This window comes from Girardinichthys multiradiatus, chromosome 1 (assembly GCF_021462225.1).
Source record: "Girardinichthys multiradiatus isolate DD_20200921_A chromosome 1, DD_fGirMul_XY1, whole genome shotgun sequence".
NCBI lineage: Eukaryota > Metazoa > Chordata > Actinopteri > Cyprinodontiformes > Goodeidae > Girardinichthys > Girardinichthys multiradiatus.
Genome location: NC_061794.1, coordinates 1411791 through 1555969, shown reverse-complemented (window position 1 = coordinate 1555969; position 144179 = coordinate 1411791). Strand labels below are relative to the sequence as shown.

Below are 144179 nucleotides of genomic sequence, written 5' to 3'. Positions count from 1 at the left end.
TGCTTCAAAAATAAAACCCAAGAAGGTCACAGAAGAAACACCGAATTCACATTTTTCGGCTTTTACAAAGAGTTGGTTTTCATAAAGCCTCTGGAGTATGGTCCTGACATGCTGGTGATGCTGATCAATGTTCTGAGAGAAAATCAAAATATCATCCAGATAAACAAACACAAAGAGGTTGAGGAAATCACGGAGAATATCATTTATAAGAGCCTGAAAAACAGCGGGTGCGTTAGTCAATCCAAAAGGCATCACCAAATATTCAAAATGTCCCAGGGGAGTCTTGAAAGCTGTCTTCCACTCGTCACCCTCTCGGATCCGAACCAGATGATACGCATTGCGCAGGTCGAGCTTGGTAAAAATCTTGGCAGAGTGTAATTGGTCATGTATAGAATCAATGAGTGGTAAGGGGTACTTATTTTTTATTGTGATTTGATTCAACCCCCTATAATCAATGCAGGGTCTTAACGTGCCATCTTTCTTCCCCACAAAGAAGAAGCCGGCGCCAACGGGGGAGGTAGATGGCCGAATGATCCCGGATGCTAAGGAATCCTCAATGTACTCCTTCATGACTCTTCTCTCCGGTCCAGAGAGATTGTATAGTCTGCTGGATGGTAACGGAGCACCTGGAAGGAGATCAATAGCACAGTCATAGGGGCGATGCATGGGTAAAGAAAGAGCCCCCTGTTTACTAAAAACAGAAGCAAGATTGTGGTATTCAGGAGGAATCTTAGACAGATCAACAGGCTCAGGTGGTTCAATTTGTTTGCTAGAGTGAGAGACAGCAGTCTTTAGACAATTCTGGAGACAGTAATCACTCCACTTCTCTACTCTGCCCTCCACCCAATTAATTGCGGGATTATGTCTCTGCAACCACGGAAATCCTAGAACCAATTGTGGGGAGATAGAGGAGACAACAAAGAACTCACCCCATTCATGGTGGTTACCTGAGGTAATGATGTGAAGGTGGGGCACTTTAAACTTCACCTGAGATATGGTTTGACCAGTGATGCCCGAAACAGAAAGGGGGTGGTTGAGAGACTGAGAAGGTATCTTAAGTTTGTCAACTAGATCCAAGGAAATAAGATTCTGTTCCGCACCAGAATCAATAAAAGCATCCACTGGACACTTTTCTTGGCCAATAATAATAGTGACTGGAAAACACAGACGAGATATAGGGGAAAAATGGGACATGCTCATCAAAGTCCCCTGACCTATTGACGAGCCCCCCTCTTTTCCCTTCTTAGGGCATCTTGCAACATAATGTCCACCTTGTCCACAATACAAACAAAGACCAGCCCCAAAACGACGTTGTCGCTCTTCAGGAGAGAGACGAGTGTGACCAACCTGCATAGGCTCAGGTTCCACAGATCCCTCCGAAGAGGAAGTGGGTGTATCAAGGTAAGCGGTCCGAGGTGCCATAAAGTGCTGCCACTCTGACTTATGATTCCTCTCTGCTTGTCTCTCTCTTAGGCGGTTGTCAATACGGATTGATAGTTTGATTAAATCATCCAGTCTCGCAGGTTGATCTCTTAAAACCAACTGGTCCTTTATCTGATCTGTAAGGGAATTCACAAAAATACCCTTGAGTGCCGCTTCATCCCAACCCACCTCCTGTGCTGCCACCCGGAAGTCGATGGCGAACTCCGCCAATGCCCTCTTTCCCTGTTTGAGGGTAAGTAACTTCTTAGCAGCTGTCTCCTGTTGGAGTGGTTGATCAAAGACTTCCTTGAAGTGACTGAAAAAAACAGCATAACTCAGAGACTCAATAGGGTTAGTTGTGAGAAAAGCGTGCGCCCAGCGTAAAGCAGATCCTTTTAGGGAGGTAACAATAAAAGTGATCTTGGAAGCAGCAGTCGGAAACAGAGAGGGGGAACGACTAAAAGCCAACTCACATTGGAGAGAAAACCCACCAAAATTATTAGGGTTGCCATCAAAAAGTTCAGACGGACGGAAATCAGGTTCTCGGATTCCGGATGAGTGGGTTGTGGGTGGCTGAGGATTCTCAGAACGAACTGGAGGATTGGAAGGAGCGGGTGAGAGTTTGGTTAATATTTCACTTAAGGCATGTACCATACCACCAAGTTCCGTGAGATGGGCATCTGTCGTCCTTTGTTGTTGTAGCAACTGTTGAAGCATGGTCTCAGTGGATTGGAGGCGTTCCCTCCAGGAGGTCTGTTCATCTTCATCTGATTTGTTTTTTCGACATGTCTGCTGGCTGGAACATACTATCATTAATTTACTCAGGTTGTCGAAATATAACCAAATCAGAAGATGACACAGATTCGATGCACAGAATTAGATTGAAATGAGGTTTTATTGTTCCAACTTAGGTAGACCTTGATTAGAGTTGTTAGAAGCCAGAGGATGAGGAAGCCCCAAGGATCCGAGCAGAGAGAGAGTGTTCTGGCGGTGGAAATATTTACAGTGCAGATTTCCTGAAGAAGAGTTCCATATGGCGACAGGCAGGCAGACAGATGGGCAGATCGACAGGAAGGCAGGACAACAAGCGATCAGGCAGGCTGACAGAAGTCCACATAACAGAGACTATGTTCCAGCAACAGACTGTGTCAGCAGCTGTCTTAAAAAGCCATGAGCTCATTAGCTGGATGAGTTGCAGCTGAGAACAATGAAGTGCCAGAACCAGCCAGCAGAGATCTCACAGTTGGCGAGGCGTCGGTCGTTGATGGAGTGGGGGGCTTTCGGCTTGTAGTTGGTGATTTGCTTGAGCCCTTTCCAGACAGACGCAGAGTCGTTGGCTGAGAACTGGATTTGGAGCTTCTCAGAGTACAGTCGTTTGGCCTCTTTCACTGCCTTGCCAAACTTGTACTTGGCCTCTCTGTATATGTCTTTGTCCCCACTCCTGAAGGCCTCTTCCTTATCCAGTCTTAACCTTCTGAGTTTAGCTGTGAACCAGGGTTTGTCGTTGTTGTAACTCACCCTGGTGCATGATGGTACACAGCTGTCCTCACAGAAGCTGATGTAGGAAGTCACAGCCTCTGTGTACTCGTCCAGACTGTTGGTAGTAGTCCTGAACACATCCCAGTCTGTACAGCCTAAACACGCCTGGAGATTCTCCACAGCCTCACTGCTCCACTTCCTTGTCGTCCTCACAACAGGTTTGCAGAGCTTTAGTTTCTGCCTGTATGCAGGAATCAGGTGGACCATGATGTGGTCGGATTGGCCCAGTGCAGCACGTGGGACGGCATGATAAGCGTCTCTGATGGTGGTGTAACAGTGATCCAGAATGTTGTCCTCTCTGGTCGGACATTTTATAAACTGTCTGTATTTGGGAAGTTCGTGGGTCAGATTACCTTTGTTAAAGTCACCAGCGACGATTACTAAGGAGTCCGGGTTGGTCCGCTCCACACTCAGTATCTGGTCGGCGAGCATGCGCTGTGCGACCTGCATGTTAGCTTGCGGTGGGATGTAAACACCGACCAGGATGAACGAAGCGAACTCACGGGGGGAATAGAAAGGCTAATAGAATAGAAATAGAATAGAATAGAAAGTTCATATTAGAGAACACTAACATTTATTTGAAGCTAAGAACAGCATTGAATGTTTTAGTTTCGTTTTTCCATTTTTAAAATTTTATTTTGAATTTGGTTTTGGGTTATTTCAAAATTCTTTCTCTTCTTCTTTCTTTCCCTTTTTGTGTGTTTGCTTGATTACTCCCATTAAAACATAGACTTGGGTAAGCCACAGTTTGAACGGTCAAACCTGTGTGCCCATTTTAAGCAAACCCATACACCTGGAAGATACATATATGAATCAGACAGCTAGCCTGTTTGTGCTGCTAATTAATTTAGCTATCATTTAATCACTGAACAGCTTAGCCTGTTTGGGTGCTGCTAATTAATTTTAGCAATCATTTAATCACTGAACAGCTTAGCCTGTTTGTGTGCTGCTCAGTAATTTAGTAATCATTGGTCACTGAACAACTCAGTCTGTTGCGTTGCTGCTAATTTCTTTAGTGGTGGTTCATAGATAAACAGTTTGGTGTGTTTGCATTGTGCAATTTGGGCCAAAGATGGAGGGAACATCCCAGACTGCAGCTGGAGATGTGTGTATGGTGGAGGACCCCATAGGACTGCAGGCACAAGAGGTGATTGGGTCATTGATTCTGTTGTCCCCAGAGGAGCGTAAAGGTCTCAATGGTTATGGCATTGAACAATGTGAAGCCAGGATTCAGGAGTTGCTCCAAGTCATTAAAAACCCACCAAGGACAGATGGGTCTCAGATGTGTTAGGACAGCTCACTTTGTTATATCAGCGAAGGTTAATGTTGGAAGTTGACTAGCGTGTTAAACTGCAGTTCGAGCTGAATGATACTTTGCAGACGGTGGATGTCCTTAGAGGTGAGTTAACAGAAGTTGGAAATAGATTGGAGATTATAGAGCGTAGCCATGCCACCCCCCCCCCCCCCCCCCCACCCCCCTTCCCTGGAGGAATGGGGGGACAAACTGAAACCAACCTCACAGGTTGAAACCTTTGGAGTTGAGCCACACCTGCGTAACCCTAAGAGAACCTGCAGGTCAGATCTGAAGGATGTAGAAGCTGCTCTCCAGAGATTAACTTTCCAGGCACATGGGGTTCCCCATACATCCACCGAGGCAAGAACAGGTGTAAGTAGTCAGAATAGGTTCAGTGGTGCGGTGCCCCACCCCACTGCAATCAGCAGCCATGAACGGTACCTGGCTGGGGACCCAGCAGGTGTAAATAGTTCACGGCTCAGATGCGAGCAGCCTTCAAACTTGACTCGCAGTACGGCCCTCTACGATCCCTCACCTCCGCCAAGGAAGCAGGAAAGCCGCCCCTGGGATTCAGGTGGTTCCTACCGCCCTCAACCGCTGCCCAGGACCCAAGTACGGGAAGCACAGGGCCCACCGTTGTACCGGGAGCAGCCCCCACTGCCTCCTCCGAGGATGAGGCATGATGCACTGATACACCCTGAGTGCAGCCGGAGTGAACTCTCCGATGATGACTCAGATGGGCCGGCACCAATCCCTGAGAGTGGATTGCACACCCGCCATCTTGAGTCCCTTGCCAAAGACATAGAGCGTTTCGACCCTAATAATGTAGAATCAAACATTGATGATTATCTTAGGGAAGTTGAACGCTGTCTTCTAGATTTGTACTGCCCATCAGCACGGGAAAAACTGAAGCACATCTGGAAGACAACATCCAGGAGCGTCCATGTTTTCATGGAGAACCTGACACCCGCAGTCCGAGACCGTTATTCAACCCTTTGCGAAGCTTTAAGGGAAGAATATTCTGTGTACACGGACCGGGCCTCCGCCACACTTGGTGCTTTCACTATCCAGCAAAAGAAAAGCGAAGCACCCAGGGAGTATTACCGACGCTTGAGGGCCGTTTACTTCCAAGGACGCAATGCGCCCGGCAACGTCCGACCGGCGTTCCGGTCGAACAGACGACCTGGACGACACGTGAAGCCTAAAGGTAAACCTGATGGAAAAGGGTGGAACCGTCACGTAGAAGGGATTATGAGGAAAGAGATGGAGGAGGCCTTACGTAAGATGGTGACAGAAGTGGTGCGTCAGGCCACCACGCCCCCACAACCCTTAAAACAGGAAGCCGACCCTCTGGTTAAACCAGACCCAAACTTCCCGTCAGCATGACTAGGCGTGGACCCAGTCTCCACAGCCATCAGAGTCTACCTGATCGGATGGGGAGACAAACCTGGGAAACTCCAAGAACCCCTTGAGACCTCCCCAGGAGAAACACCACAAACCATCTTTCCTAGGTTCTCAGGTAAACTGAACCAAAATGGACATGCACGTCGTCTATTCTGTCTGACCATGATAGGAGGACGTTTCCAACTGGGTTTCTATTCTGAAATGGGATCAGAGATCAACCTGATGTGCTCAATCATGTTTGAGGAGGTGAGTAGAGCCATGCTCTCCTTCAATGAACCATTTCAGGCTGACGCTTGTGATGTAAGCATCACCAGCTGCACCCAAAACCGATCATGCATCACTAGTTGGGTGGAGTTGGACATCACACTCAGAGACATGACTCTGGTGCACCCCATCTATATGTGCACATCAAACAAAGAGCTTTTTCTTGGTGGCCAGGACCTGCTGGACAGGCTGGCCCCACTCATTGACTGCCACCAGGACCACCTCTGGGTCCAGGCGGAGGTGCAAAACCCACCGGGTGTAAGCAGCAAACCATCCTTGGTGACAAACCAAGTTGCCAGCTTAGAGGAGCCCGAAGAACCTCTCAGGGCCTCATCAGAGCCGGTCATGTGCACCTCTGAGACACAGCTGCACCCAGCATCCAGGAAACTCCTGCCAGATGCAGTCATGCATTGCTTGGCTCTTTAAAGAACCCAGGTGTGGACACTTACAACCCCAAAATGGTGGAAGGTGTACACCCGGAAACCATGTTCATATCAGAAGTGCTGATCTGGCAGGGAAATCCTTCAACCATTAGAGGGCTGTATGACCGTTTGTGCCAAAAAGACCCCCTTGTAACTGAGGCACAACACAGCCACACACTCCTTTTAGCAGACGGGCTCTGCCCTCTCCTCAAGACAGCCAGAGTGTGCACCTCCAGTGTGCAGATTGGCATCAAACAGCTCTCCCATGCTGTGGACATTGTTGCAACAGACCAAAGGGGGGTCACATTATCCTACGTCCATTACTCTCCTGTAGGGTGCCATAGGAGCTACAAAGCCACACTCCACACCCTCCAAAATATGGCGCACTGGCCTCCAACGTCTTACGACACCCAGGTCTACATCAAAGGATATTTAACCTGCCGCCAGTTTCTGCCATCCCAGCCAACCAGTCAACCTCCGCTTCAGCGAAGAGGGGTTACATTACCTTGGTTCCACCGTCAGACCAACTCGGTCGAACCAGCACCAAAATTAAAAGTAGGTAACAAATTCCTCTTAACTGTGACATGCAGCTTCATTAAGTGGGTTGGACGCTTGTCAGAAAAGGTTGACACCGTCATCCCACCTGCTGCGCTTTTGCTGAACCAGATGAAGTCCTACATCGAACTCTCCTCCTCGAGAACAGAGCTTGTCTCCATGTCCGGGAAAGTAGAGACCAGTGCGTAGGACTAGTTAAATAGGTGCATGTTTCATGAACTCACACTAACATGCACCAATCACTAACAACTTTCTTCAAGAGAAACAGTTAAACATATAACTACCTTCTAGGACACAGTCTTAAACTGTAAGTTGGCACGATAATTTTCCATAACACTCTGCATGCACAGCACACCTCACAAAAGTGATTAAGAATGATGTAATGGACACCCACATTGCCAGAGATTTGCCCCTATGCAAAATCTTATTAAAGGAAGTTGGTTCATCTGTAGACAGCCCCACCGAGGCACAGATACCTACTGGCCTAGTTCTGCTGAACTTAGTAGAGAAATTCTAAGTCCTTGCAACCTCCACAAACACACCTGGCTTGTAACCTAGGTACTGCAATTCATTTATTCTTTTTCTCCCTTTTTTCACATCTAGATAGTTTAGAGACAGGAGTCATATTAAAACCCATCATCATTTGGAAGAGCAAATGGTTTAAGCCTAAACCTGTTTTAAACATTAGTTTTTTTTTTTAGATTACACAACGCAAACCAGCAGGTTAAGTGTTTACAGGTCAGGATTGATTCCCTCACATTCATTCCACCACGGTTCATAGCACCGCCTTTGCCAATGACACAGCCAGGTTCCAGTGCCTAATAGAAGTTGGACGAATATTGGACTGTGTTATTTTTGACCAGGGCATGTCATTTAAATCCCATATTAAACGGTTTCTAGGATTTACTTCTTTCATCTCCGGAACATTGCCAAAATTAGAAATATCCTATCCAGGAGTGACGCTAAAAAACTATTCCATGCATTTGTTACTTCAAGGCTGGACTATTGTAATTCTTTACTATTAGGATGTCCACAAAATGCAGTTAAAAGCCTTCAGCTGATTCAAAATGCTGCAGCAAGAGTTCTGATGAAAATGAAAAAGAGAGATTATATTTCTCCTATTTTAGCTTCCCTTCATTGGCTCCCTGTTAAGTCCAGAATATAATTTAAAATTCTCCTCCTCACATATAAAGCCCTTAATGATCTAGCTCCATCATACATCAGAGATCTGATTGTTCCATATGTTCCTAACAGAGCACTTTGTTCTCAGACTGCAGGTTTACTGGTGGTTCCTAGAGTCTCTAGAAGTAGAATTATCAAGCTCCTCTACTGTGGAACCAGCTCCCAGTTTTGGTCCGTGAGGCAGACACCCTGTCTACTTTTAAGGCTAGGCTTAAAACTTTCCTTTTTGATAAATCTTATAGTTAGAGTGGCTTAGGTTATCTTCCTTATTTTTTACCTCCGCCTTTCTCCCTCCCTGTTGGATGGAGTAAGGGGGAGTCAGGTTTAGCCTAAACCGGCTCAGTTATGGCTGAGGTGCAAACACACCCTCCATTCCTGCTACCTGTATGACCCCTTCTCTTTTCCAATGGTTATAATCAGTCAGAGAGAGAGGTATCCCGATGTAAGGATCATGATTATTGATTAATTAATATTCATCAAAAATTATAATTTAAAATCATAATTTGAAAAAAAAAAATGTTCTTAACCAAAAATCATTACTTACGAATAGAAATCAGAGATGTCCTCTGGTATTGTGATTATGGGTTCAAAGCTCTCTAATAATTACAAATTATTAACCAAAACCACCAACTGTCACTGTTTATTCAATCACTTCACCGAAGGTGGGGGGACTTCGACCTTGTTTTGACAGATAAATCTCTCTTGCACAAAATAAACACAAACGCTTCTCTTAATTATATATATGAAGATTTATTGAAGTCAAATAATCCTGATATACCATTATTCTGGTCCAAAAACCTTCACCTAACTAACAAGCACTATTCAACACAAAGGGAACTACCTTACCTTACCTTACCTAACAATAATAATAAAAGAAAAACATAAATGCGCATTTAGTGTCTATGAAGATCAAACCAGTAGTTTTATGGAAAAAATGTGTAATTTGGGTTAAATGGAAAGAAGTCCTCCTGTTGTGCTGATGTCTCGATCGCAGCGATCAGCTGATAAAACGGTGGGCCACACCCCTTTAGCCACAACCAGCTGAATGCCCCAAATCTTGACAAAGGATCATAAACTCTGAGGCAGGAACTCAGTGGAAAATCTCCAGCAATAAAACTGGAACAAAGAGTGGTCGGGCGAGGCCCAGACTGCAATTGCTTTGAATGAAAAACTTTAAAAAGTCCAACTTCTAACTCCTGGCTGATTTGAGATCAGCCGGACAAAACATTAACCACGCATGATTCAGCAGCGCTTGCGCACCAAATCAAAACATAGCTCAGCATAACATAATTCAATCAGTATTGCATGCAACTTGTTAATACCTGAGATCTACTACTGGTGATCCTACATCACCTTAACTATGCCTCATCCTGCCCAGACCTCTAAATGCACCTATGTGGTTTAATATGAAAAGAACGAAATTACTTTGATTTCTGCTCTCCACCGGTTGAGGATAGATCAGGTCTGAAGAAAAGGGAGGGGAGGGGGATCACGCGTCCGTGATCAAATTAAAGAAAAGAAACGGTAATTTCTTATCCATCCAGAAGGGGAAAAGATGAACCGTTAGTCGACTGCATTACACAAGGAGGAAAAACTCATCTCCTTGGAAATAGAACCTCTGTAGGTTTCCACCTGCGCCGGGTGTCGGTGTGGTCTTCGATCGGTAAATAAATCTCCTGATCTTCTCGTATCAGACAGATTTCCAGCTTTCAAGGTCTTCCGGGAATGGCCTTGTGGAGCAAAAGTTCGCCTGCGAGCTTTTGTCTCTTCAGATATGCGCCTCCGTTGCGCTGTCCTGTGAGACAGGTGGGAAATGGCCACGAAACTCTGCATCTCAGCCGGTTAATGCTCCCAGTGACATCAGAGCTGCGATGTCTGTTGAGTTGAGCTGCGTGTGTCAAAATGTGCGACCAAAATGGATGGCCCCAACACCGATCCTTGTAGTTTTTAGTATAACAATGGCCATCAGTGGGCTCTTGATGGACAAACTTTATCAGTTTATTATTTTACTTAATGCCCCTACACGTGGCCTGTTCTGGGGTGGCCGGGCTCTGGGACTCGGTGGTTTGGTCTGGCTTCCCCGGCGGCTCCGCGCCATTCCGGACCCTTTGTGGGGTGCCTTGAGACGACATTGTTGTAAATAACCGCTATATAAATAAATAAACTGAAACTGAAAGCATCTCTGTAGTTATGCTGCCATAGGCTTAGGCTGCTGGAGGACATAATGACCACTTTCACTCTCTTCACTACATTCTCACACTACTCTCCAATTTTGCATTATTTACTGTTATTTCAGCTTTTAACTTTATGTTCTCTCTCTTTTCTCTCCCTAGAAGCTACACCTGGCCTGACTGTGTCTACCTGTGACACTTTCCTAGAGGGGGCCATCGTCCAAGCTTCTGGTGGGAACAACTTAATGCTCACCCTCTACCAATGATCCACTTGGCCCTGTCTTTCAGTGTTTAACCCCGTCTATCTCTAAGACATATCTACTGAGTGAGCTTTTACTGAAACTAATTACATGTGCTCTCTTTCAGACTCTAATCTTGAAAACTGGCTCAGAGTTTATCTGTTCTTTCTTTCTAGATGAAACGACTAAAGGAGCTACATTCATTAACATTTACTTTTCCTTCCCAAAGGAAGTACTCCTGGATCAGTGCTTCTGGGTTATTTTTGTTTCTCTGCTCTGTTCTCTCAAACCTCCAGTTGGTTGTGGCAGGTGGCTGCTCACACTGAGCCTGGTTCTGCTGGAGGTTTCTTCCTGTTAAAAGGGAGTTTTCCTCTCCAATGTCGCTACATGCACGCTCAGTATGAGGGATTGCTGAACAGTCAACACCAGTGACTGTCCACTGTTGCTACATGCTCATCCAGGAGGAGTGAATGCTACAAATCTCTGACTCGATGCAATCTGCTGGGTTTCTTTAAATAGAAAAACTTTTTATCCAATTTGAATAAATAACTGAATCTGACTGCACTATTCAATGGTTAGGATTAATTGGAATGTATGTACCTGACTTTTGTGAAGTGCCTTGAGACAACATGTGTTGTGAATTGGTGCTATATAAATAAACTGAATTGAATTGCATTAAAGTGCTTATTACTAGATTCACATTCAAACATTTGCAAACAAGTATTCATACACCAACACACAGATCTGCAGGAAACTTGGGATTAAGTGCTTTCTGAGTTTCTGGTGGAGGATGTCTGGTTTTATAGTGTTGAAGGCCGAGCTTAAGTCCACAAACAGGATCCTGGCATACATTTCTGGGTGGTCGAGATGTAGTCCCAAGTTGACTGCATCATCTGCTGACCTGAATTCTGCAGAAACATCAGGAATCAGCTAATAATATGCCGAATTTATCCAAGAATCATATACCATTAAATTTAAATTTTCTATTCTTGATAATCTATGGGATTTCCCATCAAGATATAATAAACACTGATGAGGGCCTAGCAGCAGTGAATGTTCTTTGAATGAGGACTGTTGATATTTAGAAGGTAAAATGTTTTAATTAAAGTGGTTGTTTTTGCCAATAAAATGGAGAAACTACAGTTTTTGTTTTTGACAGTAAAATGTAAAACTAAATTATCTGAATACTCTAAAACTTAATTAGAAACAATTGAATTTAACATTTTTATATTTCTTTTGTATTTTTTAAAAGTTTTATTTCATTTATTTATTTGTTTTATTTCTTTTTATTTTTTATTAATTATTTTCTTATTTAATTTTTTTTCCAAGGGCAGAAGAGAGATTTGAGCAGTTTTGGGGGGTACAATACATGGAGCGTGGAAGCCATGTACGGAGGCCTTAGTCCTCAACGCAGTTGTCCCAGGTTTGAGTACTGCTACGTATAGTGAGTGGCAGCATTAGCTCCTTTATTTGCTTTGTCTATGAGTTAGACAACATTTCACCAATAAATGTTTCATAATTAGGAAATATTTACTTTGTAAACTATATAAACCTCGTACTCGTACCCGTCGTCTTCCGCTCTATCCGGGACAGGGTCACGGGGGCAGCAGACTCAGCAGAGACACCCAGACGTCCCTCTCCCCAGACACCTCCTCCAGCTTCTCCGGGGGGAGCCCAAGGCCTTCCCAAGCCAGCTGAGAGTCATAGTCCCTCCAGCGTGTCCTGGGCCGTCCCCTAGGCCTCCTCCCAGTGGAACGTGCCTGGAACACCTCCTGAGGAAGGCGTTCAGGATGCATCTGGTGTAGATGCACAACCCACCTCAACTGGGTTCTCTCAATGTGGTGGAGCAGCGGCTCTACTGCAAGCTCCTCCCGGATGGCCGAGCTCCTCCCCCTATCTCTAAGGGAGTGCCCAGCCACCTTACGGAGGAAGTTCATTTCAGCCACTTCTATCCGGATCTTGTTCTTTCGGTCATGACCCAAAGTTCAAGGCCATAGGTGAGGGTAGGAACGTAGACCGACCGGTAAATCGCGAGCTTCGCTTTTCAGCACAGCACCCTCATTACTGAGGCAGCCGAACCGATCCATCTGTCAATCTCCCGCTCCATTCTTCCCTCTCTCGTAAACAAGACCCCGAGATACTTGAACTCCTCCACTTGAGGCAGGAACTCCCCTCTAACCTAAAGAGGACAAGCCACTCTTTTCCGGTCGAGAACCATGGCCTCAGACTTGGAGACTTGGAGATAATGCTTTATGTTGGCTCTAACAGCAACAAATTAGATTTAATTTGAGGCAAAATTGTTATACTATTCAGAACTGACATTTTTCACGTTGCTACTCCTTCCAGTCACTGGAATTGTTTTCTTGGTTAATCATCAAAATTGAGTTTATACCAAAATAAAGAGTTGTACAATTAAATGAAAATTCTTCTATTGCAATGATTTTTTTTGGCAAAACAGCAAATTTAGGTAAATTTAGGCAAATCTGGAGCAGCTGATCTTCATCCCAGCCGCTTCACACTCGGCTGCGAACTGCCCCAGTGCATGCTGTAGGTCTTGGCTAGAGGTGGCCAGCAGGACCACGTCATCTGCAAAAAGAAGAGACGGAATCCACTGGTCTCCAAACCAGACCCCCTCCGGCCCTTGGCTGCACCTGGAAATCCTGTCCATAAAAGTTATGAACAGGACCGGTGACAAAGGGCAGGCCTACCAGAGTCCAACATGCACCGTGAATAGGTTCGACTTAGTGCCGGCAATGCGGACCAAACTCCTGCTCCGCTTGTACAGAGACCGGATGATCCCCCTATAGTTGGAACATACCCTCTGGTCACCCTTCTTTTGAAGCCCAGCCCAGTTTGCCAGTCCAGAGGCACTGTCAACCATGACAGCCCCACAACATCCAGAGACTTGAGGTACTCAGGGTGGATCCCGTCCATCCCCAAAACCCTACCACCATGGAGCTTATTAACCACCTCGGTGACTTCAGCCTGGGTGATGAAAAAGCCTAACCCCGAGTCCCCAGCCTCTACTTCCACCAGGGAATGTGTGATGGCAGGATTGAGGAGATCCTGTAAGTACTCCTTCCACTGCCCGATAATGTCCCCAGTGAAGGTCAGCAGCTCTCCACCCACACTGTAAACAGTGTTGGCGAAGCACTGCTTCCCCCTCTTGAGGCGCCGGACGGTTTGCCAGAATTGGTTCAAGGCCAACCGGTAGTCCTTCTCAATGGCCTCACCGAACTTCTCCCAGGCCCTAGTTTTTGCCACAGTCATAGCCCGGGCTGTGGCAGGCTTGGCCTCACAGTACCCGTCAGCCACCTAAGGAGTCCCACAAGCCAACAACAGTTGATTGGACTCCTTCTTCAACTTGACAGTGTCCCTCACTGCCGGTGTCCACCACCAGGTTCAGAGATTGCCGCTGCGACAGGCACCACGGATCTTACAGCTGCAGCTACAGGCAGCAGCATCGACATAACATGGGGGAAACATGGTCCACTCGGACTGTATGTCTCCAACATCCCCCCGGAATCTGGTCAAAGCTCTCCCGAAGGTGGGAGTTGAATTCGTCCCTGGCCGAGGGCTCTGCCAGACGTTGCCAGCAGACTCTCACTATGCGCTTGGGCCAGCCAAGTCTGTCCAGCTTTCTCCTCTTCCAGCAGATCCAACTCACCACCAGGTGGTGATCAGTGGACAGCTCAGCCCCTCTCTTCACCCAAGTGTCCAAAACATGCGGCCGAAGGTCTGACAACACTACAACAATGTCGATCATTGACCTCTTGCCTAGGGTGTCCTGGTGCCAAGTGCTGATGAATACCCTTATGCATTATATACAATCCGTGACTAGCACAGAAGTCCAATAACGAAACACCACTCAGATTCAGATCGGGGAGGCCGTTCCTCCTGAGCGCGCCTTTCCAGGTGTCACTGTTGTTTCCCACATGGGAAGTCCCCCAGCAGAATAATGGAGTCCCCGGGAGGGGCACCATCCAGCACCCCCGACAGGAACGCCAGGTACTCCGCACTACCGCTCGGCCCGTAGGCAAAAACAACAGTCAGAGACCTGTCCCCAACCCGAAGGCGCATTGATGCGACCCTCTCATCCACTGGGGTAAACCCCAACATGAGATGGCTGAGCCGGGGGGCAACAAGCAAACCCAGCCCAGCCCGCCGCTTCTCCCCATGGGCTTCTCCAGAGCAGAAGAGAGTCCAGCCCTTCTCGACGAGATGGGTTCCAGAGCCCACGCTGTACTTGGAGGCGAGCCCGACTATTTCTAGTCGATATCTCTCGACCTCCCGCACAAGCTCAGGCTCCTTCCCCCCCTGCGAGGTGACATTCCACGTCCCTAGGGCCAGCCTAAGCATCCGGAGATCGGGCCACCGAGGTCTCTACCTTCGTCCGCCGCCCAATCCTCTTTGCACAGGTCCCTCATGGTTCCCCCTGCGGGGGTTGGGCCCACTGGGGGGAACCATAGTTAGGAATTATTTTCTTTGTAAACTACATAAACCTTTGATGAGTTTAAGTTTCTGTAATATCTAGCTTTTTACCATTTCTCATAGTATCTTGTTGTCAAATTCTGGCCATTGCTTTTTTGGCATCTGGTTTTATATTTTTGTTATTTCAGTATTATCTTCACGAGTAGTTAATTCTTCATCTAGATTCTTTCCGAGTTTCCACTCTTAGTTTATTTTCTCAGTTGCATCAGATAACACTCCCAGTCTGATTTAAAAATAATTTTTTTACCCTTACCTCCGATATCTCAATCTAATACCTTAACACAAACATTTGACTTCCCAAAGAACAATTACTGAATACTTATCATATTTGATCCTGTGGTGTATCATCCTGCAGCCAATCATCTGCCCAATGCCAATTATCAGCATTTTGTTCTTTTTTCATCCACTGTTAGGTTAGATAGGTTTGTTACTTGTTGTTAATGCTTGTTGTTAATGCTTGATTTTAGAAGAAAGATTATTAAACTTTAAATTGCCTTAAACAAGGAGATAACGAGTTTAAGTGATTAGTCAGCATACATGGTAGTAATCTCACCCTATAAAGAGATTTTTAAAAGCTACCGTCCCATTTTTTAAAAATCAGTTCCCATTTGTTATTTTCTCATCAGTGCAAATTACACACCTAGATGGTACAATGCAGCTACTGGTAATTCCTGGCCTGTAATTTGTTGGTGAGTGTGTGTGTGTGTTGTTTCGGTGTGTGTTTTGTGTTCTGTGTGTGCCTTAGTCTTTCGTGTCAGTCCAGGTGAGATCTGGTTGAACTCTCACTTATCCTCTGATGAGCTCCTTATATCTCCACTCGGTAGACAACATGCGAGACATCTGATCTCATCACAGCTTGTTCACAGATAGACATTAAGCAAACGTTGTTCTTGCAGAACACTTTTGTGCCCTCCATTTCTAGAGGGATCCGTTTTTGTGTCTATATGATTTATGTTAGATTCTCATATAGAGATGGAAATTATTCACTGAAAAAATGTTAAGGACATCAACGAGATGCAACAACATGCATTTGTAGAAACTAATAAATGTACCTAATATTTATATAGGGAACCATTTCCATGTATATATGAATTCAATCCTGTAAGACTCACAATGAAAAGACACATAGGTAGCGATTAGAGAAGTTTATTTACAAATATTTTTTTCTTTGGCGCTCGGACCCCGAAGGAAGATACGAACGCTGAGAATCACGTGAGCTCGAATGAACAACTTATGAATAGGATTAGAGATGTCTTCCCCCTGGGATCTGACTAGTGGTGAAGTGGAGACTCAAGGAGGAAGGGAGGAGCTAGGAAGCCAGATGGTGGAGGTGGGGAGGAGGAGCGTCGCAGCACAGCTTGGAGAGCGAGGAAGTCCGTGACTGAAGATCTTTAAAGCATAGCCTTGGATGGTGATTGGCTGAAGAGGAAATGCGGACTCGATGCTGATTGGCTGGAGCAGGGACACATGACGGAGTCATTGGACAGAGCAGAGGAGAGGGTGAGTCTTCCAGATTGAATTTTCATCAAAACTCCATAATGTAGAATGAATATGTTGGAGAGCACACAGGTTCGTTTAAAATAAAAACCTCTTGGCTTTTGAATAGATTTCAACTATAAAACTTTTAAGTATCAAAAGCCTCCCTTTTCCGGTAGAGAACCATGACCTTGGACTTGGAAGTGCTGATCTTCATCCCAGCCGCTTCACATTCGGCTGCACACCGCCCCAGTGCATGCTGTAGGTCTTGGCTAGAGGGGGCCAGCAGGACCATATCATCTGCAAAAAGAAGAGACGAAATCCACAGATCGCTAACCAGACGCCCTCCAGCACTTGGCTGTACCTAGAAATCCTGTCCATAAAAGTTATGAACGGGAGGACCTGTGACAAAGCACAGGCCTGCCGGAGTCCAACATGCACCAGGAACAGGTCCGACTTAGTGCTGGCAATGCGGACCAAACTCCTACTCCGCTTGTACAGAGACTGGATGGCCCCTAATAAATGACCCCCGACTCCATACTCAGGGAGCACCCCCCACAGGGCACCACAAGGGACACAGTCAAATGCTTTCTCCAGGTCCACAAAACACATGTGGACCGGTTAGGCAAACTCCTATGAACCCTCAACATGGTTCTCGACTGTGTTGTTATTATGAATCTGACAATATTATTTTATATTAATATTTTAATATTTTATCAAATAATATTTCGGTCTGTTAAGGGTTGTCCTGTGAATACCAGCCCAGTAAGGCAATGGTATTAGGACAAAATAGAAAGGTGTGAGATGAGCTCTGACATTATTGAACACCATAAACTCTGCACATATATGGAATGAATTCACACAATTTCTTAAAATACAAGAATTTATTAACAAAAATAAGTCAACTCAAAGTCAAACATATTTCAATCAATAAACTCTTTACTATGCTAAAACAATCCAACTAAACTACCAAGAGGAATTAAAGAATAGGGAAGATTGATGGGCTATGTGCAATATAAATAAGTTGATTAAAGATGATTGAAAATTATGACCAAAAGAGTGATGCAACATTACCATGCAATGTTTATGTTTGAGAACCAAGGATTATCTTGAAGAATCTGGAAATGAAGTTAAGTTAGTCTTGGAACCAACTTAGGAAATAATCAGCAACATTTAGACAACCCTTCACAATGCAAGATCGGATAAAATATTATTTTAATGAAATGATATTTTAAAGAATGATCTACTGAATAAAAGCAACCTTCTGGATGACTAATTCTCAATGGTGTCTAATTAGCTGCCTTCATTTATTCAAATAATATTTGAAGAAATATTATAAAGGGGATATTCTGGAAACGAGCCAAATCTTTCTGGAGAAATGGGCTTAATGGTGTTTACTTAGTTATCAAATCTAGTAAATGATGTTCAGGGACTATTATTCACTAGCTTGAAAACCAACAACCTTTCTGTTGAATACTCTTTAGTAGCAAGCACGTGTTCTTACTGGTTAGCAGTTGAGCTAACAAAGAAGCAGATAGCTTAGCACCAGAAACACACACATACCTTTAAAATATCTCGGTTAATATAAGGGTTAAAATGCATATGTGCGGACAGCGCGTTATGATCAATGTTCTGTTTAAAAATCACCCTTTAAATAAAGTTTGTCTTAACTTTAAAAAAACATACAAAGAACACAAACCGGGCACGTGAGCTGCAGATAGCCTGCTAGCACTAAGATAGCCGTTTCACAAAAACAAAACTTCATAGAATGAAAACGTTCAGATTATTACATCCTAAATGTTAATCTGCCCAAACCTAACCTCTGACCATGGTGAGGAAATGTTGTCCAAGGGGCGATGAAGTTTGAAGAAGGTATTGTAGAATATAAACTATCTATGTGTGTAACTGGAATGTGCTGATAGAGGTCATAAATTGGTGAAGGACAGGGGAGCATGTCAGATAGGGAGTGAAGGAGATAGGATGAGAGGAGCCTGCTGGAAGTAATAACAGGAAGCACTCCTTATTTGAACATAAGGAACTGTTATGCAGTACGACTAAGTGATATGATATTTGTAAAAAAGGAAATGTACACACCCTGGAGACCTAATAAAACGAGCTGGAAGCGGAGAGAGGGCAGAGATGTTGCTCGCAGGTGTTGGCTGTGGCATTTCTCTCCCTCTGCGCAGAGGCGAACTTAAGCTGATTGTACTTTGTGTTTATTTCACTCTTTTGAAACCTGTCCCCAAAACAACAGACCTGGGGAAGCAGAGACGGCTTCGACAACTTGGGGGCGTCGTCCGGGATTTGGGGAAACAGGTGAAAATTGGGATCACTGACAAGGACCAACAGACACCGGACACAGGCTAGCCAAAAACTACAGAAAAGGTAAGCAGAACCTGTTTTATCAAATTCTGCTTTTGAATTTTCAATAGGCTAAATTAATATTGTGTCCGATGTCTTAGTAAGTCTGAGTCTGCTAAAACTTAAGAAAAAGAGTGTCATAAATGTTGACTAGGATTTAAACTGGTGAATAGGATATTGTTTTAAGAAAATTACAAGACTTAGTGGTGGTGTTGTGTGGAAAAATATAGTAGTTTCTCGAACGTGGCACTTCAGAGTACGTCCTCGACAGTGGGGTACTGTTAGCTGGGTTAGAGGCCCGAGGAACTGAGAAACCTTGAATTCTACATATAACTGAGAACAAGACCAGGCAAATACACTGTGTATGAATGCTGATGAGTAACGGAGATATTTCTCTGCGAAAACTCAGATTACAGACGTCTGCACAAGCACAGAAGGAACAATAGTTTGAGAGGTTAAATAAATGAGCTGTGAGCTGGACACATCCCCAGCAAGAACAGACAAGATTTACAGTTTAAATGAATGAGCTGTTAGCTGGACACACACCCCGGCAAGAACAGACTAATTAGGAAAACACGAGTGAATGAAAGCTGTTGTGTGAGTGGGGAAGAACACCAAGCAGCGAGCGATTCCCATTGCGGGTTAAAAAAAAATGGTGTGAAAGGCCCGGGGACTGGATAAGTGTTCGGTCTGGTAACCTGACGGTGATAACAAGGACCGGCCACTGAAAACAGGCTCCTGGGGGGTGGGTGTGTTCTGGTGTCTTGAGGGTCGATTAGAGAACCTTCAATTAGACCTTGAACTCGGGACATAGCGTGCCATACGTCCCGGTCGGTCAGAACTGAATGAGTGAGTGACTGAGATAACGCATGAAATATATCTTTTAGAAAAAAGGATAGTAGTTGTCATAAGATGGAAGGTGAATTTTATACAGAAACAGATGATAGTGGATGGGGACAGAATGGTCCATGGAAGAGCATAGAGAACCAGCTGCTAATAATGAAAGCTGCTATTAAAAAATCAAATGAACAAAGAGGAGCAGAAGTTGGTTAAACTGATGGATTCTAAAATAAATGAAGAATTGTCAAAAAATGGACAAAGCAAGACAGATAGAGAGAATGTTGGCAAGTGGTTCTAGTTGAAGATGAAACAGTCAAAACAGGAGAAAGAGTTGGCTGACAAACAGTGTAGAGACAGCAGGTGGTTGGGCAGAGGAAAGTGGAAAGAACTTAGAGAAAAAGCAGAAAAGAATGAAAATTTTTAGTCACAGATGGGTTTGCTGTGGCAAAGTAGTGACCATGCTATGACTGAGAAAAGAGACAGGAAAAGCAGACAGATTAAAAATAGCAGTACAGTTGAAATGCCGCCACCCTATACACTTCCCACTCCCCCCACTCCTCCCCCCGCAGGCTTATACCCCACGTTGCAAGTTACTCGGGGACACGTGAGCGTGTGTGATCTGCCGCCAGTAAATGGCCAGTCTCCTCCTGGCCCCCATTGCCACCAGTATCTGAGGGTACTCCTCCCCCTGCTGGACATGGCTATAACATGAGACCCCGAACCCAGCCCAAACCTTCTTATATGGGTCCACTGTTCCAACAACAATTTGAAGGAAACAGATACAAACCATTCACACTGGGAGATCTCACCACTTTGTGTGAGAAACGTCCCCCTATCACAGAAGGTGCCTCTATATGGCTACAGACACTGGACTCCCTGACGGCAGGCAACACTTTAGCTCTAGGTGATTACAGGGCCATTGCTGGACGATGCATGAAGCCACACAGCTGTAGGGACATAGAGCTTGTTGCGGGTATAACAACAGCACCAGATGGGGACCCATTTACCTTCTATTCCACTCTCATAGGCATAGCGCTTAGACAAATGTATCCAGTAACCAGAGGACGTACCATTCCAAAATTTGAGTGGAACGCAAACACAAATCCTAGAAAATACTTAGATCAGTGCAAATCCATGTGGCAAACACAGACAGGAACTAATCCAGACAGAGCTGGTCCCCAAAGGGACTGGTTCCGGGATGCTGTCTTAAGAGGGTTACCGTTGCAGGTTAAAACTAGTATGGAAGATAATCCCAACCTACCTGGGTCAGAGACTGGAGTATGGGAGCGCCATCTGATGCATCATTTATCTAAAGTCAAAGAGGCAAAACAAAATGAGGAGAGTGAAATAAAAACGTTACAAACTCAGCTCCTGAAAATGCAATTAGCAGAAGCTAAACAGAAGGTGGGGGAAAAGAAAAAGGAGGGTAAAACACCTATAATTATGTATGAAGGTGCAGTGTCTCAGCCCCCTCAGGCTCCTCCATTTCCTGGAAATCGAGAAACAGCAGGACAGTGGCATCAGGCCCCGGTCCCATATCAGGGACATGCTGGTCGTTTTGGGGGATGGGGAGGGCCGAGAGCAAGGGGATTCCAGAGAGGACCACAGAGGAGACTGGGTGGTGCTGATGTGTGTTACCACTGCAATAAGCCTGGACATTGGGCCCGAGATTGCCCCCATAAGAATGGTCCACCCGGAGGGTATGGGTGTTGTGTTCCCGCCATGGCTCCTCCGGCCCGTCCATACAGAGGCAGAGGTGGTCCTGCACGCGGCGCACACGGACCACAACTCCAATTACCGGCCTGGGACGAGCCTAGTCTCTGGCCTGAGCACCACTGAAGGTCCCCACCGACCCCAGAAGACAGCTGGACTGCGGACCCCCTGCTGTCTGTGACTGTGTCCGGAAATAGCCTTCCTTTTCTGGTGGACACTGGGGCCACATGTTCAACCATCAAACAGACTCCTCCAAACACACTCTCCACCAGGACTACAACTGTCATGGGGTTCTCGGGGGCAAAACAGGTCCTGCCATATACCAAGCCCTTAAAGACTGAAATTGGTGGACAGACACTGAATCACAGTTATCTAGTCTCCACTGACACACCAGTAAATTTACTGGGTAGAGACATGTTGATAAAAATGGGAGCAACCATTTTATGCAGGAGTGATGGACTGCAGGTTCACCTGCCCAATGGGACCCAGTTATTTTGTGGCAATAACACTTCTTTTTCACATGGACAATACCTCCTCCAGCCACTGCAGGACTCAATGGTTGACATACAGGTCCTTCCCAAAATATTAGCATATTGTGATAAAGTTCATTATTTTCCATAATGTCGTGATGGAAATTTAACATTCATATATTTTAGATTCATTGCACACTAACTGAAATATTTCAGGTCTTTTATTGTCTTAATACGGATGATTTTGGCATACAGCTCATGAAAACCCAAAATTCCTATCTCACAAAATTAGCATATCATTAAAAGGGTCTCTAAACGAGCTATGAACCTAATCATCTGAATCAACGAGTTAACTCTAAACACCTGCAAAAGATTCCTGAGGCCTTTAAAACTCCCAGCGTGGTTCATCACTCAAAACCCCAATCATGGGTAAGACTGCCGACCTGACTGCTGTCCAGAAGGCCACTATCGACACCCTCAAGCAAGAGGGTAAGACACAGAAAGAAATTTCTGAACGAATAGGCTGTTCCCAGAGTGCTGTATCAAGGCACCTCAGTGGGAAGTCTGTGGGAAGGAAAAAGTGTGGCAGAAAACGCTGCACAACGAGAAGAGGTGACCGGACCCTGAGGAAGATTGTGGAGAAGGGCCGATTCCAGACCTTGGGGGACCTGCGGAAGCAGTGGACTGAGTCTGGAGTAGAAACATCCAGAGCCACCGTGCACAGGCGTGTGCAGGAAATGGGCTACAGGTGCCGCATTCCCCAGGTCAAGCCACTTTTGAACCAGAAACAGCGGCAGAAGCGCCTGACCTGGGCTACAGAGAAGCAGCACTGGACTGTTGCTCTGTGGTCCAAAGTACTTTTTTCGGATGAAAGCAAATTCTGCATGTCATTCGGAAATGAAGGTGCCAGAGTTTGGAGGAAGACTGGGGAAAAGGAAATGCCAGAAGTCCAGTGTCAAGTACCCACAGTCAGTGATGGTCTGGGGTGCCGTGTCAGCTGCTGGTGTTGGTCCACTGTGTTTTATCAAGGGCAGGGTCAATGCAGCTAGCTATCAGGAGATTTTGGAGCACTTCATGCTTCCATCTGCTGAAAAGCTTTATGGAGATGAAGATTTTATTTTTCAGCACGACCTGGCACCTGCTCACAGTGCCAAAACCACTGGTAAATGGTTTACTGACCATGGTATCACTGTGCTCAATTGGCCTGCCAACTCTCCTGACCTGAACCCCATAGAGAATCTGTGGGATATTGTGAAGAGAACGTTGAGAGACTCAAGACCCAACACTCTGGATGAGCTAAAGGCCGCTATCGAAGCATCCTGGGCCTCCATAAGACCTCAGCAGTGCCACAGGCTCATTGCCTCCATGCCATGCCGCATTGAAGCAGTCATTTATGCCAAAGGATTCCCGACCAAGTATTGAGTGCATAACTGTACATGATTATTTGAAGGTTGACGTTTTTTGTATTAAAAACACTTTTCTTTTATTGGTCGGATGAAATATGCTAATTTTGTGAGATAGGAATTTTGGGTTTTCATGAGCTGTATGCCAAAATCATCCGTATTAAGACAATAAAAGACCTGAAATATTTCAGTTAGTGTGCAATGAATCTAAAATATATGAATGTTAAATTTTCATCATGACATTATGGGAAATAATGAACTTTATCACAATATGCTAATATTTTGAGAAGGACCTGTATACTGGGATTTGCTGCAAGCCGGAAACCACTCCGCACAGAGGCATTCTCTCGGCTTTCCATCGGTGGAAATCCTGGGTCTCCACTCTGGTGCCCTATGTACCTCCTCCTGACCCCCCGCATGTCACCTTGTTTTATGATAGAAACATTTGTGAATGCTACCAGGAAAGCTTTGCTGACGAGTTAGAGGGTACGCACTGGGACATTGTCACCACAGACATTTATGTAGCACCAGGAGTGGTGGCCGAGGTTCACTTGGCTGAAGAGCAGGAAGTGTGGTTTAGGATGTGGTCTGATGGCGTGCCTCATGTCTCTTTGGCTCTGCACCCAGGTCATGAAGCACGTGAACTTGGAGGTGTGTTAAAACGCTCCCTGAGCCTACAGGATTGGCAGCCTTTGGCAACCCCCAACCTCTTTCACTCGCCCTCAGGTAACACTTATCGCATATTCAACCACTCTACGGATGTGGGCACACTGGAGCATGTTCAGTTAGACAGACACCATGGTAGGGAAAAAAGAGACCATCCACTGGCAGCTGCTATTGTGGAAAAAATGCCTTCCACCCTCTGGGCAGAGGGGCCCACAGATGTAGGCCTGATTCAATGTTCCCCCATTACCTTTCAGTGAACCACCGACCAACCAATATGGAAGCCCCAATACTCTCACAAACCAGCAGCAGAATCAGGCATTAAAGATACAGTGGAAGGCCTCTGGAACTCAGGTGTTTTAGAGTCCACACATTCCTCTTCATGGAACACACCCATTTTGCCAGTGGAGAAAATAGGGACAGGTAAATGGCGCATGGCACATGATTTACGGGCCATAAATGCAGCTTTGGCCACCCCTACCGTTCCCATGCCCAATCCCTATGTTGCTTTGACAAATCTTAACCCTGACCATTGCTGGTTTACCTGCATTGACCTGGCCAACGCATTCTTCTGCCTTCCTTTAGCTGAGGAATGCAGGGACATTTTCGCATTTACCTATAAATCCCATAGGTATAGATACACTCGTTTGCCGCAGGGATTCGCGTTTCTCCGGGAATCTTCAATAAGGTTCTGAAAGAATCTCTCCAAGATTGCCCATTACCACCAAACGACACTCTGATTCAGTACGTGGATGACATTCTCCTCGCAACACCCACTGTGGCTGAATGCCTTGAGGCAATAGAAATTGTCCTGTCGCATTTGGCCAAAAAAGGCTACAAGGTTAGCAAAGCCAAACTCCAAATCTGCAGACGCCAGGTTGACTTTCTGGGCAGAGTTGTTTCCCAACCTGGCACGGGGATGTCCCCAGCTCATCAATCTGCAGTTTTGTCCCACCCAAAACCACTCCTGGTTAAGGACATGTTGTCTTTCCTAGGACTCACAGGGTATAGCAGATCTTTTGCGCCCGGCTACACCGACCTCACTGCACCCCTTAGAGAGCTTGTCAAAAAACAGGGCATGAGAAACCTCACTGCCCCGCTTGAATGGACCAGAGAAGCCGAAAAAGCGTTCATTAACTTAAAAACCAGCCTCTCGCAAGCTGCACATTTGGCACACCCAGATTACATGTTGCCCTTCCAGTTGGATGTTTCTGTCACAGCACACACGGCAAATGGTGTGCTGTTCCAGAAAATCGGGGAATAAGAACAGTGCTAATGTACATAAGTGTAATGTTGGACAATATGGAACAAAGACATCATGAGTGCACCCGACACACAGCAGGGATGGCTAAAATAATCCAAAAAACAGCTCACGTAGTGATGGGACATCCTCTTAACATATTGACATCACATGGTGTGGTGGCCTTTGTGAACTCTCAGGCTTTCACACTCTCACCACTGAGACAACAGAGGCTGAGTAAGGTGCTGGAGGCCCCAAACATCACATACACACATGAAGGAATAAACATGGCAGATAGAATAACTACCGGTACACCACATGTCTGCTCAGAAAAAGTGGAGTTCAATGAAAAAAATCAGACCAGATTTACAAAGTACATTCCTAACAGATGCCCGAAACCTGTACACAGACGGGTGCTGCTTCAGACATGACACAGAAGGACTTAAGGCAGCATACGCGGTGGTGGAAGACACAGGGACAGATTTTGTCACAGTACAGGCAGAGGAACTGACAGATGCACAATCAGCGCAGAGAGCAGAAGTTTTGGCAGTGATAGCTGCTCTGGAACTAGGAGCAGGACAGAAGGTTAACATCTACACAGATTCCGCATACGCTACAGGAGCGGTACATGTAGAACTCAAACAGTGGCTGAGGACAGGATTCAGAACTGCAGGACAGAAATCCATTAAACATGAACAGGAAATGAGAAAGTTGGCTGAAGCTTTGTTGCTCCCTCAAGAAGTAGCCATCATTAAATGCAAAGGACATAACAGCAGTAACACCAGAGTAGTACAAGAGAACCAGGCAGCTGACCAGGCAGCTAAACAGTGTGCAGGATATCAGCCCAGGCACATAATGTTGTGTTCAGAAGCAGGGTGGACACCAGAACCCACCCTGGAAGAAGTAATTAAATTACAAAAGGGGGCCTCTCCCGAGGAAAAATCAGTTTGGAAGGCCCGAGGGGGCTCAGAGAATCAGAGTGGTCTCTGGAGAAGCCCAGACGGACGTCCCATCTTGCCACTAGGTCTTACCAAAGTAGCCCTAGAAGAAGCACACGGAGTAGGACATGTGGGAAGAACTCAAATGTTTAAAAATCTCGAACACTGGTGGCACCCTGTTTTGAAACCAATGGCAGTGCATTGGATTAATTCATGTGAGATGTGCAGGCAGTTCAATGTTAGACCAACCTTGAAGCCAGCACCTGGAAAGTTCCCAGTAGACCAAAATAGCAGGAAAATAGGTTATCCTTGATTATACAGACATGACTGAGAGAGTAAATGGGTTCAGATATCTGTTGGTGTGTGTGGATGCATTTACTGGATGGCCGGAGGCATGGCCTACAAAAAAGGAAGACAGCAAATCTGTGGTGAAGTGTTTGATAAATCACTATATCGATAGACACGGTTTTCCAGCTAAAATAAGGTCTGACAACGGAACACATTTCAAAAAAGAGGAACTCAAGGAAGTGGAAACATTTCTGGGACTGAAACACTCATTTGGTACTGTGTACCATCCACAGTCACAGGGGAAGGTTGAAAGAATTAATCAAACCCTTAAAACCAAATTGGCTAAAATCTGTGCACAGACCAAAATGAATTGGGTTACTGCCTTACCATTAGCTCTGATGTCTGTATGGAGTTCTATAAATCAGAAACATGGTTTGACCCCACATGAGCTGCAAACAGGGAGGCCATTTCCAGGCCCCCAAACAAGGTTACCGTTTCTCACTGTGTGAACAATCTATGTCTCATCGTGATTATTACAGATCTCTCCACAGTCTTGTTACAGCTTTCTCCAAACAGATCCCAGCAGAACCAGAGACCAGGGTCGGAACCACCACCTCGGAAGCCGAGTGGGTCCTCCTGAAAGTCATCAAAAGGAAGTGGTCAGAGCCAAGGTGGACTGGTCCATTTCAGGTCACAGAGAGGACAACCCATGCAGTCAGGCTGAAGGGCAAAGGTGACACTTGGTATCACTGGAGCCAGTGTGTAGGAGCAGAACCACCTGAACGATCCCTTTCTCAGGTCCAGGAAGATTTGAGCGAAAACACAGGAAAAGACAATCTCAATTCTCTCACCCAAGAAGGGGCAGAATAATCCCCGGGTGAGAGAAATTAGCCCAGGGTCAGTCTGCCCTGAGAGCTGAAGACAGAAGAAGAACAGCAGAAGAAGAGGCGGAAGTGATTGAGTTTCCCTCTCACTAGGAGTGGTAGAGCTTCCCTCCCACCCCAGAAGACACTATTCGGCGAACATTTTATATTTTATACTACATTTAGATTTTTCTGTATTTTTTTCTGGTAATGATTTAACTCTATATGTTTATGTTTTAAGTTTCATAAGTTTAAAAAAAATGAGGACACTGGAAGGGTTTGATAATGTCTTTGATGATTTCTATTGCAGTATTTGTAGCGATAATGATGACCTGTGGATGTTGTTGTGTACCATGCATTCGTTCCCTGATGGTGCGCCTCATCACCTCCACAATTGAAGGGAGGGATCCAAAGATAACGATGCCACTGTTGCAAATTGACCATAACCAGGATGAGGACTCAGAGTGTGAATTCATGGACGCATAATAAGATGGATGCAAGTTTTCTTAATGATTTTCTCGTTTTACAGGTGGTACAGTAATATTTTTACTTATTTCTACTTATTCTTAGAAGTACTTGGTTGAAGGACATTATAGAGTGTGACCTCTTATGAGAGTTCAAAAGGGGGTGTTGTAGAATATAAACTATCTATGTATGTAACTGGAATGTGCTGATAGAGGTCATAAATTGGTGAAGGACAGGGGAGCAGCGGGTAGGGAGTGAAGGAGATAGGATAAGAGGAGCCTGCTGGAAGTAATAACAGGAAGCACTCCTTATTTGAACATAAGGAACTGTTATGCAGTACGACTAAGTGATATGATATATGTAAAAAAGGAAATGTTGTACACACCCTGGAGACCTAATAAAACGAGCTGGAAGCGGAGAGAGGGCAGAGTTGTTGCTCGCAGGTGTTGGCATGGGCATCTCTCTCCCTCTGCGCAGAGGCGAACTTAAGCTGATTGTACTTTGTGTTTATTTCACTCTTTTGAAACCTGTGCCCAAAACAACGGACCTGGGGAAGCAGAGACGGCTTCGACAGTATCCACAGTGAACAAAGGGTTAGCTTCCCGCTAACCTCCTCTGCTTCTCACGATCAGAAGGTGCGCTCGTTCTGTGAACAAAAGGGTTAGATCCGGAGCTGTAGCTGGGCGGCCTGTCCTGTCCGCTGTGGTCTCTGCTGTCTTCCTTCCAGACTGGGAGACCGTGTCTTTGCAGGGGCTTCTCTCGAACACCGTTTGCGTGTGCGGGGGCTCGGAGAGACAGTCAAGCAATGCTTGTACCTTAATTACCCCTGTTCATGAATGAAAATACCGGATACACAAACAGTATTTCATCCGTACTTATCTTTACATATGATCGATGATCGTATGGCTTCCTTGGATCCAGTTGAAGAGTTTATGTCTTTTTGCCAGCAAAAGACATTAGCGCGCTTTGTTCTCCTCCTATCCCGTGTTTTTGTTCAGGTAGTGGCGTCACAGGAAGTCAGCAGTTATCCCGTTTCCTGGTTGTGCCGGAAGAAGGTTAATGCACTTTATTTTGAAAACTCGAGAAATGTCTGTACCGGAGTTTAATGTTGAAATCCATGGCTGTGGGTCCCAACAACTGGAAAAGGGTGGCTTGTCCTCTTCAGGTTGGAGGGGAGTTCTTGCCTCAAGTGGAGGAGTTCAAGTATATTTGTCGAGAGAGGATTTTGGGTCGGACCAAAGCGCTGACAAGAGCTCGGTAGTTTATTCTTAAAAAAGGTCGAAACGTAACAAAAACACTGCAGGTATGAATCCAGAGACAAAATCCAAAACTTTCAAAACACTGCAGGTACTTTGGAAAAACGTAGCATAAGCGAAGCAAAAACAAAACATAGTCATGGTAGGGAAAGGGGTAATCGACAGAATAACAGAAGGAACCAGCCCAGAACAGAGACACCAAACCAACTAATATACTGGGGGAAAAACAAAAGCAGATAATCAACGGAACAGGGAACAGGTGCGACAAGGGGGCAGGAAAGGAGCAGGAATAGGTGAAACAAATACAAAGGCTGAGGAAGAGTGAAAGGACAGAAAACACAAACTAAGCAAGAGAATAAATCAGAGGAGGAAATAAAGAACTAGAATAACTATGAACTAAAGTAAACAGAGAAACTAGAGGGGAACATAGAAACAATAACCTAAGAAATAAACAAAGAGCCATAAGGAGAATCTAAATTACAAAATAAACCATTACAAGAACCCACAAAGTCCAAAATGTCAATCCATGACATAGCCCCCCCCCCCCCCCAAGGTCGGATTGCAGACGACCTCTGGGAACTAACAAGAGTTAAAAGCAAAACAACCCACCCAGGGTGGGCGGAGGGAGGTCTTGGGAGGAGGGCCAGAGTCCAAAACAAAAGTAACTCCCAATAAACAAAACTAGAGTCCATGATCTCCAGGGGCAAGAACATAAATCCAGGAGGCCGATGATCAGGGGGCCTGCGACGACAAAGCCAACGATGAAGGAGCTGATGATCCGGAGGCCGGCAATGAAGTAGCCAATGAAAAGACTGACGGTCAGGAAGCCGGCAGCGTCGAAGCTAGTGGTGAAGAAGCAAGTGTTCTGGAGGCCTGCAGCGACGTAACCAGCGATGAGGCCGATGATCCGGAGGCCTGCAGCGGAGGAGCCAACGAAGAGGCAGGTGCCTCGGACACCTGCGGCGAGGAAGCAGGTGCCTCGGAGACCTGCGGCGAGGAAGCAGGCGCCTCGGAGTCTGGCAGTGGAGATGCCAGGCAAACCCACGAAGCGAGGAGTCAGGCAGTCTATGACGTGGCAAGATCCTTAGAGACTTGAACCTGGCGTCCGGAGTGGACCCAGGCTTAGAGTCGTAAGGTGTATGGTCAGGAGTACGGTCAGTCAAAAAGTCAGTCGTCAAATAGTCGAGCTGTGGTGTGTCAGGCTCAGAGTCAGGCTCTGGTGTGTCAGGCAAAGAGTCAGGCTGCAATGTCTCAGGCAAAGGGTCAGGCTCTAGTGTGTCAGGCAAAGGGTCAGGCTCTAGTGTGTCAGGCAAAGGGTCAGGCTCTAGTGTGTCAAGCAAAGAGTCAGGCTCTGGTGTGTCAGGCAAAGAGTCAGGCTGCAATGTCTCAGGCAAAGGGTCAGGCTCTAGTGTGTCAGGCAAAGGGTCAGGCTCTAGTGTGTCAGGCAAAGGGTCAGGCTCTAGTGTGTCAGGCAAAGGGTCAGGCTCTAGTGTGTCAGGCAAAGAGTCAGGCTCTAGTGTGTCAGGCAAAGGGTCAGGCTCTAGTGTGTCAGGCAAAGGGTCAGGCTCTAGTGTGTCAAGCAAAGGGTCAGGTTCTAGTGTGTCAGGCAAAGGGTCAGGCTCTAGTGTGTCAGGCAAAGGGTCAGGCTCTAGTGTGTCAGGCAAAGGGTCAAGCTCTGGTGTGTCAGGCAAAGGGTCAGGCTCTAGTGTGTCAGGCAAAGGGTCAAGCTCTGGTGTGTCAGGCAAAGGGTCAGGCTCTAGTGTGTCAAGCAAAGGGTCAGGTTCTAGTGTGTCAGGCAAAGGGTCAGGCTCTAGTGTGTCAGGCAAAGGGTCAGGCTCTAGTGTGTCAGGCAAAGGGTCAGGCTCTAGTGTGTCAAGCAAAGGGTCAGGTTCTAGTGTGTCAGGCAAAGGGTCAGGCTCTAGTGTGTCAGGCAAAGGGTCAGGCTCTAGTGTGTCAAGCAAAGGGTCAGGTTCTAGTGTGTCAGGCAAAGAGTCAGGCTCTGGTGTGTCAGGCAAAGGGTCAGGCTCTGGTGTGTCAGGCAAAGTGTCAGGTTCTAGTGTGTCAGGCAAAGAGTCAGGCTCTGGTGTGTCAGGCAAAGGGTCAGGCTCTAGTGTGTCAAGCAAAGGGTCAGGTTCTAGTGTGTCAGGCAAAGGGTCAGGCTCTAGTGTGTCAGGCAAAGGGTCAGGCTCTAGTGTGTCAGGCAAAGGGTCAAGCTCTGGTGTGTCAGGCAAAGGGTCAGGCTCTAGTGTGTCAGGCAAAGGGTCAGGCTCTAGTGTGTCAAGCAAAGGGTCAGGTTCTAGTGTGTCAGGCAAAGGGTCAGGCTCTAGTGTGTCAGGCAAAGGGTCAGGCTCTAGTGTGTCAAGCAAAGGGTCAGGTTCTAGTGTGTCAGGCAAAGAGTCAGGCTCTGGTGTGTCAGGCAAAGGGTCAGGCTCTGGTGTGTCAGGCAAAAGGTCAGGCTCTGGTGTGTCAGGCAAAGGGTCAGGCTGTAGTGTGTCAAGCAAAGAGTCAGGCTGCAGTGTGTCAGGCAAAGTCAAAAGGTCAGTCCGTATTTCCAGTAACACCCCCCAGAGGAAACTGAGCAGGTGCTCTGCACCAGGTCGTGAAGGTAACCCGACCACGGGCTCCTCCGAATCATGGTGTGGAGGTGAAGGCAGCCCACCCACGGGCTCCTCCGTGTTGTGACGATGTTCTGTAGACCCGGCGGCGGCCGGCTGAGGCTCTGTAGACCCGGCGGCGGCCGGCTGAGGCTTTGTAGACCCGGCGACGGCCGGCTGAGGCTATGTAGACCCGGCGACTGCCTGCTGAAGCTCTGTAGATCCGATAACGGCGGGCTGAGGCTCTGTAGGCTCTGTAGGCTTGGCTGCATGCTGTGAGTCCTGAGACTTGGCTGCATGCTGTGAGTCCTGAGGCTTGGCTGCATGCTGTGAGTCCAGCGGCTTGGCTGCCCTAACGGCCACGAGAAGAGGGTCGAAGGGACCTCCAGCGGAGAGTGGAGCTGGAGCGTCTAACCATCCCACAGCAAGAAACTCAGCCTGAAGTAATGAGTGCACCTGGTCCAAATCCTCTGGGTGATCCATTAGATGGAGCACGAATCTACAGCAACGATTCAGAATCAGAATCAGCTTTATTGCCAAGTTCGTGCATACAAACAAGGAATTTGACTCCGGTACACTTTGCTCTTTTGTTCTGTTTTTGCATTACAGAATATACAAATTTACAATTTACAATGTACAATATACAATGTACAATGCAATATTCTGCATTACAGAATATACAAATTTACACTTTACAATGTACAATATACACATATCTAATAGAAAAGGTGCATTTGCAACATCTGTATGCTGTTGTTCTGTACTCTATTGAATGTTCATCAGAGAAAAAGCCTGGGGGAAGAAACTGTCTTTGTGGCGGCTGGTTTTAGTGAACAGTGCTCTGTAGCGACGGCCTGAAGGTAAAACTCTAAACAGTTTATGTGCAGGGTGTGTGGGGTCGGCAGAGATTTTGGCAGCTCTTTTCTTGACCCTAGACCTGTATAAGTCCTGGATGGAGGGAAGGTCAGCTCTGATTATTCTCTCTGCAGTCCTGATTATTCGTTGCAGTCTGGACCTGTCCTGTTTTGTGGATGAGCCAAACCATACTGAGATGGATGAAGACAGGACAGACTGAATGATGGCAGTGTAGAAGATGACCAACAGCTCCTGTGGAAGGTTGAACTTCTTGAGTTGTCTCAGGAAGTACAGTCTCTGCTGGGCCTTCTTTCGAACAGTATCTATGTGCGAAGACCATCTCAGGTCCTCAGAGATGGTGGTTCCTAAGAACCTGAAGTGGTCCACGGCCGATACAGTGTTGTTGAGGATGGTGAGGGGGGTGTATGGGGGTGGTGTTCTCCGAAAGTCCACCACCATTTCCACAGTCTTGAGTGGGTTCAGTTCAAGGTAGTTCTGACCGCACCAGTGTACCAGCCGATCCATCTGCTGTCTGTATGCAGACTCATCACCGTCCTGGATCAGTCCAATGACAGTGGTGTCGTCTGCAAACTTAAGGAGTTTCACGGACGAGTCCGATGAGGTGCAGTCATTTGTGTACAGAGAGGAGTGGGGATAGAACACACCCCTGGGGGGCACCAGTAGTTATTGATCTGGATCAGGAGAAGATGCTCCCCAGTCTCACCTGCTGCTGTCGGTCTGTCAGGAAGCTGTTGATTCACTGACAGGTGGAGGCTGGGACGTTGAGCTGTGTGAGCTTCTGGTGGAGGATGTCTGGTATGATAGCGTTGAAGGCCGAGCTGAAGTCTACAAACAGGATCCTGGCGTACGTCCCTGGGTGGTCGAGGTGTCGCAGGATGAAGTGTAGACCTAAGTTAACAGCATCATCTGCTGACCTGTTTGCTCAGTAAGCAAATTGCAGGGGGTCCAGCAGGGGGCCTGTGATGTCTTTCAGGTGCTTCAACACCAGCCGCTCAAAGGATTTCATGACCACAGACGTCAGGGCTACAGGCCTGTAGTCATTTAATCCTACGATGGTGGGTTTCTTGGGAACCGGGATGATTGTTTGAGGCAGGAGGGGACCTCACATTTCTCCAGTGACTTGTTGAAGAACCTTGTGAGGATCGGAGCAAGTTGATGTGCGCAGGCTTTCAGACATGATGGGGAGACGTTATCAGGTCCTCCAGCTTTCTTTGTTTTCATGCGCTGAAAGAGCCTGTTTGCCTCTTCCTCGGAGATCTTTTGTGCAGGCAGAGGATCTGATGATGGGAGTTTGGTTGCTTTATGGGAGGAATTTGTTCCTGAATGGGATGTAGAGGGGATGATTTGAGGTGTAAATGGCTTCTTGTCATGTCTGCAGTAGAAGCCATTCAGACGGTTGGCCAGGAGACGACTCTGTTCAGGATGGGTGGAGGGGCTCTAGTAGGCAGTCAGGTTTCTCAGACCAGTCCATACAGCTGAAGTGTCACCAGTAGAAAGGCTGTTCTTAAGCTTCTCACTATAGCTTCTCTTAGCTGCTTTGATCTCTTTTGTTAGTTCGTTCCTGGCCTTCCTGTACCACGCCCAATCTCCACTGCTGTGAGCTTCTTCCTTTTCCCTGCGCAGATTCCTGAGGTGTGGAGTAAACCATGGCTTATTGTTCCCAAAGGTGCAGAAGGTCTTGTCTTGGTCTGCACACACATGTCCTCACAGAAACTGATGTATGATGTCACCACATCAGTTAGTTGGTTTAAGTCAGTGGCTGAGGTTTCAAAAACAGTCCAGTCTGTGCATTCAAAGCAGGCCTGTAGCATCTGCTTTGATTCCTCAGTCCACTTCTTAACAGTGTGAACCTTGGGTTTGGAAGCTCTTAGTTTCTGTCTGTAAGTTGGGATGAGGTGGATTAGATAATGATCCGAAAAACCCAGAGCAGCCCTGGTAACAGCATGATATGAGTCCTTTAAAGCTGTGTAACAATGGTCCAGTGTGTTTTTGTCTCTGGTGGGACACTTAATATGCTGTCTGTATTTGGGGAGTTCATTGGAGAGGTTTGCGCTGTTAAAATCTCCCAGTATTATGATGAAAGAGTCCGTGTATTTTTTCTCCAGGTCTGTAATCAGCTCAGAAAGATGTTTTTCCGTGGCAGAAGTGCAGCCATGCGGTGGAAAATATGAGCCAATTATTATAAACGAGGAAAACTCTCTCGGTGAGTAAAACGGCTTACAGATTATGGAAAATGACTACAGATCCGGGCTACATGTTTTTCCCAGCAGTTTTACGTCTCTGCACCAACTTTCATTTATATAAAAGCAGATTCCGCCACCTCGCTTCTTCCACGATATCTCCGTGCTGCGATCCGCTCTGAGCAGCTGGAAGTCCGGCAACAGTAATGCGCGGTCCGGGATGTTTTCACTCAGCCATGTCTCGGTGAAGCAGAGAACCGCTGATCCGTGGAGGTCCGTGTTTTTACCGGTGAGAAGAAGCAGCTCGTCCATCTTGTTGTTGAGAGAGCGGACGTTTGCCAGGTGGATTGAAGGCAGTGGTGTGCGAAGTCCTCTTTTGCGGAGCTTTACCAGTGCGCCAGCACGCTTTCCCCTCCGCTGTTTTCGGCGCAGAATCCCATATAGAGCCGCAGCTCCACTCGCCAGGAGCTCAGTGAACCTCGGATCAATGAAAGATGGTGAAAAAAACCCAAGAGAGGACTCTCTGATGTCGAGAAGTTCCTCTCTACTGAATGAGACCACAGGATTGTGGCCCGACACCACAGAACTGTGGCTCGAAAAACATAAAAACACACAAAATACAAAAACAAAGAGAGAGCGAAGCTCCGAGGCTGCCGTCGTCGGCGCCATCTTGAATGTGATTCCTCATAAGTTTCCTCTTTATTTCTTCCAGCCCGGCTTCAATCCTACTCGGGGCTGGAGGCTGTACTGGCGGCTGAAGAACAGCAGAGGGCATGACGAGCTCAGGCGCTGCTGCTGCTGCTGTGGAATGCTTGCGGCGCCGGCGACATCTCCGACGAGACGGGGCAGGATTCAAACTGGGAGAGTGTGCTGCAAGCAACTCTGGCTCCGAAAACGAGGAGGAAAAACAGACTGGAGCCAGTAACTCACTCCGGGGATGAGGAGAGGGTCTGTGGCGCAGCGGACCGGTACCCGGAAGGGGAATGGCCAGCCTGGAGCCCCAAAACGGTGACCGCTGCTTTCTCTCCTCTGCAGCCTGACGAGAGCTCTTCTCCGCTTCCCGTCTCAGGTACTCCCACAGAGTAATCACACTATTGTCTGCTTGGTCCATCTGGCTGGTTCCTAATGTCGAGGGAGGATTTTGGGTCGGACCAAAGCGCAGACAAGAGCTCGGTAGCCGCATCATAGTTTATTCTTAAAAAAGGTCGAAACGTAACAAAAACACTGCAGGTATGAATCCAGAGACAAAATCCAAAACTTTCAAAACACTGCAGGTACTATGGCAAAGCGTAGCATAAGCGAAGCATAAGCGAAGCAAAAACAACACATAGTCATGGTAGGGAAAGGGGTAATTAACAGAATAACAGAAGGAACCAGCCCAGAACAGAGACACCAAACCAACTAATATACTGGGGAAATAAAAAAAGCAGATAATCAACAGAACAGGGAACAGGTGCGACAAGGGGGCAGGGAAGGAGCAGGAACAGGTGAAACAAATACAAAGGCTGAGGAAGAGGAAGAGTGAAAGGACAGAAAACACAAACTAAGCAAGAGAATAAATCAGAGGAGGAAATAAAGAACTAGAATAACTATGAACTAAAGTAAACAGAGAAACTAGAGGGGAACATAGAAACAATAACCCAAGAAATAAACAAAGAGCCATAAGGAGAATTTAAATTACAAAATAAACCATCACAAGAACCCACAAAGTCCAAAATGTCACTCCATGACAATATTGGGGTTCACGAGCTTCATGAACTTTAGGTCATAACCGAAAGAACGAGATCCCAGATACAAGCGGCTGAAATGAGCTTCCTCCTCCTCCCTTAGATATAGGGTGAGGAGCTTGGCTATCCAGGAGGGGGTCGGAGTAGAGCCACTGCTCCTCGACATCGAGAGGAGCCAGTTGAGGTGGCTCAGGCATCTATACCAGATGCCTACAGGACACCTTCCTCGGGAGGTGTTTCAGGCACGTCCCACTGGGAGGAGGCACAGGGACGGCCCAGGGGAAGCTGGAGGGATTATGTCTCTCGGCTGGCCTGGAAAGGCCTTGAGCTCCCCCCGGAGAAGCTGGAGGAAGCGTCTAGGGAGAGGAATGTCTGGGTGTCTCTACTGAGTCTAAAGCCCCTGCGACCTGGTCCCGGATAAAGCGGAAGACAATGACTTCGACACATATGTTTATGAACTTTTAAATAATGAGGAAATAACATTAAAGACACAGTAAAAAAAAAAAAAAGAAAAAGATTAAATACAGCTATCAACAATAAAAGCCACAGAAGGTTTTTGAAGAGGACCATTGAGTATTTCAGGTGTTGTTTAAATTCCCTCTATTCTACCAAATTTCACATTATCATTGTTGAAGATCTAAGAGTAATGCACCCTTACTTTGTTGTATGCTATCACGTGTACAGGAGGCTGCATGGAGCTGTTGGTAACTGCTGCTTTCCTGCAAGGGGACCCTGGGTTTAAATCCAGACCCAGGATCTTTTAGCATAGAGTTTGCATGCTTTTCCTGTGCATGCCTGGGTTTTCTCCAGGATTCTCCCACAGACCAAAAACTAGTGCAAAAGTGAATTAATTTTTGTCCTGTGTGTTTTGCCCTGTGATGCAGTGGCGATCTGTCCAGGGTGTATGCTGCATCTCGCCCAATGACCGCTGAAATTAAGCCACTGCCCAACCCATGCAGCGACTCTGCAAGAATAAGCAGGTATAGACAATGAATGGATATCAGGTATACAATGGAATTACAATACATTGATTTAATTTTGGTGAACCACTGGAAATATTTTAGTTTCTGAGTTGAATAAAGGTGTCATACTGCCATATTCTCAGAGGAGGCTTTTTGTTTCTACTCTTCCATGTAAGCCATGCGTATTGGTCTTTTCTAATTGATTTCTCATAAACTCCAACATTTAACATGCTTACCAGGCATTATGTCTTTGAGCACTGCACACTCTGACCTTGGAAGGAATTTGCTGGAACTTTGACCTGTGGGAAGACTGGCAGCTGTCTTAAATGTTTGCTCTTTCTCATTGGAGTATAACAGAACAGACCTAAAAAGTTTTCAAAAGGCCTTGTAGACCTTTACAAAATGATACCTTTTGTAAACAATATCTTTCATTTTTGGCATTATCTTTATCACACCTGTATGCTCCAGAGCACTCTCTTTTTGTGGGCATAATTATCAGTGTTTTCATTCAATGTATTGAATAAAAACATTGATGAATAAAGGTCATTTATAGGTGTATTAGAAGTTAGAAAGGAGCCAAGGTTTCAATGCAAACTTTATACAGCAGCTAGAAAGCTTGGAGATCTGTTTATTATGACCTCTTTAAAAGATCACCAAGACGTATGGCTTTTTAAAAATAATATAGGCCCATGAAGAAATTGAGGTCAAAATGAATCCCTTTGAACAGAACTATAATATAAAAGCTATCGTCATCGATCACTGTTTTTTGTGTAGTTAGATTTGAATATTTGAGCCAAATACTCAAATTAAACTTGTGTGTGTAAAAGAATGAAGGCTGTTAAATAAGCTAAAGAGATCCAGCTTGCTGACAGACGTATCCTGAGGAAACACCTCAGAAACTACAGGAGCAGTGGGAATGTGTGAATGTGGAACCATCTGTAGTTGTAAACAGCTCATTCAGCTGCTGTTCACTTCAGACACTTGGTTTGTTTATGTCAAGGGTATTCAATTAAAACTGACTGAGGTCTAGTCACAAACAAATCCTCCTAGTAAAAGCTCTGACCAGAAGTCCAGCTTTTGTCTTTTTGTGTCTTATCTACCCAAATGTTCACATTTCAACTTTTAACAATTTGCACTTTTAGAGTAAACAACAAACTATTTTAAGATAAATAAAAGCAATCCCTGGCAAATGAATTTTAGGCCTTTATTTCAGATTAAAACAAAACCTCAGAATAAAATACATTTCAAAAGTGCAAACAGAGCCTAATAACCCCTTTGTCTCTTAAATTGAATAGGTCCCACCATAAAGAATTTAAGGCTAGGAAAAAACCAAGCGCAAACAGTGCAAGCAAACAATTTTGTAAAACAGATCAGCATCTTCAGAAAACAATGAATAAAATGTCTCCTCTAGGGGTAAAATGAAAATAGAGCTTTTAACACCATTATTCCCATTTGGGTTATTATTTCTTTCTTTTGCTTTGTTTCCACATCTTAATGACAATAGCTTGAAGGATGTTAAACATTGAAACAATTTAATAGGTCCTGTGAATCCCAGCTTACCACATGAGTCTGTGAATTCCATTAAGCAATCAATCACTGTTGACTCTTTCTGTTATTCTTCTTTTGGAAAGGAAGAGGAGTGAAACCTGAAACCGTTATTTCCAATAGCCCTCCCATTTCTCTGTTTGCTCCCACGTTTGTTCCCCTTTTCCTGGAGCCACTCTACTTTCCCAGCTGGGCTCCAAACAGCCCAACATTGCCACCCTACCTGCCCAAGCTGTTCCACATCTTATCCCAAGAGATACCACTGTGGTACTTAATGCCTTCTGTTTCTGCTTCTGAAGGTAGGTCTCTGAACTGCTATGCTGCCATACATTGACCGGTTTGAAAAGATCTGCTCAGGAAGAATGAGAGAACATTGGAGAAACGCTTTGACAGCTTTGTCAAACTGGTGTCATTGGGTGTTCATTATTCAGATGTGATGTGTTTTAACAGCGTCTGGTGGCTCTTTTTATTTCAAACTGACTGACAGCAACTTTATTTACTGAAAACAAACTTTAAGACATTGTCATTAGTTTAAATTTAATTTAACCTTAATTATTATTATTATTGTTGTAGCAATGAATGGGAGATATACTTGATAAAATTTGATTTTGGGTGGAAGGTTTTATTTTTGTGTGTTTTTATTTCCACATGTATGAATTAATGTTTTCAACTTGTGATTGACTGGAAAATAGTATAATAAAATATGAGCGGCAAAAAAGCACACAAAAAGTAGTTTTAAAACAGATCTAAACATTATATAGTAAGTGTCTTGCTTGCTTACAGTTATAAAAAAGAGCAACGGTCTTATATAAGCTGTAAACGTTCACAGTCCATGCTACGAAAAGAGGGCTGGGCCTCTCCCAGGAACAAGTTGTACACTGTTGCTACACTGTGTGCCACAGTATTTGCTGCAGAAGGCAGGGTAAATTTACTTGATTGTGAAAAAGTTGAGAAAAGGAATAACCTCTGCATATTTTACTCTAAATCAACTTTTGTAGAAGTTTTCTTGAAACACACAGCACCAATTTATGTTCAGGGATATATAAAAATAACTTCTGGTCTCACTAAATTACATGAGGGAATTACAAAATAAGTTATGATAATATTAAAGAGGCTAAATACATTAAGCTATGAGACCAAAGGAGTTTAGTAGAACAGCACAGGTCATCTGCGTTTTTTTTTTCTTTATCTCATCTATAATATTTTTTTGCAAGTATTGTTTTCTATACTGTTACTCTTTACTTTTATACTTGTCTTGGGCAAAACTGCAAAACTGTCGACTGATGACTGCCTGATGGTATGATGGACAGACCTGGTAAACCCAAACAAGTGGTGAGAGTGAACTGGGAACTGGCAGAGAACCCAATATTGGGAGATGTGTGACCTCCAGAAGTTCATTTTCTGAGGGACTAAAGAACATCAGAATAAATGGATATGGGGTTGGAATTTCTGGTGGTCTCAAGACATTTTCTGGAAAACCGTATTAAAACTCTGTAAGGAAAAGCAAGGGCCATCCCAAGCTATGTATGGTTGTAGGACTGGAAGGGGGTGTGGGGTGTTAGTGGAACAATGCTTACTCAGACTGACGATATTGATGGGTGGTGGAAGGAACACTTTCAAAATCTCCTCAATCCAAATGTCATAATGAGGGTTTCTGTTGGACCACTATACGGGGAAGGACTCCTGAAGCTCGAAGTTTGCAGGTAAGACAACACTTTGTTGCTCATGGCTGGACACGGACAGGGTACCAGGCGTCCACACAAACAAAACAACACATAAGGAACCAGCGGGGAACAAAGGAAACAAACGGGCCTAAATACAAAACTGGACAGCAGGGGGAACCATTGACACACGTGACTAGACAATCAGAGGAAAACACAGAACAGGTGTGGGCTTGGGGTGCAGGGAGACAGAAAACAAAGGACCATACCAGGTAAAATAACAAAACACAACTGAAGAACTCAAAACACTAGCAGGTATGATATAGTCCCTCCCTTTAAGGGCGGATCCCAGACGCCCACAAAACAAAAACAAAACAAACATCCGACAAGCGCGGGCGGAGGGGGCCTCAGAAGGAGGGCAAGAACCAAAAGCAAAACAACCCGACCAGGGCGGGCAGAGGGGGCCTTGGAAGGAGGGCAAGAGTTCAGGCAGCCGGCCCACATCCAGAGTTCAGGCGGCCGGACCGGTGGCTGTCCCCGGCAGATCCAGCGATCGGCAGGAGAACCAACAGTGGAGCTCAGAGGCGCAGTGCGAAGACCGCTGGGACCTTTGGCAAGGCCATGGAGATCTGCCGCGGAGCCGGCAAGACACAGCAGGCGGTGCGTCCTTGCACCCTCTCAGGGACCAGAATTGGAGACTGGTCCTCCACGAACTCCTCCGGAACAGGAACCAGGGATGAAGTCAGTTCGTTCTCAGAGCACTCCAGGACAGGACCGGGAAGTGGAGCAGGAAATGGAGGCAGTCCATCTAGGAGCCCCTCACGGACAGGAACAAAGTGTGAGGGTGGCTCGGCTTGGGACCCCTCCGGAACAGAATTAGGAACAGGATCGAGGTGGGGAGGCGGTTCTTCCATGAACCCCTCCGGAACTGGACCAGGAACAGGATTAGGAATCGGAAGCAGCGGTGATGGCTGATCAGGAGCTAAACTATGAGCTGGAAAACCGTGTCGAGCTTCGGTGGAGAGGCGGGTGGAGGAGGGAGCGGGAGATCTCCTCATAGAAGCGACAATTTCTCCCAGGGCCCTTTGTCGCTCTGCCTCAATCTCATGGTGAATCCGAGGTTTGTGGAAATAATCCCTCCTCGCCTCGAGCCAGTCTTGGAGGCTGCCAGCTATTTTCAGCCTTCTCCATGTTGAGCTGGGAGAGGTTACCAGGGGAAAAAATCATTTGGCCAAAACCTCACCCCTCTTGAATTCCCTCACCATTCCTCCCGCTTGGTCCCATTGGCTGGTTCCTCCTGTAATAATGAGGGTTTCTGTTGGACCAATATGCGGGGAAGAACTCCTGAAGCTCGAAGTTTGCAGGTAAGACGATACTTTATTGCACATGGCTGGACATGGACAGGGTACCAGGTGTGCACACAAACACATACAACACATAAGGAACCAACGGGGATCAAACGAAACAAACGAGCTTAAATACAAAACTGGACAGCAGGGGGAACCATTGACACACGTGACTAGACAATCAGAGGAAAACACAGAACAGGTGTGGGCTTGGGTTGCAGGGAGACAGAAAACAATGGACCATACCAGGTAAAATAACAAAACACAAACTCAAGAACTCAAAACACAAGCAGGAATGACACCAAACACATATGGGAAATAAGGGTCCAACAAACTGTTAAGCATTACATTCAGGAGGAGCAATCTTGGCTTTCACCCTGGCTGTGAAAAGGTGGACCAGATGATTCCCTAGGTCAGGGGTTGGCAACCTTTAGTGTGGTCTTCACACATGCTCTCTATTTTGACTTTATGATGCTAATGCTGGAGAAAACTTGTGAATCAAGTATGTTTAACCAAAATTGGACACAATTCCAAATGCATACTTTTTCATGTTCATATATGTTGTGATTATGATGATGAATATATTATTTAATCTTTTATGAAATAATATTTCTGTCTATTAAGGGTTGTCCCATGAATACCAGCCCAATAAGGCGGTGGTATTAGGACAAAGTCGAAAGGGATGAGCCAAGCTCTGACATTAACCGGAAAACTCTGTACACACACAAAATGAATTCATGCAATTTCTTAAAATACAAGAATTTATTAACAAAAATAAGTCAGTCAGTCAGTCAGTCATTTTCTACCGCTTATTCCATAGTGGAAACTGGTGCCTATCTCCAGCAGTCTATAGGCGAGAGGCAGGGTACACCCTGGACAGGTCGCCAAGATAAAATATTATTTTAATAAAATAATATTTAAAAGAACGATTTGCTGAATAAAACAAACCTTCTGGATGACCAATTCTCAAGCTGAGCAGATAATCTGCTAGTACTAAAATGGCTCAACATTAACAAAACCAAACATCATAAAATTAAAATGTTTAGATTATTTCACTCTAAACTACTTCTCTCTGCCCAAAACACAACCTCTTACGTGAACCATGCTGAGGAAAAGTTGTTCAGGGCGACGAAGTTGAGGAAAGCATCCACAGTGAACAAAAAGGTTAACTTGCTAACCTCCGTAGCTGTAGAATGGGGCGGCTCGTTCGGTAGGCCGGCCAAACTGCACATTACTGCTGTAGCCACGGTGATGCAGCCCATTGTCCCGGGAAAACTGCTCCACTCGGCGTTGTAGAGACAGGGTCTCTGCTGGGAACTCTCTGGATCACAGTTTGCTTCTGTAGGCCTCAGAGAGAAAAGTCAAGCCACTCTTGTACCTTAATTACCCCATTCATGAATGAATACTGGATACACAAACAGCAATTCATTCGTACTTAACTTAGTGCATATGATCGCGTGATCGTATGACACTCTTGGATCCAGTTTGAAGAGTTATGTTTGTTTGCCTGCAAAGAGACATTAGTGCGTTGTGTCCCTCCGTCCAGTTCCTCTGGGGCCCTGAATGGAAGAGGTCAGTTTGTTGCAAAAGCGAGGTTTTTATTCGGACAGTGATGTCACGGGAAGTCCGCTGTAATTCCCTGTTTCTGGCTGTGCTGGAAGTAGGTTGATGTGATTTATTTTGAAAGTTCCAGAAAAGTTTTTACTGGGCATTCATTTTGTACCCATGGCTGGGGTCCCAACATATATGTGTTGAAAATGGCACTCCATATTTCAAAAACAAGTTTTTTAAGCTTGGGGAAGTTTTCAATATTATTTTATTTGTGCTCTTTAGTGAGAGTGGCCTTCTGACGAACGACTTCTTCGAGATCTGCTGTCTGGCTTTTGAACTTGGAAATCCATATGTCTTTATCCACTATGTTGGCCAGCTCTATTTCAAGATCTGACTGACTTATCCCTGTAAATGCGGCTATTTCAGCAGGAATGGATCAATGTCCAGTGGTGTGGCAGGGAAGGACACCATAATTGCATGTTGTAGATAATCCCAATTTATGCAATTTTACTCTTCTTTGAACCTTCTCGGTGATGGGAAGTGAGAGAGCGTACCTCTCTACATCTCTGGCAATCTTGCACTAAAATGACAGAACATCCTCCAGCCAACGCAGGGCCATATTTCCCTTTCCCTGGAAATTTTCATTCAGCAAGTGATGTGTCATATCCACCATGAAATAAAACTTCTTCAGCCAATTGAGGTCTCCCAGTTTGGGATAGCTGAGGCCTTTCCAAGAATGTTTTCGCATGTTCCAGAAAAGCAGCGAAGTTTTTCAACATGTCTTGCCTCAACAGCCACTAAACTCAGTTTGTGTATGTTTCGGGAGGGGGTTGGACATAGGGTTTTTGTTGGGCCTGTGACAGTAATAGTGACGCAGAATATCGGTAAATAGCGGTTATTGGCCTTAACAGCTGTATTGATATCGGATATTGATATTGGCCCAAATTTTCATATTGGTGCATCTATAGTGTCAACACACTTTACAAGACAAACAGATCTAATTTATATACAGAAATATACACTCACCGGCCACTTTATTAGGTACACCTGTCCAACTGCACGTTAACGCAAATTTCTAATCAGCCAATCACATGGCAGCAACTCAATGCATTTAGGCATATAGACATGGTCAAGACGATCTGCTGCAGTTCAAACCGAGCATCAGAATATGGAAGAAAGGTGATTTAAGTGACTTTGAACGTGGCATGGTTGTTGGTGCAAAAAGAGAAAATATCCAGTGGGCGGGAGTTCTGTGGGCACAAATGCCTTGTTGATGCCAGAGGTCAGAGGAGAATGGCCAAACTGGTTCGAGCTGATAGAAAGGCAACAGTAACTCAAATAACCACTCGTTACAACCAAGGCGTGTAGAAGAGCATCTTTAAACCCACAACACGCCGAACCTTGAGGCGGATGGGCTACAGCAGCAGAAGACCACACCGGCCACTCCTGTCAGCTAAGAACAGGAAACTGAGGCTACAATTCGCACAGGCTCACCAAAATTGGACAATGAAAGATTGGAAAAACGTTTCCTGGTCTGACGAGTCTCGATTTCTGCTGTGACATTCGGATGGTAGGGTCAGAATTGGGCGTCAACAACATGAAAGCATGGATCCATCCTGCCTTGTATCAGCGGTTCAGGCTAGTGGTGGTGGTGTAATGGTGTGGGGGATATTTTCTTGGCACACTTTGGACCCCTTAGTACCAATTGAGCATCGTGTCAACGCCAAAGCCTACCTGAATATTGTTGCTGACCATGTCCATCCCTTTATGACCACAGTGTACCCATCTTCTGATGGTTATGTCCAGTAGGATAACGTGCCATGTCATAAAGCACGAATCATCTCAGCCTGGTTTCTTGAACATGACAATGAGTTCACTGGACTCAAATGGCCTCCACAGTCACCAGATCTCAGGCCAATAGAACACCTTTGGGATGTGGTGGAACGGGAGATTGGCATCATGGATGTGCAGTCGACAACTCTGCATCAACTGTTTGATGCTATCATGTCAATATGGACCAAACTCTCTGAGGAATGTTTCCAGGATCTTGTTAAATCTATGCCACGAAGGATTAAGGCAGTTCTGAAGGCAACAAAGGGGGTCCAACCTGGTACTAGCAAGGTGTACCTAATAAAGTGGCCAGTGAGTGTATATCAGATAGTATGGACAGTGGGCAAATATTATATGTTATATTATATTTGCCCACTGTCCACAGTGTATAATCAGTTTAATATTATTTTGTAGACAGATTATAAATCTGATACATCTGGTACATTTTAACTCGATCCTGAGTTGTTATCGATTATGACAGATTTAAGGCCAGTATATAATCAACAACAAAAAAAGAAATTTGTTCTTTCTCTCAGACATCATTCTGATTTCATTATGGTCTTGAATCTCTGGACCTAAGAAACATTTCTAGGAGTTCTGCACAGTAGTTCTTGTAAAGTAGGAAATGTCTTGGTGTTTGAGTTTTCACCATTCCTCTGTTGTTTATGTTCTGTAAGCTGTTGCTATATCAGTTAATTCCTTTAGGTTAAATTTCTTACCTATTTCTTTTGTTTCCTGTGTATTCTAGATTATTGTTGTGTTCTGTTCTTTGTACTGTTGGGATTGTTTCTGTTTGTTCTCTGTTTGACGTTTTCCCGGGTTTGATCATGTCCTTGTGTTCTGCTCCACTTATGTGCAGTAGATTAGCCTTTCCACTTCAGCATCCCTGCTTTCCTTCTACTTCAGCTATTCCACAATTCTTTGATTAGCATATATAGTTTCTTAGATATCTATCTTCTGAACCTTAGTGTTTAAGCCCCTGTCTTCTCACCGTTCATTGCTGGATCTTTTCGTTACAATACCTGTTTCTTCTCTGTGATACTGCCTTAGATTCCGTCTCTCTCGTTTCTCTCCCAAGTTCCTGCCTGCACTTTTTACCCCAAAGTATTTTTATTTACATTTTAAATATTTCACAACATATTTTATAATCTGAAAATTCTGAAATGTCAGGTTGCAGATTTTCCTTCCAGGCATTCTTTTAATGAGAGTTTTCTAATGAGTGAAATACTGTGAAAGTATATAAATTCAGATGTGGCACCTTTTCTGAGACTGTCTTTGACCATCATTTGTAAGTTGAGAGCGATGGTTAATTAAGTGTTTTACCTACCTTAACCAATATTACCCCATGCTGGACTAAATTGTGATAATGAACTTGATTCTTTTAAGTATTTTTTAACAGTAAACCATGTTTTTATCATTTTATTTACAATTAGATTTTTGACTTGTTTTTGTTGTTTTTTTTTGTGTATGTCTTAGTAAGTAAAAATAGGAAAAGGTAACTTCAGACCATAAAATCCCAGTCCTGTACAATGAGGAGTCATCATTTGTAGAAAAATAAAATATGATAGGCCTCAGTTGTGCTGCCCGGTAATACTACAGTACATTTGGACAGTTCAGACCTCCTCAATCTTGTGGTAAATGCAATCAACAGATTTGGAAACATTCTCTTCCATTGTTCCACAAAAATTCCAAAAACAGTTTCACTGTTTTAGAGAACAGATCCAAAAGGTGGTGCCAGTGGAATATTTTGAAATGGAATTTTGACGAAAATCCAAACTGAAGGACTCATTTCAACCCCCTGGCCGTCCTATGAATCCACCGTGCGTCTCTCCTCCATCCAATCAGCGTCAGATACACGTCTTCAGTCAATCATCCTCCGAGGCTTTGCTTTTAAGGACCTCCAGTCATGGATTCCCCACTCTTCAGCTGAGCTTTGACCCTCCTCCGCCCCACCTCCACCATCTCCCTTCCATACTCCTCCTAGCTCCCTTACCTTCTTAGGTCTTCACTCCACCCCCAGTATCGGATCCCAACGGGGGAAGACTTATCTAATTCTAAGCCTAAGACGTTAATTCAAGCTTATGTTATTCTCAGCATTCATGTCTTCCTCCAGGGTCCGAGCACCAAATATATTAACTTTTATCAATAAACTTCTCTAATCGCCATCTTGTTTCTTATTGTGAGTCTTTTTAGGTTGAAATAAATAAAGTTACTTTGGTACAATATTCATTTTTAAGATATTAATTCTACCCATTGTTAATACTGACAATGATTTAATCTATCAAAAGATTTTTCTATTTCCAACATTGAAGGTTTATATTGGGCTGCATGGTGGCGCAGTTGGTAGCACTGTTGCCTTGCAGCAAGAATGTCCTGGGTTTGATTCCCGGCATGGGGTCTTTCTGCATGGAGTTTGCATGTTCTCCCCGTGCATGCGTGGGTTCTCACCGGGTACTCTGGCTTCCTCCCACAGTCCAAAGACATGCCTGTTAGGTTAATTGGTAACTCTAAATTGCCCTTAGGTGTATGAATGAGTGTGTTTGTTTGTGTGTTGCCCTGCGATGGACTGGCGACCTGTCCAGGGTGTACCCCGCCTCTCGCCCATAGACTGCTGGAGATAGGCACCAGCTCCCCCGCGACCCACTATGGAATAAGGAGTAGAAAATGACTGACTGACTATTCAGCGAAAACCACTTGATCAGCAGTAGGTAAAATTTCTATTACCAGATATTTGAATTACGTTATTTGAATTATTTAAATTACGACCAAATATATGTTCCACCCTAATGCCATCAGCTAAGTTGTTACTAAGCTACAGACAAAACGCCAATGCTTTTGTGGCAATTTCTGGTGATTTTAAACATGCTTCACTCTATGCTACACTTCCAATGTTTCAACAGTTTGTCAGCTGCTCTACCAGAGAAAACAAAACGTTGGATTTGTTTTATGCAAATGTCACTCATACATCTCTACAGCAAGACCTCCTCTAGGCAAATCAGATCACAATCTTGTTTTTCTCGTCTAGTCTCGTCGTCTTCCGCTTATCCGGGACCGGGTCGCGGGGGCAGCAGACTCAACAGAGACGCCCAGATGTCCCTCTCTCCAGACACCTCCTCCAGTTCCTCCAGGGAGAGCCCAAGGCGTTCCCAGGCCAGCCGAGAGACATAGTCCCTCCAGCGTGTCCTGGGCCGTCCCCTGGGCCTCCTCCCGGTGGGACGTGCCTGGAACACCTCCCAAGGAAGGCGTCCAGGAGGCATCCGGTATAGATGCCCGAGCCACCTCAACTGGCTCCTCTCGATGTGGAGGAGCAGCGGCTCTACTCCGAGCCTCTCCCAGATGGCCGAGCTTCTCACCCTATCTCTAAGGGAGTGCCCGGCCACCCTACGGAGGAAACTCATTTCAGCCGCTTGTATCCGGGATCTCGTTCTTTCGGTCATGACCCAAAGTTCATGGCCATAGGTGAGGGTAGGAACGTAGACCGACCAGTAAATTGAGAGCTTTGCTTTTCGGCTCAGCTCTCTCTTCACCACAACGGACCGGCACAGCGCCCCCATTATTGTGGCAACCGCACCGATCCGTCTGTCGATCTCCCGCTCCATTCTTCCCTCACTCATGAACAAGACCCCGAGATACTTAAACTCCTCCACTTGAGGCAGGAACTCCCCTCCAACCTGAAGAGGACAAGCCACCCTTTTCCGGTCGAATACCATGGCCTCGGACTTGGAGGAGCTGATCCTCATCCCAGCCACTTCACACTCGGCTGCGAACCGCCACAGCGCATGCTGTAGGTCTTGGCTAGAGGGGGCCAGCAGGACCACGTCATCTGCAAAAAGAAGAGACGAAATCCACTGGTCCCCAAACCAGACCCCCTCCGGCCCTTGGCTGCGTCTAGAAATCCTGTCCATAAAAGTTATGAACAGGACCGTGACAAAGGGCAGCCCTGCCGGAGTCCAACATGCACTGGGAACAGGTCCGACTTAGTGCCGGCAATGCGGACCAAACTCCTGCTCCGCTCGTACAGGGACCGGATGGCCCCTATTGATGCCCCCCACAGGGCATCACGAGGGACACAGTTGAATGCCTTCTCCAGGTCACGGAATGCGTGATGGCAGGATTGAGGAGATCCTCGAAGTACTCCTTCCACCGCCCGATAATGTCCTCAGTCGAGGTCAGCAGTCTCCCGCCCCTGATTTTTTCCCTGATTACTGAATCAGGGAAAAGTTCCCTTTTACGTTTTAACTAACGTTTGATTTCAACTTCAACTTCATAGACTCCAATGCATTCCTAGCGTGCGGTTGGCTCTATTCAATAGAATTCTATGTAGAGGAGACCTTACCATGAGAGTGAATGGAGTTATCAGAACGCTGGTTTGTAGTGTATTAATAAAGTTTGACTGACTGACTTATCTGACTGTTTTGTTGACATTCTCTTTAGCACAGCTCCATCTAGTGGATGCATAACGCAACCCCAGTCAAACGTTTGACTGCAGTAGCTTCTATTCTATGCGCCTTACAATCCGGTGCGCCCTATAGATGAAAAAAGTTCTAAAATAGGCCATTCAATGAAGGTGCGCCTTATAATCCTGTGTGCCTTATAGTGCGGAAAATACGGTAATAAAGTATTTTTGAATTGAATTGAATTGAATTGAATTGAATTGAATCGAACTGAATTGAATTGAATTGAATTCAATTCAATTCAATTCAATTGTTTTAGTACATTTAATGTGTGATCTCTGGAGTAGGATTCTTTAGTTCATTTGGGCTTATTAACATTATGGAGGATTTTGTTTTGTTTACTTTGCAACCTAAAATATCACCAAAGCTTTGAATTTGCTGTAACAATAGATCATTTGTTTTTTTGTTTTATCAGGAACAAATCATCTCATTTTCTTTTCAGTTTCCCCCACTTTTATTGCAACGATTTATGGATGTTGACACACTGCAACTGCAAGTGGCTCAATAGCTAACCTGAATATTAAAGGAGGGCATGGAACTTTTATTGATCTCTATTAGGTTTGAAATTTTTCTATTTGTTAATTATTTTAGCTGACTAATTTTTATATAAAACTGAACCCATTGAGCTCTAAAGTGAATAATATTCAATATCATTGTAACACCCCTCCTTGAACCGTCACCTTAACGTGGTGGAGGGGTTTGAGTGCTCAAATGATCCTAGAGGCTATGTTGTCTGGGGCCTAAATGCCCCTGGTAGGGTCTCCCATGGCAAACAGGTTCTAGGTGATGGGTCAGACAAAGAATGGTTCAAGAACCCTTCATGAAGAACACAATATCGAGGCACGTGACGTCGCCCGGTACGGCGGAGTCCCACCCTGGAGCCAGGCCTGGGGTCGGGACTCGTCGGAGAGCGCCTGGTGGCCGGGTTGCTCCTCGCGGGACCCGGCCGGGCCAAGCCCGAACGAGAGACGCGAGGCCATCCCCCAGTGGGCCCACCACCTGCAGGGGGAACCGTGAGGGACCGGTGCAAAGAGGATTGGGTGGCGGACGAAGGTGGAGACCTCAACGGCCCGATCCCCGGATGCTTAGGCTGGCTCTAGGGACGTGGAATGTCACCTCGCTGGGGGGGAAGGAGTCTGAGCTTGTGCGGGAGGTCGAGAGATATCGACTAGAAATAGTCGGGCTCGCCTCCACGCACAGCGTGGGCTCTGGAACCCATCTCCTTGAGAGGGGTTGGACTCTCTTCTACTCTGGAGTGGCCCACGGGGAGAGGCGGCGGGCTGGTGTGGGTTTGCTTGTTGCCCCCCAGCTCAGCCGTCTCGTGTTGGGGTTTACCCCAGTGGATGAGAGGGTTGTATCCCTGCGCCTTCGGGTTGGGGAGAGGTCTCTGACTATCATTTCAGCCTACGGGCCGAGTGGTAGTGCAGAGTACCCTGCCTTCTTGGCGTCCCTGTCGGGGGTGCTGGATAGTGCCCCTCCCGGGGACTCCATTATTCTGCTGGGGGACTTCAACGCCCACGTGGGGAACGACAGTGACACCTGGAGAGGCGTGATCGGGAGGAATGGCCTCCCCGATCTGAATCCGAGTGGTGTTTTGTTATTGGACTTCTGTGCTAGTCACGGATTGTCCATAACGAACACCATGTTCAAACATAAGGGTGTCCATCAGTGCACTTGGCACCAGGACACCCTAGGCAGGAGGTCGATGATCGACTTTGTTGTCGTATCATCAGACCTTCGGCCGCATGTTTTGGACACTCGGGTGAAGAGAGGGGCTGAGCTGTCCACTGATCATCACCTGGTGGTGAGTTGGATCCGCTGGAGGAGGAGAAAGCCGGACAGACTCGGCAGGCCCAAGCGCATAGTGAGGGTCCGCTGGGAACGCCTGGCGGAGCCCTCGGCCAGGGATGTATTCAACTCCCACCTCTGGGAGAGCTTCGACCAGATCCCGGGGGATGTTGGAGACATAGAGTCCGAGTGGACCATGTTCTCTGCATCTATTGTCGATGCTGCTGCCCATAGCTGCGGCCGTAAGGTCTGCGGTGCCTGTCGTGGCGGCAATCCCAGAACCCGGTGGTGGACACCGGCAGTAAGGGATGCTGTTAAGCTGAAGAAGGAGTCCTATCGGCTGTGGTTGGCTTGTGGGACTCCTGAGGCGGCTGACGGGTACCGTGAGGCCAAGCGTGCTGTGGCCCGGGCTGTGGCAGAGGCAAAAACTCGGGCCTGGGAAGAGTTCGGTGAGGCCATGGAGAAGGACTACCGGTTGGCCTCAAAGCGATTCTGGCAAACCGTCCGGCGCCTCAGGAGGGGGAAGCAGTGCTTTGCCAACACTGTTTATAGTGGGGGCGGGAGACTGCTGACCTCGACTGAGGACATTATCGGGCGGTGGAAGGAGTACTTCGAGGATCTCCTCAATCCTGCCATCACGCATTCCGTGGTGGAAACAGAAGCTGGGGACTCGGGGTTGGACTCTTTCATCACCCAGGCTGAAGTCACCGAGGTGGTTAAAAAGCTCCGCGGTGGCAAGGCTTCGGGGGTGGATGAGATCCGCCCTGAGTACCTCAAGTCTCTGGATGTTGTAGGGCTGTCATGGTTGACACGCCTCTTCAACATTGCGTGGCGGTCGGGGATAGTGCCTCTGGACTGGCAGACTGGGGTGGTGGTCCCCCTTTATAAGAAGGGGGACCGGAGGGTGTGTTCCAACTACAGGGGGATCACACTCCTCAGCCTCCTTGGTAAGGCCTACGCCAGGGTATTGGAGAGGAGAGTCCGACCGATAGTCGAACCTCGGCTTCAGGAGGAACAGTGTGGTTTTCGTCCCAGCCGTGGAACACTGGACCAGCTCTATACCTTCTACAGGGTGCTCGAGGGTTCATGGGAGTTTGCCCAACTGGTTCACATGTGTTTTGTGGACCTGGAGAAGGCATTCGACTGTGTCCCTCGTGATGCCCTGTGGGGGGTGCTCCAGGAGTATGGAATCGGGGGCCCTTTATTAGGGGCCATCCGGTCCCTGTACGAGCGGAGCAGGAGTTTGGTCCGCATTGCCGGCACTAAGTCGGACCTGTTCCCAGTGCATGTTGGACTCCAGCAGGGCTGCCCTTTGTCGCCGGTCCTGTTCATAACTTTTATGGACAGGATTTCTAGATGCAGCCAAGGGCCGGAGGGGGTCTGGTTTGGGGACCAGTGGATTTCGTCTCTTCTTTTTGCGGATGACGTGGTCCTGCTGGCCCCCTCTAGCCAAGACCTACAGCATGCGCTGTGGCGGTTCGCAGCCGAGTGTGAAGCGGCTGGGATGAGGATCAGCTCCTCCTAGTCCGAGGCCATGGTACTCGACCGGAAAAGGGTGGCTTGTCCTCTTCAGGTTGGAGGGGAGTTCCTGCCTCAAGTGGAGGAGTTTAAGTATCTCGGGGTCTTGTTCACGAGTGAGGGAAGAATGGAGCGGGAGATCGACAGACAGATCGGTGCAGCTGCCACAGTAATGGGGGCGCTGTGCCGGTCCATTGTGGTGAAGAGAGAGCTGAGCCGAAAAGCAAAGCTCTCAATTTACTGGTCGGTCTACGTTCCTACCCTCACCTATGGCCATGAACTTTGGGTCATGACCGAAAGAACGAGATCACGGATACAAGCGGCTGAAATGAGCTTCCTCCGTAGGGTGGCCGGGCACTCCCTTAGAAATAGGGTGAGGAGCTCGGCCATCCGGGAGGGGCTCGGAGTAGAGCCGCTGCTCCTCCACATTGAGAGGAGCCAGTTGAGGTGGCTCGGGCATCTATACCGGATGCCTCCTGGACGCCTTCCTCGGGAGGTGTTCCAGGCACGTCCCACCGGGAGGAGGCCCAGGGGACGGCCCAGGACACGCTGAAGGGACTATGTCTCTCGGCTGGCCTGGGAACGCCTTGGGCTCCCCCTGGAGGAGCTGGAGGAGGTGTCTGGAGAGAGGGACGTCTGGGCGTCTCTGCTGAGTCTGCTGCCCCCGCGACCCGTTCCTGGATAAGCGGAAGACGATGAACGAACGAACCATTGTAACATTGTGATTTCCTAGTCTTCCTGTTACAAACCCATTTTGATCTTTATTATTAATGGTTGACAGAACGTTTTGTAAACATTCTGCTAAAAGTTTGTTAATTATCTTTAGGTCTGAATTTAACAAGCTTAATTGGTCTAAAATTCTCACATTTGTTAGTGGATTGTCTGGTCTTGGCAGTAAAATTATTAAGGGGGGAGCGAACCATTCTGAAGAGCCCCTTAAAACATTTCCAGAAGTGGAATTGTTTTAGGTTGGGTCTTGGGTGCTCTCTCTCCTGGATCAGTTTAGGCCCCTCATCAAATGTGGGGTCTATTTCCTCCTCGCCACACTGTCTGCCAACTGGTGTATTGGTGGTTCTCAGTGTCCAGGGCTGGGTGCTTTGGTGTGTGCCAGCTCACTCCCGGTGACTGCTTGCCCGGGGCCTGTCCCCCTTGGCTCTGTCAGGCCTCCGCTTGGGGGTGATGTGCCCCGGGGTCTTGGGTTTCTGGGTCAATGGCTGGATCTGCTCCGGTGTACACGGCTGCCGACGGGGCCTGTGTGCTCGTCGCTGGAGCTCGCTGGTGCTTCTGCAATGTGGCTGCTGGGTGGTTCCCCTGGGACTCTCCTCTGCTCTTCTCTGGGGGGGTTGCAGTAGTCCCGGTGGTGGTCCTCCCGGGATTCCCGTGCTCTGAGGGACCTTTGGATGTCTGTGGCTCAGATCTCCTCCGTATCTGTCTCGGGTCCAGGGGGGCAGGTCTGTGGCTCCTCACACTCTCTATTGCATATTTTTTATGGAGAAACCTTATAAACACAAGCGCGCTCACACTCAGACCCACAGGTATTTAGATTCAGGTGGTAACAGATACACAGGTGCTCTATACTGAGCCACAGTTAACACTTAATACATCTTGCATTCATTAGTACCGTTCACTTTTCGGTTACAATGCTGTTTTATATATGTTTCTGCAGGTGTAGAAGCAGTCTTCTAGGGTGTTATCTAGTATTCTCTTCTTTCTCTCCTCCATTCTTTTCTCCTTCTCTCCCTTTCTTCTTTTTGCCCCAGCTCTCACTCTTTCTTGCTTCTTTTTTCCCTTTTTGTTTCTGTCTGCGTGTCCCTTGCAGCTGAAATAATGATTTTCCTAATATTTATATATTTTATAAATAGCATTTTAGCATTAGCCATAATGCTCCACTTGTGAAAGTAAAAACCAGTTGGGCTTCTTCTTGTCACTCAGATGACAATTCTGAGTGCTACTTTCCCGGTAAAAAAACAGTTTAACACGATAAATTTTAAAAAAAGGTGAGAAAAAGATCTAAAAAAAAAAACTGGTATCATCTGTGTTGGGCCATACACAAAAAAATCACAAAATTTAAACGCTATGACAGAAGAAAGCCTTGTATTATCAAGTATGTCCCATTTTATCTTAGTTGCATTTTTCACTTGGAAAGGAACTGTGTTATGAATAAGAGCCATATAGGCTCCACTAAACATAGGATGAAAAGGATACAGTAATTATGTTTTCTTTCCCCCTCCTCCTAATCTTGTTATGATCATCAGTCAGTGCTACCAACTGTGCCACCGTGCAGCCCGTTATGATCATCATTTAAAGGAAATTCTTTTTGTAGGAATAGTATTTTGGTATTCAGATCTTTGAGTTTTTTCATTACTTGTTTAAATTTCCCTGGTTACTCCAGACTTCTTTATCTCCAAAATACAAATGAGGATCCAATCCCTGCTTCAGCATTTTTAATACGGAGAATCAAATTACCTTCCCATACGTAATTAACTATACAGAGAAGCTTAAAAAACTGGATGCCAAACTCTGCATCCACCATATCAAATAAAAACCATTTCCTATTTCTCATCTATGTCATGATTCGCCTGTGATAGGTGTTTGAGTTTTGAGTTTCCTCATTGTCTGTTTCTCTGCACTTCTTTGTTTATGTTCTTTAGTTGCTGTTATTTTAGTTTATTCAATTTATTTATTATTGTATTCCTGGACATTTAAATATCTGTTAGATTCCTTCCTGTGTTTCTGTGTTCTTGTTGACCTGTTTTCGTAGCCCTTGTATTTCCCATGCCCCCAGCTGCTCCACATTTCAACTGATTAGCTCTTCCACTTCATTGATCATTTCTCCACCCTGCCTCTGTATTTAAACTCTCTCGGTTTCATTGCTCGCCAGTGGATCCTATGATTTGCCTGACAGTTTTATGCCCATCTCATTTCCCATGTTCTGTGTCCTGTATTCACTATTGCAAGTTATTTCAGTTCTGTTGTTACTTTCCATGGGAAAGAAAAGTAAAACATTAATGGTAGTAGTGTCATATTATTTTTAACGGATTTGACCCACATGCAGAAAGTAATCCAGGAGACAGAGTTTTACGGTAAAGTGTTTATTTACAGAGCAGTGAAGTGAGCACGGAACTGGATCCGGGATACCAACTGTAAAAATAAACAGGATGGTAAGCAGGGATATCTCTGGGTCAAAACTAATAAATAATAATTCTGCCTTACTGGATTGATGGAGTGATCCGCCAGAGGGGGGAGCAGAGAGACCAAGAGGTTGTTTACCCGTGAGACTGGTGATGGTGGATAATGGTGTGTCAGGATGATTAGTTGGTCCAGGAGTTTCAGAAGTAGGTGCAGTGGAAGGAGGAGGGTGGACAGGGTTCATGAACAGAGATCCAAGGAGCGACGAAATCAGGAGGCTGCCAACCGGTGTGATCCAACGAAGTAACAAGAGGCTTGAGTCTTAGTTCATGGAGCTGGATCGCTTCTATTCAGACGTGGGTAATCCAGATGGAGTTACATGCAGAAGGCAAAGTCAGGTTCAGGTAATCCTGCAAGGTAACAGATTCAGATTACCAAAAGCTCAAGGCAAGGACAAGACAAAGGTAATGTGGCTTGAGCTGTACCACTAAAGGCAACACTCTGGCAGTGAGTTGCTGGCAGCCTCGTCCTTATATACTCCTCAGCAGGTAATCAAGGGAATAGAGAACACCTGTCACCTCTCCTCCAGGTTCCACGCCATCTAGGGGCTAAGCACAGTAAAAGCACCAAACAAACACACAAGGCACAGATCCTAGCAAGTAGCTCCTTTAGTGGCTTCATCTAAGAGAGAAAGACAGCTATACAGGAATCTACATTTCCTTCTCCACTCTAAACGCACGTTCCTGTTCCAGAGGGGTTTGAGGACAAACTGCTTCCTGTTCCTGTGTTCTTTGATGAGGGTGTCCAGGTGGAGCCGCCTCATGTTCCTGTTCCTGTGTTCTTCAACAATGGCATCCAGGTAGACTTATCCCTGTCTACCTCTCCAAATCCTCGTCGAGGGTTGTCCAGGCTTCCACGCCACTCTCCAGGGCTCAGTTGAGGGTTCCAGCGGCGTTCTCCAAGGTTCCTGCAAAGGTTCTCTGGGCTGCCAGGGCGATCTACAGGGCTCCTCCGAGGGTTCCATGGCAGTTTTCCAGGGCTTGTGGCTGCCCTCCTGAACTCTGTACTTCCTTGGGACAACCTCCCGGCCTCCCTGTTTGGGTTATTTTTTGTTTTGTTTCTTGTCCTCATTCCAATGCCCCTTTCGCCCATGCGTTTTGGGTTGTTTTTTTCTTTTTTCATGGACTCTGGTAGGGCGTCTTGGAGCTGCCCTTGCGGGGGATGGGGTAATGTCATGATTCGCCTGCATTAGGTGTTTGAGTTTTGAGTCTTCTCCTTGTCTGTTTCTCAGGACTCCCCTGTTTATGTTTTTTTTTTGTTGCTGTTATTGTAGTTCATCCCATTTTTACTTATGTCTTACATTCCTGTACAATTAGAGTTCTGTTAGATTCCTGCTGTTTGCCATCCATTCCATGCCCATCTCATCCCCCATGTTCTGTGTCTTATATTCACCTGTGAGTTATTTCAGTTCATATTCGATCAGCAAGCCACTGAAAAGCACACTTTGAAATTTTTTTTTAAAATAGAAATTTGAGAAAGTGCTTAAAAGAAGCTCTTCAGACCGATTGGTGCATTGGTTAGGTGTGTGTTCATGCACCACAAAGAGTCAGAAAATGTTGGCTGAAAATGTCAGCCATAGGAAAGCTATTTGATTTGTATTATTTGATTTTTACTGATAATTGCTAATTCTCATTTTCCCTGGCTTTTGAATATATGATTATACAATTTCAGAATGTAGAACAGAAAAAAAACATTAAAACAAAAACAGTTTTTATTCTAGGTCTTTAATCTGAGATGGAATGTTGCCAGTCTATATCTTGTAGTGGAACATATTTTCCTGGCAAGACAAATACTAATATCCTGTGTTTTATAAGCTACAATATAAATTCATTGATTCTAATAATTGCATGTATGGACTTAGAAGTCCAGTACAAAACACCACTGCCTTTAGAGACTAGAAACTTTATGAATAGCTATATTAACTATAGCTATATTAACATGACAGCTTAATCCAAAAATCCTAATAAGGTTTATTAGGATTTTTTAAATATTTCCAAACCTAAATAATCCCAAAATCATAAAACTATGCTTCGGCAGTGAGAAAGTATTTACAAATAACATCCACAGGACTACTACAGAACATAGTCAAAGTCTAAAAAACCCAGGTCAGTCATGTTTGACTTGGGAGGTATGTTTCACAATATTACTCATTCTGTTTTAACTGAGACCAACAGGGAGAATCCCACAGCTGGAGGCATCTAGACCTGGCCCCATTTCAGTCTCTTATCAGTACAGACATGTTACTTTTCCTGCAGTTTGCTAAACATTTACTCTCAAATAGTAATACTCATGCGTATATGTCCTCTGCTCAATGATTTATCTAGTCCAGTTCCATTATAATCACCAACAAAATAAACACTAATAAAACTATATGTGCATACAACTGATTTATTCATTCACTTAATCTTCTGACTCTTTCATGCAAGAAATACATTGCAAACCAAAAGCATCAGAAATGGTTCTATATTTGTAGATTATTTACAAATGAAAAATAGAGCTTGTCTACACACAAAATGAAATAATCATTTGTTAGAAGGAATTATACCTGCTTCTGTATTAAATTTATGTGAGGGACACAGTTGTTTTCAATCACTTCCACCTTTTTAACAGTGATGCTTGTCTTAAAATACACAGGAATTTAATCTTTTTTGCATTTGAAATCGAAGGCATCAAAGCTTTCTTTTCCTAGACTTAGCTACAAGTACCAGACTTCACTTTCACTGTCTTTTGTATTTTTCAGAATTTAAATCTCATACCCAAGTATGGAAATGCAGAAGATCTCAAATTGCATTCACAATGATGATGCTGTGGAGACAGGGTATGTTTCCTCTGTGTGTCATGTTCATTGACTTGCATTTCATCCCTATAATTTCTATAAAATGAAATGTGATAAACAAGTGTTAATATTGCAGAACCCCACCAGAGGGAGAAACGTTCCTGCAGCACAAAGATGATGGTTTAAATAGACCCCAATTCACAGACGTGAGTAATAGCTGTTATTGTTTATTTTTACTTTCCTTTCAGTCTTTTAAAGTTATGATCAATAGTCCTGCAGACTTCCAGAGGGTCTTTGCAAGCTTTCTGCTGACTTTTGGCTGTTTCAGAGAAATGTTGTGTTTTATTGTTTTGTTTTTAACGCTGACCAATGAATCATTCAAGCACAAAGCACCTTTTTTTCTGTAGATACCAGATGTTACATTCTGTCGCAAATGTAAGTAACTAACTAGCTACCCAACCCCTTTAATCACTTGTTGTGTAACCATAGCAACAAGAGAGTTGTTTTCAGAGAGAAGGGGGTGTGTGTGGGGAGGTGTTGTGGTAGTCAGTCTGGCTTATTGGTACCATCTTTTTCCATACTGGGTCGAGGGGGAGCTGGTGCCTATCTCCAGCAGTCTTTGGGCGAGAGGCGGGGTACACCCTGAACAGGTCACCAGTCATTCGCAAGGCAACACACAGAATAAACTATTCACACATAAGGGCAATTTTAAAGAGACCAATAAACCTAACGGTCATGTTTTTGGACTGTTGGAGGAAGCTGGACTACCTGGAGAAAACCCACGCATGCATGGGGAAAACATACAAACTTCTTGCAGTAAAGACCCCTGGCTGGGAGTTGAACTGAACCCCTTCTTGCTGCAAGGCAACAATGCTACTAACTGCACCACCGTGCAGCCTGCTTATTGGTACCCCAATATTTAATTAAAGGTCTGCAAAGTATTAAAGTAGCACAGTTTAGGTTTACAGTCACTGCCCAGTTCTCATACATGTTGGAAACAGAGGTCTTACTAACCTACCCTACAACTTATCAGTAACATGACAATCAGTTTATTTACTGTTGGGGTATTTAAAAACATGTTTTTTTTTACTTTAAATTATAGTTTTACTAAACATCTTACACATCTTTTTAATTTTTCCATTGATCATGAAGATGAGCTTCCACAAAGGATGATTGGGAAAGAGGGTTAGGGTTAGGGTTAAAAACAGATGTTTTTTGTTGGACTTTTCTTTCTTTTGTATTACAGAATAAAGTCTAAATGTATTTCCAGAATAAAGTTGAAATGTTGAGAAAAATCTCCAAATTTTAAGAGAAAATTATAAAAATCAGTTTCAAAATATTGACAATAAACTCTGAGTAATATCTTGAAAAGACAGAATGCTGAAACTGCCGTGTTTGTCACCTTTTCTACTTTTGTCAATTTCTTTTAATCATTTTGACTTTTTTTCTTGTCATTCCAACTAATTGGTTGAAATACTTTTTATACTTTTTTCTTATCATTTTTACTTTTTTCTTGTCATTTTGTGTTTAATCGTAAAGCTGGTAAGCAACAAAGCAAATACATTCTTCTCAAATTGCTTTGGCTCGGAGTGACCGTAATGCATTATAGGCCTCTTTAGGTAAACATACAGTCAGTTACTCTCCCACTCTGGTAACACATTCATTGAAGTGGTCCATGCAAAATAATGGTAGCTGCTTACTCAAAATTGTACACAAATAAAAGACAGCACCCCGGTTTATATTTTAAATAAATCCAACAATGTGACAGAATGTATCTAGCAGCACCTACTTACCTGCAAAGTATAAAACAACTCAGTTTAGGTTTACACTCTCACAGAACTCATACACATCCATCTTTGAAACAGAAGTCTTACTTTTTGATGTTATAATGCAATATATCCCTGAGAGTTCTATTTCTCCTTCATTTGTGTAGTCATAATGACCCCTACTGGCAAATTATGTACACACTTAGTAAACAATGACTGGTGATCAATATATTTTTAGCTAATATCAACTTTCGTTTTTGCTATAACTTCAAAAATATAACATATATAAACCATATATAAGGACATGGTAGCACTATTGCCTTTCAGCAAGAAGGTTTTCAGTTTGACTCCCAGCCAGGGCTCTTTCTGCATGGAGTTTGTATGTTTTCCCCATGTATGCGTGGGTTTTCTCCAGGTACTCCGGCTTCCTCCCACAGTCCAAAAACATGACCGTTAGGTTAATTGGTCTCTCTAAATTGCCCTTAGCTGTGAATGAGTGTGTGCATGGTTGTTTATCCTATATGTCTGTGTTGCCCCGCGATGGATTGGCGACCTGTGCAGCGTGTAGACCGCCTCTTACCCGTAGATTGCTGGAGATAGGCAACAGTGTCCCCGTGATCCACTATGAAATAAGCGGTATAGAAGATGAATGAATGAATATAAGGACATAATGGCATTAACTATTATGCTGACATTGTCTATGTCCTAGAGGAACAATAGGGAGCATGAAAACTCTTAGAAAAAAAGATGGAGGAAATTGAATCACAGACAAGGACCAATTGGGGAAAATAGGAGCAGGCAGAGATTTTAAGAGGAGCAGCACAAGCAAGATTGGATTGTCAACAACAGATGGTATAATCCAGGAAAACCCCTATTATCTCTGAAGACCACATTCAAACTGTTAGCTGTAGGTTTTCATCCATATGTAAGGGCACAGATAGTTTGTGTGTTGCCAATCAGATGTGGAGATATTGGGTTTGCGTAATTGGTCAGAGAGTGGAGAGATAGAAGATGGCCAGGAGAGGATGTTGACTCCTGTGATCATTAAAAAAGTTAGAGACAGAAGATAAGTTAACTTCTGTGCGTTGGTGTGGCTAAGACCATCCAGCTTTGTGATCCGCTGTCAATGGTTGTGGCATAGACTTGTATGGACAGGTGGCTGTACAAATCTGGGTGCTTGTGGTCTCGGTGGTATAAACAGTGGCAAGGGCCATCAAGGCGGCTGTTTGCTGATCTATAACTGCTTTTGCAAGTAAGGTAGCTTCCCTTTGCTCATCCCTGGGCGGTTGTCAAAACCCTGTCTGGTCTCTGTAATCCCACAAAACCTTTTCCTCGTTTAGGTGTGCAGCAGGTCTACATTGGAGGGCTGTGAGTGACTGAATAAAGTTCTCTCTCTTGCTGGAGAGTAACAAAGGGGCTATGTTTGTCACGTGACAGCTTGCCGGGTCAGGAGTATAGACTTAAAAACTTATTGTATGTAGAGTTACAAGGGAACAAGGCGGAGAGTTTTAACATTCCACGCTGTGCACATCACCGATGCCCCTGAAAAGAGAAACAGTTCATCACATGCAACAGAGCCAGACGACAAGGACAGTTGGCATCTGGGTGCTTTCAGCGGCAGCTTGGAGGGGTTTGGGGATAAATGCTTAGTGAGTAATGGTCTGACATTCAGCTGTCATGTCTGTGAATAACCCCTACTTTCGGCTGTAATGTATATTAGTGAGGTCCACCGCCATTTGGATCCTGTTATTTGTTCACAATGTTATGTTTCTGGGAATAGGGAATGGTTTTTGTTTTTGTAATTTCAGTTGTTAAACTGGAGGATTTAACCTTGGGTTAAAGTGCCATACACTTCAGATAGGGCTTCACAATTATATAAAGTTTCTTTAAGCAAGATACTGAGTCAGAGAAATTACCACATACTTACTGTTGTAGGGATTAGGGCTATTTGTACTGGAGGGGTAGTGAGTCTTTCTTTGTGGGCTTTTAATGTTCACCCTTACGTGGTGAAGTTATGTTATCTACTGAGGGACTGGACCAGTATCATCTTAGTAACATGACACATTCCCCCAATAGTTGTTAACTCTGTGTGACTCCATCAGTTGAGTTGTTGCTACTGTAAAGACACAGAACCCCGATGCATTTGTGGGATGGATACCTGGAGATTTTAAACACACCTTTCTCTGTTCTGTGGACCTGTTTTAATGAGGACTGACTAGTAAAAAAACAAAAAAACATCACCAGCCAGTCTTAAACTCAGAATTCCCTGACAACTAATACAGTAATTTATTAACTGAGATATTTGTCACGTTCCTATACAAACACTGAAAAGCAAATTAAAAAAAAGTATATACACTCATTTTCTAAGTTTGACCAAATTGTCTTTTCATGACAAGAAAACCTAGACTAAAATATTTCTTATCATTTTTTTTTTGTTCTGCCCTAAAAGGCAAGTGAGATGTTTTTTTGACAGGCGTAAGTGTTTGTTCCGGTAATACCTTGCTCTCTCTCTCTCTCTCTCCCTCTCTCTCTCTCTCTCCCTCTCTCTCTCTATATATATACAGGTCCTTCTCAAAAAATTAGCATATTGTGATAAAGTTCATTATTTTCTATAATGTAATGATGAAAATTTAATATTCATATATTTTAGATTAATTGCACATTAACTGAAATATTTCAGGTCCTTTATTGTCTTAATATGGATGATTTTGGCATACAGCTCATGAAAACCCAAAATTCCTATCTCATAAAATTAGCATATTTCATCCGACCAATAAAAGAAAAGTGTTTTTAATACAAAAAACGTCAACCTTCAAATAATCATGTACAGTTATGCACTCAATACTTGGTGGGGAATCCGTTTGCAGAAATGACTGCTTCAATGCAGCGTGGCATGGAGGCAATCAGCCTGTGGCACTGCTGAGGTCTTATGGAGGCCCAGGATGCTTCAATAGCGGCCTTTAGCTCATCCAGAGTGTTGGATCTTGAGTCTCTCAACGTTCTCTTCACAATATCCCACAGATTCTCTATGGGGTTCAGGTCAGGAGAGTTGGCAGGCCAATTGAGCACAGTGATACCATGGTCAGTAAACCATTTACCAGTGGTTTTGGCACTGTGAGCAGGTGCCAGGTCGTGCTGAAAAATGAAATCTTCATCTCCATAAAGCTTTTCAGCAGATGGAAGCATGAAGTGCTCCAAAATCTCCTGATAGCTAGCTGCATTGACCCTGCCCTTGATAAAACACAGTGGACCAACACCAGCAGCTGACACGGCACCCCAGACCATCACTGACTGTGGGTACTTGACACTGGACTTCTGGCATTTTGGCATTTCCTTCTCCCCAGTCTTCCTCCAGACTCTGGCCCCTTGATTTCCGAATGACATGCAGAATTTGCTTTCATCCGAAAAAAGTACTTTGGACCACTGAGCAACAGTCCAGTGCTACTTCTCTGTAGCCCAGGTCAGGCGCTTCTGCCGCTGTTTCTGGTTCAAAAGTGGCTTGACCTGGGGAATGCGGCACCTGTAGCCCATTTCCTGCACACGCCTGTGCACGGTGGCTCTGGATGTTTCTACTCCAGACTCAGTCCACTGCTTCCGCAGGTCCCCCAAGGTCAGGAATCAGCCCATGTCCACAATCTTCCTCAGGGTCCGGTCACCTCTTCTCGTTGTGCAGCGTTTTCTGCCACACTTTTTCCTTCCCACAGACTTCCCACTGAGGTGCCTTGATACAGCACTCTGGGAACAGCCTATTCGTTCAGAAATTTCTTTCTGTGTCTTACCCTCTTGCTTGAAGGTGTCAATAGTGGCCTTCTGGACAGCAGTCAGGTCGGCAGTCTTACCCATGATTGGGGTTTTGAGTGATGAACCAGGCTGGGAGTTTTAAAGGCCTCAGGAATCTTTTGCAGGTGTTTAGAGTTAACTCGTTGATTCAGATGATTAGGTTCATAGCTCGTTTAGAGACCCTTTTAATGATATGCTAATTTTGTGAGATAGGAATTTTGGGTTTTCATGAGCTGTATGCCAAAATCATCCGTATTAAGACAATAAAAGACCTGAAATATTTCAGTTAGTGTGCAATGAATCTAAAATATATGAATGTTAAATTTTCATCATGACATTATGGAAAATAATGAACTTTATCACAATATGCTAATTTTTTGAGAAGGACCTGTATACACTGCTCAAAAAAATAAAGGGAACACTTAAACAACCCAATATAACTCCAAGTAAATCATACTTCTGTGAAATCAAACTGTCCACTTAGGAAGCAACACTGATTGACAATTAATTTCATATGCTGTTGTGCAAATGGAATAGACAACAGGGGGAAATCTTTGGTGATTAGCAAGACACACTCAATAAAGGAGTGGTTCTGCAGGTGGGGACCACAGACCACTTCTCAGTACCGATGCTTTCTGGCTGATGTTTTGGTCACTTTTGAATGTTGGTGGTGCTTTCACACTCGTGGTAGCATGAGACGGACTCTACAACCCACACAAGTGGCTCAGGTAGTGCAGGTCATCCAGGATGGCACATCAATGCGAGCTGTGGCAAGAAGGTTTGCTGTGTCTGTCAGCGTAGTGTCCAGAGCCTGGAGGCGCTACCAGGAGACAGGCCAGTACACCAGGAGACATGGAGGAGGCTGTAGGAGGGCAACAACCCAGCAGCAGGACCACTACTTCCGCCTTTGTGCAAGGAGGAACAGGAGGAGCACTGCCAGAGCCCTGCAAAATGACCTCCAGCAGGCCACAAATGTGCATGTGTCTGCACAAACGATTAGAAACCGACTCCATGAGGATGGTCTGAGGGCCTGACGTCCACAAATGGGGGTTGTGCTCACACCCCATCACCGTGCAGGACGCTTGGCATTTGCCAGAGAACACCAGGATTGGCAAATTCGCCACTGGCTCCCTGTGCTCTTCACAGATGAATGCAGGTTCACACTGAGCACATGTGACAGATGTGACAGAGTCGGGAGACATTTCTTTGGAGGGCTGCATGTGTGATTTTGTTGTCAGCACATTCAACTTTGTACAGAACAATGTATTCAATGAGGGAATATTTCATTCATTCAGATCTAGGATGTGTTATTTGAGTGTTCCCTTTATTTTTTTGAGCAGTATATATATATATATATATATATATATATATATATTTATATATATAATATTTATTGTTTTGTTAATTTTTATTTACGCACTTATACTGATCATAATCTGAGAGTTTGAAATTTAAATATCATGAAACCTTAAAATTTACTTTGTTTTGAAAAACCAACACCGCCGGCTCCTGGATGGCCGAGCTCCTCACTCTATCTCTAAGGGAGTGCCCGGCCACCCTACAGAGGAAGCTCATTTCAGCCACTTCCGGGATCTCATTCTTTTGGTCATTACCCAAAGTTCATGGCCATAGGTGAGGGTAGGACAACCGGCCCGACTTGTGTAGGCAATGCAGACCAAACTCCTGCTCTGCTTTTACAGAGACACCACGAGGGACACAGTCGAATGCCTTCTCCAGAAAACACATGTGGACCAGTTGGGCAAGCTACCATGAATTCCCATGAACCCTCAAGTACCCTGTAGAGGGTGTTGAGCTGGTCCAGTGTTCCACGGCCGAGACAAAATCCACACTGCTCCCCCTGAAGGCAAGGTTCGACTATCGGCTGGACTCTCAATTCAATTCAATTCAATTCAATTCAATTCAGTTTATTTATATAGCGCCAATTCACACACATGTTGTCTCAAGGCACTTCACAACAGTCAGGTACATACATTCCAATTAATACTAACAATTGAAAACTGCAGTAGGAGTTAGCTTTTTATTCAAATTGGATAAAAAGTTTTCCTGTCTAAGGAAACCCAGCAGATTGCATCCAGTCAGTGACTTGCAGCATTCCCTCCTCCTGGATGAGCATGTAGAAACAGTGGACAGTCACTGGCGTTGACTTTGCAGCAATCCCTCATACTGAGCATGCATGTAGCGACAGCGGAGAGGAAAAACTCCCTTTTAACAGGAAGAAACCTCCAGCAGAACCAGAACCAGGCTCAGTGTGAGCGGCCATCTGCCACAACCGACTGGGGGTTTGAGAGAACAGAGCAGAGACACAAAAAGAACACAGAAGCAGTGATCCAGGAGTACTTTCTATGGGAAGGAAAAGTAAATGTTAATGGATGTAGCTCCTTTAGTCGTTTCACCTAGAAAGAAAGAACAGATAAACTCTGAGCCAGTTTTCAAGGTTAGAGTCTGAAAGAGAGCATGTAGAGTTTGTTACAGTTAAGCTCAGTCAATCGCCATGTCTTGGAGAGAGAAAGGGTTAAACACTAAAAGACAGGGCTATGTGGATCATTGGTAGAGGGTGAGCATTAAGCTGTTGCCAGCAGAAGCTCGCACGATTCCCCTCTCCAGAAAGGTGTCACAGGTAGACACAGAGCCAGGCCAGGTGTAGCTTCTAGGAAGAGAATAGAGAGAACAAGGTTAAAAGCTGAAATAACAGCAAATAATGCAAAATTGGAGAGTAGTGTGAGAATGTAGCGAAGAGGGTGAAAGTGGTCGTTATGTCCTCCAGCAGCCTAAGCCTATAGCAGCATAACTACACAGATAGTTTCAGTTCAGATTATTTAGTTAAACGGCGCTTATTTACAACAATGTCATCTCAAGGCACCTCACAAAGGGTCCCACTGATGGTCATTGTTATACTAAAAACCACAAGGATTGGGATACCTCTCTCTGTCAGACTGATCACAACCATCAGAAAAGAGAAGGGGTCACACAGATAGCAGAAATGGAGGGTGTGTTTGCACCTCAACCATAACTGAGCCGGTTTAGGCTAAACCTGACTCCCCTTTACTCCAACCAACAGGGAGGGAGGAAGGCTCCCTCCCTGATAAACTAAGCCACTCTAACTATAAGCTTTATCAAAAAGGAAAGTTTTAAGCCTAGCTTTAAAGTAGACCGGGTGTCTGCCTCACTGACTAAAGCTGGGAGCTGGTTCCACAGGAGAGGAGCCTGATAACTAAAGGATCTGCCTCCCATTCTACTTCTAGAGACTCTAGGAACCACCAGTAAACCTGCAGTCTGAGAACGAAGTGCCCTGTTAGGAACATATGGACCAATCAGATCTCTGATGTATGATGGAGCTAGATTATTAAAGGCTTTATATGTGAGGAGGATAATTTTAAATTCTATTCTAAATTTAACAAGGAGCCAATGAAGGGAAGCTAAAATAGGAGAAATATGATCTCTCTTTTTAATTTTAATCAGAACTCTTGCTGCAGAATTATGAATCAGCTGAAGGCTTTTAACTGCATTTTGTGGACATCCTGATAGTAACGAATTACAATAGTCCAGCCTTGAAGTAACAAATGCATGGACTAGTTTTTCATCGTCACTCCTGGATAGGATATTTCTAATTTTGGCAGGCAATGTTCTGGAGGTGAAAGAAGGAAATCCTAGAAACCTGTTTAATATAGGATTTGAATGACATGTCCTGGTCAAAAATAACACCAAGGATTTTTACTTTATTACTGGAGGTCAATTTAATGCTATCCAGGTTAAGTGATTGACTAAGCAGTTTCTTTTTTAAAGACTCATATATATATATACAGCATATATATACAGTAAAGAGAATTGGCCCAAGTACTGAACCCTGTGGTACTTCACAATTAACCCTGGAGTTTAAAGATGATTTATCATTTACATGAACAAACTGGAATCTGTCATATAAATAAGATTTAAACCAGCCTAGCGCTGTTCCCCTGATCCCTACAGCATATTCCAGCCTTTATAAGAGAATATTATGGTCGACTGTATCAAATGCAGCACTGAGATCTAACAGAACCAGAACAGACACAAGTCCATTATCTGAGGCCATAAGAATATCATTAGTGACTTTCAGCAGAGTTGTTTCAGTGCTATGATGAGCTCTGAAGCCTGACTGAAACTCTTCAAACAGGTCATTGCTGTGTAAATGCTCACACATTTGATTAGCAACAATTTTCTCAAGGATTATAGATAAAAATGGAAGATTGGATATAGGTCTGTAATTTTTCAAGTCATCTTGATCAAGCGAAGGTTTCTTAAGTAAAGGTTTAATTACAGCTACCTTCAAGCTTATGATACATATCCATTTACTAAGATAGATAGATAGATTAATCATATCTAAAATGGGGCTGGTAATCAGAGGGATCACTTCCTTAAATAATTTGGTTGGGATTGGGTCTAACATACAAGTGTAAGGTTTAGATGAAGCTAATATTTATGATAACTCAGGAAGCTCCTCAGGATCAAAACAGTCCGAACACAGATCAGGTTCTATAGTTAATTCCAATGTTGTCTCTCATGCTGAGGATGAAGTAATCATCTTCGGGAGTATGTCAAAGATTTTATTTTTAACAATCAATTTTATTTAAGAAGAATCCCATAAAGTCATGACTGCTGAGGTAAAGGAATGGATGGCTCAACAGAGCTATGACTCTGTGTAAGTTTAGCAACTGTACTAAAGAGAAACCTAGGATTATTATTATTCTCTTCTATTAATGATGAGAAATAAGCTGTTCTAGCTTGGCGGAGAGTCTTTTTATACAACAGTAGGCTATTTTTCCAGATTAAGTAGGAATCCTCTAGGTGTGTAGAGCGCCATTTTCTCTCCAATTTTCTGACATTGTGCTTTAAAGTATTCAGCTTTGAATTAAACCTGGGAACCAGCCTCCTATAAATAATTACCTTCTTTTTCACGGGGGCTGTATTGTCTAATGCACCACGCAATGATGAAGAAACACTATCAACAAGAGAATCAATTTATGAAGCGGAAAAAACAAACTTTTTGCCCTCCACTGTGTTTTTCTGTGATAATGAGGAAATTAAAAGTGGAACAGATTCCTTAAAGGTTGTTACAGCATCGCCTGATAATGATCTGCTATAATGAAATTTTCTTTCAGGTGTGGAGTACTCGGTTAAATTAAACTCAAAGGTTATTAAAAACTGGTCAGACAGGACACAGTTATGAGAAAATATTACGTCTTTACACTCAATACCATATGTCAGCACAAGGTCCAGAGAATGAAGACAAAGGTGAGGAGGTTTGTTAATATTTTGAGCAAAGCCAATTGAGTCTAAGATGGCATTAAAGGCTATATTTAGGCTATCACTTTCAGTGTCAACATGAATGTTAAAATCCCCCACTATAATAACCTTATCTGTATTTAACACTAAATCAGATAAAAGGTCTGAAAACTGACCTAAAAGGGCCTGGTGGATGGTACAAAACAACAAACATAAGAGGTTTTAGTGCTTTGCATTTTGGATGGATTAAATATTCAAAAGAGTTGTACCTATTAATTGGTCTGGGACAAATCAATAAATCGGACTGAAAGATGGTTGCTACTCCTCCTCCTCGCCCAGTATTTCGAGGAATGTGAAAATTTAAATAATTAGTAGGAGTTGACTCATTTATAGTAATATAATTCTCTTGCAGCCAGGTTTCTGTGAGGCAAAATAAATTAATCTGATTGTCACACATCAGGTCACTAACTAGCAAAGTCTTTGAAGAGAGAGATCTTATGTTCAGTAAGCCACATTTAATTGTTTTATTTTTATTTTTAGTCTCAGTTATGTTTATTTTTATGAGATTTTTATGATTTCCTCTTTTTAAATTATCTTTTAATCTATTAAATTTTGGCCGTGGGCGAGACACTGTCTTAATAGGGTAATGGGTGGGTAGCAGTTAAGAAGCTGCAGAGAGGAATGTTAAACTACTACCCTGCTTCCTGGTCTGAACCCTGGGTTGTCAGAGTTTAGGAGAACTAATAAATTCAGCCAGATTCCTAGAAAGAAGAGCTGCTCCATCCAAAGTGGGATGGATGCCGTCTCTCTGGATCAGACCAGGTTTTACCCAGAATGTTCGGCAATTATCAATGTGGCCCACATCGTTTTCTGGACACCACCTAGACAGCCAGCGGTTGAATGACAGCATACGGCTAAACATGTCTTCACTGGTCAGATCAGGGAGGGGACCAGAGAAAATTACGGAGTCCAACATTGTTTTGGCAGACTTACACACCGAAGCAACACTAACTGGTGACCTCCGATTGAAGTAACCGGGTGTCATTACCGCCAGCATGAATAACAGTCTTACTGTAATTACACTTATCCTTAGCCAGCAGTTTCAGGTAGGATTTGATGTTGCCCGTTCTGGCCCCTGGCACGTTTCTGACTATGGAGCTGCCAATTACCAGAGTTTGCTTATCAGCGAGTGTGTCGCTGAGCAGGGAAAATCTGTTAGAAACGCAGACGGGTTGGTGGTGACCTGTGGGCTGGGATCTAGGACTATGTTTCCTACGTACCGTCACCCAGCCGGCCTAAGGCCCCGCCTGCCTGGGCTCTTCTAAAGGACTGCTATGGTGAGCTACCCTCGCTGGCAGGAGAGAGGAGGAGAATCAGAGAGAGAAACAGCAGAACGGGTAACCATGGTGGAGTTAAAGCTAATGCTAAGCTAGCGACCCCTTGCCACTACTAGAAAAATCTTGTAAGACACGGAGTCCCCAAATGTTAAATGCAGCAACAGAAAGTATTTTTTTTAACGTGCTTATGTATTAGAAGAAGAACAGCCTCAAAAGCTGACAACATAAGGAAGAGTGGGTATTTATTGTTGACAGTAATCTGGTACAAACCTCAGTAATCGATGCAGGGAAGAAGGGAACCATCCTTCTTGGACATAAAGAATACTCAGACCCCAGTGGTAAAGATGGAGGATGGATAATGCCAGTAGCTAGAGACTTGTTGATGTATTTTTTCATAGATTAATTTTATGGACAGGAAAGGCTGTAAAGTTGTTATGTAGGAAGGGGGGAAGAAGGTCTATTGAACTTATGGTCTGTGAGGTGGCAAGGAAAGGGCCTTGTATGTACTGAAAAACTTGTCTGAGGTTGTGATAATGGTGCCTTTTCCATTGCCTATAGAAAGCCCCAGGCTTTGTAAAGCCCAGGTTGCGTTTTGATACAAATTTACGAGGGTAATTTCACTTTCCCGTGGCTATACTTTCACGGGTAAACGATCCTACTCTGGAGATGGTCTTTTCAGCTTTCCCTGGGACTTGTTAAAAGGGCGGAGCTTTGTGCAGCGAGGCATGGCACCAGCAGCTTCAGTAATGGTAGAGGTTACTATACAAATTAATCGTTTTTATTTCATTAATTTCTCCCAAAAAGTAGTTTTAAAATATTCTTAACAGAGAAAGTAGACCTCAAAACTTCATTGGTGTAGTCAGTTCATCAAGAATGAGCCTACTTTGAAATGTGTTTTTCTGAGTTTTCGGAGCAGCAGAGGTCCACTTACATGCTGGTCTGGCTGCTAAGCTAAGCTAAGCTTATCGGGTAGCTGGACTGGGTGCAAAGAGGATTGGGTGGCGGACGAAGGTGGAGACCTCAGCGGCCCGATCCCCGGATGCTTAGGCTGGCTCTAGGGACGTGGAATGTCACCTCGCTGGGGGGGAAGGAGCCTGAGCTTGTGCGGGAGGTCGAGAGATATCGACTAGAAATAGTCGGGCTCGCCTCCAAGCACACCGTGGGCTCTAGTACCCATCTCCTTGAGAGGGGTTGGACTCTCTTCTACTCTGGAGTGGCCCACGGGGCGAGGCGGCGGGTTGGTGTGGGTTTGCTTGTTGCCCCCCAGCTCAGCCGTCTCGTGTTGGGGTTTACCCCAGTGGATGAGAAGGTCGTATCCCTGCGCCTTCAGGTTGGGGATAGGTCTCAGACTGTCGTCTCGGCCTACGGGCCGAGCGGTAGTGCGGAGTACCCGGCCTTCTTGGTGTCCCTGTCGGGGGTGCTGGATAGTGGCCCTCCCGGGGACTCCATTATTCTGCTGGGGGACTTCAACGCCCACGTGGGAAACGACAGTGACACCTGGAGAGGCGTGGCGGAATGGCCTCCCCGATCTGAATCCGAGCGGTGTTTTGTTATTGGACTTCTGTGCTAGTCACGGATTGTCCATAATGAACACCATGTTCAAACATAAGGGTGTCCATCAGTGCACTTGGCACCAGGACACACTAGGCAAGAGGTCGATGATCGACTTTGTTGTCGTATCATCAGACCTTCGGCCGCATGTTATGGACATTCGGGTGAAGAGAGGGGCTGAGCTGTCCACTGATCACCACCTGGTGGTGAGTTGGACCCGCTGGAGGAGGAGAAAGCCGGACAGACTTGGCAGGCTCAAGCGCATAGTGAGGGTCTGCTGGGAACGCCTGGCGGAGCCCTCGGCCAGGGATGTATTCAACTCCCACCTCCGGGAGAGCTTTGACCAGATCCCAGGGGATGTTGGAGACATAGACTCATGAGGCGGCTGACGGGTACCGTGAGGCCAAGCGTGCTGCGGCCCGGGCTGTGGCAGAGGCAAAAACTTGGGCGTGGGAGGAGTTTGGTGAGGCCATGGAGAAGGACTACCGGTTGGCCTCGAAGCGAATCTGTCAAACCGTCCGGTGCCTCAGGAGGGGGAAGCAGTGCTTCGCCAACACTATTTATAGTGGGGGTGGGAGGCTGCTGACCTCGACTGGGGACATTATCGGGCGGTGGAAGGAGTACTTCGAGGATCTCCTCAATCCTGCCATCACGCATTCCGTGGTGGAAATAGAGGCTGGGTACTCGGGGTTGGACTCTTTCATCACCCAGGCTGAAGTCACTGAGGTGGTTAAAAAGCTCCGCGATGGCAAGGCTTCGGGGGTGGATGAGATCCGCCCTGAGTACCTCAAATCTCTGGATGTTGTTGGGCTGTCATGGTTGACACGCCTCTTCAACATTGCGTGGCGGTCGGGGACAGTGCCTCTGGACTGGCAGACTGGGGTGGTGGTCCCCCTTCAAAAGAAGGGTGACAAGAGGGTGTGTTCCAAATACAGGGGGATCACACTCCTCAGCCTCCCTGGTAAGGCCTACGCCAGGGTATTGGAGAGGAGAGTCCGGCCGATAGTCGAACCTCGGCTTCAGGAGGAGCAGTGTGGTTTTCGTCCCGGCAGTGGAACACTGGACCAGCTCTATACCCTCTACAGGGTGCTCGAGGGTTCATGGGAGTTTGCCCAACCGGTTCACATTTGTTTTGTGGACCTGGAGAAGGCATTCGACTGTTTCCCTCATGATGCCCTGTGGAGGGTGCTCCAGGAGTATCGAATCGGGGGCCCTTTATTAGGGGCCATCCGGTCCCTGTACGAGCGGAGCAGGAGTTTGGTCCGCATTGCCGGCACTAAGTCGGACCTGTTCCCGGTGCATGTTGGACTCCGGCGGGGCTGCCCTTTGTCGCCGGTCCTGTTCATAACTTTTATGGACAAGATTTCTAGACGTAGCCAAGGGCTGGAGGGGGTCTGGTTTGGGGACCAGTGGATTTCGTCTCTTGTTTTTGCAGATGACGTGGTTTTGCTGGCCCTCTCTAGCCAAGACCTACAGCATGCGCTGTAGCGGTTCGCAGCCGAGTGTGAAGCGGCCGGGATGAAGATCAGCTCCTCCAAATCCGAGGCCATGGTACTCGACCGGAAAAGGGTGGCTTGTCCTCTTCAGGTTGGAGGGGAGTTCCTGCCTCAAGTGGAGGAGTTTAAGTATCTCGGGGTCTTGTTCACGAGTGGGGGAAAAATGGAGCGGGAGATCGACAGACGGATCGGTGCGGCTGCTGCAGTAATGGGGGCACTGTGCCGGTCCGTTGTGTTGAAGAGAGAGCTGAGCCGAAAAGCAAAGCTCTCAATTTACCGGTCGGTCTACGTTCCTACCCTCACCTATGGCCATGAACTTTGGGTCATGACCGAAAGAACGAGATCCCGGATACAAGCGGCTGAAATGAGCTTCACCGTAGGGTGGCCGGGCACTCCCTTAGAGATAGGGTGAGGAGCTCGGCCATTCGGGAGGGGCTCGGAGTAGAGCCGCTGCTCCTCCACATCGAGAGGGGCCAGTTGAGGTGGCTCAGGCATCGATACTGGATGCCTCCTGGACGCCTTCCTCGGGGGTGTTCCAGGCATGTCCCACCGGGAGGAGGCCCAGGGGATGGCCCAGGACACGCTGGAGGGACTATGTCTCTCGGCTGGCCTGTAACGCCGTGGGCTCCCCCCGGAGGAGCTGGAGGAGTTGTCTCGGGAGAGGAACGTCTGGGCGTCTCTGCTGAGTCTGCTGCCCCCGCGACCAAGTCCCGGATAAGCGGAAGACGACGAGTACGAGTACGAGTGGACTGGGACTTCCCCAATAACCACTGCCTGATCTCGGCCAGGCACTCTGGGATTTCCTGCTACCTTTTATGTGTGGCAGCTCAGAATGAATATATAGCGTTTAGTAGGTATGTGAATAAACGCAAGTACCAGAAAGTTAAACGGAATATTTTTTGACAAAACCTTGTGACATTTTGTCGGTATTAATTGCTGGCATTAATTGTGTGAATGCTGAAGGCATTCACACAATTGAGATCCTGTTTCTCTTTATTATTATTATGTACAGGGACAATGAAACTGAAACACCTGGTTTTAGAACACAGTAATTTATTAGTATGGTGTAGGACCTCCTTTTGCGGGCAATACAGCGTCAGTTCGTCTTGGGAATGACATATACAAGTCCTGCACAGTGGTCAGAGAGATTTTAAGCCATTTGTCCTGCAGGATAGTGGCCAGGTCACTACGTGATACTGGTGGAGGAAAACGATTCCTGACTCGCTCCTCCAAAACACCCCAAAGTGGCTCAATAATATTTAGATCTAGTGACTGTGCAGGCCATGGGAGATGTTCAACTTCTCTTTCATGTTCATCAAACTAATCTTTCACCAGTCTTGCTTTGTGTATTGGTGCGTTGTCATCCTGATACACGGCACCGCCTTCAGGATACAATGTTTGAACCATTGGATGCACATGGTCCTCAAGAATGGTTTGGTAGTCCTTGGCAGTGACGCGCCCATCTAACACAAGTATTGGGCCAAGGGAATGCCATGATATGGCAGCCCAAACCATCACTGATCCACCCCCATGCTTCACTCTGGGCATGCAACAGTCTGGGTGGTACGCTTCTTTGGGGCTTCTCCACACTGTAACTCTCCCGGATGTGGGGAAAACAGTAAAGATGGACTCATCAGAGAACAATACATGTTTCACATTGTCCACCGCCAAAGATGTGCACTCCTTGCACCATTGAAACCGACGTTTGGCATTGGCATGAGTGACCAAAGGTTTGGCTATAGCAGCCCGGCCGTGTATATTGACCCTGTGGAGCTCCCGACGGACAGTTGTGGTGGAAACAGGAGAGTTGAGGTGCACATTTAATTCTGCCGTGATTTGAGCAGCCGTGGTTTTATGTTTTTTGAATACAATCCGGGTTAGCACCTGAACATCCCTTTCAGACAGCTTCCTCTTGCGTCCACAGTTAATCCTGTTGGATGTGGTTCATCCTTCTTGATTTTATGCTGACATTACCCTGGATACCGTGGCTCTTGATACATCACAAAGACTTGCTGTCTTGGTCACAGATGCGCCAGCAAGACGTGCACCAACAATTTGTCCTCTTTTGAACTCTGGTATGTCACCCATAATGTTGTGTGCATTTCAATATTTTTAGCAAAACTGTGCTCTTACCCTGCTGATTGAACCTTCACACTCTGCTCTTACTGGTGCAATGTGCAATCAATGAAGACTGGCTACCAGGCGTGTCCAATTTAGCCATGAAACCTCCCACACTAAAATGACAGATGTTTCAGTTTCATTGTCCAACCCCTGTACTGTTCCTTCTCAAAATATTAGCATATTGTGATAAAGTTCATTATTTTCCATAATGTAATGATGAAAATTTAACATTCATATATTTTAGATTCATTGCACACTAACTGAAATATTTCAGATCTTTTATTGTCTTAATACGGATGATTGTGGCATACAGCTCATGAAAACCCAAAATTTCTATCTCACAAAATTAGCATATTTCATCCGACCAATAAAAGAAAAGTGTTTTTAATACAAAAAACGTCAACCTTCAAATAATCATGTACAGTTATACACTCAATACTTGGTCGGAAATCCTTTGCCAGAAATGACTGCTTCAATGCGGCGTGGCATGGAGGCAATCAGCCTGTGGCACTGCTGAGGTCTTATGGAGGCCCAGGATGCTTCGATAGCGGCCTTTAGCTCATCCAGAGTGTTGGATCTTGAGTCTCTCAACGTTCTCTTCACAATATCCCACAGATTCTCTATGGGGTACAGGTCAGGAGAGTTGGCAGGCCAATTGAGCACAGTGATACCATGGTCAGTAAACCATTTACCAGTGGTTTTGGCACTGTGAGCAGGTGCCAGGTCGTGCTGAAAAATGAAATCTTCATCTCCATAAAGCTTTTCAGCAGATGGAAGCATGAAGTGCTCCAAAATCTCCTGATAGCTAGCTGCATTGACCCTGCCCTTGAAATAAAACACAGTGGATCAACACCAGCAGCTGACACGGCACCCCAGACCATCACTGACTGTGGGTACTTGACACTGGACTTCTGGCATTTCCTTCTCCCCAGTCTTCCTCCAGACTCTGGCACCTTGATTTCCGAATGACATGCAGAATTTGCTTTCATCCAAAAAAAGTACTTTGGACCACTGAGCAACAGTCCAGTGCTGCTTCTCTGTAGCCCAGGTCAGGCGCTTCTGCCGCTGTTTCTGGTTCAAAAGTGGCTTGACCTGGGGAATGCGGCACCTGTAGGCCATTTCCTGCACACGCCTGTGCACGGTGGCTCTGGATGTTTCTACTCCAGACTCAGTCCACTTCTTCCGCAGGTCCCCCAAGGTCTGGAATCGGCCCTTCTCCACAATCTTCCTCAGGGTCCGGTCACCTCTTCTCGTTGTGCAGCGTTTTCTGCCACACTTTTTCCTTCCCACAGACTTCCCACTGAGGTGCCTTGATACAGCACTCTGGAAACAGCCTATTCGTTCAGAAATTTCTTTGTGTGTCTTACCCTCTTGCTTGAGGGTGTCAATAGTGGCCTTCTGGACAGCAGTCAGGTCGGCAGTCTTACCCATGATTGGGGTTTTGAGTGATGAACCAGGCTGGGAGTTTTAAAGGCCTCAGGAATCTTTTGCAGGTGTTTAGAGTTAACTCAACAGAAAATGTGTTGATATTCTCGTTCCCCTGTCCGTTCTGAGAAAAACGGTCCAAGAATGATGTCAATAGCCCCTACGGTTTCCGAGTTATGGGCAGTTTTTCGGGAGCATGTGCCACCATGTTATAAAGCCAGGCCATGATGAGACACAATGTGTGGTGCTGCCTGAGTGAGAAACAGCAGCTGTTGGGCGCTCATTATTTACCATAGCAACAGAACACAGCTGCCAGTGAACTTAAGTAACCTCTGACAGAGAGTGGCTCTGAGGCTGAGCTCAGGCCAGAAGCTTCCATGAGTGATCACAATAAGTCAGTCATAGCTGATAACCACACTAGATTTTCAAAATAAGACCTACACGTAATCTACAAAATAAAAGCCTTTTTTCACACTGAACATCAACCTTCCATATTTACAAATGATTTTTTAAAGCTGATAATAGTATACACAATGATTTCAGCCAAGCAAGAAGGTTGTATATGACTAATGGAAATAACCCAGACTTGAAAGGACAACTCTGCTAGATTTTCAAAATAGGACAAAAAATGCTCTACAAAATAAAAGCCTTTACATTTTAAAATATAGAACATTGCAGCACTGGGCTGATTCACACTAATGTTGGAGCTCATTCAGTGTAGGAAATAGGACCAGGTCAGCCCTTTAAAATAAGGATTACTGACATTTTCAAAATAAAAGCCTCAATCTTTAATAGTTACTAGTGATTATTTAAGCTGATAATAGCATACATAATGATTTTAGAATAGCGAACAGGTTCTATGTAACTAATGAAAGTAACCCAGACCTGAAAGGACAACCCTGCTGGATTTTCAAAATAAGACAAAACATGTTCTACAAAATAAAAGCCTTTACATTTTAAATTATAAATAATTGCAGGACTGAGCTTCACACTACTGTTGGAGCTTTCCCAGTGTTGGAAATAGGACCGTGTTGGCCTTTTGAAATAAAGCTTACTGAAACATTCAAAATTAAAGCCTCAGTCTTCCAGAGGTAGTAGTAATTTTTTAAGCTGATAATAGCATACATAATGATTTTAGAATAGCAACCAGGTTCTTTATATCTAGTGGACGTATGCCAGACCTGAAAGGACAACTATACTGGACTTTCAAAACAACACCTAGACATACCCTACAAAATAAACGTCTTCATATTTCACACAGCGATAATTCCAGCATTAGTCTAAACACTATTTCTGGGACTCTGATGGAAATAGATCTATTTTATCCTTTCCAAATAAACTCAATGATATTTACAAAATAAAAGTCTCAACATTCCTTAGTTGGGGCCTGCCATATCAATGAAGGGAGAACAGTAAGTGACCTGACTCCCATGCCATTGCCTTGTGGCACCTATTACTACACATCTCTAAACTGGAGTCTTTATTGCTGACTGCCAAAGCAATGCAAGGACGGATGATTAGTGGTGAAACAAGAACAGGTCTAGATAGACATCTTAACCTTCTACCCTCAGTCATGATGCACACCGTTCTGTTTCTTTGGTTCTGTACCTCAGTCCATCATGTATTATTTATCTGTTGACACAAAAAAGTGATTTATTAACTTTATTTAGCAGCACAAAACTTTATTAAATTTATTATTAAATGTATTTATTAAAAAGAGTGAGAGTAATGCCAGCTCCTGGAATGTAGGTGTATTGCAGTCTTTTTTCACAACTTCACCATATGTCATTAGGCTGATTTAAGTAAATGCCCATGGCAATGGAAAAAGAAAGTAGGAGATTCTCAGGGATTCCTATTACCCAGTTAAAACAAATCCCGGGCGGTCGTTAGGTTTCACTTAATGCTTTCTTTCAGTATCAGTGTTTTTAAGTTTAGAAGTCTAAGCATAGACCACTTTTGGATCAGGCAGTATTGCTTAGAGCCAGTATTAGCACAGACAAACTTTTTAGGTTGAGATCATAGATGTGATATGGATCATGGCTCATGTCTAAATGAAATCTACAAATAGCTTCAACATTACAATGATGTCTATTCCTTAATGGGAAACATGAGAGATGCAAAAAGCTCATCTGGAAGACCTGCTCTTGGAAGGCAAGATCATAATCTAGTATTTTTCTGCTCTGCATTTAAACCCCTTTTTCAGAAAAAAACTGAACAAAAATTGTTAGGAGTTGATTACATGAAGTTGAGGGGATGTTTTAAGGCTAACAATAGGGTTACACGCTGTGAACATGACATATGTACCATCACTATATCTGACTGTAGACTTACAACCTTACTCCTTTTACCTGAAAGAGCTGCTGAACAAGAAAAGGTTGCCTTCAAGAAATGAGGCAGGGAATTACTGAGGAGTATACAATACAGCTCAAAGTCAAGATAAAAAAAACAAGCAGGTGTTCATGTAAAAGCCCTAGACTCACAGCTTCCTTATCTTACCAAAACTTGTCAAATTTTCAACCTCAGTCATGGATTTTGTTAACGCTCTATCGTTGTCTTAATTTGCATCAGAAGATGCTTGTGTCCATCTATCCTACAACTCAGTTCATCCTAACTTTCTATGCAAGAAAGTGGATTCTCCCTTTATCACATGGATCACTGACTATGTGATAAACAGACCACAGTTTGTGAGACCAAAGGGTTGAGTCTGATCACGTAGCCACCAGCTTAGGAGCACCACAGAAGGAATTTAGTCTCAATAAAGTCTCAAAAAGTGTTGAATATGTCAAAATGTTTTGCAGTAAATGCATTTTTATTTTATATATTTTACATTGAAATTCACACCAGATATTGGCAACAACCTAGGTGTTGAACCAGACACCCTATAAAATAATGCTCCCATCTGCAAACTTCCGTTTTGGCATGGTGAGCACTGGCAAGGTGTTTCGGGGGTGATGTGCAGGACCATTCTTCTTTCAGACATGGTGTGTGCAATGAAATCAAAGAGTTAATCTTTAGGACCATCTGACCAGACTATATTTTCCCAGTATTTCACTGGCTTGTGCAAGCCATTGATTGCATTAAGTATTGTTTTGATGTGGGAAAAACTGTACCTAACTCTTTTGATTATTCTTCTGATTTTTCCGCAAGAAAGCATATAAGGGGCACATGGCTATGGCTGGTTTATGATGAAATTGTGTTTTTCCAATTCAGGATTATGACTCCAAACAGTGCTCACTAAATCATACGGACGTTTAGAAACGCAGCTGTAACCATTGCTATTAGTCTGTTTTGCAATAGTAAAGCTTATTTGTGAATTTCTAGTTATTAAAACATCTAATTTCCCTATATATATATAATTTTCCGTATATATATATATACGTATTTGTGAACTGAATTTTTGTTGAATATAAAATACAAAGAAGTGTCCGCCCTAAAAATTAACCCTCCTCAGCTGATTATTAATGTTGTTTTTGAAAAAAAAACTGAAATGTATTCCACATAGAACCAGGCACATGGCCTGTGAAATTCATTATCCTTTAAGTAGTCATCTTCTAAAAGATTTTCTTTTCCCATTATATCACCTTCCAAGTCCAAAAACAAGACTGTTAGGTAAATTGGTCATTCTAAATCACCCTTGGGTTATGAGGTGTGTGTGCATGGTTGCCTGTCCTGTGCCTCTGTGTTGCCATGTGATGGACTGGCGACCTGTCCGGGGTGTACCCCGCCTCTCACCCAATGACCCCCCCAATGACTCTGCAAGGACTAGTGGATACAGACAATGGATGGATAGATCGGTCATCATCTACAAATTATTCACAATATTTGAAATTGGAGGATTTCTGAGTAACATTTGTATGATGCACAGAACTATTGATATACAGTATTTTGGATTTATTGACTACATTCTGATATCATATATTTTCCAGTTTGAAGGGAAAACCTCCTTTGGGATGTCTGTTTTCAACCTGAGCAATGCCATCATGGGCAGTGGCATCCTTGGTCTGGCATATGCTATGTCAAATACTGGCATGGTCCTTTTCCTGTGAGTCACTCACAATATATCCTCTACTTTATATACCTGATGTCCTACTTTTATATATATGCTTTATATACCTCAATATTTCCCTTACATGCACAAGCTTTGATTCTACCATTTTTGTTAAAGGTGACAATTTAAACGTAAAAACATAACAGGGGAAAGTCTGTTTGACGTGAAACAATGGATGCCAAGCTAGTTCTTTTGACTGAATTTACAAATCATTTCAGCTTGGTTTATGTAAATAATGGCAATTCACAACAAAATTCATCTAAAGCAACTTTACATGACAAATAAATCAAATTCATGTCCATTCATATATATTCTAAATTGGTCAAAATTCTATTCAAACTCATCCAGTATAATCACAGAGTCCATCCCTGCCCTAATTATAATAGAGTACAATTAAATTCAGTTGATCATGTAATATGAATTGGTAAGAAATTATGTATCAAAAGAAGGCAAGTCATTCAGTAATTATGAAAAGTGATTTTGCAACAATTACTTAACCTGAGCAAATGCAGTACAAGAAGCCATTTGTTGTGACCAACTAAGGGTTTGCAGAAAAAAGAAGGTGCACACTGAAAGCACTGGTCCAGGAGTACCCTGCAAGGCAAAGAAAAAAAAAAAAAAGCAGAGTTAATACTGGCAATAACTGCATCAATGGAGAGCAGTAGGGGAAAATTGTTTGAAAAAAAGGGGACAGTATATAGTCTAGCAGTCTAAGCCTATAAAGGTACAAATACAGAAATAGCTCAGAATAACTTAAGCCTCTCTGATTATCGCTTAGCTTTGTAGAACAAATGCAAGATTTAAGCCTTAAAAAACAGAAAAAAAGATTGGGAAGAGATTAATGTTTTCATTCAGACCGGGTGGACTCCTAAACATCATGTTTCCTATGGGGAATTTAAACATGTTTCTCTTATATTTTCAGAAACAATGCTAAATATTACACTTGACAATATAAAGCACTGTTACAAAATTAAGGCAAAAAAAGTTCTGAGAACAAACTCTTGACTCTTTGTCACCTGCAGGATCCTGCTTACATGTATTGCCTGTTTGTCTTGTTATTCAATCCACCTGCTGCTTTGCAGTGCTGGGGTGGTCGGTAAGGGCTCTTTCTCTTGTCAATTCATTATCTCAGTAGTTAAATCTTACAAAGTTGCTCTAAAAATCTGACTGTTCATTACTTATTTCTTTAGGGATCCGTGCTTATGAGCAACTAGGTCAAAGAGCTTTTGGTCATCCAGGAAAGATCTTAGCTGCTGTCATCATAACACTCCACAATATTGGAGGTAAGACCATGGTGAATGAATGGCAGGTGTGGTGCTACATTAAGTCATATAAGAATGTGATTATGTATATTTGTCTTTACCTGCAGCCATGTCCAGCTACCTGTTCATTGTAAAATATGAGTTACCATTGGTTATCCAAGCATTTCTAGGACAGACATCCATCACTGAGTGAGTACCGATTAAAAATTAAATGTGTTTAACTGTGTACAATCCATCTAAATAGGATAGTACAAATACAATATACAAATAAAAATTTCACATCTCTTTCTAGGACTGTTTTAATGTAAGCTTACAGATTTTATGAAGGAAAGCTTATTATAACCTTAGCCCCTATGTGTTTATTAACCAAAGTCTCTTCATTTATTTCCCTTGGGATCTGCCTCAGACAGAGGGGTTACACTGCACAGACACATTGCATTCTTCTATAACATCACACAGATAATAAATACATTAATAAATGAGTAAAATCACTATATAAAAAAACACCAATTCAAGCACATCACTAAGAAGGTTTGTAGGTTAACTTAAGCACCCCCCCCCCCCCGGAAACGAGGGAAGCTCCAGATTCTTTTTTTTTCTATGTTTATTGCTCCAACTTCCCTTACTTAAACATAAACATGTGTGGTATCCTCTGAAACATCAGACTGTTGGCTAAAAGCTGAGATAAAGCATTTCTACGAACATCAAACACAGTTAAAACTAGAAGCAGTTAAATCAGAAAAATGCTGGAAGTAAACGCACTCCACAAAATGGATTCACCGGAAGTCTTGGTCTCTGCTTCCTGATTGGTGGGATTTACGTGAAATACGTGGAAATAACTTTATTTTATTGGCTCTAAGGATAAAAAGGAGGGGTCATTTGTGCAATTCGGCCAATCCAAACTCAAGTTATTGGCGTGCGTAATGCCGGTTGTTAGTATAAACACTGAGCATGCTGTACCGCATGGTGAAGTCATTACAGCTGTTACGCGCCGGACTTTCCTACCTCTGGCTGTTTATGTGTCGTGGTTATCATTTCGCGTGTTCGAGCGTTTTTTTTTTTTTTTTTTGAAACACAATGGCTTTGGACCTAATTACAATGGACTGCGGTACTGAAGTCAGTGCAGAGGATTTCTCATCTGAGACGAAGACCTTATTTATCCCAACTTGGTCAATGAGGAGCTGGATTATGCAGTTCCACCGCTTGAAAGGTATGTCATTTTAATTTTATCGCGAAATACTTTTAAAGATTGATTTTCTTTTTACACTAGTGCTTCGTGATGTCCCGTAATAAATGGATTTGTAAGCCACACAGTGGAAGATAGCACTGAAATGTTTGCATCTGTAATTAGCCCCGACACACCCACCCCCACCTGCCCGGTAAACAAAGGTGTTGTGAACACATACATTAATTCCTAGTTGTCAATAAATTGATATTTTATTTTTAGCCATGCTGTTACGTATTTTATTGCAAAAAAAGATTTTTTTTTTTACACTGGTGCCGTCTGTTCAATAAAAGTGCTCCAATATGATTCAACATGGAATTTTCTTGTTCTATTGAAAAAATGTTTTAAATGTGAGCAATACAAAAAAAAAAAAATAAAATAAAAAACTGGCTGTTTTAGACATGTAAAAAGTAGATTATATTATATTTTCAAGTAAAAACACAAGAAATCTCCTCTTTTGCAGATGGTGCCGAAATGCGCCATATGGTGCCAGAAGGAAAAACCCCTACGAATGTCTTTTAAAACCTTTGTTTATTACCTTAATTAAGGTTTAGTACCTTATTTAAATAGTTTGTAATTGCTGAGAAAAACTCAATTACATTTGGCCATGTAATTTTGAGCACAAAATTCACAAAAACGCCTTGGGTTACAAGAAGTTAAAAAACACTATAAAATGAAGTTACTTAAAACACTGCCATCTTCTCATGATTAGAGCACAACTGAGAGAACCCATGTAACCATAAAAAAAGAACACATGCTCCTCCAGCCTCTAAATGCATTTAGACACCTAAACTGGTTGATGATGAATTAGTTATATAGGTAACTTTGCCAATTCATCTTGCGCTCTGTTTTCATTAATGCCTTTCAAGATAAAGGAAGGAATGACCTGTTAGGCTTTCAGAGCAGGACTCTGTACCTTCTTCCTGAGTTTAGTAAAACATACTCAAGGTGCGGGATATGAGAGGGATTTGTTAAAAAAAACAGTCTGCCTGTCTGCCTGAGGATGATCTTTACAAATGATTCTTGAGGAGCTGGAGGACCTGTCGTACCCATAATCTTTCCTGCTTTCTTAATCAAAGTTAAATTCTGAGTTTTTGATTTTACAGTTCAATTTCCAAACCAGCATCCATTGCCAGAACCCGCTGTCCTGCAGAGAGCCTGGGCAGTGGCGTCCCGATGCGCTTACATCGGCGAATGTGATGTTGCGCTGTGGGGACAGCAATTTGTTTCTCGTCACAAGGGAACAGCGGAGGTTGGTAACCCAGGGATGCTTCGAAGGGAGACACACAGTGGCCACAGAGATGTGAGTATTGTCGGAATATTCCACCCGAGGCAGAAACTTACTCCAGTCGGCGGGGTTAGTGGAAGTGAGGCAACGAAAGGCCATCTCAAGTTTTTGGTTCATCCTTTCGGACTGGCCATTAGACTGAAGATGAAAACCAGAAGTTAGTGAGACCTTGGCATCCAGTGCTAAACAAAACTGTTTCCATACTTGTGATGTGAACTGTGGACCCCGGTCCGAAAGGATGTCCTGAGGAATGCCATGAAGTCGAAACACATGTTTCACGAGCAGCTGGGCCGTTTGAAATGCTGATGGCAGTTTTCTGAGTGGAATATGGTGGCATGCTTTAGAGAAATGGTCAATGATCGTGAGAATGGTGGTCATACCTGCAGATCTGGGAAGGCCGGTGACAAAGTCAAGGGAGACCTGGGACCATGGGCGATGAGGAATCTTAAGGGGTTGAAGCAAACCCATAGGAGGTTGATTGGAGGACTTGTTTCGGGGGCAGACCACACACCAGAACCTTCTGGAGATGAGGGCCACAGTGCTGGTGATGCCTGGGTGAATGGAAAACTTACCATTGAATAACTTGTGAACGTAACCTTGAGGGAATGAAGGTCATGTCAATAAGATCGGTTCCGGGGTCTGGTTCGTCTGTCTGGGCTTGTTTAATTTGTTCCTCAATTCCCCAGGTTAGAGCTCCCACAATGCAACTGGGAGGACGGTCCAGATCGTCCGAGGCAAACTGTCTGGAATGGGCATCTGGCTTAATGTTCTTAGATCCGGGTCTGTAAGAGATATTTAGGCGGAAACGGGAAAAGAACAGAGACCAGCGGGACTGGCGGGAATTAAGGCGTTAGGCTGTCTGTAAATAAGCTAGATTTTTATGATCGGTCCATACCAGAATGGGGTGACCAGTGCCTTCAAGCCAGTGTCTCCATTCCACCAGGGCCAACTTGATGGCCAGTAAGTCATGGTCCCCAACATCATAGTTGCGTTCTGTCTGTGTTAGACTGTGGGAAAAGAAAGCACAAGGGTGAAGCTTCTTATCCGATTCAGCTCTTTGAGAGAGTACTGCTCCAACACCGGAGTTGGAGGCATCAACCTCTAAAACAAACTGTTTTGAAGTGTCAGGATGCACTAGAATTTGGGCTTTTGAGAACAGTTCTTTTAGTAAGATGAATGCTTGGTTGGCCTTGGGCATCAGCTTGAAGGGGGTTTTAGTAGATGTTAATGCAGTGAGGGGGTAGTTCCTGATGAACCTGCGGTAGAAGTTAGAGAAGCCCAGAAGGCGTTGAAGCTGCTTACGTGTGTCTGGAAGGGGCCACTCCAAAACGGTTCTGATCTTCTCCGGGTCCGAACGAACCTGCCCACCCTAGAGGATAAATCCCAAGAAGGTTATTGATGTTTTGTGAAACTCACATTTTTCAGCCTTAACAAAAAGGCGATTCTCCAGGAGACGTTGGAGGACGAGTTTGACGTGACGTCGGTGCTCATGCAGGTCTTTGGAATAAATGAGGATATCATCTAAATAAACAAAAACGAAAATGTTCAAAAAGTCCAGAAGGACATCATTAACCAGGGCTTGGAAAACAGTGGGGGCATTGGTCAAACCAAAAGTCATTACTAAATACTCAAAATGACCTAGGGGAGTTTTGAATGCTGTTTTCCAATCGTCTCCATGGCGTATCCTGACCAGGTGGTAAGCGTTTCTGAGGGTCCAATTTAGAAAACAGTTTGGCGTCACGAACAAGTACAAAAGCAGATGCGAGGAGATCAACATTTTAAATGCTCAAATAATACCTCAACAATTGCCACACACCCCAGATGGTTTGAAAAGGTTGAACTGTGGATACAAAGCAGGAGCAAATAGGAGAGAGAGAGAAAAACAAAGTTCAAAGCATATCTTCTGTTGATCAAAATGAGCAATCTGAGATCAAAGCTGGATGAATTCTAAGCCCTAACAAGGTTATCGAGAATGTAGCATTATGTGTATTACTGAGACATGGCTACATGATCATATCTCTGACTCCAATATCTCTCTGCTGGGCTTTCTAACGACACAAGCAGATGTTAAGAGGGCCAGGAGAAGCAATTATGGGGTATTAGCTGTGCTTGTGAACAACAGGTGATGTAATCCAACTGTTGGCAGTTTTCGTCCATATTATTCACCTAGAGAGTTTACCACTGTTATTATGATAATCCCTTGCATTTCACCATCAGCTATTGCCGACACTGCATCTGATATCATCAGCTCAGTTGTTAAGCTACAGAAACCCCATTGTGTTGTGTCTGTAGCTTGTGGCAATATCTAGTGATTTTATCCACAACTTACACTCTGCTACACTTGTTTCAATGTTTCAACAGTGTGTAGGCTGCCCTACCAGAAGAAACAAAATGTTGGAATTGTCTTATGCAAACGTCAGGGATGCATACATCTCCAAAGCAAATTCTCATCTTTGCAAATCAGACCATATTTTTGTTTACCCACAGCCAAACAAACATCCACCCTAGATTGACCCACAGTCTTTCCAGTCACACCTCGAAATGTTTTATCCTCCACCTTGGCCAAGGGCCCTTCTGCTTATACTTCTTTGTCTTCAACCAAATCAGAAGATGCTGGTGCTCAATTTTGCCCCTTTTCCATTAATACCTACTCAGCGCAGTTCATTTCAGGTCAGTTCTGCTCTACATGGTTTGTTTTGTTTTCCAATACATTTGAGTACCATCTCAATGTGGGTGGGACTGTCAATAGCAAGGTGGCCCCACAATCCAAGAAGGCAGCGTGGTGTGATTTGTGTGTGTGGCACAAACACAACAACAATGGAGGATCTGCTGCCTGGTCTACAGCTTTTGCCAGTCTTAGAAAAAGAAGAGAGCCAGAGGAGGCTGCGGGCAGAAAGATAAGACACTGAACAAGTACAAGAGAGAAGACATGGACTGGTACAAGCTAAAGGACGAGTGAGGATATGCTAACACTACCTAATGGTAGCTTACTAAAGTGGTCATTCAATTCAATTCAAAGATACTTTATTGATCCCTGAGGAGAAATTAGAATTCCAGTACAACCCATCCAAGCATACATCATGACACAAGACAAGGGGGGGACGGGTCACCGAGGCTTTGCTGCCCACTCACATGCGCTGCCCTTGCTAGATGAGAAAAGAGGCCACATTAGGTAAGTAGAGGGGGGAAAAAAGTGGTCATATATGCACGATAAGCCCAATGTACAACAATTTAACGGTTAAAGATATTAGTTATTATACTATGTATACTGTGACTAGTGATGCCACCCCCAAAACAATTAGAAGCCGACAGTCTTCTGACATTGCGTTTTGAGCACGACTTGGCACAGTTGAAACCAAAAAAGTACTAAAAAAGTAATGGTTCGACATAACTATTATTATGGAAAATCTAATTAGCAAGTAACGCTGTACCAAACAAGGAACAAGACTGTGGGTCAGGATGGTTTAGCCGCAGTCATGAAGGCCTTTGTGGAACAGCTCTGTGGGATTCTGCACCACCTCTCAAACTTTCTACCTACCTTACATCCTACCTTCCTCTGGTACCAAAGATATCTCACCTATCAGCCTTCAATGACAATAGATCTGTTGCCCTGACAACATGAAGGTCCAAGAGAGACTCCTGTTAGCCCACCTGAGTAAGCAAACAAGCACAAACCAGGACCCCCTGCAGTTTGCTCATTGGCAATAGAGTTGAAGTTGAAAAAGGCCATCATACACCTGCAGCGACAAATCAGTTGTCATCTGGACAAAGCAGGCAGAACTGTGAGAATCATGTTCTTTAATTTCCAGCAGGGGGCCTGTGATGTCTTCAGGTGCTTCAACACCAGTCGCCCAAAGGATTTAATGACCACAGATGTAAGGGCGACAGGCCTGTAGTCATTTAATCCTGTGATGGTCGGTTTCTTGGGTACTGGGATGATGGAGTGTGTGAAGCAGGAGGGAACCTCACACAGCTTTGATCTCCTTGATCATTTTGTTCCTAGCCTGCTTATACAGGGCCCGGTCCCCACTGCTGTGCGCCTCAGATGGGAAATAAACTAAGGTTTATTGTTGTATGTGCAGAAGGTCTTGGTCTGCACACACATGTCCTCACAGAAATGAATGTATGATGTCACCACTTCAGTGCATTGATGTGACTGTGGCTCAGTAGGAAGAGTAGTTGTCTTGCAATCAGAAGGTTGTGGGTTCGATTCCAGCTTCCTCCTGCCATTTGTCGATGTGCCCCTTGGCAAGGCACTTAACCTCAAGTTGCCTACCGATCTGCGTACCGGTGTATGAATGTGTGAGCGTTAGTGTGTGCAATTGGGTGAATGTGGCTCTAGTGTAAAGCGCTTTGAGCGGTCTGTATGACTGGAAATGTGCTATATAAGTTCAGTCCATTTACCATTTAAATCAGTGGCTGATGTTTCAAAACCAGTCCAATCTGTGCAGTCAAAGCAGGCCTGTAACATCTGCTTTGAGTCATCGGTCCACTTCTTAACAGTCCGAACCACAGGTTTGGAAGCTTTTAATTTCTTCCTTTAGGTTTGAATGAGATGGACCGGAGAGTGGTCAGAAAGTCCCAAAGCAGCCATGGTGACAGCATGATATGCATCCTTGTTGTGTAGCAGCTGTCCAGAGTGTTTTTATCCCTGGTGAGACATTTAATGTGCTGTCTGTATTTGGGAAGTTTATTGGAGAGGTGTGCACTATTAAAATCCCCACTAACAATGATTAGAGATTCTGGATGTTTTTTTCTCCACGTCTGTTATCAGATCAGCCAGTTGTTTTGCAGCATCTGACATGGAACCTTGAGGTGGTATGTAAGCGGCAACCAATACAAACAAGGAGAAATCCCTTGGTGAATAAAATGGTTTACAGTTTATGCATAATTACTACAGGCGGCGCCGGTGGTGTAGGGGTTATCATGCAACAATATAGAGGCTATAGTCCTCAATGCAGCCGTCCTGGGTTTGAGTCCCGGACCCGGCAACCTTTGCCAAATGTCTCCCCTTCTCTCTCTGCCCCTCTTTCTTGTCTGCCTACTGTCAAAAAATGAAAAATAAAGGCCTCTAGTGCTGAAAAAATATCTTTAAAAAAATTGCTCCAGGTCAAGACTGCTTGTCTTCTTCAACACTTTGATATCTCTCCACCAACCTTCTTATATATAATAGCAGATTCCGCCTCCTCGCTTCTTTCCCAATAAGGCCACGTTGTGGTCCGCTCTTAACAACTTAAAGCCTGGTATTCGAAATGTGCAGTCTAGGGTGTTCTCACTTAGCCAGGGCGGCAGATCCTGGGATGTCAGAGTTTTTACAGGTGAGAGGAAGTAGTTTGTTCATCTTGTTGGCCACGGAATGCACATGAAGGCTATGAGGGCAAGTTTGGGTCAAAACTATTTGTGCATTGTAACTATGAATTTGAAGCCACAGAGAGAAATACTATAAGAGTTTTGAAATTGTAGATTATTTTTCAGTCTTTTCACAAATGCAAACAGCAGTTGCATGTCTCCAGATTCTTAAGTACAATTGCACAAATTGTATTCTTTGAGTTACACATCAAAAACCTCTTACATTCCTTTGCAGGCTGCATTTGTAGCCCGATGACATGATTCTTTGCGGGTGGAAGCAGAATGTTCAAACGGAACTAGTAATGATGGAGGAGACAGAAAAGCTGTATATATTAGGCTTTCTGTAAAAAAAAAAAATTAACTTTTACAATGTTTTTATGTGAGAATGTAGCTGTGTTAATCTGAAGTATATGATCCGCTTATCAAAATAGCACTTCATTGCAAAAGTGCTCTGATGCGTTTGGACATGTCTGCTCCCGCTGTGCCAACATTATTTTGAACACTTTAAATGGCTGATGAATGAGAATAAAATGAAAAGATAATAAAACAAGAACAAAAATAAAAAACCATGTGCAGTTATTTACAGTGGAGAAAGGGGGATTAACCTTCAGGCTCCATCTTTGCGGCTTCACAGCTCAGCCCTTCACACTGTCGTGGTTGCTAGGCGACAGACGTTTACCCTGGGGTAAGGGCAGGAACAGCTGGTGAAGGCTAGATTGTCCAAATTCACAGCCGATCACTATCGGCCTTTGCAGTGATTGAATGTTATGGTAGTAACTGTAGAACTGTATTTTTGGAGCAGGCTCAGTTCTAATGTGGTCTAAAAAGCACTAAAATGGCCCTTTTTTAAACTTTTACATATTAAACAAAGGTTTCAAAAATCCCAAATTGTGTTTATAAGATTCTTCTATTAATGTAGTGGAGTGGCACTATTGTTATTTTTGTCCATATCCGATAGTCTAACATTGAGGGCTTTAAAAAGTGAAATATATTAAGCTGGATTTACCTTTTAAGCAGCACATTTTATTAAACATTGATAACGGATTTTACATATATATGTCCATCCTGCAGAAGTGTATGTCTTTATTTCTTCATTTTATAATGGCCACTGTAATTTGAATACCCAGTTGATGGCGGTACTGAACCTATGCTGTTGTTTCCTAACGCTAAAACAACATTGTGGGGGAAGAAATGCGTCTCCTTCAATTTAAGTGTTGTTCCTGTGGTCGAGGTAGTTCACTTTCAAGTTGTTTGCCAGCCGTAAACATAAAAATGAAAAGGAGGCAGAGGTAGTCTCAGAGGCAGGGTGTTGCATGCTAGTCCGCATATATTGCTGATAGAGGAAGCGCTGTCCTTACCAGCTCTTCCCTGGTGTGTGGCTTATTAGGTGAGGACAAGCTGCTCCTGCTGTTGATGTTTTCGATACCAAAGGCTAACGCGCTACCGTTGGGGGCATGAGCAACACAACGTATTTCAAGGTGAGTGTATTTTAGGTTTTTAAGATCAAGATGAATACATCTTTATTGGAAGTGGTGATTGAAATAATACTACCACCCCGAAAGCAATGTTTACTGTACAGAAGTAAACAGAATTGTATGTATTGCTAGACATGTGCCCTTAAATTTGTTGTGCCATCACCAAATACACTGGCAGCGGGCAACAGCAGTTGTGTTACTGCGTATGCTGGCTTCCATTGCAGGCACCAGTGATGAACCTACTGAAGTAAAAAAATAATGTTGAAAAATAAAACTCCTTATCAAGCACAGTTGAATCTCTGTCTCCGATGTAAGACAGAAACAAGTAGACCACCTTCTTTCAAAATAGTCCTATCAAGTGTTCTTATTAGCCAGAATAATTTACTGTTAACTACGCAGAGTATCAATCATTGAAGTTAACCCTTTGAAGACGTATGGTGGTGGACTTTCGGAGAACACCACCCATATACACCCCCTCACCATCCTCAACAACACCGTGTCGGCTGTGGACCACTTCAGGTTCTTAGGAACCACCATCTCTGAGGACCTGAGATGGTCTTCACACATAGACACTGTTCGAAAGAAGGCCCAGCAGAGACTGTACTTCCTGAGGCAACTCAAGAAGTTCAACCTTCCACGGGAGCTGCTGGTCATCTTCTACACTGCCATCATACAGTCTGTCCTGTCTTCATCCATCTCAGTGTGGTTTGGCTCATCCACAAAACAGGACAGGTCCAGACTGTAATAAATAATCAGGTCTGCAGAGAGAATAATCAAGGCTGACCTTCCCTCCATCCAGGACTCGTACAGGTCTAGGGTCAGGAAAAGAGCTGTTAAAATCTCTGCAGACCTCACACACCCTGCACATAAACTGTTTAGAGTTTTACCTTCAGGCCGTCGCTACAGAGCACTGTTCACTAAAACCAGCCGCCACAGAGACAGTTTCTTCCCCCAGACTGTTTCTCTGTTGAACAGTTAATAGAGTACCAAGCAACAGCATACAGATGTTGCAAATGCACCTTTTTTATTATATATGTGTATATTTGTATATTGTATATACTGTATTTATATTCTTTAATGCAAAAAAGAAAAACCAGAGAAAAGTGTACCGGAATCAAATTCCTTGTTTGTATGTACGAACTTGGCAATAAAGCTGATTCTGATTCTGATTACTGTGTTGATGACCACCCTGTTTTTTAACGAACACATGCACTTATCCTTTTTATTTTAACAATTGTGTCCTGGCATGTAGTAAATTCTTTACTTTCAACATTGTGTGATGTGTCACAGTGTAAGTGAGTCTACAGTAAGTTTATCTTTGAGTTCAGGTGGTACAAAACAGATGAGTGGTTTGTGGACAGAAATAATCATTGTTTTGCTTGTGTGTCGATTCGCCGGCTGAGGTGAAACACAACATACAGAAAGTGGATGAAATGGTGGGAATTTGGAATTACTTCTACTTCTGCTTCGCACAGCATGCTATACACTACTTTGTTGTATTTCCAAAATCAAGCATGTTGGCTCACTGCATTTTAGAAAATAAAGAGCATGTTGTCGTAAATAACTCCACCGTTTATTAAAGATCACATGGTTTGCTATAGGTAGCCAGTGAAAAATAGACAACTCTTATTCCAAGTCTCATTCAAAAGCCTGTTTTAGAATTAGTTTAAAAATACAACTCCCAACAGTATTTGTGTGCTAGGGTTAATGCTGACTACTGTCTGATAGAGTTTGTGCTGCTGGCATCCCATCTCCAGCCTCAGCTCCCAGTGTGTGAGACTTCCTTTAGGTTATCAATCAGCTTAGTTTTTTTATTGATTTATGTGCTTTCTTCGTGGCCTTTTTCAGCTTTAAGGAATCTAAATGTGTTTGTTAATGTTCATTCTTTTCAAATTGGTAAAAGAGGTGTCCATATGTCATCAACCAACCGTATTCTGGTGTCCTTCTGTCCATCCTTTAAATTTTTTATACATGTGCAACTACAGATACAAAAATGCAATTATAGCTCATTTACTTTGTTTCTATTTGTTCTGGTGGTGCACGGTTAAAACATAATTTTGTCTTCGTGCTTGTATTTTGCAGTAAAACAAAGGCTCTCAGTCACAGTTGCCAAAATTATTTCCATCCTGATCTTGCTGTAGATTAGGTGAAGTGCATCATGCCCTCTTGCAGCAAAGCACTCGCATGACATGATGATGCCACCCTTGCACTTCACAGTTAGGACAGTGTCGGCTTCCTCCTTTGGAGGATCTGGGTGGATGACAAGGAGAAGCTTCTACATTAAAGATGTACTGATAGCAGCAAGCAAGCTCTAACATAAGTTCCACAGTGCTCCTCATCGCCTCAGTATGGAGGGAGTGCAGGGCTGCGGGTTCATGCTGATCTCACAAGAGCTGCAATCTAAAACTTTCTGCAGTTACGTGGATGCATCAACTCCTAACCAATAAGTGCAATTGTATTGATTGTGTGGTTCTTACTTCATGAAACTGGACAGTTGATGTGATATCAAACTAAATGGTATGGGGGAAATCTGTTTTATAAACCAGGAAGAGGGAGGGAATTATGAAGGATTTCAAAATCTTGTCATTTCCCTGGTCAGCAAACTGTTCAAAAATAATGAAGCTCTTCAGGATTTCCAGAAATGTTTCTGTCACCATGGCTACAGCAGATGCCTCTTCATCATCTTTGCTAAAGATGTTGGAAGTCTGTGAGGGATTCAGTCCAGCATTTACACTATTGTCACCTTTGATGTAAAGAATGTGATTGTAAGACTATATTATGGTACTAAACAAGTGTTCTTGTTATGCTTTCATCCAGTTATTACAACAAATGAGACCAATAGTTATTTCTTTTCAAAAAATAAAATGTGCTATTTGATTGTAATGGTTTGAAAGCTCTGCGATTGACTGGCAACCTGTCCACGGTGTATCCCGCCTCCAGCTCATAGACTGCTGGAGATAGGCACCAGCTTCCCCGTGACGCACTATGGAAGAAGCAGTAGAAAATGACTGACTAACTGACTGGTTTGTAAGCTGATTAAAAAGCACTTCAAAATACTTAATGAAAATTTTATCAAAAATTCACCAGACTAAAATGAATATTGAATTTAAAGATGTTCCTAGTCTAAACCCCATCTGACATGGCTTCTCATCGTTGGAAAGTACTTTGCTGCTTGTAGATCTACCAATCATTTCTAACAACAATATTTGAGACTACATAAAATTTAAACAGTAACAGTAATTTGAATTTATTGTAAGGTGATCGACAACAGGTAAGAGAAGCTATAGAGCTCACAGAACACATTATCTCACATCTTAAATGCCTTGATAAACATACATCAAGCAGGCGTGGCGCTGGTGGTGTAGGACTTAGCGCGCGGCCACTTATAGAGGCTATAGTCCTCAAAGTGGCCGTCTGGGGTTCGAGTCCTGGACCTGCTGACCTTTGCTGAATGTCTCCCCCTCTCTTTGCCCCTCCTTCCTGTCTGCCTACTATCAAAAATAAAGGCCTCTAGTGCTGAAAAAAGTATTTAACAAAAAAACAAATCAAGCAGTAATTTACACCTTTGTAGTATTTGGATATTTTCTGACATTACCCTGACATTACAAACAAAATGACTGTCCAACAAGTTTCTTGCAAGTGTATTGATCACCGGGAGAATAAGATTTACACGTCTATTAATCCGTTCAAATAACGCAAACAACCAACCTCTTTATGAAGGTTCCGAGAGTCCTCGCTGTTCTGCTAAACATTCATTGTAAAAACATTTGTTACACAGTCAGTCATTTTCTACCACTTCTTCCATTGTGGGTCGCAGGGAAGCTGGTGCCTATCTCCAGGCGAGAGGCAGGGTACACCCTGGACAGGTCACCAATCCATCGCAGAGCAACACAGCCAGGACAAACAACCATGCACACGATCATTTGCGCCATGTTAAAGAAACCAACTAACCTAATAGTTATGTTTCTGGACTGTGGGAGGAAGCCCGGAGTACCTTGAGAAAAAACACGCATGCACAGGGAGAACATGCAAACTCCATGCAGAAAGACCCCCGGCCAGGGGGTGAACCCAGGACCTTCTTGCTGCAAGGCAACAGTGCTACCAATTGCGCCACCTCAAATGCAGCTGAAGTTGAAGCATTTGTCATACAATGCTTCAATTCCTGTCACTTAAGGAGCTATTGGAACCTTTTTGGTCGATTTAATATTATCTGAATGGTTGATGTTCACCTGCAGACTGCCAACGTAAGCTGTGTCCACATACAGGGGCTGAATTATGTGAAGGACCAGTCTACGTGGGCCGGGTCCTTCAATGGTCGCGAAGGCCGATACTGATTGGCAGTGTCACTACCCGGTCAGTCCCGGAAGCACAATCTGTACCGTCAGATCAATTGCGCATGCGAAAACAGAATCACTTCTGGATCGCTGTTAAATACGCTTTGGTCATTGAAACAGTACTGGAAATAAATATTTCTATCCTTAAGCGGTGTGCTATATTACAATCCTCTAAATAGTTTTAATATAACATATGTAATACACATTTTGATATAAAAATTTAGATCTATAAAGCAAACTTTATATTATGATTTTATGATATTAAATTACTTGCTATTAAAAGGACCTACTTTTAGGTTAGGCTATAGCAGCCCGGCCGTGTATATTGACCCTGTGGAGCTCCCGACGGACAGTTCTGGTGGAAACAGGAGAGTTGAGGTGGACATTTAATTCTGCGGTGATTTGGGCAGCCGTGGTTTTATGTTTTTTGGATACAATCCAGGTTAGCACCCGAACATCCCTTTCAGACAGCTTCCTCTTGCATCCACAGTTAATCCTGTTGGATGTGGTTCGTCCTTCTTGGTGGTATGCTGACATTACCCTGGATACATCACAAATACTTGCTGTCTTGGTCACAGATGCGCCAGCAAGACGTGCTCCAACAATTTGTCCTCTTTTGAACTCTGGTATGCCACCCATAATGTGTGCATTTCAATATTTTGAGCAAAACTGTGCTCTTACCCTGCTAATTGAACCTTCACACTCTGCTCTTACTGGTGCAATGTGCAATCAATGAAGACTGGCTACCAGGCTGGTCCAATTTAGCCATGAAACCTCCCACACTAAAATGACAGGTGTTTCAGTTTCATTGTCCAACCCCTGTACATACACGGTATATAATCTACATACAGGTCCTTCTCAAAATATTAGCATATTGTGATAAAGTTAATTATTTTCCATAATGTAATGATGAAAATTTAACATTCATATATTTTAGATTCATTGCACACTAACTGAAATATTTCAGGTCTTTTATTGTCTTAATACGGATGATTTTGGCATACAGCTCATGAAAACCCAAAATTCCTATCTCACAAAATTAGCATATCATTAAAAGGGTCTCTAAACGAGCTATGAACCTAATCATCTGAATCAACGAGTTAACTCTAAACACCTGCAAAAGATTCCTGAGGCCTTTAAAACTCCCAGCCTGGTTCATTGCTCAAAACCCCAATCATGGGGAAGACTGCCGACCTGACTGCTGTCCAGAAGGCCACTATTGACACCCTCAAGCAAGAGGGTAAGACACAGAAAGAAATTTCTGAACGAATAGGCTGTTCCCAGAGTGCTGTATCAAGGCACCTCAGTGGGAAGTCTGTGGGAAGGAAAAAGTGTGGCAGAAAACGCTGCACAACGAGAAGAGGTGACCGGACCCTGAGGAAGATTGTGGAGAAGGGCCGATTCCAGACCTTGGGGGACCTGCGGAAGCAGTGGACTGAGTCTGGAGTAGAAACATCCAGAGCCATCGTGCACAGGCGTGTGCAGGAAATGGGCTACAGGTGCCACATTCCCCAGGTCAAGCCACTTTTGAACCAGAAACAGCGGCAGAAGCGCCTGACCTGGGCTACAGAGAAGCAGCACTGGACTGTTGTGGTCCAAAGTACTTTTTTCGGATGAAAGCAAATTCTGCATGTCATTCGGAAATCAAGGTGGCAGAGTCTGGAGGAAGACTGGGGAGAAGGAAATGCCAAAATGCCAGAAGTCCAGTGTCAAGTACCCACAGTCAGTGATGGTCTGGGGTGCCGTGTCAGCTGCTGGTGTTGGTCCACTGTGTTTTATCAAGGGCAGGGTCAATGCAGCTAGCTATCAGGAGATTTTGGAGCACTTCATGCTTCCATCTGCTGAAAAGCTTTATGGAGATGAAGATTTAATTTTTCAGCATGACCTGGCACCTGCTCACAGTGCCAAAACCACTGGTAAATGGTTTACTGACCATGGTATCACTGTGCTCAATTGGCCTGCCAACTCTCCTGACCTGAACCCCATAGAGAATCTGTGGGATATTGTGAAGAGAACGTTGAGAGACTCAAGACCCAACACTCTGGATGAGCTAAAGGCCACTATCGAAGCATCCTGGGCCTCCATAAGACCTCAGCAGTGCCACAGGCTGATTGCCTCCATGCCACGCCGCATTGAAGCAGTCATTTCTGCCAAAGGATTCCCGACCAAGTATTGAGTGCATAAATGTACATGATTATTTGAAGGTTGACGTTTTTTGTATTAAAAACACTTTTCTTTTATTGGTCGGATGAAATATGCTAATTTTGTGAGATAGGAATTTTGGGTTTTCATGAGCTCTATGCCACAATCATCCGTATTCAGACAATAAAAGACCTGAAATATTTCAGTTAGTGTGCAATGAATCTAAAATATATGAATGTTAAATTTTCATCATTACATTATGGAAAATAATGAACTTTATCACAATATGCTAATATTTTGAGAAGGACCTGTATATTTATATAGATATATAAATAAACACCTAGATATTTGTAATACTTCTATATGTTATATACATATATAAACATCTATATCTCTCTGTGTCTGTCCAAGTACTTAATCATATCTAGAGGGACTATTTATAGACATACGTACACATATCTATATTGGGAACATTTATACATTTATCTCAGAATCAGCTTTATTGCCAAGTTCGTACATACAAACAAGGAATTTGCCTCCGATACACTTTGCTCTTTTGTTCTGTTTTTGCATTACAGAATATACAAATTTACAATTTACAATGTACAATATACACATATCTAATAAAAAAAAGGTGCATTTGCAACATCTGTATGCTGTTGTTCTATGTAGCGATTCAACAGGAGTCTGTGTGTGTATGTGCAAGTTAAAGACCTTGAAATAGAATGGTCTTGCACAGCTTCTCACTTGTGTTACCACTCTGCATCTTCAGAGTCTCCAGTTTGGCAACATGATGGAGCCTTAGTTTATAGAAGGCAGACAACAAGTGAAATCAGCACAAAATGGTGGTTGTATCACGACCAGAGACAGAAGACCCAAATTGAACCAAGCACAAAGTGAAAAGTTGAAAGGTTTATTCAGCAAATCAGGATCAGAAAACAGGAGACCAGCAGTCAGCTTCCACAAATCACGGAGGACAGAGAGACGAGTTAGTGGCTGAATAAAACTCAGGACTTGAAAAGAGTTAGATAAAGCCACTAACCTTCTCAGTCTGGGAGCGAGATGCAGAATCCAGAAGAGGATGTGATCCAGACAGTTTATGTGGAAGAGTCCAACAAACTGAAGTCTGATTGCTGACTGATCCAAATCCCCAGGGGAATCAGCTGAAGCTGTGGCAGGAACACAGCTGTGATTGTCCTCTTGACAATAATTCCAGGCACACTTGAGAGCCAGGCGGGCTCAGGCTGAATAAACCAGTGGCTTGGCTGGGACGTAAATCCAAGGACAGAAACAAAGTCGAGTTCCAGGGCTAGAGGCGTCAGACAAGGGGCAGGCAGAGGCATGAAACCAGAGGCAGAAAACAGAGTCGAAATCCAGAATCCAATCCGTCAGACAAGGGGCTGGCAGGAAGGAAAGATCCATAAGGCAAGGCAGGGTCAGAGATCGAGATTAGGTAGGAAGAAACACTGGATAACTACTCATAAATCTGGCACCATCTGCCTGTCAGAGGGCTGTATATAACTGCAGCTCCACAGGTGTGTGGCATGACGGTGATGGCGCTGCAGCGCAGCAGCAGACAGGTGACGCAGAAGAGTTGATTGCATGAGTGAGAGCAGAGCAGGCAGAGGAGCCAGAATCATAACAGGTTGTCAATACCAAACTGAGTTTCTTGAATCTGCCCCCCAAGAAGAAACACATCTTCGAAACCAATCTGAGCCCGGACATACTGACAGATCAAAGCCACTTCGACAGTGTGTCTTGACTGCCGTGTCTGGCGAACAAAAAACTCAGCTGATCTCACAGCATTTACAGTGCCTTTAGAAGGAATCATCAGCCCTTTTGATTTTTAGTGTAAGCAACTGATAGCTCTCATCAAATGATGCAGGTACAGCATCAGTCACCAAACTACCACGGCACACAGGACAGCTTTTCCAGAATTTGGTGAACAACAAACCCTGAGATGTACACCAGTACATTGTCCCACCAAAGCGAGTTGGTAGATAGCTGTGGTCACAAACTACAGGTCCTTCTCAAAATATTAGCATATTGTGATAAAGTTCATTATTTTCCATAATGTAATGATGAAAATTTAACATTCATATATTTTAGATTCATTGCACACTAACTGAAATATTTCAGGTCTTTTATTGTCTTAATACGGATGATTTTGGCATACAGCTCATGAAAACCCAAAATTCCTATCTCACAAAATTAGCATATTATTAAAAGGGTCTCTAAACGAGCTATGAACCTAATCATCTGAATCAACGAGTTAACTCTAAACACCTGCAAAAGATTCCTGAGGCCTTTAAAACTCCCAGCCTGGTTCATCACTCAAAACCCCAATCATGGGTAAGACTGCCGACCTGACTGCTGTCCAGAAGGCCACTATTGACACCCTCAAGCAAGAGGGTAAGACACAGAAAGAAATTTCTGAACGAATAGGCTGTTCCCAGAGTGCTGTATCAAGGCACCTCAGTGGGAAGTCTGTGGGAAGGAAAAAGTGTGGCAGAAAACGCTGCACAACGAGAAGAGGTGACCGGACCCTGAGGAAGATTGTGGAGAAGGGCCGATTCCAGACCTTGGGGGATCTGCGGAAGCAGTGGACTGAGTCTGGAGTAGAAACATCCAGAGCCACCGTGCACAGGCGTGTGCAGGAAATGGGCTACAGGTGCCGCATTCCCTAGGTCAAGCCACTTTTGAACCAGAAACAGCAGCAGAAGCGCCTGACCTGGGCTACAAAGAAGCAGCACTGGACTGTTGCTCAGTGGTCCAAAGTACTTTTTTCGGATGAAAGCAAATTCTTCATGTCATTCGGAAATCAAGGTGCCAGAGTCTGGAGGAAAACTGGGGAGAAGAAAATGCCAGAAGTCCAGTGTCAAGTACCCACAGTCAGTGATGGTCTGGGGTGCCGTGTCAGCTGCTGGTGTTGGTCCACTGTGTTTTATCAAGGGCAGGGTCAATGCAGCTAGCTATCAGGAGATTTTGGAGCACTTCATGCTTCCATCTGCTGAAAAGCTTTATGGAGATGAAGATTTCATTTTTCAGCACGACTTGGCACCTGCTCACAGTGCCAAAACCACTGGTAAATGGTTTACTGACCATGGTATCACTGTACTCAATTGGCCTGCCAACTCTCCTGACCTGAACCCCATAGAAAATCTGTGGGATATTGTGAAGAGAACGTTGAGAGACTCAAGACCCAACACTCTGGATGAGCTAAAGGCCGCTATCGAAGCATCCTGGGCCTCCATAAGACCTCAGCAGTGCCACAGGCTGATTGCCTCCATGCCACGCCGCATTGAAGCAGTCATTTCTGCCAAAGGATTCCCGACCAAGTATTGAGTGCATAACTGTACATGATTATTTGAAGGTTGACGTTTTTTGTATTAAAAACACTTTTCTTTTGTTGGTCGGATGAAATATGCTAATTTTGTGAGATAGGAATTTTGGGTTTTCATGAGCTGTATGCCAAAATCATCCATATTAAGACAATAAAAGACCTGAAATATTTCAGTTAGTGTGCAATGAATCAAAAATATATGAATGTTAAATTTTCATCATGACATTATGGAAAATAATGAACTTCATCACAAAATGCTAATATTTTGAGAAGGACCTGTATAACAGGAATGTTGGCAAAAGGGGATGGAAGCTCTTCTGTTTCTTCTGCTCCTGGAGAAGAGGACATCTCAAAAGCAAACAGGGACACAGTTTTGTCCTGTCCTGCCATATTTCCTGATGTGCTCGGAGACACACTGCACCATCAAATGGCGGAAGATGGCCTGGAAATGGCTGGCTGAGGAGTTATTATTGCAGCCCCCTGAAAGACACACAACCACATTTACATATACAGTTATCTGGATAATATGCACGTGTAAAGACAAACCACATTGTAAAAAAAATTTGAAATTTTTACCTGACACCCTGACTGAATTAAACAGGAGCTCCAAGTGATCCTGGCTGAAGTGGTACCTGGTCTGTTCTCTCAAACCCCCAGTCGGTCGTGGCAGATGGCCGCTCACACTGATGGAGTAAGGGGGAGGCAGGTTTAGCCTAAACCGGCTCAGTTATGGTTGAGGTCCAAACACAACCTCCATTTCTGCTCCTTGTGCGACCCCTTCTCTTTTCCAATGGTTATAATAAGTCTGACAGAGAGAGGTACCCCCCAATCCTTGTGGATTTTAGTATAACAATGGCCACAAGGTGGGCTATACATGGACACACTTTATCAGTGTATTATTTTACTTAGTACCCCTACACATAGCCCATTCTAAAATGGCCAAACTCTAACACTCAGTAGTTTATTCTAACCTCCCCAACAACTCCACACCATTCCAAACCCTTTGTGAAGTGCCGTGAGACGATGTGTGTTGTGACTTGGCACTATAACAATAAATAAAACTGAAATAAAATAAAACTGAGATGTATTGCTAGTGCTGAAGCTGTTCTAGAATCATCAACATCAGAGTGACAATGTTGATTATAAACCCCATCACAGACAGGTACCTTGAAGGAAATGTTTTGTCGGTATAACTATGGCAAACAATGATACTTTGATGTATTCATGGCTTTGCTTGATAGAAGGTGCATTGGAAGATCTGAAATTTACAAATTATTAAGAACAATAAGTGTATCCTTTACTGAAGTGTGTATATCTGATTCAGTCGTGTTGTTGTTTTATTCATAATACTTTATGAGCCAATGTGTCCTTCTATTTGGTTGTTAATTTGATGTTGACAAAAATACATTTTAACTAAGGGCCAAATAAAGGACCATTCTATATTTAAATAAATTGTGTTATAAAATAAACAGGGCTCTGGGGAAAAAAGATCTGGTCAATGGAAATTGATTCATCAGCAGCCAGGCACAATTTCTGTCTTTCTGGTAATTTTGCAGAACATTGCCTTAATTAACTACAGCAACATCATAACGTTCACATAGCCAGTCATTAATACTCACAACACTGGGCACAGGCATGGGTTCAGCCTCTTGGGCATGAAGACTCCAGTGACAGGGGCTCTTGTGCCTTCTTTGAGGTCTGAGATGTCCTGGTATCCACAGGCTAAAACCAAGGATAACATATAAATCATTTCATAGTGTATTACAAAATACATAATCGATTCCTTCAGATTATGTGGAATTGAATTACAGTATCCTAAAAACATAGTCATATACCAACCTTGCGGAGATGAGCAGGGAAACAGAAGAATGAAGGAACAGCTCCAGCTCTGATCCTGACTGTCTGGCCAGTCCTATTGCTAGCTAGTTTCCCCGCGGGTTTCAAATTATCATGCACTGAAATTCACAGTATTTCCCCCGAAGTTTGCACATTCTGGTTTTAAATTATGTTATCTCGGGTAAATACAATCATACATATATTTTTGTTTTTACCTGCGAAAGGTAATGCCAGCAGACCTGGTTTGTACTGTAAATAGATTGGTACATTTCCACAAAGCACACAAATGAGGCATCTTTTCCGATCGCTGTGGCAGTGACATCGACATTCGGTCCAGTGCCCAATGAAGCGTCTACCTATACATGTCTAGGGCGCATACCTACAGAGTCTGGAGCAGGCAGCGCCCTCTGGTGTACGGCCATGCAAATTACCTTCAAGTCACTGATTGTTTTGCTACACCATAAGCAGTACGATTGTAGCAAAAGTGAAAGCAAGCCAAAAAGAAGGTGTAAGGCAACATTTGTGACTCACAGCAGCAGATTCATGCAGTTGTATTTACTGATTAGTGTCTGCGTTAAAGGAAAAATAATTTTTTTAAAAACAGTTTGTGAGACGATGTCAATACAGGTTTGTGAATTTATTTTGCACCATTAGTTTTGGAACAATTGGAGCAAAACTGTGAATGTAAAATGTTTTTGATGTGCAACTCAAAGAATACAATTTGTCCACTTGTACTTAAGAGACCGAAGAGATGTAACTGTTGTTTTGTATTTGTGAAAGGAAACATTCAACAATGACAAAACTCCACAGTTACAGTGCACAAATACTTTTGCACCAATAGTTTTAGAACAATTGGAGCAAAACTGTGAATGCAAGAGGTTTTTGATGAGTGATTCAAAGAATACAAATTGTCCACTTGTACTTAACTAAAGAGGTGTAACTGTTGTTTTGTATTGGTGAAAGACAGAAAATTCACAGTTACAATGTACAAATAATTTTGACCCAAATGTATCTTCATAGAAGGCTGTCATCAGCTGCAGCATCTTGGTGTAGTCAACCTATGACTAGGCAAGCTCCATGAATAAATTAGCAAGCAAAAGAAAAATAAATTTAGTTGTTAAGCTAACATTAAGTATAGATTAGTCTACTGTAGTTTTCAGCTCCTCCAAGTCCGAGGCCATGGTTCTCGACCGGAAAAGGGTGGCTTGTCCTCTTCAGGTTGGAGGGAAGTTTCTGCCTCAAGTGGAGGAGTTTAAGTATCTCGGGGTCTTGTTCACGAGTGAGGGAAGAATGGAGCGGGAGATTGACAGACGGATAGGTGCGGCTGCCGCAGTAATGGGGGCGCTGTGCCAGTCCGTTGTGGTGGAGAGAGAGCTGAGCCGAAAAGCGAAGCTCTCAATTTACTGGTCGGTCTACGTTCCTACCCTCACCTATGGCCATGAACTTTGGGTCATGACCGAAAGAACGAGATCCCGGATACAAGCGGCTGAAATGAGCTTCCTCCGTAGGGTGGCCGGGCACTCCCTTAGAGATAGGGTGAGGAGCTCGGCCATCCGGGAGGGGCTCGGAGTAGAGCCGCTGCTTCTCCACATCGAGAGGAGCCAGTTGAGGTGGCTCGGGCATCTATACCGGATGCCTCCTGGACGCCTTCCTCGGGAGGTGTTCCAGGCACGTCCCACCGGGAGGAGGCCCAGGACACGGCCCAGGACACGCTGGAGGGACTATGTCTCTCGGCTGGCCTGGGAACGCCTTCGGCTCCCCCCGGAGGAGCTGGAAGAGGTGTCTGGGGAGAGGGACGTCTGGGCGTCTCTGCTGAGTCTGCTGCCCCCGCGACCCGGTCCCGGATAAAGTGGAAGACGACGAGTACGAGTAGTTTTCAGCTCTCATATTTTACATACTGAAATTCAATAATTTATCATTCAAAAATGTTCTCTCTTGTATTAGACCTGGGGATTATGAGAAGTTACAAATAACTAGCAAGGAATGTTAACTGATTTTGAAAATGTATAAGCAGTAATTCAAAAAATACAGAGGATCCTATGTAATTGTGACATTAATTGTGACAAAGAATGCATCTTCTGTGGGTGACCAACCTTTCAGATGTTTCTTTTTCTATTTTCCTTACCATTGTAAAAAATTTTATTAAAAAAAACACTTCAATTATGACTTCAGGGCTGTCACTACAGGCATCTTTTACTTATTTGTCCTTTGTGCATTGTCCAACACAATGCCCAAATCATTATGGCAACTCTAGCAAACGATACATAATGTTGCTGCAATCGCTCACAGCCCTCTCGTCAGTGTAAATCTCTCCAGGATTGCAATTAAGAATTGGCCCACTTGCAAACACTTGGTTCTGTGTACATTTAAAATGTGACTTAAAGTGCATTAACATTATTGTGCAGGTTGATGCTGCATAGTAACCAATATGTTTATTGGATGATTTGTTTTTATTGCAAAAAATCTTTATTAGCACAAAGATATAACAAAGAATAGAACATACAATATGTCACAACGTATACCAGGGGGTAGGCTACAACAATAAATACACTTAAACAAGACCAGGGACATTGTAATAAATTAAATATATGACCTAAAACATCCATACGTGTTTATAGCTCTTTGTTTGTGCTCTTAGAAATAGTGGATAAACATAGTTCGATTTCCTTGACCCAAACTGGAAAAAAAGCCACAGTCGCCCCAAAAACAATAAGCTTACACCTCAGTGAAAGAGCTGGAGGATGGTGCGGAGGGGTTGAAGCATATGGGGTAGGGGAGTTGTGTCCTTTTTTGGATGTGTGGTCACTTTGTCATTTTTTGAATGTGAATGACAAATTTCTCCATAAAAGTCATCACCAACCTAGAGCGTATCCCATCCATACCGGACTTTGGCGAAGGGGTTGCAGCGTGTGGGGTGGGTTGTTGTGTCCTCTGTTTGGATGTGTGGTCCTCGGCATTTGGATCGGCTGAGCGATGTCGGTGAAGTTGAGCTGGTTTGTGTTTCTCCCTGGGCTGTCTTGGCAGTGGCGGTGATGTGGTGTGTTTGTGTGGTTACGAGAGCATGGTGGGGGCCATCTGCCCTGGGTGTGTGCCGCCGGCCGGGGACTGCTTGCCGGGGACTTTGTCCCGTCTTGGTGTAGGGTTGGAGGGTCCGTTGTGAGTACGGTGCTTGGTGGTGTCTACTCTGTGGGGCAAAGGTTGAAGCAGGGGGTCGGGGTCTGGGCCAGGGTTGTTCGGGTTCAGTCTGTGGGTACTCACACTTGCTATAGCATATTTTTATGGAGAAACCTTATATACACAAGCGTGCTCACACATACACCAACAGGTGTTTAGATTCAGGTATTAACAGATACACAGATGTTCTATATTGAGTTGTAGTTGACACTACATACATCTTGCATTCCTTAGTACCGTGCACTTTACGGTAACAATGCTCCTGTTATATTCAAATTCAAAAATACTTTATTAATCCCAAAGGGAAATTAAGTATATATATATATATATATATATATATGTGTGTGTGTGTGTATACAGTACAGACCAAAACTTTGGACACACCTCATTCAAAGAGTCATATATTTGTTTTATTTTTATTTTGTCAACACATCTGTTCGTAAGATGTTTTAAAAGTTAGTGCTTTTAGTTTATAAAAGAGTGTGTTTTTTGTAACTTTATTAATAAATGTACTCCCCCCAATGCCTGATGCTTTTGATACAGTTCATTAAAGTGGAACTAAACTCGATGTAAAAGTCTAACCCCGCCCCCAGACAAATTTTTAAAAATGCTACCAAATTGGGCAGTGCAAAGAGACACTGAGGATTACGGCCAAGTGTGGGGATGAGCGGAGGTGGTTAGGTGGTGGTGTGGTCATGAGGACAAGCAAAAGTGGCAGCTAGCTTAATCTGATATATTGAAACTTGGAGAGTGAGCAAGGTGATGCAGATAGTTACGCCACAGATACATCTTGTTAGGTGGAGGACTTTTCAACCCCCTCGTCACCAGAGGTTGAGGGAGGCTTTGTGGAGCCCAGTGGGCTTAGATTTTATCAGTTCAAGCCACTGGCTCAAGGCACTGACTCAGTTTCCCGAAGCCGGCGCTGCCGAGGCAATGGAAAACAGAACAGGGTAAAGTGATGTTAGCAGCACCATTGTTAACATGGGCTAATGTTCAAAGCAGTAACAAACTTTCAGAGAGTTTACATTTTCCTGTACAGGGGTTGGACAATGAAACTGAAACACCTGTCATTTTAGTGTGGGAGGTTTCATGGCTAAATTGGACCAGCCTGGTAGCCAGTCTTCATTGATTGCACATTGCACCAGTAAGAGCAGAGTGTGAAGGTTCAGTTAGCAGGGTAAGAGCACAGTTTTGCTCAAAATATTGAATGTGCACCTCAACTCTCCTGTTTCCACCAGAACTGTCCGTCGGGAGCTCCACCGGGTCAATATACACGGCGGGCTGCTATAGCCAAACCTTTGGTCACTCATGCCATTGCTAAACGTTGGTTTCAATGGCGCAAAGAGCGCACATCTTGGGCTGTGGACAATGTGAAACATGTATTGTTCTCTGATGAGTCCACCTTTACTGTTTTCCCCACATCCGGGAGAGCTACGGTGTGGAGAAGCCCCAAAGAAGCCTACCACCCAGACTGTTGCATGCCCAGAGTGAAGCATGGGGGTGGATCAGTGATGGTTTGGGCTGCCATATCATGGCATTCCCATGGCCCAATATTTGTGCTAGATGGGCGCGTCACTGCCAAGGACTACCGATCCATTCTTGAAGAGCATGTGCATCCAATGGTTCAAACATTGTATCCTGAAGGCGGTGCCATGTATCAGGATGGCAATGCACTAATACACACAGCAAGACTGGTGAAAGATTGGTTTGATGAACATGAAAGTGAAGTTGAACATCTCCCATGGCCTGCACAGTCACCAGATCTAAATATTATTGAGCCACTTTGGGGTGTTTTGGAGGAGCGAGTCAGGAAACGTTTTCCTCCACCAGTATCACGTAGTGACCTGGCCACTATCCTGCAAGAAGAATGGCTTAAAAGCCCTCCGACCACTGTGCAGGACTTGTATAAGTCATTCCCAAGACGAATTGACGCTGTATTGGCCGCAAAAGGAGGCCCTACACCATACTAATAAATTATTGTGGTCTAAAACCATGTGTTTCAGTTTCATTGTCCAACCCCTGTATATTCCGGTGTTAATTGATACTCTCATCTGTGGCCTCCTCGAGATCTCTCTCTCTCTCAGCAAAGTCCAAACTCAAACTAATGAAAACATATCAATATTTTACTGTACTGTATAAGGCAGAAATTAGAATCACTTGAGACAATGTAGAATATATATATATATAAATATTTCGATTGTTAAAGAACTGTCATGTATGAAACAATGATAAACCATTTTCTAATGCATAACTTTTCATCTTCAGTTTCCGTCTTTTCTTTTGAACAAATAAGTTATTGTTCTCTGCAATGTGGTCAAGTTTTGATTTCATTTAAATTACAAATTTGACAGTCCGGTTGTTTTCGCGGTTTTTAATTAAAAGTCTGTAGACGGTAAGTGATTTATTGTTTGTCCTGTCCTAATTCAAGCGGTGGTTTTTTATCAATTAAATTAAATTCAAAGATACTTTATTGATCCCCGAGGGGAAATTAGAATTCCATTGCAACCCATCCAAACATACATCATGACACAAGACATGTCTGTGCACCACCTGTGTAAAATCTCTCAGTCCATTAAAGCGAACGCATCTATCTCCTTGGCAACACAGGTAAGCGCGCATGCGCTTTCGTGTAGTGTATGTGAAATCTCAGGTTACAAGCGGTGTTTTCGAGCTGTACTGTGTTGTTGTAATTCAGCAAAATAACATGAAACAGAACTAGTTTCTCTCCCTTTGCTTTTAACTGGGGTATTTAGCAGCGAGCAGACAGACATTAAACGTAGCGGTGCTCGTTTTAAAGGTTGGCTGTTCACAAAAGCCTCGAGCTCCGAGGGGAGAGAAGCAAAGCAAGAGCATTGAGGCTCCAGCAAAGCAGAACAGAACAATTTGGAATGAGGGGAAAAAAGCTATATTTATAAACAGATTAAGTCGTGTTTTAGACTGCCTATTGGTGGCGAATCTGATCTTATTTATGTGCTCGTGAATTTTTGCAGCCGTAACTGGTTCTGGATGACGGCTTCATAGTAGACAGCCGTTCTTCCCTCTTCCCAGTATTGGGTACCGGTGCAAACTCTTTTAGTGCTATGCAGTAATGGACCGTACCAGCACCGCAGAAACAAAGATTTGAGAGAGAGAACAGAGTATATTTGAAAGAAAGCAGAAGTTTTGAGTGCAAGCATTACTAAGGTTGAGTACAAGCAGAATGAAATCGTGTTCTCAAATTGAAAATATGTGCTCTTGATTTTTGGCAGTAAATTCCCCCCATAGAAATCCCATTATTAAAATGGAGAAAAACAATAAGGGACTGCCAAATCTCTAAATTGACAACATGGTAAAAACAGGAACAAGGATGTATGTGTGCCATTATACTTATGAAAGTGTAATTACTCAAAACTAAATGCCTTATATTTTTTGGTGAATTAGAATGAATGATCACAGCTTTTCCCTTTGTTTTAAGTATCATTGTGTTTATTTTGTCCCCTGTGTTCTGGTTTTAGGAACTGGTTTATGAATGGAAATTACCTGATTATTATTGTTACCATTTGCATTATTCTCCCACTGGCCACGATGAAACATCTGGGTATGTGCCGTCTTAATGTTCTCATTGTTAGCAGCTTCTCACAATGTTTTAAAGGTTTATGTAGCCAAAAGTATAAAAGGACAGTCTCCCAATACATGTCCATGGAGTTACATAAACCTGTTGTTATAGTATCACGGGGTCTATTAATGGGATAATAAAATCAGGAAGAAAGACCACTATTTTACCCAATTATTGGCTGATCTGCTACTGTTGGAAGTTAAACACAACTAAAGAACAATTTTAAGGGTGACCAGTTTGAACCTTTTTGACACATAAAGTGAACCACGTTAAAGCTGGACAGGATTTACCATGCTGTTGCCAGTTTATTCAGTTTTTACTGGGTAAGAAAACGGTGGGGATATCTGTGCAGTGAGCCCAGAAGCCCCAGGTTAGTTTGAAAGACCATTTACTATACGGAAATATTTCACAGTTCAAGATGGCTCGAGAGAATCAACCCAACAGAATTCTCATTCTAAGCTTATGTATATGAGCCCAAACAAGAACTCAGAATTAGTCAGTCTTGACTGTAAATGCAAACAGCCGAATGTCATGTGGGGATGTGTTTTTTATCTGAGTGTTGGTTTCTGTCCATATGCAGGATATCTTGGCTATACAAGTGGCCTTTCTCTGTCCTGCATGGTCTTCTTCCTCTGTGCGGTGAGTTGTCACAGTTCTGAACCTATTGGGTTCTATGTTAGAAAGACCCAGATGTACTACAGCTCAAGTTCTAATTTACCAACAAGCAAATAATGAATGTAAATGTAAAGTTATGTATTGATATGCTAACTTTACTTTCCTTGACTGTCCTGTATGTGGTGCCTTTGTCTGCCACTAATAGAAGTTTTTAACTTTAGGTTTCTAAGATACCTGAGTCAGTAACAGGTCAGGTAATCAGGGGTTCTCAAACTTTTGGGGGGCCAGGGACCTCCTTAGCAGTGGTAGAATTTTTCCAAGGACCCCTTAAGATTATTCATGCTGATATTTTTTAAACTGCCTTTTATACTCTTAAATACTGTATAAATTCTGTATATTTAAGAAAAAAAGTAACATACATACATCTGTTATAGAAATAAAAATGTAAAAAAACATATGAACACTTTAAACAGGTAAAAAGTATTATATAAGTTATATTTTAACTCCTAAGGTGTTTTCTTCAAATATCATATCTTAAAGCTTCCACAAAAAAAAAATGTGAAAACTGGAACAATCAGTTTAACAGCTCTTCAGAACTTCACACATGTCCACCGCAGCTGGAAGCACAAGGTCTTGTCCAATTGAGTGTCGCTTCTTACTTTTTGCGGTGCGCTGTGCCACCAGATACGAAGAGCTCTGAGCTTTTTCTGATGTTGTGGCCAGGTTCACCAATTGTTTTTTTTGCCGCATGTAATTCTCACCCTTTCGCTGGAAAAATTATCTTGTTTTATCTTTGCTTTGTGATGAGATGCCGCTTTAGCTTAGCTGGCTTCATCGCTTCGTTTGCTAGCAATTGAAGATACATAATACATTTTGGTCTTCCATCCTCATTCTCGATGAAGCCAAACTCGACGTAACTGTTGTCATACTTTATAATTTAAGCCGATTTGGCTTTTGCCTTACTTGATGAAGTGGACGGAGTTAAATATTTGTCCATTGTGTTAATTAACTCAAGCCCGGAAGATCCACGCCAGTGCCTCCTCGGGTTCGACAACATGTGTTTCACGGACCCCCAACCTAAGGTTCGCGGACACCTTGGGGTCCAGGGACCCCAGTTTTAGGGCCGCTGATGTAAATGACCTCAAAGTTTGACGTCTCGCCGGAAAAAATAAATAGTTATTGCTCCTACAAGGAAAGTTGCAGAGACACAAACCCTTCTATAATTGATCCACATCTGCCCCCGAACAATATTCAATGGTCAAATCCTGACATAATTGAAGCCCCGCCCCCTGAGAACAGGAAGTGTAATATTTTACTTCGGAAGGTCCATATTTGATCCCCTTCACCTTATCAGCATATCACCTAACAACTGTCCCCAGTCACAGATAACATGATGATCATACCGAGAGGTTTGGCCGGAGGGTGTGGCTGTGGCGGTGTGGTGAAGTCCGACGTCAAACCATGGCCTTACTTTAAATTACACATGATGGTCTGATTTACGCCACACTGAATATTGTTGAACTTTATCATCCCCCAAACAGCTCTATTGGATTACATTGAATTTAGATCAACGGCACCCCCTAGGAAATGTGGACCCCTTTATCTCCTTCAAACATCATCGGATCCACTTCAGATTTGGTATGCATCATCGTGGTTTATTGCTGAACACATTTGTACAGCCAATTGATGACTTTACTTTAGTCCCGCCCACTAACAATAAAATTACAAGTTATTTAGCTTATTGACCTTCCTTGTCAGTCTCCAGAGGTTTTAAACTGTGTCTACTAGGACATAATACTTTTGATGACATTTTCAACAACTTCTGTCAACTTCATGACAGGAAGTCATCATTGATCTGTTGCCACCAAACAGGAAGTGAGCGCAGCTTCAATCGGAAAGGCCGAATTTCATTCAAAATTTTGAACGCTCCTCGCTGGAGCAGCCCAATACTGCTTGCAGCTTTAATTTTACTTTCTATAGTGGGTGTGCTTGTGTGGCTACAGTTCAATTCAATTCAGTTTATTTATATAGCGCCAATTCACAACACATGTCGTCTCAAGGCACTTCACAAAGTCAGGTACATACATTCCAATTAATCCTAACCATTGAACATTGCAGTCAGATTCAGTTATTTATTCAAATTGGATAAAATGTTTTTCTATCTAAGGAAACCCAGCTGATTGCATCGAGTCAGAGACTTGTTGCAGTCACTAATCCTGGATGAACATATAGCAGTGGACAGTCACTGGCATTGACTTTGGAGCAATTCTTCATAGTGAGCATGCATGTAGCGACAATGGAGAGGAAAAACTCCCTTTTAACAAGATGAAACTTCCAGCAGAGCCAGGCTCAGTGTGAGTGGCCATCTGCCACGACCGACTGGAGGTTTGAGAGAACAGAGCAGAGACACAAAAAGAACACAGAGGCACTGATCCAGAGGGAATGGATGACTCAACAGAGCTATGACTCTGTGTAAGTTTAGCAACTGTAGTAAAGAGAAACCTAGGATTATTCTTGTTCTCTTCTATTAATGATGAGAAATAAGCTGTTCTAGCTTGGCAAAGTGTCTTTTTATACAACAGTAAGCTATTTTTCCAGATTAAGTAGGAATCCTCTAGGTGTGTAGAGTTCCATTTTCTCTTCAGTTTTCTAACATTGTGCTTTAAAGTACGCAGCTCTGAATTAAACCAGGGAGCCAGCCTCCTATGAATAATTACCTTCTTTTTTAAGGGGGCTGCATTGTCTAATGCACCACACAATGATGAAGTAACACTATGAACAAGAGAATCAATTTGTGAAGGGGAAGAAACAAAATTATTGCCCTCCACTGTGTTTTTCTGTGATAATGAGGAAATTAAAAGTGGAACAGATTCTTTAAAGGTTGTTACAGCATTGTCTGATAATGATCTACTATAATGAAATTTTCTTTCAGGTGTGGAATACTCGGTTAAATTAAACTCAAAGGTTATTAAAAACTGGTCAGACAGGACACAGTTAAGAGAAAATATTATGTCTTTACCCTCAATTCCATATGTCAGCACAAGGTCCAGAGAATGAAGACAAAGGTGGGTAGGTTTGTTAATGTTTTGAGCAAAGCCAATTGAGTCTAAGATAGCATTAAAGGCTATATTTAAGCTATCACTTTCAGTGTCAACATGAATATTAAAATCCCCCACTATAATAACTTTATTTGTATTTAACACTAAATCAGATAAAAAGGTCTGAAAACTGATCTAAAAATTGAGAGTAAGGGCCTGGTGGACGGTACAAAACAGCAAACAGAAGTGGTTTTAGTGCTTTGCAATTTTGATGTCTTCACAGACATTTTTAACACCTCACTGGAGACATGTCATGTGCCAGCCTGCTTCGAGTCCTCCACCATCGTCCCTGTTCCCAAGAAGCCAAGGACCACAGGGCTTAATGACTTCAGACCCGTCTGTGGTGATGAAGTCCTTTGAGCGCCTTGTGCTCTCACACCTAAAAGACATCACCGACCCCCCTCCTGGACCCCCTGCAGTTTTCCTACAGAGCCAACAGGTCTGTAGATGATGCAGTCAACCTAGCCCTTCACTTCATCCTCCGGCACCTGGACTCCACAGGAACCTATGCCAGGATCCTGTTTGTGGATTTCAGCTCTGCCTTCAACACCATCGTCCCAGCTCTGCTCCAGGAGAAGCTCTCCCAGCTGAGTGTGCCCGACTCCACCTGTAGGTGGATAACTGACTTCCTGTCTGACAGGAAGCAGCGCGTGAGGCTGGGGAAGCACGTCTCTGACTCCATGACCATCAGCACCGGTTCCCCCCAAGGCTGTGTTCTCTCTCCTCTGCTCTTCGCCCTGTACACCAACAGCTGCACCTCCAGTCACCAGTCTGTCAAGCTTCTGAAGTTTGCGGACGACACCACCCTGATCGGACTCATCTCTGATGGTGACGAGTCCGCGTACAGATGGGAGGTGGACCGTCTGTTGGACTGGTGCAGCCAGAACAACCTTGAGCTCAACGCTCTAAAGACAGTAGAGATGGTTGTGGACTTCAGGCAGAACCCAGCCCCACCTGCCCCCATCACCCTCTGTGACTCCACAATTGACACTGTGGAATCTTTCCGCTTCCTGGGAACCATCATCTCCCAGGATCTCAAGTGGGAGCCAAACATCAGCTCCCTCATCAAGAAAGCCCAGCAGAGGATGTTCTTCCTGCGGCAGCTGAAGAAATTCAACCTGCCAAAGACTATGATGGTGCACTTCTACACAGCCATCATTGAGTCCATCCTCACCTCCTCCATCACCATCTGGTACGCCGCAGCTACAGCCAAGGATAAGGGCAGGCTGCAGTGTGTCATTCGGTCTGCTGAGAAGGTGATTGGCTGCAGTCTACTGTCGCTCCAGGAACTGTACACCTCCAGGACCCTGAAGCGGGCAGGGAAGATTCTGGCTGATCCCTCCCACCCCGGTCACAGACTCTTTGAAACTCTCCCCTCTGGCAGGAGGCTGCAGTCCATCCGCACCAAAACCTCACGCCACAAGAACAGTTTTTTCCCATCTGCCACCAGCCTTGTTAACAAAGCCCGGAAACCACACTGACACTCCCCCTTCCCTCCCCCCCCCCTTTTTTTTTTTTGCTGACAGGACACTTGCAACTTGTAACTCTATGCGTTACATTAACGCTCAGCTTGGACTCCTGCTTTACTTGCACTGCCATACTTGCACAATGATCATCTGCACTGTTGTATTGCTCTTGCATCTTATACTGCTCTATACTTACTCTCACTCACTTAAAACTGTGCACATATATTTATATTATATTGTAGATATGTTTATACTGTTTAATTTGTACTGTATTGCACTGACTACGCCAAAACAAATTCCTTGTATGTCCAAAAACGTACTTGGCAATAAAGCTTTTCTGATTCTGATTCTGATGAGGAAAACCAAGGATTAAATATTCAAAAGAGTTGTAGCTATTAATTGGTCTGAGACTAATCAATAAATCGGACTGAAAGATGGTTGCTACTCCTCCTCCTCACCCAGTATTTCGAGGTATGTGAACATTTAAATAATTAGTAGGAGTTGACTCATTTATAGATCACAGTAGATCACAACATCTCCTCTTCCGGTGCTGCCCACTGCAAGTAAGGAAAACAACTTAAGCTTTCTGATGTGTGTTACAATTGTCACGGAGTCCTGACAACTTTTCAAAATAATAACCATTTGCTTTTGTCAGTTTAACGAATTCGTAGCAGATCAAAATGTTTTAGAAAGATTTTGGCCATAGAGGCTGGAAATGTTTAAATCAACATTACACTGATTTACATGTCAGAGAAAAATATGTGTTCTCTTTGTCAGTGAATATTTGCAAAACTCAACTAGAAGAGCTGTTCCTCATTTTACTTATATCGGTCACATTTTGTAATTGAGAAATATACTTTTAAGTATGAAAATAAGAAAGATGTGGCAAAAATGGTTGGTTGGATTTAGCCCAGCATGTTGATTTAGCCTGTTAAAATATATCTTTTTTATTGGGTTTCCTAATGTCTAACAAACAGGGTGCACTATATTATCTATATAAATGAACTACATAGGCTAGGATTGTCAGAATTTGTTCATCTGGGCTGTTCATTAAACTTTAGAGAAATCTCTAAAGGCTGGAGCTTTCGTACCAGTGTTCAGCTATGCTGTTCAGGAAAGTGGGGACTCATTCAGGAGCTACAGAACTTCTCACCCCTTTCACTATATTAAATGCACAGGTCTTTCCTACCATTATGTTCTTTGGAACATAGTTCCTGCATGTGAGGTGTCAGATATAATATCAAGGAGGAAGCAGAAAACAAAATACAAAAGCTCACTTTTGGTTTGTCTGAGACACCTCAGACTCAAAGCAGACAAATCTTATAGTAAAGCAGATGTGAGAACACGATATGATGCTAGGATAATTGTTTGCAGATTATGAAGTACATGAAAATACCAAATAAAAAGAGGCATGGACTTTAACATGGAATTTAGTTGTTTTTTGTTATTCAGATATCTTGACTGTTGAAGCACTTGCTCATCATCTCACCATCCATCGTGATGGTCCACAGTTGGGTGCCAGCCAGATAAAAAAGCGATGGACCCCAACACAAGGCAGAATTCTAGCATATGCATGCAGATTCTCAATCAAGTGCAGACTGTCGCACAAACTATCGATATAAATGTTCTAATATTAAAGTCAGTAGTTAAACACCTTAGTGTTATTCAGCCCTGGTCTTCAAGGCACACTGCCCTGCATGTTTTAGACGTTTCCCTGCTTTAATACACCTGATTCAGATGATTGCAGTTCAGCAAAAACCTGATAATCAGCCATCAACTGAAATCAGGTGTGCTTAAGCAGGGAAACATCTAAAACATACAGGGGAGGGTGCCTTGAAGACCAGAGCTAAGTAACACAGCACCAGATAACAACAAAACGCTACTAATACAATCCTCAGTACATTTGGAAACTGCATCAACAGGCATTAATGGTGTAAATACATCATCTTAGCTGCGTGGTGCTTTGATGCCAATTTGCAAGAATAGTTCACCAGGGCTATTAGTGTAGGATTTTTCATAGCTTGCAAAGTTTTTTTTTATAAAGAACTCAAAACTGTGTCAACATGAATAAAACATCAAAGACTTTATTAAAAGAGTTTGCTTTTATTAGGATATTTGCTTTCATAGTTTTGCTGAGGAGTGAATAAATGTCGAAGCTTTTAGGCAAATGACATAACCTGGCAGACAGGGGCACTGGTGAAAATGTTCAACCTTCTCTCTAAAAAGACAAGCATAGTAAAATGTCTGAATGTTACCAATACAAACACAGAAAATGGAGATAGATAATGTGACATTCATTTGTAAACTGTCTTGTCTAACGCTAAAACATTAAATAAAACCCAGAGCAACTAGTAAGGCAGATGTCTGAACCTTTGTAGGGAAATAAATCTGCTCTATTTCAAAAGTCAGTTAAGGTCAATAGGATAAGGTTGGCAGGAATTTAACCCTGAAGATGAGGGCTGAAGGAGAATTAACGGCCCGATACCAGCTCCTGTATTTGCTCCAGACCTCACAAACTTTCAAAAAAACAAACAACACAATGCTGCTGATTTCCCATCACATTTAGTTCTCTTGGGATAGTATTGCGTTTGCGTTAGCAATCTATTTGGGTCTTTTTTGCTTTGGAATCAGCAAGAAAGAGGGGAGTGTTAGAACGTACAGAAAAATGTTTATCCCAACTTATATATGTAGAGGCGACTGTGGCTCAGTAGGAAGAGTAGTCGTCTTGCAATCAGGTTGTGGGTTCAATTCCAGCTTCCTCCAGCCATATGTCGATGTGCCCCTGGGCAAGGCACTTAACCTCAAGTTGCCTACCAATCTGCATCTCGGTGTATGATTGTGTGAGCGTTAGTGAGTGCGATTGGGTGAATGTGGCTCTAGTGTAAAGCGCTTTGAGCAGTCTGTATGACTGGAAAAGCGCTATATAAGTTCAGCCCATATATAAAATTATTATTGCTCACCTGCTTCATCTGTGCCCTGTGAGTGGGTATTTTCTAAAACAGGCAAAATCATTTTGAGCTAGTGTTCCCTAGTGGTCTTCAGTGATCTCACCTATGTTGCCTGGGTTTGATTCCCAGTTAGGGATCATAGCTTTATATGAGTTTATCTTGGAAAATAATGTTTTAATCTCAAGGAGGCTTTACCTGGTTAAATAAGTACCATTATTATAAGCATTATAATCATAAGTAACATAAGAAAATTCACATTGAGGACAGATTATGAGACCATATTAAAAATGTATTGGCATCACAAACACTATTCATTTATTTATTCAATTTAAAGCTTAACACAAGAAAATCATGTCAATATAATCACTCTGCTTGTTTTACATTTCTTCTCCACTGGATGACACAGTAGAGCAAATGAAGCATCTTGATGCTGCCGCTCATGAGTAGAGCAATTGGATGTAAAGCCTCAGTGCTTCAAGAGGCTTAATTTCACCATCACTACCGCAAAGTGAAAATTGGATACTCATATATCGGTTTATCTTCATTCTCAAAAATACCTAAACTCACTATAAGAAGGGCTTAGTGCAATCATACTACAGCAATTTAGAATCAGCTAGGTGCTATCAACCCCGCAAGACTGTAAGAATAACTGGGTTTTTGGATGAGGAACAGATGGACGTCTCCAAGCCAGACAAATTGCTGCTGCTCTTTCTTCTTTGGTTTATTGGCGGGTTACAAATATGGGAGAGGGCAGTGCCAGAAGAGGAAATGTTGCACTCTACTGCACTCTACACCCACTAGAAGGAAAAACAAGAGCACCCTAACTAAGGTGCTGACCTCGCTGCTGCACAATGTCATTCTATTGGCTGGAATGGTTTCTAGAATCAGAATCAGAAAAGCTTTATTGCCAAGTACGTTTTTGGACATACAAGGAATTTGTTTTGGCGTAGTCAGTGCAATACAATACAAATTAAACAGTATAAACATATCTACAATATAATATAAATATATGTGCACAGTTTTAAGTGAGTGAGACAATACCACTTGAATCTGAGAAAGAGCAAAAATTATTTGCAAGCAGGGAAGACAAACTTGAGAGCGCAGTTTTGATCCGTGTAGAAAGCACGTTTGCGTGAGAGATGATAAGGCATATTTGAAAGGTTTACAATTTTTGATTGCAAGCAGAATGATATCCTGCTCTTAAATTAAAAAAGTGTGCTCTAGATTTTTGGCATGTAATTTCCCCCATACAGAATTCTAAGTATGCTAAGCACAGTTGAAGGAAAAGCTTCAAGGAGAGCTCCTACACAAGCTTCCACGAAAAAATAAAAATCTAAAAAAGAACCAAACCGTTCAGAGAATGTTGTTTCCAGAAATATAGTTTGCTTCACTGGACTGCGTTTCTTTGTCGCATCAGGTCATCTACAAGAAGTTTAACATTGCTTGCCCTCTGGAGACAGTCTATTCGAACTATTCTGCGAATGCACCTATCTCAGATGACATCTGCTTTGCCAAATTCTTCACCATCAACCACGAGGTGAGGCCTAACTGGATTTAAATAAACTCACATGCATGTTCTCTTCAACTGTTGTGGACTGTGGTGGTGCTTAGAACTCAGAGCACTAAGGCCTGAGCACATGTAGACTGAAATTGCTTGCAGGTGCATCATGTTACAGCTCATGTGATTGCACACGTTAATCAGTTTATGCGCTTCCAAGAAAGAGATATTAATCTGTTACTTGGTTTGCAGACGGCATACACCATCCCCATCCTGGCATTTGCCTTTGTATGTCACCCTGAAGTGCTTCCTATCTACACAGAACTGAGCAAGTAAGAAGTGGAAAACATTACACAGTAATATATCCAAATCATTTTATAAGGAGGGCTTTTTGTGGCTTTCAAAGTTACATTCGTGATCCTGCAATGGTCCCCTAAGTTCAAAAACTAAACACCAACATAGAAACACTTAAACATGCCTGGGAACAAAGATCACCATCATTTTTGTGTTTATTTTTACTGACAAAAACATGATCAGTTCCAATTCTAATATGAGATTCTAGTTTGCAAATTGAATTGTAAACTGAAATTAAAAGTGGAGGTGTTAACAACCTGCCAAATCAAAAGGAAACAATAATTAATACTGCCATATGATATTTTTTGGAGGACCTTGGCACTTGTCAGGATGTATCTTTAAAGATAAGATTTTTTGTTTGGTTGTTAAAAACTTCTTTTATATTGTTCCCCCAAGCCCAACCAAGAGAAGAATGCAGACTATTGGCAATGTTTCCATCTTGGGAATGTTCATCATGTACTTCTTCACTGCAATATTTGGCTACCTGACTTTCTATGGTGAGAACAACATCTCTCAGCTAAGTTTAATAGAACATTACAATTCAGTTCAATTCTGTTTATTTAAATTACAAAAATGTCTCAAGACACTGTACAAGAAAAATGGGCCCGATTCAAATAGAGAAATATATCATTAAATCATTCCACTCATCCAAACAAATTCACATTAGACATATAAACTGAAAAACATACTTAAACCAAAGCTAATAAACACTAATTCAATTCAGTTCTATTTCTGTAGCGCCTATTCACAACACATGTCGTCTCAAGGCACTTCACAAAGTCAGTTCAATCATATCGTCCAGATTTCAAGTCAGGTACATACATTCCAATTAATCCTAACTATCAAACAGTGTAGTTGGATTCAGTTATTTATTCAGATTGGTTAAAAGGTTTTCTATCTAAGGAAGACCAGCAGATTGCATCGAGTCAGTGACTTGCAGCAGAACCAGAACCAGGCTCAGTGTGAGCGGCCATCTTCCATGACCGACTGGGGGTTTTAGGGAACAAAGCAGAGACACAAAGAGAACAAAGAAGCACTGATCCAGTAGCCATGTTGATAGGTTGAACTTCCATGACCTCGAACCACACCTTCCAAGTCACCCGACTGTATATTTCCAGTCAGAAGAAATATATTGCAAAAGGAAGAAATAAATAAAGTAAAAGAATAATTATGGAAATGGTTTATTTTTTAAAGCAAATTAATAATTAAAAATAGATTATTGCATTTAAATTATAAACAGAAGCTTCAGCGTTTTTGTTTAAATCCTCGTGTGTATGTGTGTGTGTGTGTGTGTGTGTGTGTGTGTGTGTGCCAAACATACTATTGATCTTTATTTCTCCATGTCAGGATTCCTCAGTCAGGAATATCTGCTTCCCTCATCTGACAGAATATGTAAAGAAACACATATTCACTTTATATATAATAGTGGGGGGATGGAAATAAGAATATTTCAATGAAATAGTATTGCGTACCATTTTAGAAAAAAAGGACCTACCAAACTGTCAGCTTATCTTCTGCCCAGACAAGTCACCTGCACCAACAATTTCCTCCTGAAATAAAATAGCATTGGAGAGCCAAAGTGGTTGCACCTGGGTTATTGAACCATCCAGTTTCCTTTTGACTTATTGGATAAACTTGTTTTTCCTATTGGAAAAGGCAGAATACGGCCTAAACTCGTATGTGAATGGTTCGGATGGAAGTACAGGTAGGAGACGGGGAAGATATGGATTTTGAGGGATGGACACTAGTAGGTAGGGGGAGAGGAAGAGGATGTGGGAAAAAGGAGGAAGGAGGGATGTTTGAAAGTCAGGGTAACAAGCGAGAGTTGGAAGGAAGCAGTTCAGATGAAGAGAGAATAGTTAGAAGGAAAACACTGAAGGAGGAATTTAAAATAATATTAAAATTAAGGAATGAGGCGGAACACAATAACTTAAGCCCGATAGTGATTTCTAGAAAAAGAAAAAAGAAAATAGGAGATGTAGAAATGGTGAAAGTATTAAGAGACGGAAACTTGTTAGTGACGTGTAAAAACAAATAACAAAAAATGAAGGCTTTACATGTGGAAAGCATTAGCAAAAAAATGGTTGTAGAGAGAAAGATCTTAGGAGAAAATAAATCAATCCAGGGGTTGATTTTTGGTATCCCTCTGGACCAAGATTTAGACAAAATAAAAAGAAGTATTACTGGTGCAAATGTGAACTCGCTAAAGAGATTATCAAAAACTGTCAACGGAGAAAGAGTAGGAAGTCTGTCAGTTCTGATTGAATTTGCGGAAACAGTCTTGCCAGAAAACATAAAAATAGGATTCTTGAGCTTCCAAGTAAGACCATACATCCCTCCACCACTTAGATGTTACAAATGCCAGAGATATGGACACATAGCAGCAGTGTGCAAAGTGTGGAGAAGACCACAAGATAGAAGACTGTAAAGAAGTGCAAGAAAAATGTTGAAACTGTGGAGGTCAACAGAGAGTTACATGTGGAGGATATGAGGTGAGCAAAACAGCAAAATAAATCAAACATGTTAAGATGAGCAAAAACACGTTATGCAGAAGCAGTCAAAAGTGTGAAAGGACAAAAACATGAGAGGTGGAACAAAAAGAGAGACAAATTCCTCAACAAAAACTGCAAACAGAGGAGAATATCACACTATTGGTAGAAAAAATAATACTATTCATCGCTTATGCCATCAATTGCACTGACCAGGCCAAACATAAAACTGAAAAAATTAAAATAATTGTGAGAGGAAAAATTTCTGGGTTTCAAAGAGGGATCTTGGGAGAACATCAATAGAAGGTTGGAAAGAGAGGGGACACCAGGAACCTCAGTTGATCATCTATGATAATACTACAATGGAATGCAAGAAGTCTGATAGCTAATGGACAGGAACTGAAAAGATATATTGATGGACTTGAAGAGAAACCAGAGGTAATTTGTGTACAGGAGACATGATTCAAACCAACATTAGATTTTGTTATTAAAGGGTATGGTAGTATAAGAAGAGATCGACCAGAAGGAAATGGAGGAGGATGTGTGATATTTATAAAGGAATGAGTTCAATATCAAATATTAGAAAAAGGTAAAGATTTGGAGTACATAGTTGTTGAAATTTGGGAAAAACAAGGAAAATGTAAGATAATTGATTTTTACAACCCATGTAAAACATTATCAATGGAGTTGATGGAGGAGATGTTGGAATACCTGGAGGAGAAAGTAATATGGTGCGGGGATTTTAATGCTAATAGCACAATATGGGGAAAGTGTAATGATAACAACAGACAAGTTATAAAAGAAGTGATAGAAACAAAAAATGTAGTATGTCTTTATGATGGAAGGGGTACAAGAATTACTGTAAGAACAGGAGAAGAGTCACTGATTGATTTAACCTTGGTATCAAATTCAATAGCTGGTGTATGTGAGTGGGATATTGATAGAAATACAACTATAGGTAGTGATCATTATCCCATTAAGATCAAAACAGGATTAACATTAAACATTAAGAATGTAAAAATAAATAAATGGAAATTTCAATATTTGAGTGAAAAAAATCTAGAAAAAATAGACATGACAGTGGATGTAAATAATATAAATGAATCTGTTTGTAAAACAATTATGGAAGCTGCAGAAAATTCAATAAAGAAAGGAGGAAGACGGTGTGATAAGAGAATGGTACCATGGTGGACAAGTGAATGTAGAAAAGTAACTGTAAAAGTTAAGAAATAAAGCACTTAAAGCAGTTAAAAGAAATCCAGTATTTCAGAACTTCATTGAATATAAAAGAAAACAAGCAATGGTGAGGAAAATTATTAGGAATGCAAAAAGAGAATATTGGAGGAATGTTTGTAGTACAGTAAGGAGAGAAACAAAAATTGATCAAATATGGAAAACAATTAAAAGAATGAATGGTATTAAGAAAGAATATGGATATCCAATATTAAAAGTAGAAAACACAACTATAATAAAAGATGAAGAAAAAGCTGAAATACTAGCTAAAACATTTGGTAAAATTCAGAGTTCAAGTAACATTAGTGATAAGGGAAGGAAAGGAAGCGAAGCCACAAAACTGAAATACAAAGATTTACTACAGAACACTGAAGAAACAAATAATTTAATGAATGAACCGTTTACAAAAGCAGAACTGAACTCTGTGCTTAGAAAAATAAATGATACAACATCTCAGTGAAACATCCAAAGACGTCATATTAGAGCTTTTTAATAAAGTCTGGGAGGGGGGGAGCTGCCTCAGAGTTGGAAGGAATCAATCATTTTACCAATAGCTAAACCAGGAAAAGATAATACAAAACCAGAAAATTATAGACCTATTGCTTTAACATCACATATATTCAAAATAATGGAAAAAAACTATTAATAATAGATTAACATATTATTTGAATATGAACGGGTACGTTACTAAAGTGCAAAGTGGTTTTAGAAAACGGAGAAATATTAATGACCCGACGTTGTGTTTAGAACACGAAATCAGAGGAGCGCAAGTTAATAAAGAAAGTGTAGTTGCTGTATTTTTTGACATAGAGAAAGCATATTACATGATGTGGGTTGAAGGATTACTGATTAATTTAAATAAAATGAGAATTACTAGGAAAATGTTTAACTGGATTCAAAACTTTTTAACAAATAGAACTCTGCAAGTTAGAATAGATCAGGAACTGTCAACAAAATATGTCGTAGACAATGGAACACCTCAAGGTAGTATAAGAAGTCCAATATTGTTCACTATAATAACAAACGACGTACTTGCAGAAATTGGAAAAGAAATAAGATGTCCACTTTTTGCTGATGATGGAGCCATATGGAAAAGGGGGAAAATGTAAAGATAACTGGAAAGAAAATACAGGCAGAGATAAGAAGGATAGAGGAGTGAGCTTCTCAATGGGGATTCAAGTTCTCGGTCGAGAAAACAAAAGTTATGGTATACGAATAAAAAACAAGAGAGGAAATAAAATAAAAATTATATAATCAAGAATTAGAACAAGTTAAATGTATAAAAGTTTTTAAGAATATGGTTTGATGAGAAAATCCAATGGAATATACATATTCAGAAAATGATAGATAAATGTAAGAAAGTATTAAATATTATGAGATATCTGGCTGGCAGTGACTGGGGAGCAGACAGGGAAATTTACACAGATCAAATCAAATATAGATTATGGAAGTATTATATATGGTTCAGCAGCAAAGACACATATGGAAAAATTTTATATTATACAACATCAAGCACCCCTTTTCTTTCTGCTCTCGGTGGAGGAGGATGCTTTTTCTCTGTCTCCCACCCCTCCCATATCTGCCCTGCTTCAGCTGTGTCTTGTCTTTGGAGCCTCTTCTTGCATATCTTCCAAATTCTTAGTTATGGATTTGGTCAGCTGGTCTTTCAATGCAATTGATAAAATTTTCTCGAGGAGAAGACAGGGTGAAGGAGAGCACAACTTGTCCGGACTGGACGTTTTTCTCTGGATACACAATGGACTCCTGGCAGAAGTGGAGGATTGTGTGTTTGTCGATAATGTCAGTCGAGGATGTGGAAGATGTGTATATAATTGGATGTTTGATTTCAGGATTTCTGCTTTTTGGAGTCAGCGGTTACCTGGCATATCGAGAAATTCGGAGAATGTCAGCAGCTGTTCTGGCAATTGTAAGGCTGCCTGGCATGTGTGATGGGATCTTCAGGGCGATCAACACTCAGACCGAGATGTTACGTGAGCTGAATCTCAGACTTGATGTGATCCTTACACAGGATCGCAGGCAGATTGCGGTTCCTGGACTCAGGGGTGAAATGGTATAAATCTTGGAGAAAGTTGTTCGCTCGGATCTGGCAGAAAGAGCAGGAATTTGTCTATTTGGATTTGCCTTTGTGAAGCACCAGCGAGACTCTCAAGACTGACGGAAAATTAAGAGTCAACCTAACCCAAATTATTATTGTTTTTCTGAATCTGGCTCCCCTGCTCGGCCTTGATGGCTGGCTATCTTCAACTTCTCCTGGAAGTTATGTAAACATGACGCTCTGCTCCCTCTGCCCCCTCCCTTCCCTGAGGACATCTGTGGACCTGCTCAGAACTTTGTGGCCGGTTGATGAACGTACCATCAAGGACAATGGCTTCTGGGACAGTGCTTCATGGACTTACTTGCACACACACACATGCTCAAGATAAACATATGCACCCCTCACACCACCTTCACCGTTCCCGGCATGATGTTGTTTTGTAAACTTGTTGCTTCTTTGTTCTGAGGTTTTTTACAATCTCAAACTGTATCCTGCTAAGGATAAAGTGTGAAATATGATTTTTTCCCTCTACTTACCTAATGTGGCCTCTTTTCTCATCTAGCAAGGGCAGCGCCTGTGAGTGGGCAGCAAAGCCTCGGTGACCCGTGTCCCCCTTGTCTTGTGTCATGATGTATGTTTGGATGGGTTGTAGTGGAATTCTAATTTCCCCTCGGGGATCAATAAAGTATCTTTGAATTGAATTGAATTGAATTGAATTGAATTAAGACTTTGTACAGGAGCTTTTTAAAATAACCCCAACAACAGCAATTGAAGTAGAAATGGGAGAAATGCCGTTAGATTTGAGGAGAACACAATTAACAATAAATTATTGGATAAATTTACAAGGCAATAATCTGGGTCATCCAACACGAGAGATATTGAAGCCATGCTGGGAAAAAATTAAAAAAGAGACAAGAAGTTTTGGATGGATCATTAAAAAATAACAAAATAATTTCTTATACAAAATATAGTAATAAGTCCGATACTGCCTCTAGCTGTTGTACCACCCTGGATTTTACCATAAGCACAGGTAGATATATCATTAATGGAAAAAAAGAAAAGAACATATGTATTAGATTTAAATACAGTACAGGAATATGTTAACAATTATTACCAATACCTTCAGATTTATACAGATGCATCGAAAACAAATGATAAAATAGGAATAGCATTCATAGAGCCGGAATTTCAAATAAAAGTAGGAAAACGAATCACAAATGGTTTATTAGTACACACAGGGGAAATGTTTGCAATACTTTTAGCAGTACATTGGGTGGAAGACATAATACCTTTAAAAACAATTTGTTCAGATTCAAGCTTGGTATTATTGAGTTTAAAACATAACCATTCAGACAGCAGGCCAGACATTCTACTACAAATACAGCATACTTCAGACTACAAATGATGGGTTTATCAATAGTATTTTTATGGGTTCCAGCACATATTGGGGTTAAAGGAAATGAAATGGCAGATAGGAAGGTTAAAAAGGCAACACAAAATCATATCAATTTTACAGTACAATTAAGTAAATCAGAAGCATCAAACAAAAAATGAAGGAAGAATGGCAGAAAAGGTGGGATGGAGAAAGAAAAGGAAGATGGTTTTATAGGATCAAAAAGGCAGTTGGTGAAAAAAGAACTGGAAGAAGGAGCAGAAAGGAGGAAAGGGTAATAAGACTAAGATTAGGACATACAGGACTTAATTATAAACTTTTTAAAATACATAAACATAATACAGGAAAATGTGACCACTGTGGGATGGATGAAACAATTAAACACTTTTATAGAGTGTCAGAAGTATGAGTTATGAAGAGAGAATTTGAAAGGATTAAAGAAAAGTTTAGCATAATAGATTCATTACAAAAGAACATAGGGAGCAAACATATACAAATTATTTTAAGATTCCTAAAAAGAACAAAATTATTTAATAGAATTTGATTAAATAAGAAAGATATTAATCCATGATGAACCACACTCCATACCAGTGGTGGCAGTAATGCACACCTACAGATTCTTGCCAAATGTCATTAAACACCAGAAGAAGAAAAAGACTTCCTCGCTCTTCAAGCTGAACTGCGACGGTCAGCCGCGTCATGTCCACTAAGACTCTGGCGACTTAGCCGGTTCCTAGCACTGTTTCGTGATGGATCCTCGTCCTCCTTCCTTCTCTACCGCTCATAGGACTGTTCATCTAGCTTCCCGCCTTGATGGCCCATTTCCCTCGTCTCAGCTCCGGGCAAGTGGAAAGCGCCTTAACATCTACTCCAATTTTCCTGCTTCTGCAGCGTTTCTCCTCCGATCTTCCTTACATACTAAGGCTTCGATGTCTCATTCTACTCCAGCCATCCCACAAACTTCCTTGCTTCGTTCATCTCGTCCATGGATTATCTCTAGCACTCCAAATCATCCATTACTCGGCTTCTCCGGGATTCGCCTCCAACTCTGACACATCAGCACTTCCTCTTTTCTGTTCCACCGACGTTCAACCCGCTCTTCAGCTCCTCCCACTGACATTCACCATAGCAACGCCCGTCCTGGCTCGTCTCTAAGGGTGAGATGTATCACTTCATTCTCTTTTCTCTACGGTTTCCTCATTCATATGCCTTTTAAACACGCTGTGTTTCCCACTCCTCTTTTCCATTCAGGTAGATCATGTACTGCCATGCATTCTAACATCTCACTCAGGCTCCGCTCCAAATACTGCAAGGCAGCTCATTAATCTGGTTTCTCTCATATAACCATCTCCCGAGGGCAACCACTATGTCGCCTCCCGATGGCTTTACTGCTATGTTTAAATCATCTCATCTCGCCTTACTAAAAATCTCCCTTTTGGTGAGCTTGCATCCGCCTTTAAGCATTTCAGAGACGTTTACTGCTCAGTTAGCCGATTATTCGTCCCTCATCGTCGACCTACATTTCAAACATGGCTTCCTGATTTTTCTATCAGTATCACAATCCTTCTCCACTAAAGCTGCATTCACCCTCGTTCAGTCATGAGTCTGCCTAGACTGGTCTTTTCTCACCACAGAAATGTTCTCATGACGCAAGCCCCCTCTGATTCCTGCGGCTCAGTCGGCCATCAGAGCACTCTTGTTCTCTCTTCCTTTCTTTCAACACTCCTGCCCTGCTAAACTTAATCTGCTAACTTCCTGCTCCAGTCTCCTTACAAACTGGAATGGTATCTCCTTCTTTGTCGGCAACGTCGTTCTCTTGGCTGACTCATTTCAGTTTTACGGCCTATATTTCACAATTCTTTATTGACAGAGCCTTGTGTGTGACACACATAAGAGCTAAAAATACAGAACGTAAATACTTTTAGTAACTCAAACAATATGCTGCTTTTAACTTTTTTGCCTTTTATTATTTACCATAAATTAATTATTCAATTCAATTCAGTTTTATTTATATAGCGCCAATTCACTTCAAATAATTACTTCAAATTATTACAACCCCTTTTATCCTTGTCAATCTTTCCTTTGAGTGCTTTTAACCTGTTTTACCACATATAGGGGTTGGACAATGAAACTGAAACACCTGTCATTTTAGTGTGGGAGGTTCTAACTGCCAAATTTCAACCCACTCCTATTCCCAAGGCTGTGTTCTCTCTCCTCTGCTCTTCTCCCTGTACACCAACAGCTGCACCTCCAGTCACCAGTCTGTCAAGCTTCTGAAGTTTGCGGACGACACCACTCTGATCGGACTCATCTCTGATGGTGACGAGTCCGCGTACAGATGGGAGGTGGACCGTCTGTTGGACTGGTGCAGCCAGAACAACCTTGAGCTCAACGCTCTAAAGACAGTGGAGATGGTTGTGGACTTCAGGCAGAACCCAGCCCCACCTGCCCCCATCACCCTCTGTGACTCCACAATTGACACTGTGTAATCTTTCCGCTTCCTGGGAACCATCATCTCCCGAGACCTCAAGTGGGAGCCAAACATCAGCTCCCTCATCAAGAAAGCCCAGCAGAGGATGTTCTTCCTGCGGCAGCTGAAGAAATGTAACCTGCCAAAGACTATGATGGTGCACTTCTACACAGCCATCATTGAGTCCATCCTCACCTCCTCCATCACCATCTGGTACGCCGCTGCTACAGCCAAGGATAAGGGCAGGCTGCAGCGTGTCATTCGGTCTGCTGAGAAGGTGATTGGCTGCAGTCTACTGTCGCTCCAGGAACTGTACACCTCCAGGACCCTGAAGCGGGCAGGGAAGATTCTGGCAGATCCCCCCCACCCCGGTCACAGACTCTTTGAGACTCTCCCCTCTGGCAGGAGGCTGCGGTCCATCCGGACCAAAACCTCACACCACAAGAACAGTTTTTTCCAATTTGCCACCAGCCTTGTTAACAAAGCCCGGAAACCACCCTGACACTCTCCCTTTCCCCCCACACCCCCCCTTTTTTGCTGACAGGACACCTGTAACCTGTAACTCTATGCGTTACATTAACGCTCAGCTTGGACTTCTGCTTTACTTGCACTGCCATACTTGCACACTGATTACCTGCACTGTTGTACCGCTCTCGCATCTTATACTGCTCTACATACTGCTCTGCTTTTACTCTCACCCACTTAAAACTGTGCACATATATTTATATTTATATTGTAGCTATATTTATACTGTTTAATTTGACTACTGTATTGCACCGACTACGCCAAAACATATTCCTCGTACGTAACCTCAAGTTGCCTACTGATCTGCGTATCGGTGTATGAATGTGTGAGCGTTATTGAGTGCGATTGGGTGAATGTGGCTCTAGTGTAAAGCGTTTTGAGCAGTCTGTATGACTGGAAAGGCGCTATATAAGTTCAGTCCATTTACCATTTACGTCCAAAAACGTACTTGGCAATAAAGCTTTTCTGATTCTGATTCTGATTCCAGCCCTCAAAGACCTGAAACTGTATAAATCCCTTCTCTCCATTCTTTGCTCCTATCAGCAAAATCTACTGTAATTCAGGTCTAGCTCCTTCCATCCAGATCATATTCTTTCACCTGGCAAACGTTTTCTAAATACTGCCTCGCCCATCATACCTCTCTGTAACCAGTCCTCATTCAAACAGTCCTGGCCTTCATAACCTTTGTTTTGAACACTGCTGTTTTAAACTCCCTTATATCTGAGAGCTTCCTAGCAGGCATCAATTTCTTCACAAATAACACCCGTCTGAACCCGCTCCGGGCCTTTAATTCAAATCACGCTATTAAACTCCTCCTCAAAGGTATCGCTAATCTTTCTATCCCTCAGCCCGATTCCCGAGGTCCTGTTACACTCCCTATCCTCAAATAATCTCATTACAGCTCTTCTTTCTGGCCCTCTTTCCCCTTATCTAAAATCACGCCTTTCCAGTGCCTTTTTGGGTTAAGCAAATTACCTCCCCTTACAATTCATTTGATTCATCAAGATACATAGCCTTTTTGGACCTCAAGTTTTATCCTGACTGTGTCATGGTCTGAGGTTGTTTCGGACCAAAATGCAGACAAGAACTGGGCAGCAGCATGTTCAGAGAAGATCAGTTTTAATAAGGCTTGTAGTCAGCACTTACAATTTTGCTGGGAGAAACTCCATAGGCACAAATGCAGGAGAACACGAGGAGCTCGAGGAGAGACAGGACATTACACAGGGAATCAATGGGGACTGATGAGCACAAACAGGTATATAAGAAAGGGGAGGAGGAGAATAGACCAATGAAAGGAATGCTAAGGTGATCAGAGGATCAATGAAGACTGGCTACCAGGCTGGTCCAATTTAGCCATGAAACCTCCCACACTAAAATGACAGGTGTTTCAGTTTCATTGTGCAACCCCTGTAGCTCCTAGAATCATTGGGACACTCAAGCCCCTCCACCACGGTAAAGTGGCAGCCCAGGGAGGGGAAACTGGAAGCTGTCAGACAAATAAGATTTAAACCAGCCTAGTGCTGTTTCCCATTAGTATGATAAAAATTCATAAGGTGTAAAATTCTAAAACTTATTAAATCAGATTACGAGGTAAGTGTAACTTTTGAGTAATTCTAATTGACCATGCTCTAATTATCGGTTAGTTCGACTCTTCTATGAGAATCTCTCCCTTATACGCCTCACTGATATGCTCTGACGGCTGTGTACAGCAGGTATGACACCAACTGTTCATATGTCCACAACCCTACTTAAAAAAAAAAAAAAAACAGCCTTTAAGGTTTTAAATCAATATGGCAAGTGCACACTAAATGTGCCTTATGTGACAGATGTATTGCATGGAGAATGAATGTTATGTATTGTTGCAAATAAAGTTCTGTGTCTGATTACACAGGATACACTGAAGCCGAGCTCCTCCACACCTACAGCAAGGTTGATCCTCTGGACACTTTGATCTTATGTGTGCGGCTGGCTGTGCTGGTGGCTGTCACTCTGACTGTACCCGTGGTCTTGTTCCCTGTAAGAATATATGTAGACAAAAAAACTACCCATGAAAAGAGATTCATGATTGATATTGATGCATGTGAAACCTCCTAATAATTATATTTGAGTCAGATTCGTCGAGCGATCATGCAGCTGCTGTTCCCAGAAAAACCCTTCCATTGGTTACGTCACATCACCATTGCTGTGTGCCTGCTGTTTGTCGTGAACCTGCTGGTCATCTTTGTTCCTAACATTCGAGACATTTTTGGTATTACAGGTGAGATAATAGACCTGGAAGTAATAAAAATATTAATAGTTTTACTTTTCCTAAATAACATAACCACAAGTCTATAGCCATGAAACATCTCAGCTTAAACAATCAACAAATCATGCTTAAACAAATTAAAACAATAACAAGCAATTTTAAAATAAGTTAGTCATTAAGCTGAGCTCCTAAATACATTTTGTTTGGTAGGAAAATTAATTGTTGTGTCTAATCCTCTTATGCAGGGGCAACCACAGCTCCCACTCTAATCTTCATCCTTCCTGGGCTCTTCTACATTCGAATCATTCCTAAAAACCAGGAGCCCATGAGCTCTAGACCAAAGATCCAGGTACATATCCCTGACGGATATGGTAAAACTGCTCAAAATGTTACAGTCAGTGAAACAGTGATGCTTACATGTATCTGATCTTTTTCAGGCTGCTTGTTTCACCACTTTGGGTTTTATCTTCATGATCATGAGTCTGACCTTCATCGGGCTTGATTGGATGAGTGGAGAAAATTGAAGTCTCGGTGGACATTAATGTGCACCCTCTTTAACCTTTAACCAAAAGCAGCCAACTGCTGTGTCCCCTTCTAAAGGACTCTAAAAGAAAACCTCATTTTTGATGCAATGATGAGAACTTTTGTGAGAGTGACTTAATTTTAAGGATTAGCTGTTCTTCCACTGTGACAAGAATCCAGTTTCAATCCTGGGCCTTGGCTAATGTTCACCAAACCTTTAATATAACACAAAGTATTCATTATTTTGGGGGCCCTCAACAGCAGAAAGATATGTGTTTTTCCTGGGACTAAATGGTTAATGTGACAACAATTTGGGGAGTCAATGACTCCCCAATTTTTAAATTAAAACTTGGTAAATCTATGACAAGAAAAACAAAGAATAATCATCTTTTTTCTGATAACTAAAGTTTCATGGAGAATATTGGCTTATTTACAAATTAAGAATGGTCTTAAAATCAGTCCAACCTAGTGTGCATTACACTTATCTAACAGCGGGACAATCTTTGGTCCTTTCATTTGCTCTTGTTTGCGTTCAAAGAAATTAATGCATTTGTTTTGTAATTCTGTAGATGAGGACATGAAACACTAGAGGGAAACTTTCTATGAGCCAAAAGTTAAAAACATTTGGGCAACTGTGAATGTGTTAATTTGGTTTAATTTGTTTGTGAATATTTAATAAAATTTATAAAAGAACTTTTGTCTAATTAATGTAGTAATGAGTACAGAAACTGCTGGTCTGAATATTCTCAGCAGAAACTAAGCAAGGCAGTGTGTAAATCAAGGTGACATATTCACACATACAAATATGTAATTATAATAGATTTGCTCTAGAGCTACAGCTATTGTGAGTTGAAGCTTAAACCTGTCAAAAAATGGCAAAGGGTCTTTTTATACAATAATAGACTATTTTTTCCAGATTAATTAGGACATCTCTTGATGTTGTCGAGGTAGGAAAACTTTACTGGCCGTCCGTTAACTCTTACATTACTCCTCACCTCTCATCGACTCTTTTTATTTGGCACCCCAAAGAACAATCCTCAGTCAGAGATCAGTTGTACGTTTCCACAAGTTTATTAAAACCAATCTGAATTCAGAGAGGAGACATCACACTTACACGGGTACCTGGAAACGTTTGTGTGTTGTCTCCTTGGGGGCTGCATTACATTACATTTTATACCCCATGCTGCTATGCAGTACACATACACAATCATTCTGTCTGTGGATGTCTCCCAGCAACAGTATCAAAGAAACAGAGATACATTTCATCATTTAATTAAATAAATGTTTCCCACACGTCTTCAGGATTCTTCAAGGAGAGGAGTACCATGCCTCTCTAATCCACTGCCAGCTTCTCACGATACAGACAGAAAACACCTGCAAGCTTTAACCATGAATAATAAACACTCATTGTGTAAAAACTGGACTCTATAATACTAGAGGCTACTTTTATGTTTTTTCGCAGCAAAGTCCCAAATATATCTTAGTCTTAGCTACTAATAATAATGCATTTATATTTCCACAATGTGTAGAGCACCATTTTCTCTCCAGTGTCCTACTGGTTGTCATATTAGAACCGATCTTCCTGACCCACATGCAGAATCACACTAGGACACAGGTACATTTCAAAAGTTTAATTATCTCAAGAGGCAAAACTGTCTCCCAAAATTCTCCCAAAGTATGCGTTCTCTGGTCGTCTAGTCCAGACTCTCGGGCTTGTGATGTCCAGGTAGATGATCTAAAGGGGGGGTTCTTGGGGCACAATCCGTAGGCAGCGATCTGGAGGGTCAGAAGGTGTGCTTCCAGTAGAGTTGGAGAGCGGGCAGGCTGGAGGATAGTTGGAGCTTGCAGAGGCAGCTGGTAGCTGGGTTCCAGGGTTTTTCTGTCCAAAGGTGAAGGAAGTGAATCCGGAGTTGTGATCCACACGACCTGAGAGCAGCAAAAAACACGAGGTTAGGTTACTGCAATGTTTGCACAAAGGCTTACAAAGTTTCAACCATGAACTTGGAAACTGGTATCTCGGATGCATGAGTTACCACTCAACGTGGAACATCCTGCGAAGAATGCTTGTCCTGCAGCTCCTAAAAAATGCTCCAGCCAAAATTAGATACAGTTTGCACAGTCTGCACACCACGCCCACCAGCAAAGCCTCTCCGGGAAGACACACACACACACACACACGCACACACAGTAGTACAACACAGATTGTGACACTGGTGTGCTTTAAAGTGCAAAGCTCTGAATTAAACTAGGGAGCCAGCCTCCAATGACTAATTGCAATCCTTTTCAAAGGGGTTACTTTGTCTGAGGCAACATACAATGAGGCAGAAACACCATGAACAACAACACCTGTGACCATGTAGAAATGAAGCTGCTCTTTGTGTTGTTCTGTTATACTCAGGAAATAAAAAATGGAACAGATTGTTTAAAAGTTGTTACAGCTTTTTCTGATAAAGATCTAGGGACACAGGATGTTTATTTGTTACACATATATCACACAAAAACATAGTAACAAACAAGACTGAGACTTTTACTACAATAATTTTATCAAGCCAGGCTTTTCGACAATATCAAAATTACAGCCGGGGAGCTTTTTATAATAGGATCTAGACAAGGTGCAGCAGAAGTTGGCTGATTGTAGCAATCATAAAAGTGATAACAGACAGTCTTTAAGAATGTTTATGTTTACAGCCTACTCGAAGGAAAGGAACCTTATCAGAAGTAAGAAGTGCGGTTCTAACCCAAGCTTCAAGGGAGACTGGCCTAAATAGTAGCACCTAAGACTACTTGGCCATCCTGGCATTTGTGAAAACAGCAAACTGGCAGCTGGGCGAAAGTTTTTTTAACATACTTTACATTAAGTGGCTAAGAACACCTGTAATGTGCGTTCCTGGCCACAAGTAAGCACAACATTGCTTGTTGCACTGTAATGCAGTAATTGATGGAGGACATCAGTTTGTCAGAAGTGGTGAAGACTAACATACTAAGGTTCTAGTTTGTGTAGTTTTCTTTCTTCAGGTAAAACAGGTCAGTGCTTAAAAAAGGGCAGCAGACACACAGCACCAGGATCTCCTGGTTTGATTGAACACTATGTCGAATTAGAAGGTTTCATAGCCATATTGTAAGATAAAATATTTAAGATGCAACAGAATATCAGTGGGTCAAAGGAGGGTGGGATGTGTGTTTGGCTGGGGGCAGGAGAGGAGGATTCTGAACCTGTTCCTTAACTGAACCTATTAAAATTGTGTTCAGTTCCTTTGCACCAGACTTACATCTATTTGATCCTCCTTCTGCTTAAAGCCTGTAATAGTCATCACTGACCGCACATTTCTGATATTGTTTGCATTAGTCTCCTCTGGAGGTAGACGTTTGAATCCCACTTCTGAAAAGTATCTTTTACTTTGAGAACACTGTAAAACAGGGTTGTCCAGAGCTTAATGTGGCAACTTTTAGATGCATTCCTTCCCTAACACTCCTGAGTTAAATGAATGGCTTGTTACCAGGCCTCTGTAAAGCTGAATGACATGAATTCAGCAATTTAACTCCACTCCAGATTCTTCCTGTATTTTTTTGCTGTCCAGGCTGCATGGTGGCACAGTTGGTAGCACTGTTGCCTTGCAGCAAGAAGGTCCTGGGTTCAATTCCCATCCAGGGATCTTTCTGCATGGAGTTTGCATGTTCTCCCTGTGCATGCGTGGGTTCTTACCGGGTACTCTGGCTTCCTCCCACAGTCCAAAGACATGCCTGTTAGGTTAATTGGTCCATCTAAATTGCCCTTAGGTGTATGAATGAGTGTGTGCATGGTTGTTTGTGTGTTGCCCTGCGATTGACTGGCAACCTGTCCAGGGTGTACCCTGCCTCTCGCCCATAGATTGCTGGAGATAGGCACCAGCTCCCCCACGACCCACTATGGAATAAGCGGTAGAAAATGACTGACTGACTTTTTTTTTTTTGTTTCCATCCCTAAAAACTTTTTTTCTTGTGAAGCTGGTCCTTCAGGTCAGTGGTGATCAAGGGTTTGTTATTGGGAAGGTATCTTACTATTCTAATCAGGATGTTTTTTACACAGACATTTACAGGGGTTGGACAATGAAACTGACACACCTGTCATTTTAGTGTGGGAGGTTTCATGGCTAAATTGGACCAGCCTGGTAGCCAGTCTTCATTGATTGCACATTGCACCAGTAAGAGCAGAGTGTGAAGGTTCAATTAGCAGGGTAAGAGCACAGTTTTGCTCAAAATATTGAAATGCACACAACATTATGGGTGACATACCAGAGTTCAAAAGAGGACAAATTGTTGGTGCACGTCTTGCTGGCGCATCTTTGACCAAGACAGCAAGTCTTTGTGATGTATCAAGAGCCACGGTATCCAGGGTAATGTCAGCATAAAATTGAGAAGGACAAACCACATGCAACAGGATTAACTGTGGACGTGAGAGGAAGCTGTCTGAAAGGGATGTTCAGGTGCTAACCCGGATTGTATCCAAAAAACATAAAACCACGGCTGCCCAAATCACGGCAGAATCCCCCTTGTCTTGTGTCATGATGTATGTTTGGATGGGTTGTACTGGAATTCTAATTTCCCCTCGGGGATCAATAAAGTATCTTTGAATTGAATTGAATTGAATTGAATTAAATGTGCACCTCAACTCTCCTGTTTCCACCAGAACTGTCCGTCAGGAGCTCCACCGGGTCAATATACACGTCCGGGCAGCTATAGCCAAACCTTTGGTCACTCATACCAATGCCAAACGTTGGTTTCAATGGTGCAAGGAGCGCAAATCTTGGGCTGTGGACAATGTAAAACATGTACAGGTCCTTCTCAAAAAATTAGCATATTGTGATAAAGTTCATTATTTTCCATAATGTCATGATGAAAATTTAACATTCATATATTTTAGATTCATTGCACACTAACTGAAATATTTCAGGTCTTTTATTGTCTTAATACGGATGATTTTGGCATACAGCTCATGAAAACCCAAAATTCCTATCTCACAAAATTAGCATATTTTATCCGACCAATAAAAGAAAAGTGTTTTTAATACAAAAAACGTCAACCTTCAAATAATCATGTACAGTTATGCACTCAATACTTGGTCGGGAATCCTTTTGCAGAAATGACTGCTTCAATGCGGCGTGGCATGGAGGCAATCAGCCTGTGGCACTGCTGAGGTCTAATGGAGGCCCAGGATGCTTCGATAGCGGCCTTTAGCTCATCCAGAGTGTTGGGTCTTGAGTCTTTCAACGTTCTCTTCACAATATCCCACAGATTCTCTATGGGGTTCAGGTCAGGAGAGTTGGCAGGCCAATTGAGCACAGTGATACCGTGGTCAGTAAACCCTTTACCAGTGGTTTTGGCACTGTGAGCAGGTGCCAGGTCGTGCTGAAAAATGAAATCTTCATCTCCATAAAGCTTTTCAGCAGATGGAAGCATGAAGTGCTCCAAAATCTCCTGATAGCTAGCTGCATTGACCCTGCCCTTGATAAAACACAGTGGACCAACACCAGCAGCTGACACGGCACCCCAGACCATCACTGACTGTGGGTACTTGACACTGGACTTCTGGCATTTTGGCATTTCCTTCTCCCCAGTCTTCCTCCAGACTCTGGCACCTTGATTTCTGAATGACATGCAGAATTTGCTTTCATCCGAAAAAAGTACTTTGGACCACTGAGCAACAGTCCAGTGCTGCTTCTCTGTAGCCCAGGTCTGGGGAATGTGGCACCTGTAGCCCATTTCCTGCACACGCCTGTGCACGGTGGCTCTGGATGTTTCTACTCCAGACTCAGTCCACTGCTTCCACAGGTCCCCCAAGGTCTGGAATCGGCCCTTCTCCATAATCTTCCTCAGGGTCCGGTCACCTCTTCTCATTGTGCAGTGTTTTCTACCACACTTTTTCCTTCCCACAGACTTCCCACTGAGGTGCCTTGATACAGCACTCTGGGAACAGCCTATTCATTCAGAAATTTCTTTCTGTGTCTTACCCTCTTGCTTGAGGGTGTCAATAGTGGCCTTCTGGACAGCAGTCAGGTCGGCAGTCTTACCCATGATTGGGGCTTTGAGTGATGAACCAGGCTGGGAGTTTTAATGGCCTCAGGAATCTTTTGCAGGTGTTTAGAGTTAACTCGTTGATTCAGATGATTAGGTTCATAGCTCGTTTAGAGACCCTTTTAATGATATGCTAATTTTGTGAGATAGGAATTTTGGGTTTTCATGAGCTGTATGCCAAAATCATCCGTATTAAGACAATAAAAGACCTGAAATATTTCAGTTAGTGTGCAATGAATCTAAAATATATGAATGTTAAATTTTCATCATGACATTATGGAAAATAATGAACTTTATCACAATATGCTAATTTTTTGAGAAGGACCTGTATTGTTCTCTGATGAGTTCACCTTTACTGTTTTCCCCACATCCGGGAGAGTTACAGTGTGGAGAAGCCCCAAAGAAGCGTACCACCCAGACTGTTGCATGCCCAGAGTGAAGCATGGAGCTGGATCATTGATGCTTTGGGCTGCCATATCTTGGCATTCCCTTGGCCCAATACTTGTGCTAGATGGGCACGTCACTGCCAAGAATTACCGAACCATTCTTGAGGACCATGTGCATCCAATGGTTCAAACATTGTATCCTGAAGGCGGTGCTGTGTATCAGGATGACAATGCGCCAATACACACAGCAAGACTGGTGAAAGATTGGTTTGATAAACATGAAAGTGAAGTTGAACATCTCCCATGGCCTGCACAGTCACCAGATCTAAATATTATTGAGCCACTTTGGGGTGTTTTGGAGGAGCGAGTCAGGAAACGTTTACCTCCACCAGTATCACCTAGTGACCTGGCCACTATCCTGCAAGAAGAATGGCTTAAAATCCCTCTGACCACTGTGCAGGACTTGTATATGTCATTCCCAAGACGAATTGACGCTGTATTAGCCGCAAAAGGAGGCCCTAAACCATACTAATAAATTATTGTGGTCTAAAACCAGGTGTTTCAGTTTCATTGTCCAACCCCTGTATATAGTCAGTCACACTGACTATTGATGTCTCCACATAGATTGCACAGTGCATCCCAGTCTATAGCCTCAAAACAACCCTGCAGGGCTTCTTCAACTTCCTGTGACCATCTTATCATAGTTACCTTCAGTACAGGTTGCTTCTGATGAAGGAGTTCTATTCCCAGGCAGAGAAAAACAAGATTGTGAGCTGATTTACCCAGAGAAGATTGCTCTGAAGATGTATGCCTCCTTGATATTAAATTACACAAATCAAATGTTTCATTTTCTGAGGTGAGGTACGATTAAAATCACCAGATATTGCCACAAACGCAGTGGGGTGTTGTTTCTGTAGTTTCGCATCAACTGAACTGATGACATCACATTCAGGGTAATGTAAGCGATTGCCAAAATAACACTCATGAATTCCCATGGTAAATACTATGGAAGAAAACTTATTGCTACCAGTTCAATATCGGAGCCTCAGAGACAACACTTCACAATAACTTGTCCTGGATTACACCGTGTGTTGTTCACAAGCACTGTTAATCCACCTCTTTTGCTTTGCCGCTCTGCTGTAAATCTCTGTCTGCTTGTTTGCTCAGAAAGCCTAGCAGAGCGACATTGGAGTCAGGGGTATGATCATACAACCATGTCTCAGTGAAGCACAAAATACTGCATTCCCGATACTCTGGCTGGGGCCTGGTTAGGGCTTTTGTTTACCAAATATCTTGCAATGAGGATTCCTACTTAATCTGGAAAAGTAGCTTACTGTTAAAAAGACACTTCGCTTTCTAAGTAATCAAAAATATTAGCTTAATCTAAACCTTCAACTTGTATGTTAGACCCAATCCCTACCAAATTATTTAAGGAAATGTTCCCTCTGATTACCAGCCCCATTTTAGATATGATCAATCTATCCTTAGTAAATGGATATGTACCACAAGCTTTTAAGGTAGCTGTAATTAAACCTTTACTTAAGAAACCTTCGTTTAATCAAGATGATTTAAAAAAAATTAAAAACCAATTTTTCAATCTTCCATTCTTATCTAAAATTCTTGAGAAAATAGTTGCTAATTGAATGTGTGAACATTTACACAGCAATGACCTGTTTGAAGAGATTCAGTCAGGTTTCAGAGCTCATCATAGCACTGAAACAGCTCTGCTGAAAGTCACTAATGATATTCTTATGGCCTCAGATAATGGACTTGTGTATGTACTGATTCTGTTAGATCTCAGTGCTGCATTTGATACAGTCAATCACAATATTCTCTTAGAAAGGCTGGAATATTCTGTAGGGATCAGGGGAACAGCGCTAGGCTGGTTTAAATCTTATTTGTCTGAAAGATTCCAGTTTGTTCATGTAAATGATAAATCATCTTTAAACTCCAGGGTTAATTGTGGAGTACCACAGGGTTCAGTACTTGGGCCAATTCTCTTTACTATATATATGCTTCCAATAGGTCAAATTATCAGACAGCATAGAATAAATTTTCACTGTTACGCTGATGATACTCAGCTTTACTTATCCATAAATCCTGATGAGCCCAACCAGTTAGATAGACCATATCTTGAAGATATAAAAAACTTGGATAACTTTAAATTTTCTGCTTCTAATTCAGACAAGACAGGAGTTACATTTGTTACTTCAAGGCTGAACTATTGCAATTCTTTACTATCAGGATCTCCACAAAATGCAGTTAAAAGCCTTCAGCTGATCCAAAATGCTGCAGCAAGAGTTCTGATGAAAATTAAAAAGAGAGATCATATTTCTCCTATTTTAGCATCCCTTCATTGGTTCCCTGTTAAGTCCAGAATAGAATTTTAAATTCTCCTCCTCACATATAAAGCCCTTAATGATCTAGCTCCATCATACATCAGAGATCTGATTGGTCCATATGTTCCTAACAGAGCACTTTGTTCTCAGACTGCAGGTTTACTGGTGGTTCCTAGAGTCTCTAGAAGTAGAATGGGAGGCAGATCCTTTAGTTATCAGGCTCCTCTCCTGTGGAATCAGCTCCCAGTTTTGTCCGTGAGGCAGACACCCTGTCTACTTTTAAGGCTAGGCTTAAAACTTTCCTTTTTTATAAAGCTTATAGTTAGAGTGGCTTAGGTTATCCTGAGCTATCTCTGTAGTTATTTCTCTTCCTAGAAGCTACACCTGGCCTGACTCTGTATCTACCAGTGACACCTTTCAGGAGAGGGGCATCGTCCAAGCTTCTTTTGGCAACAACTAAATGCTCACCCTCTACCAATGACCCACATGACCCTGTCTCTCTCCAAGACATAGCTACTGGCTGAGTTTTTACTGTAACAAACTCTATGTGCTCTCTTTCATACTCTAACTTTGAAAACTGGCTCAGAGTTAGTCTGTTCTTTCTTTCTAGGTGAAACAACTAAAGGAGCTACATCCATTACCATTAACTTTTCCTTCCCATAGAAAGTACTCCTAGATCAGTGCTTCTGTGTTCTTTTTCCTTCTCTGCTCTGTTCTCTCAAACCCCCAGTCGTTCGTGGCAGATGGCCGCTCACACTGAGCCTGGTTCTGCTGGAGGTTTCTTCCTGTTAAAGGGAGTTTTTCCTTTCCGCTGTCACTACATGCATGCTCAGTATGAGGGATTGCTGCAAAGTCAACGCCAGTGACTGTCCACTGTCGCTACATGCTCATCCAGGAGTGACCGCTACAAGTTACTGGCTCAATGCAATCTGCTGGGTTTCCTTAGATAGCAAAACTTTTTATCTAATTTGAATAAATAACCAAATCTGACTGCATTGTTCAATGGTTAGATTTAATTGGAATGTATTTACCTGACTTGAAATCTGTATGATTTGATTAAATTGACTTTGCCCATTTTAAAGTTACCCACCTTTCACACAATGCAACAGGAAACAACACTCTCCAATTATTTTTACTTCTGGCTTCCCTCCCTGTTGAATGGAGTAAGGGGGAGGCAGGTTTAGCCTAAACCGGCTCAGTTATGGTTGAGGTCCAAACACAACCTCCATTTCTGCTCCTTGTGCGACCCCTTCTCTTTTCCAATGGTTATAATAAGTCTGACAGAGAGAGGTACCCCCCAATCCTTGTGGATTTTAGTATAACAATGGCCACAATGTGGGCTATACATGGACACACTTTATCGGTGTATTATTTTACTTAGTACCCCTACACATAGCCCATTCTAAAATGTCCAAACTCTAACACTCAGCAGTTGAATCTAACCTCCCCAAAAACCCTACACCATTCCAGACCTTTTGTGAAGTGCCTTGAGACAACATGTGTTGTGAATTGGCTCTACATAAATAAAACTGAATTGAACTGAATTCAATGCCTTTATGATTGAAGGAAGAGATGGTTTGAACTTCCTCCTTCTCTCTCTCCTCTTTGCTTCTGCTCTGTATCCTTGTAGCCTTCTTTTCAGTTCATCTTGGGTTTTGGATTGTAGTTCAAGTATTATTTGAGCTTTTAAGCCAAAAAAGGAGGAATT

At 43.3% G+C, this 144179-nt stretch overlaps 1 protein-coding gene and 1 long non-coding RNA gene across 3 annotated transcripts; one reads left to right on the top strand and one right to left on the bottom strand.

Annotated features, from left to right (window-relative positions):
* Positions 1-38561: 38561 nt before the first annotated feature.
* LOC124865992 (sodium-coupled neutral amino acid transporter 3-like) lies at positions 38562-134388 on the top strand. Of its 2 annotated transcripts, none has more exons than XR_007037701.1 (16): positions 38562-39142; positions 58921-58998; positions 59093-59162; positions 81639-81754; positions 82783-82856; positions 82951-83043; positions 83130-83211; positions 110683-110765; positions 111364-111422; positions 120328-120447; positions 120661-120740; positions 121159-121259; positions 132820-132944; positions 133037-133185; positions 133419-133522; positions 133611-133647. XR_007037701.1 is itself a non-coding variant. In XM_047361549.1 (16 exons), exons 2-16 carry the CDS (start codon positions 58943-58945, stop codon positions 133695-133697), a joined length of 1395 nt encoding a protein of 464 aa, XP_047217505.1. In that variant the 5' UTR covers positions 38578-39142; positions 58921-58942; the 3' UTR covers positions 133698-134388. The 2 variants fall into 2 exon arrangements, 1 of the variants encoding a protein (XP_047217505.1); XM_047361549.1 differs by having other exon boundaries at positions 38578-39142; positions 133041-133185; positions 133611-134388.
* Positions 134389-135311: 923 nt separating this feature from the next.
* Positions 135312-137317, bottom strand: LOC124866010. The gene is made up of 2 exons (XR_007037706.1): positions 135729-137317; positions 135312-135621 (listed from the first exon to the last, which is right to left on the bottom strand). It is a non-coding gene; the product is annotated as an uncharacterized LOC124866010 (long non-coding RNA).
* Between the last annotated feature and the right edge of the window lie 6862 nt (positions 137318-144179).

Coding starts and splice junctions, on each gene's coding strand:
- LOC124865992 (XM_047361549.1), top strand. CDS start 58,943: ATGGAAATGCAGAAGATCTCAAATTGCATTCACAATGATGATGCTGTG. Junction 82,857..82,950: donor TTGCAGTGCTGGGGTGGTCG/GTAAGGGCTCTT, acceptor TTATTTCTTTAG/GGATCCGTGCTTATGAGCAA. Junction 121,260..132,819: donor TGGCTACCTGACTTTCTATG/GTGAGAACAACA, acceptor CTGATTACACAG/GATACACTGAAGCCGAGCTC.